Source organism: Cinclus cinclus, chromosome 3 (genome assembly GCF_963662255.1).
Source record: "Cinclus cinclus chromosome 3, bCinCin1.1, whole genome shotgun sequence".
Lineage (NCBI taxonomy): Eukaryota > Metazoa > Chordata > Aves > Passeriformes > Cinclidae > Cinclus > Cinclus cinclus.
Window position 1 is genome coordinate 114,311,885 of NC_085048.1, and position 144,179 is coordinate 114,456,063.

The 144,179-nt window shown below is 43.7% G+C and overlaps 3 protein-coding genes across 8 annotated transcripts; 1 reads left to right on the top strand and 2 right to left on the bottom strand.

The window, feature by feature from the left end:
• The first annotated feature begins 12,960 nt into the window (after window positions 1-12,960).
• SERTAD2 (SERTA domain containing 2) lies at window positions 12,961-32,499 on the top strand. Its single transcript, XM_062489465.1, has 2 exons — window positions 12,961-12,978; window positions 29,772-32,499. The coding sequence occupies exon 2, from the start codon at window positions 29,776-29,778 to the stop codon at window positions 30,718-30,720; it is 945 nt and encodes a 314-aa protein (XP_062345449.1). The 5' UTR covers window positions 12,961-12,978; window positions 29,772-29,775; the 3' UTR covers window positions 30,721-32,499.
• Window positions 32,500-53,243: 20,744 nt separating this feature from the next.
• On the bottom strand, window positions 53,244-95,632 carry AFTPH (aftiphilin). 6 transcript variants are annotated; one of them, XM_062490650.1, is made up of 11 exons: window positions 95,602-95,632; window positions 84,850-86,632; window positions 75,029-75,180; window positions 74,399-74,525; window positions 74,016-74,072; window positions 72,321-72,443; window positions 65,826-65,886; window positions 64,088-64,171; window positions 60,052-60,175; window positions 55,376-55,378; window positions 53,244-54,457 (listed from the first exon to the last, which is right to left on the bottom strand). In XM_062490650.1, the coding sequence occupies exons 2-11, from the start codon at window positions 86,620-86,622 to the stop codon at window positions 54,313-54,315; spliced, it is 2,649 nt and encodes an 882-aa protein (XP_062346634.1). In that variant the 5' UTR covers window positions 86,623-86,632; window positions 95,602-95,632; the 3' UTR covers window positions 53,244-54,312. The 6 variants fall into 6 exon arrangements, 4 of the variants coding, with proteins under 4 accessions (XP_062346634.1, XP_062346633.1, XP_062346636.1 ...); XM_062490649.1 differs by lacking the exon at window positions 55,376-55,378; XM_062490652.1 differs by lacking the exons at window positions 55,376-55,378; window positions 64,088-64,171.
• A 25,041-nt stretch (window positions 95,633-120,673) lies between these two features.
• Window positions 120,674-124,633, bottom strand: LGALSL (galectin like). The gene is made up of 5 exons (XM_062489467.1): window positions 124,589-124,633; window positions 124,410-124,472; window positions 124,151-124,239; window positions 123,504-123,681; window positions 120,674-120,817 (listed from the first exon to the last, which is right to left on the bottom strand). The coding sequence occupies exons 1-5, from the start codon at window positions 124,631-124,633 to the stop codon at window positions 120,674-120,676; spliced, it is 519 nt and encodes a 172-aa protein (XP_062345451.1).
• Window positions 124,634-144,179: the final 19,546 nt, after the last annotated feature.

Here is a 144,179-nt window from a genome sequence, read left to right on the forward strand (position 1 = left end):
AAGATATCTCTGTTACATCAATTTGTTCACAGTGTGCTGTGACCTAATCAACTAGGGATGTAAGCCATTTCATGAGGAGTAATTACTCAACAACAAAAAATGTCTCTCTTTCCTAATAGCTGTGAGTGAGTTGGCTAATTGGAATCCATTTTGGTAGTGGCAGGTCAGCAATCAGGAGGTGGCTTTCCTGGCTGGCTTCTAGGTGGGAGGGAGAAAGCAGCAGCAGCAGAAACACAGAGCTGTGGTTTCCTGAGGTCACTGGGGGAGCTTCTATCCATCAGATCAGTGTCACATGTGCTGCTGTTGGGGTGTCCTTGCGATCTGCTTTACCACCAATGCTGTAGCAGTTTGGTCAGAACACTTTCCTGGATATTTTTGAGGGAAAGAATTGATGAGTGGGTTGGAAATGCCAGATCTTCTTTCAAGACTTGCAAAAGAATTCTGGTGTTTTTATTGTTAGTGGGGGCAGGGGGCTGCAGTGATGTTCCCATGTGACAAATCTCCATGGCCTGGCTAGGCCTTGGGCAGGAGATGCTGTGAAGTTTAGGGGTGATGGCTCGTTATGTCTTTACTCAGATTAATTTAAATGTGAGAGAGATTAACTGTGAGCGAGCAATTTTTGCTTTCCGTGCTACATCCCTTAGGAGCATGAGCTGCTAGTCCTGCTAGTGGTGTTGTGCAGAGGCATCTTCTACATGACCCCACTGGTTGCTGTCCTGTTTTTCTACTTGATAGATCATTGAGGTGCATTCTGGTTTTTTCTTTTAATTTTTTTCCCTCCCCTCCTTGGCTTTAAACCTGACTGAGAGGGAGGTGGAGAGGAAAATCCTCATGAATTAACATTATTTCCCTGGTGGGCTTTGCTGCCATTTTATCTAATTACGCCTGCTGTTTTCCAGATCACATTGTAAGCATTTGCATGAAGGGGCTTTCACTTACCTCCTCAAGTAAATTAAATAACAGCCCTTAGGCTGGGCTGACAGCATAATGCATTTTCATGTGGGAGATCAACAGCTCCCATACCTTGAGATGGGAAATGCTGAAATGACAGGGAAGCTCTGTGCTTTTGTCTTGAATTAGGGCAGCTAGATGGAGTTAGGGCCACTTTGAAAATGCCTGCTGCTGGCTCTTGTGGTGTGTAGGGATTGGTAGGAAGTGAGGGGCACATAGGAATCTGCAGAGGGTCACAGAGAACAGACTCATGAGGATCCACGAGCTACGTGCAAGATGTGCAGGAAAGCCAGGGAAAGCAAGCCTGTTGTCAGCAGGTTTAAATGCACAGCCCTATTGGAAAGCGTGAAGGGATCTGCAAACTGGGGAAGATTGGAAGCCGCAGACATAAAAGCAAATGAGAGGTGTAGGCCCTGCCCTGAGGATGTTTACAGCATGACTTCGTGGATGAGGAAGGCTGGACTTGTGTGGAGAACTCAGGAAATCAAAACACACGGCCTTGACTTTCATTTCCACAATAAGCCAGCCCGTAGTTTCCCTGTGCTTTATTTCTTCAATTTGCAAAATGAGGCAGTAGCCTGTCTGCTGAAATGACAGTCCACTGCTTTCCTTGCCTGACCCGTTACTCCCAACAAGTATCCAGCCCCAGGAATTACCCTCCTCCAAATGTTTCAGAGCTCCCAGAGCCCTTTATGATATCAGCCTCGTGGGATGATCTGGTCCCTACACAGTCATGCATGTTACACATCAGAAATGTAGATCAGCCCTTCCCTGGCTATGGTCACTCCTTTATTCCTTTGATATAGTTGGGAGCTTCTGAGGAGGAGAATGGATCAGGAACAAATGACCATGAGGAACTGTATTTCTTCAGCTCGTGATCAGCCCAGGTTTGTTCTGCCAGAAAAGAGGATGTTAATGGGAAGGGAGAGAGAGGAACTCCACCTCCCCCAACCATTAGGCTTGGACAAGCCATGCGTAGCCCAAAATTCTGGTGTCCCCTTGGAGTCTTTCTTTACAGACCTGAAGTGGGAGGATGTGCCAGCAAGTGGGCTGGTGAGCTGCATGGTCAAACTGAGTCAGCACTTGGGGAGTGAGGAAGAGAAGGAGATGGACCTCTACAGCAAGTAGGGGATTTAATCCCTACTCTGGTATGCTCATGTTGGTCGTGAATGGGGGTCAGCAACAGGAGAAGCTGCTTAGTTTGGGAGGCTGTGCCTGACTTACACGAAGCTCCCACCACATGTAAAGGAGGAAAGGTGGTATGTGTTGATTTAGTTCACTGTAACTCTGTGGTGACAGTGACCCTGTCAGTATTACACCTGTAATGTTGAAGTACCTTCTAGCTTTTGGTGCTACTTCCTTTTATCCTGTGTCATTGGTTAGGGATTAAGGAAATCATGCAGATCACTTATGATCTGCTTGAAGGAGTCTTCAGCAACTTGCTTTTGTCTAGGGATCTTTGCTGGAGAAACATGACTTGTTTTTCGTTAGAAAACCAAGTTTTCCATCAAAACATAGTTCCGGGTTAAAGGTGAAGGAGAGCTAGAAATGTTAGTGTGATGGGTGTGTAAACACCTTTTAACTTACATGTTAAAGCATCTTGGCCCTTCCAAGTAACTACAGAACTACTTTGTGATGCATTTCTGTGTCTGAGATGAATTTTGAATGCCAGCAAGATAATGAGATTTATCAAATAAAAAGCCTGTCTTTCACTTTTTTCCAAGCTTGGCCTGATGCCTCAAATACATGGAGTTTAGCTCAGAAGCAGCTTGTAATTTGTATCACAAAACCACCGTGTGTAATTCGTGATGGATGGTGGTCACTGAGTGTGGCTCCCGCTGACATTTGTGTCTGCTCCAAGTGACTGCAAGGGGCAGGGGACTAGGGAATGGTCACCAGGAGGCTACGTGGGAGAGGCTGAGGAGGTGTTGGCCTTTATAAATCAAGGATTCAGGTTTAATGTCAATCACTTTTTACCATGAACTGGCAGGATATTCACGATGCAAGACGCAGTGCTGCTTTTAACATGTATGGGGAGATGATTCAGGACTGATACAGCTGCTTCAGTGATCTGGTAGTATACATCCCATTATCATTATTCACTCACATTATTCAGTGTTAGAAAGCTTTCTAACAATTCATGATATTTCTCAAGCTCTCATCCCCTCCTCCCTCTTTCTAAAAAAAATGATTTAATTTTATTGTTATTATTATTCAGATTCCTGCTGTACACATCCCCCAAGCAGGTGGGAGGGGGAGTTGGTGGGTGATGACTTGGCTTTGTTGGAACTTCACTTAATGCAGGGTGGGGGCAGAGAAAATGAAGCTAAATTACGCAGATCCTGAAGGCACAGCTAGTGCACTGCATCACTTGTGAGCATGACTAGAACTGAAAATGAATCACAGCCTTGTTAGACACAGTATGTGTCAGTGCATGTGGGCAGAAATATCATTCAGCGAGAGGGAGAAAAAGACAGAGAGACTACATCTTTTAAAGTGTGCTGGTCCCACTGAAATCACTGTAGTATTTAACCTAATGCGTGAGAGCTGGGAAACAGTGGGACAGCTGCTCTTGGATACTTTACCTTGTTGATTTTTATTCCTTTCTGAAGGTTCAGAAGGAGTCTGGATTTGTCAGCAGTAACATCTATTTTCTAAACAAGAAAAAGCTATAATTGCAAGCTCATGTTTGAACCCACTGTTGAGGACTTTAAAATACAACCATCCATTTGGGGCTAGATTTGAATGTGGAGTTGCTTCAGCCTGTGTGTTCATTGTGCATTAGGAAGCAAATGTGATTTGTCTTTGTGTGAACTTTTGATGGCTGCACGTCCACACGAACACACAGTGCACACACATGCACACTGAGCCAGTGCACATATTCCAGACACAAAAATCCAGCCTGGAACTGTAACCCTGGTTCTTGCGGCTGTATAATTCAAACGTTCTATTTCTGGAATGGAAATTGGTTTTGCAGTTCAGTTGCAGTGTGACAGGGCCATGTCAGGTGATTTGATGGAGAGATGCTGGAATCAGCTGGCCACTAAAATCTGCTATATCTGTTTGTGTTCCAGAAGATACTTGCCACAAGTGATAGCAATGTTCCTAAAGAAGCCCATCCACTTATTGCAGAGACCTATCCATAGTAGCCAACAAGCAGCAGCCATCTTAACATTTCACCCTTGGCACACTAAAACCACACTTTTTCAAAGCCAGATGGAATCAACCAGTGTATTCTTTAAGGGATTTTGGTTGTGCATTTTTGAATGTGTTGCTTGGTGCCTGTGCTCAGTCACTGGCCTATTATGTGTGGTGTGTTGTATAATTTAAAAGCTGATGATTCTAGACACTAGCCTGAGTTTTTAATAAGTGGCTAGAGATGTGTGGTTTCTCCTCTATCCCCTTCCCACAGACCCATGGACTAGGTACTTTTTTACTTTTTGAACAGGCAGTGAATTTTTGAATGTTGTGAAGGATGTAAACTGCAGCTGAAAACACAGCAGTGCACCTTCCCCTGCCAAAAAAAAAAAAAAGAAGAAAAAGATAAAAACCCCACCATCAGTAGTTTTGTGGCATTCCTAGAATGTCTGTACATATTAAATGAAAGAGGGAAGATGGGAATAGCTTGTGATTTTCTGACTCTTAATATGACTTCTTTGAGAGGAAGGCGAGGAAAGGCTCGACAAGTTAAAAATAAGTTTTAATGACTTAGAGTAAGAACATGTTCTGAAAAGTAAAGATTTTGGACTTAATGTGCATGGAACAAAAGGCCGTTGTGAGCTATGTACGAGAGTTGCTGCAAGTTTGTATTCTGCCCTTTTTTTCTGTGGGAGTTATTTCCTGTTGTTGACTAGAGTTCTTTATTTAGAACCACCTAGCTACTGAATGACGGCTCGCTTGCAAGAAGAAGAAGTGCGATTAAAACTTGCTAAGGCTTATTCCAAGATCTCCCCACTTCCATTTATTTAAGGGGAATCTTGGCTAAATGAAAGAAAGTGAAGTTCAAAACAAAAATGCAGTTCCTTCTCATTATTGTGCCCACATCAGCTGTGGCAGCTAGCATGAAGATCTTGGGAGGCTGTGGTCTTTCATCTGAACATCTCATGGAAGACAGCGTTTCTCTAACAGAGGTGGTTTGTTTTAGGTCGTTCTGGTTTTAAAACAAACAAACCCATCAAATGCCAGGTCTCCCTTTTTGCTGGCAGGAGTAATGCACTGATGCTCTTGGGGGCAGCTCTTTATGTGAACCCCACAACTCAAGTAAGGAGCAGGCACTTGCACTTAGCCAGCTGTTCAGAGAAGGAACAGTTTCCTTTGAAGAGCACTGCCACCAAAAAAGAAGTTTCTGTATGCTGACCTGCTTGGCAGTGGTATTTGGGTATGTGTGTGGAGTCAAATTATCAGCACTTTGACAGCTGCCTAACTTCTTTTGCTCTTGTGGCAGGGGCTGAACATCCAGCAAGAGTACAGTGAAGTTAGCAGAAGAGCAGATTCAGCAAGAAAAAAAGAAAAAAGAAAAAGATTTAATACGAAGGTTAACTCCTGTAGGTAGTAGGTAAGCAAGCAAAGTAACTGGGGTTTATTACGACTTTTTTTGCTTAGCAGGAAACACACTAGGAATGTCCCCTGGGTGCAGATGATTAGAAAATGCACTGGGGCATGAGTGATAGCAGATGGAAAATCATCCCTCCTTGGCTTGTCTGGCCTCTTGCTGTGAGTCTCTGGCAGAGGGTGCCTCTTTCTGCCCAGCTCTTGCAAAAGGGCTGCTGCCTCTCTCTGCAGTACCCGGGGCTGGCTGCTCTGGGTGGGCAGGTACTTCACTCTGCAGACAGGAGTTACGGCTCAGTCGTTGGAACCTTCCCTTGTACAAATGAATCCAATAGAAACTGGTTTGCAAAGTTGAACCTCTGTAGGAAAGTGGATCTCTGTGAGAGAGGGGTTTGGGAGCCTTCTGCCCATTCCACGTGTGCTGGGAAAGTTTGTGGCTAGGAGAAGAAGCAGGGGAAGCCTTAGTGATACACCTCATGTTATTTTTCTTCTCCTGCTTCTGTCCAGTAGTCAAACAAGGGAAGACCCTCGACTCAGTAGCAGCACCATCAGTGGGAAGGCAGCATTTCCTCCTTGTTTCTTTGGATCCGCTCCTTTCCCTTTACTTGTTCTCCTCTGTACTCCAATTATGTCTCTGTTTTGCCCCCTCACCAAGGCTAAAATAAAAATAAAAGGGGACAACTATTACTGTTTGAACAACCTGCTTATGGCTGTCACAGAAAACCACCATAGGCTTTAGGGAGCCACATGCAGCACCTTCTTCCCTACCTCCATGCCATCCTTGCTCACGACATCTCTTTTCACTTTCTTTTTTGTTTTTTTCCTACTATTTTCTTTTTGCACCTCTGCACATGATATGGGTGTGACCAGACGGGAGAGATGCCCCTCCCCGGTTCCAGACCCTTGCTGCATTTCAAGGACATTAGCACCCCTGAGCCACTGTGGGAGGAAGAAAGAGACCATTAAGAGGTGTGAAAGGAACTCTGATGATAAATGGTGGATTTTCAGCTTTTTATTTTTTTTCTTTGTCCTGTTGGTAGGATCTAAATGCTGGGTGGGTTTGCAGTGATTTAGTGTTTCGTCTTTGCTTGAGAATACTAATTAGGTGTAAACCTTTTTTAGCCTTTGCCTAATGGTCACCATAAGTGAACAGCTTCCTTTAAAGTGAAAGAACATTAAAAAAGGTTAGAGGAGATCCTAAATTAATTTGTGCAGTTCCCTTTTTCTTCAGAAAGATAAAATGCATTTCTGACAGTTACGGGGTGGTTTTTGGTAGAGTTAAGAAATGCAGACACCCACAGTCTGTTTACCTGCATATACAGTATGAGCTTCTGCTGACTCTTAGCCGTGCTAGCACTAGGGAATGTAGAAAGACAAAATGAATCATTACCACAGGCATAGTCACTAAAAGCATCTGATGTACTCATTCAGTCTTTTTTTCTTTTTTATTCTCCTCTTTGCACATAGTCTAAGGAGTTACGCATTTTGTGAAGGGTTAAAACAGAAAGATTTGTGAATTCACTGCATTGACTGAATGAGTTCAGTTCTAGATGATTTTCAATTATTTGTAGAGGAACAGAATGGCAGTGGGAGTTAATACTGCTACATTTGATGTTCTTGTGCTAGGTTTTCTGCCAGTTTCTGGGGGTTTTTTTCCCTCTTCTGAATTAGCCCTATAGATCCAACTTCTGTTTTATTGGGGTTTGTTGGTTTTTGCTGGTTTTTTTTTTTTTTTAAGAAGCAGTGTCAGTCACTCACTGTTTACTTAAAATTAGACCTTCAGAAACCTTGCTGTGAAAGGAGTACAGATAAACATCATCTGTAAAGAATTTTGCACCTGGGACAGTCAGAGAAAGGATTTATCATTGGAAATTTGAATTACTTTGAAAATGCCTCTATCTTGGTAAGCATTCTTTCAATCTAGAGGCTCTAAGAAGCTGCAGAACCTATTTTAAACAATAGTCCCAAGCCCCCAAATCTGCACAGGGGCATTAATGTGCTTTACAGGTGGTATTCCAGCCAGCAGAAGCAGCTGTAGGTGAGTCCATTCACTTGAATGTCCACGTATTAACTCGTGTTTTCATATAAATAAGGATTGAAATAGCTTGTTGTTGGTTTGGTTTTTGGTTTGGGTTTTTTGTTCTGGTTTTTTTGTTTGTTTTTTTTTTTTTTGGTAATGCATCTGAGCACAAACATGTTTAACTCCAGTGACATGGTTTAAGTCCTGCATAATGTATTGAAATGCTGTGTAGCATCCTACATCAGCAGTGTAACCACAACACCATTTTGATTGTGCCCTCCCAGCCCCAAACTCGTTGTAACTGTTGTACAGTGCTTTAATGCAACAAATCTGAGCAGGAACATCCACTTCTAGAAGCTTCTGGTCACCCCACGGGTGGCTCCATTTGGTCTGTCAAGCCTTTGGCATCTGAGCAGGGTTGAGCAGTGCTAAACATTTTCCAACCTGCCTATGCACCCAGGCCTCTTTCAGGTTTCAAGAGTGCTTAGGGAAAGTGTGGGGTGCATCTGTGCTCCAGAAATGTGTGGCTCCACGGAGAGCTTTGTAGGAGTAGCTTTGCTTCAGGAAAGGGCTGTAATCTCTGCAGCGCTCAGGGTAAGCCAGAGCAGTGGAGCTGCTCTCCCCTGCTGAACAAGGAGCAGGTGGTCCCTCAGCATTGGGGACGTGGTGGTGACCTTTGTGCTGAAGTGTGTGTGGCTTGCATGTTTGACAGCCCCGTGTTGTTAAGATTTTCAGGCTCGTGTTGGGTTTGTGCTCGAGACTGGTGGGTGGCCCAAAGTCTTCTGGCTTGATTGCAGCAGCATCTGTTTACACCAGTGGTTAATTAGGCCTGAAGACTGGCCATCTCTCTATTTTCCCCAACCATTTCTGTGTTTTTTCTTGATCAGAAGTATTCCCTCCTCAGCTCTAAAACAGACTCTTAGGTTTTATCTGCAGAATTTTTTCCCTTTTGATCCACTGGCCCTGGTATGAGATGAATATCAGGACATCAGCATAGCCTCTTCAAAAAAGTAACCAAGTGTTCCAGAAAAAAATGGCTTGTGCTTTTGATAGAGACTGCAGAGTGAGCATTGAAAGGGGAAAGAAAAGCAGCCTGAAATTGTTTAAAACTCATCTCAGTGCAGAGTACAATTCACTGTGTCACAAGAAGCAGGATTGGAAAGGGGAGACTGTTTTAGGAGCCTGTGTGCCGTACAGGCAGGGCCAGTGTGAACAGTCTGCCCTGGGCCAGGAATGAAGCACATCTTGCAGGGGATGCATCCTGAACGGGATTTGGAAAGGAACACAGATTTTTACAAGAAGGCAGAAAGATAGGAGGAAATACACAGCAATGGTAGGCAGCCCAAACCTCTGTCAGAGGACAGTCTTTCAGCTGGAGCAAAGATGATGCACACCAACAGTCTCCAGAGGACTGGGAGTGCACAGGGAATTACAGAGGGAGCGAGTCATCTCCATGCATGAGGAATGCAGCAAAACCTCCTCTGACTAAGCCAGCTAATGCACACTGTTTTGGTTTTTTTTTCCTGATAATCCTGTTCCATAATATTTCCTTAATAATTTAGTATGTGAAGAGTGGCCCTTCTGAAAAGCATCTAAATCACCAAATCTTGCTTTCAGATGAAACCTTGCTACCCTTGTTGTTTGCACACACTGGGGATTTTTATTTGGTGTGGCTATTTGAGAGCTATCCTGGAGTAAGGGTTGGGTTTTTTTTCCCTTAATTACTTAATGAATTTACCATGTGGTACAACCCTTGGTACTGCCAAGCAATAGCTTCCTATTACTAGACTGTACAGGCCTGATCCTGTGTTACCAAAGCCAAAAGCAGTATTTGGGAACCAACGTTGTCATCAAAATCTGTAGGAAGCTTAGAATAACTATACAAAAGGGGTTAGCTGCACTCAGAATATTGATTCATGAGCTCCCTCATTTTTTGCATTGCTGTTCATTTTACCCAAAGAAGATCAACTGCCCAAATGGACATATAATATATGATACTGCATTACAACTAAGGCTGCATGTGGTCATACTCATTAATTACACTGATTTCTCCTGTAGGGTTTTTTTTTTTTTCCTAGAGAACTAACCAGGAATGATAATTAAGCATATTATGCATTCTAGGGAACGGTCTTTCTCCTACTGCCACAAAAACATTAAAGGACAAAAATATGAACTGAAGCAGAGAATGGAGGAAAAAAAAGCTAAAGCTGGAGTGAGAAGGGGTGAAGCATGCCTTCCTTTGGTTTTAACTGACTCCTGTGCTTTGGGACACATGGGACAGCCTCGGCAGAGTGGAAGAGTAGCACCAGCAAAAAAAGAAGAAAAAGCCATTGAAATCCCAAGAAAAGCAGCCCAGCTCCCAGGTGCAGCTTCCTCCCTGCTCATGTACAGGTGCAGATTGCAGTAACGCAGCGCCCCAATTTTTTACTGAGGAACTTGTTTTTATTTATGGCTGAGCCCGAACGGAGACGGTGCGAGGTGTGAGCAGTGTTTAATTGTGCCTTTGCTTGCTGCATGCTTTCTCCTTACCCAGGAGAATCTCGCTGCTCGAGTGGAACGAGCAGCTCTGGCTGTAGGCAGGCCCTTTGTTCAGCTTTTCCCAAGTTACCAGTGCTGAGGGGGGGATCTTTATTTGCAAAAAGTTGTCTGCTCTGGGGGGCAGTATTAGGTGTTTGTCTGCCAGCTCCTGCATGCACCAAAGCAAAGACGTCCAGGGAGAAAATGAAGTTATGTTGAACAATTACCTGATGAAATCTGATAGTATTCATATGTACTGCAATCAGAAAGGAAAAGGCCAAGGATGCAATTAGAAGCATAGGAAGCAGTTCACTCGCTCTATTTTTGAAAAATGCAAGTGATGCCAACATTCCAGCACACCAAACTTTGCCACTCTTTCCTAATTAGCACCTGTGTTGACGGGCAGATTACCTAGCAGTCTGTAGTGTTTCTAATGAATTGATTTATGAAGTCCAGTGTCTGTTTCCCCCTTCCCAATCTTTGATTTCTGTTTGTTCATCTATTATTGCCCTGTTCATTTATTTATCTTCAATGCAGGGGTGGTTTTTGAATGATCTTCATGATGCCTGGCCTCAATCAGACAGGCTTTGACCATCCTTGCTCAAAGACAGGGCTGCACTCAGGCTATGCCTGTAGCCCACGTCAGGTCGGTACTGCTGCAGAAAGACACAGCTCAGCTCCTTCTGTTTTACTGTGTCATCTTCGCATGTGAGCAGCTCAAGGGCCTGTGTCAAGGCTATGACTGCACAACTAAACCTGTGCTACTGCTCCCTGGGAAGCCCATGCATGCATGGCTCTGAAATGGGATGCATTTTGGGTGGCTCCTCCTTGCAGATGCTCAGACTTTTCTCCCCTCCTGCTCCCGCAGGCTCTAGAAACCTCTGCCAACAGACACACTTCCTAGCACAGCATTTTGTGGCTCTGGTGCAGGCTGCTTCTCTGTGCTTACTGACGTGTTTGGGTAAACTGCATTCGGGTCTTGCAGACACCTTCTGGTCAGGCTGCTCCAGAGCTGCAGAACGAAATTTCTTGGCCAGAAAGGTCTCACTCAATCAGGTGCGAGGCCATGTGAGGAGCAGCCGGCAGCAGGATTATTCTCCGTGTGCAGCCCAACCTCGTCCCGCCGTGCCGGAGCCTGTGCTGTGCATGAAGCACAGGAAGGAGCTCTATTCGTATCGATTCGTATCGTGACCTATGCTCAGCTGGGAGTGCTTCTGAGTGTGGATGCAGGTTGTACTAGTTGTGTTCAGAGGCACAATCTGAGTTACAGCGTGACTATAAACTCCTGCCAAGAAAGACTCGGGAGAGTTACAGTAGGAAACAGAAGGGGCGGTGAGCTTTTTCTTAATGCTGGTGTGAAATTGGAGCAACTGAGTGAAGTCAGAAGCATTTAAAACTCGAATGACACAGGCTCAGGCTTTTCACTGCCGAGTGCAACATGGCAAGATCAGGGCTGTGCATATCGGGCTGGAGCCCAGCTGCTTATTTAGCAAATGTTTGTGGTTCTGCCTCTGGTGTCGGTGATAGCGTGCACACACCCAGGCACGGGGACTGTAAACCTGCTGCGGACTTTGAGCTCCGGAAGGCAGGCGCTGCTCGGCTGGGCGCATCCACGGCGCAATTGCGCAAGGCTAGATCCCGCTGTGTTACAAATCTGGTGTAAAGGAGGGTGGAATGGGGCCCTGAAATTCAGTGAATCTGGCGTGCAAAACAAAACAAAACAAACAAACAAACAAAAAAAACCACCCGAACAACCCAGCCAACAGTGTGCAAGTGTTACAAATAGTCTGTGTGACTTTTGAGTAGGCAGAAGCCCACTGTACAGGTATCACTCAGTCTCTAAAGTAAATGAACCTTTTTCCTTTTATTTAGTGATTTTATTGTGACGCTGGTAATTTCAGGGAGACACTTGTTTCCCCAGGCAGAAAGACCAAATTTCAGTGCCTTGCTCCTGGAAAGTATCCAGCCAGGGAGATTCTGGTTTTAACGTTTGCCAGCTCCTGGGCAATTCGCAAATCACTCGTCAAAATCTAGTAAATGGTTCGTGAATTGCTTTGCAGATTGGTTGAGGGCTAACTGTGCCACAGATACGGGATGAGAGAGCTTGGATCTCCTCAAAGGAATGGCTGATAGCACGGATGGAAGGGGAAAGGTGTGCTGAGGCCTCCAAACTGGCAAAATAAAACGTCAGTTTTTAGATCTGATGCCCTTTCCTTCCTTTTTAGTGAGTTCAGCAGAGTGCTCAAGCGCCAGTCCTGGTGTTTAAACATCAATTAGATGGGGCCTTTTAAATTCTAATTTTAAGAATACCTAAAATCAGCACTTAGTCTCCTTTTATTTTGGCAGATTTGCTATTTTAATTGTTTGGTGTTGTTTTTCCTTTGTGGATTTTTGTCAGATACCGTTTCCAGGATAAGGAAACCTTCCTTCTAAAAATACCCTTCTTTTCCTTTAGGGTTTTCTAACTGAAAATGGAACTTAGTTTCTAGCAAGACCATCATCTTGATTGATCACAAATCATTACAGACCGTTTTGAGCATATACCTGGGCGAGTCGTGGTATTAATGACTAATAATCGCCTTTATATTAGGTCTTAAAGCTTTATTGTCCCGAAGTACAACCGGTTTAGTGGAACATGAAAGGCCGGAACGATCCGAGTTGCCTGCTGGGGCTACAGCCAAAACTGTAAGGTGTTTGAATCGCCTTTAACAGCGCCGGCTGGGATTACGGCCCCTTTCGAAACTCAATCATTGAGGTGACTTAAAATAATCATCTTCTTTCCAGATAGCGCCTGGTGCCGAGAGCTTCCCTCCTTCCCCCAAGTCTTCGCTCGCTCGAACATCTCCGTTTGGCCTCATTTTTGTGCTTCGGTGGTATCTGCACAGCCCAAATTAGCAGCGAGGATTCCACGGACGGGGGCCGCCGCCTCCCTCGGCTCCCAGGTGAGGTCCCGGGGCGGGGGGCGACCGGCAGCGCTCCGAGTTTTCTCCACATTCCCTCCCCCCTCGCCCCCGCTCTGCTTGGCCGGGGCCTGACCGGAGGTGCGGGGGTAGAATTTTGGGTTGTACTGGGACAATCCGGGGCCAGCCTCGCGCCCCGGCCGGGTCCCCGCCACCGGATAGCAGGGATACTTGTCATATTTGCGGTCGGAGCGCGCCGGCCCCGGCCTTTGTGCCGGCCCGGCGCTCCCCGGGGAAGCCGCGGTGGCTGCGGGGGCCGCTCTGCCCGGCCGGGGCACGCGTGGGCAGCGCGGGGAGCCGGAGCGGGGGAGGAGGAGGAGGAGCAGGAGCAGCCGCGGGGGTTGGGGGGGAGGCGGGGGAGGAAGGCCGGGGCCGAGGCGGAGCTTTGACGCGGGTCGAAGGGTGAGGAGCTCGCCGGAGCCGCCCCTGTCGTCAGTGCTGGCGGCAAGTGCGGGGAGGGGGGCTGGTGGTGCCTCCTCCTTCTCCTCCTTCCTCTCCTCCTCCTCCATTGTATAATGCTGCGTGATCGCAGCCGCCGGGGCAGAGCGGAGGCTTAAATCCTCACGCCGCCCGCTCCTGCCTCCACCTCCTCCTTCTCCTCCTCCTTTCCTCCTCCTCCGCATCCCACCCGGCCCCTCCCCGGAGCGGCGCGGCGAGGAGCGACATATGGAGCTGCTCTAGGGCGAGAGTTTCCGACCTCCCCCTCTCCATGCTTTAGTTCTCAGGTGGAGCTGCATGTGGTGAGTGGGGCTGGGGGGCTGCGGGGCATCGGGGGGGTGGGGGGGGGACGGGGACGGGGACAGGGTCGGCGACACTCCCCCACCCCCTCTGGCTTTGCGAGTCATCGGGGCTTGTTTTATCTCTACCTTTAAATTGGTTCCCGGGCAGAGAAGCCCGGGGCGGGGATCCTCCCCCTCTCCTCTGGAGGAGGGAGGGGGATTCGTGCTGAGATGAGCAGAGAAGGCAGAGCGGCGGAGTTGACCTTAAAATACGCCCCCTCCCCCGCCGCTGCGGGGGGATCCCGAGCCGAAGCAGGTGCGGGGAGCTGGAATATACTTTTTTATCGAGGTGGCTGTGCCGGCCCCGGTAGTGCGGCCGGCTGTGCTCTCCGGAGCCGGGCTCCCTCCGACGCCAGGAAAGCCACGCCACCCCGGTAAGTTCGCGTGTGCACCGGGGAGCCCCTGGAGCCGGGGGCTGCAGCCTGGCTCCGTTCTCCCAGCGACAGCGGGGGCTTTAGGGAACCCCGAAAAGTGCGTGCCGTAGTGCCGGGAGAGCCTAAAGGGACTGGGGGAGACTTTCACTCCGCTGTAGCAAAGCTGACATATGGCTGGGCAGCACCCGGCTGGCCCCGCTGCCTGGCCCTTTTCAGGGGTTGGTGTTAGGGCAGGGGATTAGCCTGTCTTTTCCCGGAGCAATAGCGCGCATGGGTCTTCCTTGGGAGCACCGCTAGCACGGAGAGAGAGGCGTCGGGGGGGGGGGGGGGCGGGATTTTGTGAGTAAGGTGGTTCATCTTTTGGAAGCGACGGCAAAAATGTATATTTATTAGGATTTTCTTGGGGGTGGATGAACGCTTGGAAAAAAATCCTTTCGTAGGGCCACCTTGATTTGGAGCGTCGGTTGCTTTACTCACATCAGGATCTGGAAAAATAAGTTCTTCCTAAGCATGGAAACAGGAGTACAGTTACCTGCTGTCACTGCTTGCATTTTGTGAAACACAGCTGGAAAGCCTAGGGCTACTTTAGTTAGAAATCGTTGGAGGGGCTTGTGTGCTGTCCAGTGGGCCCCTTGGTGGCTGATTTACAGCTGTGGGTCAGCTGCTGGTGTAAAATAAAGCGAATCTGCCTATTTTATCTCCATCGGGGGGGAGGGGGGTGGGGGGGCTGTCCTCTTTACCCGAACTTCAGTGCTGCACGCCAGAGCTGTTGCGTGTGGCGGAGTGTGCTCAGATAGATCCAAGGCTCTCGGGAGCAGGGAAATCCAGGCTTTTTCATCTGGTGCCTGGTGCAGTCATCAGGGTGACTCGCTGCTGTCAGTGGGTGCTGGATTTTGGCCACTCTAGAATATGCTATTGCTCAAACAACGGTGGGAGAGGGCTTGGCTGCCCTGAACACCAGTTTTATGCTTGTGTGTCTCAAATGAGTGAACACTTGCTATGTGTGTCAGTTCAAGCAATGCCTTCTACCTTTTTAAATTCTGATAATTTTAGGCATGGATCTGCACAAGTGAGGGTTCCTGTGGCTTATGGATTTCTCACAGGGTACAAAATTGACAGAGGCACTTTGATTTGCATCTAAGGGCACAGGAAGCTTTCACATGGTAAAACTAACTATAAAAATGAATTGTGTTTTCTTTCAAATGACTGCTGTAGAAATTAGCCAACTGATCTAGTGGGGTAAATTGAAAGTAGCCCTTTCTGGCTGAAGGTAAAATGCATGCATTTTTACATAATAGGATGGTGTCTTTGGGCTCTGATTTAACATAATGAAACAGTGGTGATGGTAGAACTAGGAGGAGGATTAGGAGTTTGTGCTGCTGGACAGGTATCCAAGAGCATGTCCTTCGGAATACTTCTATTGTTCAGGCAAGTATTGCAGCATCCAGTGTAGCAGCTCTAGATAATTCCTTCTCTCGTGACTGATCCTGCTTCCATTTAAGTTGGTAGCAGCAACCACCCACTCTTTTTCTGCAGGAACTGGATTGGACTGCTAAACGAACGAAGCTAGACTTCGTGCATATTAAAACACTGCTTTGATTTTTGTGTCAAACTGATTTCTTTTTCTCTGAAGCTGATTGAAAACAAACAAAAAGGAACTTGATAGCCATAGGTCCTCCAGGTTTTGTCTGTAGATGAAACAGTCTTAAAGAGCATTAAATACATCTGTAGGTGCTGATTTATTAAGACTTGTAATTGTGTTCCTTTATACACCTGCTCTTTTTAATGGGAAAGATGAAATAAAGAGTTTCACAGGGGAAATAATAACATAAATATACAAAGTGCTCAAATTGTCTGCCTGAGAGGCATCAAGGACTTTGAGAAAATGTCCTAATAGCAAGGAAACACTCAAACTTCGTATTAAAAAAAAATTTTTTTTTTTTTTTTGCTTCCATGAAGTACTGCAGATTTAATCAGCATCTGGTTTGAAGGATTTTGCTGTCATTCACACAAACTGCTTTTCTTTTTCAATAAATATTTCATTGGGAAAACATTTTTTTTTTTTTAGGAGCTCTGACTTTTTTCATACTGATATAAAGCACTGCTGGCACAGTTGATCACTGGCAGTGCTAACACTAGACAGGTGATCCAAAGTATTTGTGACTATTTTTGCTTTTATGTAACATCTTAAAGCGTAATCTGTCAAACAAAGAGAGTGCAGTACTTTGAAAGTGTGCATAGTCTTCTGGTGATCTACTTCTTACAAGGGCCAGGTAGTGAGAGAGACACCTTCTTTTAAATCAGCTCTGTAGTGTAAGTGGCTCATACAGAGACAGCTCCAGTGGTTCCTTAACATGCACACGAATCAGTGCCAGAAATAGCAGCTTTCAGTCACCAAGTCCAAAGATCAGGAGTGTTTCAAAGGAGAGAGCAAGGTCCAGCTTCAATGTAAGCAGGTTGGCACTAAGCACAGATCTTTAGTCTTGATGAATCTTTTGCTAATTAATGGTTTATGGAAGATGAAATTTGCCAATCTGAGCTCAGCACTCATTTTCTTCAGGGGTATATATAATTGCATGTTTTCTGCCACTTCTTTTGATTTCTAAACTTTCATCAGTCAGAAAAACTGCTGTCATGAAGAGGTGCCTGTTTTCTGAAAATGGAGAGAGACTCTCAACATGTGTTAGTTCTTTAATTCTTTTATAAACAGAGTCAATTTTTGTGTTTGCTGTAGTGGAGGCTTCAGGTTTGTTCAGCATTACCAATGCAAACACTATAACAAAAATAAGATAACAATGCTTGGCTGTTCAACAGGAGTAGGGAAGGCAAGGCCCATAAATGCTGTGTGAATGCTCCTCTTGGGTGTGCTGAAGTGAAGCCCAAACTGAGGTCCAACACAAATCTGGCTGGGAGACAGCAGAGGTTTAGTGGGAGAAGCAGGCATGTGTGTGTCACAGCAGGGTCCCTGCCCCGTCTCTTGGCTGTGTATTAAACTGTGTGTCATTGTGCAGAGTAGAAATTGCAGTGCCACCACATTTGTGTCATCCATGGCTCCTGGTGAATATGTCAGATGCTGGGTGTCATTGCCAAGTGGCAAGGAGGAGCTGTGAAGATGTGCTGGCTGGGACATTCCTCCAGCTCAAAGGGGATTTTTTGGGGTGGGGAAGACCTGATTTGAGGGGCATTTCCAAGGGAGAGTTGGGGCGATCTCCAAGGGTGTTGGATGCAGCCTCATCAGCCTTCAGAAAGGGCTTTAAACTGTGACTGGGAGTGGGAAGGCTTGAATGGGCCAAAGACTGTTGAGTCACCAGAGAGCCAATTTTTGGTTTTCATGTGTCCCTTCTTTGAGGGTGGAGGCACACTGGCTCAGGTGAGACAGCAGCCACCACCATATCTGAGTGACAGTCGATGCAGGCTGCTGCACTAAAATTAAAACCCTGCTCAGAGCCTTGCGTTAGGCAAGGTCAGACCACTTTCCTTTAGATCAGAGACCAGGTTTAGTAGCCTCCTCAGCTTGGTACATAAAATCAGAGGTGTTACTGTAGAACATCTGAGGTTCCCAACATGTATAATATGAGCAGTGTTTTGAGTACCAGTGGTTTAAGGGCAAATTTCTCTTTAATATCACTCTGGAATTGAGTTTTAAGTGGCATTGAATGACACGAATTTCAGTCTGTGTAATTATTAGGAGCCAAGCCTGTTTACGTTGCTTTCACACCAGTAAGGTGTGTTGAATTTCATCTGACAGTTTGTTTCCAGTGAAATTAGAATAAAAATTGAATTCTTTAGTAGAGTACAGAGAGAAGAGTTCAAACGTGAGTTGTTTGCTTTTCATGTTATTTTGAAAACTGAGCAGTATATGGAAGTAGCAGAAAAAACAAGTTCCCTTTTTCAAGGAGCCCTGAATTGGTGGAAAGATCTAAACTTGCCCTAACACTTCCTCAGATGTAACAATTAAAACTGTTTTCTTGATCCCAGATTTTCCACTTCACCCCCGAAACCCTTGTACTGTTTTTGAACCACACTCTCCTTTCATGGAAATGTGACAATTGTTGGCTGTTTTCATACAGTTTCTTATAGTAGCTTGTAACATTAGTCTTAAAAAACCCTCCCATCGTGCCAGGAAGGCAATAAGGTTTGAGTGAACTGCACTATAGCGAGAATCACCCATGATTGGAGGTAAACTATGCGGATGTATGTTGGGGTGGAGGTTGAAAGGAGCATGGAGGGCATATTTGAAGCAGACTGTGCAACTGCTATAGCAGGTCTGACTAGTTTGAGATGCCTGAAGGCAGCTTTGTCTCAACTTCAGGTAGCTGCAAAATGAAGTTTTAAGTCCTAATTCAGAAATACATCATCATCATCTTCCGGTGCCTCCACAAACTTTACTTTTCATGTGTTTTTACAGGTGTTCTTTCTCCCTTGGAAAAAAGCCTTTAGTAGGTACACATCCACGTGCATGCATATCATTTGCATATTTTTCAAATATACATTTCATCAAGATAGGAGACTAGCATTTGTGTGCAAACCACAGTGTTTTGGTTTTTTTGAACAGTGGTGGTTACATTTTGCTTTCTCACTGCTCTGTGGGCCTTGTGTGAGACAAGCCACTCTATTTCAGCACTTTTGGCACGGCCTGATTTGCTGCGGGTGGGGTCTCATGCCTGATTCTGGCATTCTGTGGGGGGGGGGGGGGGGGCTGTGCCTTAGGCTTTAGGAGCCTACACTAGGTCACAGGGGTTTTGACTGTGGTACTTCCATGCTGGCTGTCCCAGGGGTCCAATAACCTGCTTGGGTTACCCTGCTGGGACCTGGCTCCTCCTTACCCCTTCCTGTTCCATCTGCTTGGCAAAATTGGCTCTTCTAAACAACCCTTCCACTTTCCTTCCCTAACTAAAGTGTTCCACAAATAGCTCGTGAATGAATACAAGAGAGAGAATATTTTCTGTGTGTGTGACACACAGTGTCAAGCTTCCTGTCTCTGCCCTGCTTCCCCTTGCTGGCAAGGGGACACACGTGATACATGTATGCTTGGCTGAGGACTTTAATTGTGGGGAAAATCACTATAATACTATCATGGGTGAGGTGAACGGGTTGTGTCTGACTGAACATGAAATAAAGTTTTGGACATTCTGTTTCCTGAGCTGTTCTCCTTCTCTATTTTCTGCTCCCAGTTTCCAAAATCTTAGTTTGTGGTTAAGTTTCTTTGTTCCGTGCTAATTAACCTGTCCTAAACATGCTTCAGAATACAAACTTAATATACACGTTGTCAAAACACGCTGTTAAAAGGGTGTCTCCATCTAAGTTTAAATTATTTACTTGAAAATGTTTAAATTACTCCACATAGAAGAGACGTGGGTCCCATGGTGGCTGTTTTAAAGAACATCGCTTTGGTGTAGTACTTTTTATTGTGAAATCAAGCAGGTGCCACGAAAAATGGAATCTCCATTGTTTCTAACTCACAGCTATTATAGGTTGAGAATAGTTCAAGGCTGTCCAAAGTTCCCTTTAATCAGTTTTCAGAAGGCTCCTTTGTAGGACATGGAAACATATGCTGTATTTCAACAAATGCAAGAGCATTAGTGCACTGGACTGAAAGGCCAGTAGTTATCATCTTGCCCAATATCATTTCACATCATCTGAGCAAACTTTTGTGTCAAATTTTAACTACATTTTTCTTATTTGTTTTGTTTTCACTGGTGGGGGAGAAATGTCCAACAACTTTTTCACCTCTTTAAGAGAGACTTGCAGGGTGAGTAGGTTCTTCTTCATAGAATGCATTTGTTTGCAGGGTTGTGTTCATTTCATTTAAGCGAAAATGTTGAAAGCAACTTGTGCTGTTTAAGCTACTTTAAAAAAATGCCAGGGAAACACCTTTCTTTTCTCCTAACTAACTCTCAGTAGTGCGAAACTGGTTAGCAAGTAAAATCTGCAAGTCAGAAACTAAAATGACTTGTCATTGCTGGGATTTGTATGGTGCATTTGCAGTATATATTTCTTCAAAGGGTTTTTTTTTCCTTCCTTCTCTTCTTCCCTCCTGCCATTTGCTGCTTTTCAGTTTGACTGTGATAATTTATTCAACACCATTTTCAGAGCAATAACCTACTTTTTGGCAAACCATTCAGTTCCTTCAGCAGTGTGGGAGTTTCCCTCCCCCCCCCCCCCCCCCAATGTGTTTATTCAGGGTCTATGACAAGGGGGAAAAACAAGGTATCTTTGGGGAAAAGATGCTATGATAGGATTCAAACAAAGTAATTATACATAGGTGAGAAAAACTCTCTCCCTTATTATAAACAGAGGGGTCTGGTCTCTTGTGGGTGCACGCACAATTCTCATTAACCTTTGCAGGAATTGCACAGGTCCAGTGGAGATGTGTCTGCAGTGCTCAGTCCCTATGTACACTAAAAATACCAGGCAGCCCATGACACGTGTGTGCCAGTAGAGATGTCTTGTACAATACAACACAACGTTGCCGTAATCCATTGTTCTGTGCGCCAGTGCAGGGGAGGAGGGATGCACAGCCAGCCTGGCTATTTCATCATTCTCCCTTAGAGCCTGACCAGTAGCATCTTTTCATTACAGGCGTGTAATTTTAGCAGTGAAAAGGGAATGTGTGTGTTTCCCAGCCTGTGTCACTTTCTGGTAGCTGTTCTAGGTCTTTCAGATTGTTTTGAATTTCATTTACAAGCGAGGTGTCTCTTTTTAGACAGCACTTGCACTGTGCTGGTGCCTGCTGGCTCTGCAGTGGGAAGGAATGGAAGGCAGTCTTGGCTGAATTGGGCCCTGGAGCAGTACACAGCCATCTTAATTGCTGCTGCTCCACCTCTTGAGGAGATGGCTCTGGTTCTCCCAGAATGGAGCTGTGCGCAGCTCCAGTGTGGCTCCTTGCCCACTGACACAGGAATTCATGGTGTCGTGGTCCTGCCTGTGGGACCAGCACCTCCTGCTTCTGTGCAAGGAGGCCTGGAGTGCTGCACTTGTGGGAAGAAACAGTGCTGTGGAACAGGAAGAGCTTCGTGGCTGATCCCAGGGAGGCTTGTGTGTAGAAGCCCTTGCATATTTTTTGGGTGACAACAAGCAGATTCTGCTGAATAATCAGCTGATCACATAGTAAAGTCAGAGGATCGGGCCCGGTGCCGTGCCTGGTTTGCTTTTCTGCAGCTCTGATTTCCTGCTGTTCATGCCCAGGTGTGTAAAGCAGCTCCTGATCCTTCAGCAGAGTGCTGAGCCCTGTGTTCACAGCACGATAGAACTCAATTCACACTTGGCAGACCTGGCCGCTTCCTTAACACTGCTGCATGGATACCTACATTTCAAAATAGTCTCAGCCCAGCTCTTTTTGGTGGCTCTTTGAAGCACAGAGCCCAGCTAAGCTGAACCCCTGGGAGGAAGCTCCTAGTGGTGGCTCAAGCACTGTTGTGAGTAGACAGTGTGTGCAGCCATCCTGGGAAAGGATGTAAAGGAGATTTGCCACAAAGGTGACCTTTGATGAGGGCAGTTTGGCCATCTTCTGGACAATCTCTCTCCCTTCAGTAAGTAACCCTACCAAACATTTCCTGGTAGTGGGAAGAGAGAACTCCTCCACCATGATCTGGCTCAAAGCAGGTGGTGATTAGCAGGGTCATGTCTCTGCACCAGGTCTGTGAAGAGCTGTGGCAGGGCTGGCAGTCCTAGGCTGGCTGATTCCTAAAGCTTCCAGTTAAGGATGAGACCAAAAAAGGGCAGGTTGGGGGCTTGTTTGCATCTTCTGGGCACTGTTTTATAAGGAAGCACATGGGAAGTCCTGTCTGAAGCAGAACATGGGAAGACTGACATTTTGGCTTTGAGATATTTGAGACAGAAATCAGTTCTGCTGGGCAATCCAAACCTGTTCTGGTTTTTTGGGGTTTTTTTTGGGTTTTTTTTTTTTTTTTTTCTTTCTCGTAAAGACAACTGCCTTCCTCTGTGTGAATATTAAATAAATGTTTTTCAACCCTGGTGTGTTACCCAGGTATATCCTCCCTCTTGCTTTGCACCAAAAAGGAGTTGTTGGAGTTGCTCAGGGCTTTTGCTGTTGCCTTCAGCATCACAGTGGTTTGCAGTGTGCCTTGCTGACTTTCCATACTCGGAGCTTGTGCGGTCTTGTCCACCTTCTGCCAGGTTCTGCCAGGGCAGTCTTTAATGCTTTAACAAGCTAACAAATGCTCCTCTGATTTAAACTTGAATTAACTTCTGGTACCCTGATAGAATTCCTAATATTATAAATACCCTTAATAACATGGCTATAATCTAGAAAACCTGCTGTCCTTACTCCAAACAATTACTTAATGAGGCAGTAATTTATTCTAAGCTATATTTATTGGAGGCCATTCTAGCTTTATCAGACGTACTCTGTTTGGATATGTGCAGTTAGTCAAAAAACATTAAAACTGCTCCACTTCTTCCAGGGGAACATGTTACATTTAGCAAACTGACAGTATTAGAAACTGTTTCCAATTTAATAGAAGCATATGTTTCCTGCAAGGCTTAACACACTGCAGAGTCAGAGAGATTGCCTTAGACTTCGGCTTTGCCTTTTTTTTAGCGTGGTGAAAAGGAGCTGCAAACTGAAGGCAGAAGTGGAGTTTGTGTTTTGGGTTATTTTGCAGAGATCCTTCTAGCAGGTCTTAGGGCGGGCTGCAAGTTAAAGAAACTCTCAAGAAAGTGGTGTGGGCGGTGCACGTAGAGCTCTCGCTCCAAATGCAGTTTCTGATCATGAACAAACATCAAGAGCTCGCTTTGCCCTCTGGGCCTCAAATAGTACAGTATGCAACAAGGGAGAGCAGGCAAGGCACGAGGATGGAAACAGTAGGATCAGATTACAGTTTCAAAATATCGCTGGAACACGTTGGCTGGCGTTTCACTATTGACTGGCTTTATAATTGCATTGCTTATTTGCTAGGGAAGGCTTCACCTTACTTTCTGATTAACATGGACACTCCTTCAGGGACCTGGGGACTCCAGGCTCTGGGTATCAAAGGCAAACCCCGTGAGACCTGCACGACTTCAGATGCTTCTCAAATGAGAGTCTGAGCTTCCACTGTTGTCTCCCGTTTGCCAGAGATTTCCTTGCACAGTTGTAAACTAAGTTCTACTTAGATTAGCCTCTAACAGTCACCCACTGTGGTTTTCCTTTTTATTTTGATTTTTAACTGGAGAGGAGAAAAGACCCCTGTAACTCGGCTTGCTAGCTGCTCTTCACTCAGTCTTCACTCTGTGTGACATGCTTAAAGCAGGGAGCTAAGGGTGTGTTTCTGTAGGGAGAGAGAAACTGCCTTTCTTGCTGAATACAGGAGTGGGATGCTGAGGAGCTTTTCTTACTTCTCTGTTTCTTCTGGAAGAGCTGAGGTTTACCCATCCGCCACAGGAGATAGGAAGAGTTAGGTCCCTGTAAAATATGTGTGAGAAATACATTACTGCTGGCACTGACAGCCTTGCAGTGAAGACTTGCAAACATAAAAACAATCCCCTGTACTCTCTGGAAGCAGAGAGCTGCCCAGGAGGCCAATTTTTTTATATACTCTAAAGGAGAGTTTTGTAAGTGCTTATTAAGCCTCAGTCAGTTAAAAAAAAAAATAAAAAAGGGTAGCCAGAATTAATGTAAAATGTGTCAGGGAAAACAAACCTTGTAAATACAGAATATCTGAGCACTGGCTGTGGAGAGGACAGAAACCCCTGCACAGCTCCATTCCCTCTCTACATCTCTTCGGGAGGTTGTGGGATTTGTCTCCTAGCTCACAATTCTTACCAGGCAGTGTTGCCAGGAGTCCTCTTTAGCCAGGCAACATGTATGCAGTACACTCCAACATGTATGCAGTGCATCAGATCCCGAGAAAGCAGCCTTGTGGAATAAAACAAAAAAATGACACTCTCCCCGACTCTGCACCCCCCCACTCCTGTCCTGACTGGTCGGTTCACACCCTGCAGGCCAGCTGCAGCACAGGGAGCGTGGCCGTGCAGCTCTGCATGGAACAGGCTGTCCCAGCTCCCGGGGATGCTGCTGTGCCAGGCTTTAAACACTCCCGTGTCAGCAGATGAAATCCCCAAGGAGGGGCCATCGAGCTCTGGCTGTTGCCTCTGAAAGTCCATGTTGCTTATTCACTCCAGCCCTGGAGTTAAACCTCGGCACCTGGGCTGTTAAACTTGCCCCCTTGTTTTGAGTGAGGCTGGGAGAAGCTGCCAGGTTTATACTGGCCCGCCCCTCTGCTTTTCCTTTGTAACTTTGAATGGGAGGAGGGTGCCAGTGCTCTCAGATGTCTGCACTTCCACCTGCTGGGGCAGGTTTGCTGTTCTTTGCTGGGATCCTGCAGGCCAAGGAGCATCGTTCTGTAGTGGGTGATCCCATGGTCCTGGCCCAAGGGGTCTTCTACAGATGTATCCACTTTCTCTCTGCTGTTGCCTTGGGGATGTGGAAACAGGGACGGGGAGAGAGAGGTTTACTGTTTTGCCTCCCTTGCTCTAGGGAACAGATATTTCGAAGTTGTGGAGACCGGTTACAAGTTTAGGTGGTCCCTCAGGCTGCGTCCAGTAGCACTGAAATACCTCACAGCAGCTCAACCTGCTTCTGATAGCTCAGAGGATCTGGCCCTTGTCTTACCAGTTGAACCCAGTTGGCATAAAAGGCCTTTTTATTTTGGTCCTGCAGCTATCTGTGCCAAATCCTGATTTTGCTGAAGTCAGTAACAAAACACCCATTGACTACCGTTGGGCCAGGATATAACCAGCAGAACCCTCAAAGATGAGGAGGGAAGGATGGAAGAGAGGAAAATTGTATTTCGTGTGCCAGAAGTGACACAGAAAGCACTTGTGTAATTCACTAGATAGGTTCTCCAAGAAAACCTGGTGAGGGTCACTTACATCTGAGTAAGTTTCACAAACTTAGGTGAATGAAGTGTACAAATTCAGTGCTCTCTCTCATTCCACTAAGCTCTCTTATGGGGAGCTTTTGTGTTGTGGGTTTGTGTTGTTTTCTTTTTCATGCACACGTGTGAAGCAGAATTTTATGTTAACTCCCCCAAGTTGCCTTTTTCTTTCTCTCTCCTTTTCTACCCCCCTGTGGTTTTAATTACCTAAGATTTCAGAAAGTAACTGGTCCTGCTTTAAACTCCTCCCACAAGCCCCTGTGGTTCCCACTTGTGTTTAGGTGTTCGGCTGCCTGGAGAGGAATGGTTGCCTGTGGACTCTGGGTTTGATGCTTTTACCTTTTTGAGCAACGTGGTGTTTGTTCTAAAAGTAACCTCAACTCTAATAAGCTGTTCATCCTCATGTCTGACTGTGAGGGGGTGGCATAAATCTGTGAGTAGCAATGTGACTTCTTAAAAACATTCCATTTCCGCTGTTCCTCTTGGGGTTCAGTTCCTCCTTTTTTTCCCTTCCTGTGTCGATGAGCAGGGAGAGCCTAGTGGATTGTAGAATTGAGGAGTCCTCAGTCTTGAGAGGTGTTTTAAGCTTAATTGTTAGAAGTCTTTGGGAATTAAAACTAAAGGTTATTTTTATTATTGGGTGAGCAAAATCACTTTTCCTCTCAGTTTTTAAATATCTGGTGCTTTTCTGTGCCAAAGTGCTGATTATTAAAGACTTCAGAAATAGTCCAGTGGTGTCGAAGTGTCCGAAGCACAGTCAATAAACACAGTGCTCCTCTCACAATCTACACGTACCTCAGTCCTCCGGAGAGCAAAGGATTCATCACTAAGTGGGCTCAGAGACACAGGCATTGCACAAGCTCTTCTGTGTTTAATCGATGAGGGTTGACTCCAGAGAACCATCCACTCCAGGCTGATTATCTCTTCTACTGAGCCCCAACTGCATTTTGTCTGAAGAGCTTGCAGAGCCAATAAAAGGAAGCTAAATGACACGCGAATGAGAAAAAAAAATATACTGCTTTTGTTTTTCAATTAAGAAAAGACAACTCCCAAACAATGCTAGGGTTTCTCTGGCACTTGAGGCGCGTGCAATCACCCTAAATGGGCAAAAAAGCAAGTAGAATCTTTCTCAGCAACAATGGTTTAGTTTTTGGTTCAGGGTCTTCCAGAGATGAAGTCCAACTGGTAGATAATATTGGAGAAGATCTCCACGTAACTCCCCCTGCCCCAATCCCCAGAAAGATGCAGCTTTTCCATTGTCTTTCTTCATCTTTCCATGTACCTAAGAAACATTGAAACCCCGCTTGCAAACCAAAACCCTGCAAAATCCTTTATTACAACAACAGCAAAAAATGATGTCCAGGCTCAAGACTTTTAACAGCTGGCCTCAAAATTATATTTAGGAAATGGGTGAAAATGCAGGAGAAATACATCTGGCTGAGGTTGCTGCTCAGCCAAAATAGATGCATGAAAGATGTTCCATGAATGTTACTCTTTGTCTCTGCCTGTGCAGTTCTACATTTGGGTGGGTTGGTGTTACCTGGCTGCCTCTGTCACAGCTGTATGACTTGGTTGGACACCTTTCTTTTGACACCTGGGATGGTACAGATTTGTCTCATTTTGTACTGATCTTTGGTCAAGCTGATCTTTTAAGTTTGGCATTTTTGTTTTCCCAGCAGGAGGTTTGGCTGAGAAGGTTGGAAGCAAAGTTTTTGAGATGAACAGAACTGATTCAGGTCAAACGCTGGTATTGTACAGCGTCTTTTTTTTTTTTAATGTTAGTCAGTATCTTAAGATATACAACATTGATCCCTTTAATGCAAGTGTGAAATGGGTTGGTTGAAGGAGGAGAGAGATGGCTTCAACTGTAGAGAACAAGCAGGCAACATTGTCTCAAGTTTTGGAGGTCAGAAACTGTGAAGTTCCTTTATGAAGAGCCAGAGAAAGACTTACAAGAACCCAAGCATGCCTGGTTTTACCAACTCTATCAGTTGGTCTAAAAAGATATCACCTCCTTGCTTTGCTTGGCATGAATTAAGTAACTTATGGAAACTGGAGGAAAACATACTTTACAATTCCCATTGGCATGCCAGAGGAAAAGGGGATAAAATACAACTTTAGAAAGCCGAGAATCTAGCAGTGCTAATTTGAGCCCTCAGTAGAATAAAACCCCCATGCTTAGGCTGACATCCTGCTTTGGTGCTTTATGGGTTAAGCTCTCTTCAGAGAGTATTAGTGGGGAGAAAGGAAACTGAAAGTTGTGCTGAAAAGCTAGTAGGTGAGACTGGGAGTTGCCTGATCTATTTTATCTTTTAAAAGGGCAGGCTCTGAATCAAGCTTCACGAAGATCGAGTGAGATGCGAAAGCTTGACAGTCACCCATACAGGAAATGTTGAATAATCTCTGAGCTTCCTGGAAAATGACGTAGTGAGGTTATCGTAGTATTTACTTAGTGATGATCCCATAGTTCTTACTGATCAGCTTTAAAAATGTGTTCACTACCAGCACCTCAGTCTTGGGTGGAAATGGGCTCAGCTGGGTTTGTTGGAAATGCTTGGCAGCGTCACCTGGCAGTGATGAATAACTGAGCACAGGGAACGGAGCCTGGGCTGTTTTCTTTATCATGGGGGAAAAGGTTTGCTTTGTGCAGTGAATGTTTTTATACATTCCTGGCAGAGGCTGACAAACTTCAAACTCTTCTAGTCCCCAAGCCATTTAAAAATGTCTTCTTTAAATATACCAGTGCTCCTTCCACAATGCTCTGTCTTTAGAGTCTGTTTTTTTTCAGGGGGAGGAGATAGCAGGAAGGGATGGAAAGCTGCTGACTCTCCTCCTAACCCCTTGCTGCTTTAAAAACGTGCTGGAATTGGGCAGGGTTTTTAATTCTTGGTAGCCTGATCCTCCCTTTCTTGCTTTTATCTGTTTGAAGGGAAAGGAAATGTGCCTGCTGTGAACACTGGAATAGCAAAGCTGCCTGCTTGCACCCCAAACCCATGTGCACAGCTCTGGAGTAGTCCATGGAAGTGACACTAGGGAGCAGAGAAAAACCAGACTTCGGCAGTAGTGCTAAATTTCAGAGGTTTTGTTCAACCAAGATTCCAGGCGCAGGAATTGCTGGTGGCTGGCCAAGGAGCTTGGATGGCAGCCTACCTGTTCCTCAGCTCTGCTCAGCCTGCTCCCTCCCCCCGCCTTTCTTTTTTTTTTTAATTGCATAATATGCTAGGAAATTATCTGGATTTGGAACTTCTTTTTAACCAGAAAAGGCTCACTTCACCCAGTCTAGTTTTTGATTTACCACCCAGCAAATGCTTTCTGAAGCTCTTGTAGCACTGAAACCCTGACTTCTTTTGCCCCCTCTTCTGCTTCCCAAGGGTCTCTCTGCTCTTAAATATTTGTCAGTCATTTTTGGTGATGTTTAACTGCATTGTTTGCCTACTGAACTGGTGTGCGACCATCAAACTGTGTTAGACCTGCCTAATACAGTTCTTTGTCAGGCACTAATCACACTGGGAGGACTGGGAGTTGTACTCAAATAAGGAAGGCAGATTTTGTCTCCCAGATGATAGCTGCATTTTGTGAGAAGGGTCAGGTCTGGGTTAAAAATCTCTATGGCTGTTGCAACTTCTTTCTGGATACCTGTGGCTAGAAAGCCTCTTCCACCTTCGTTTTTCTTCTCTCTCTCTTTAAACAAGGCAGAGTTCTTCATGCCGGAAGAATTTGTTCAGCAGAGGGAGGGATACAGGAATGAACAGGGAGCTGCTTGTGATCATATTAAGAGAGTGAGTGGTTTAGAGCTCCAGCACCGTAACATCTACCTGGGAAAATGAGAGGGCATAACATTAGGTCATGCTACTGTCACAGCACAGCAACTCCTTCATTCCTCTGCGTCTGGGGGGAACTTTGTGTCACAAAACTAATGGTGACAAAATGAGGTTGGGACTGTGCTGTGTAGAAGAGCATTTCCAGGTGCTCTGAAACATCCTGGAAGAGATGGCACTGGGATCTGAACTGCCCTATTTAATCTCAGCTCAGAAATTATTTATGATTTGGGGCAAGTTTGGTGAAGTCCCCTTTGTTTCCTTCAAAATCTGCCATCTGACCAGCAGTAGAGAGTGGTCTTGGGGATTAAACTAAAAGACTTGACAAATCTTCATCTGTAATTTTATTTTGAGTATAATTTTGAGTATAATAACTACATTTCCTGCTCTGGTAATTTAGTCCTTAGGTGATCAGCTAAATAAACCCATATGTGTGTATCCTGTTGTACCAAAGGGCTGGATCTTCCAAACTCAACTGGGGAAGTCTCTCTCAACACACAATTGCTTGAGCCTCGCTTCCCTTCCCCCATGAACACACTTTTGAATAGAAAGAGGAAATTCATTGTGAGAACCTCGGTGCTTTACATTTGTATTCCCAGGTATAGCACTGCCTCAGTCAGGGAATGTGAGGAAACGTTCATTACAGTGCCTGTGGCTTGTGCTCCTATGAGCAGGTATTTGCTTAGTGTAAGGAAGAGGAAATTAGCTGCCAAGCATGCCAGATCTTGAGTATCATAGATGCTGTCTGAATTCCTGCTTGGAATTTACCAGCACAGCCATGCCTAAGCATGGATGGGCCAGAGCCCTGCATTAGGGTTGCTGCTGCTTGCTCATCATGCTGCTGTGGGCCAAGGCCAAGTTATTGATGGGGACAGATGTGCACCTGCTTTGCTGCCTTCATCAGTCTCCTCTCTTCCCTTGCAGATATATGTTGGGGAAAGGAGGAAAGCGGAAGTTTGACGAGCATGAAGATGGGCTGGAAGACAAAGTGGTGTCTCCCACTGACGGTCCCTCTAAGGTGTCTTACACCTTACAGCGTCAGACTATCTTCAACATTTCCCTTATGAAACTTTATAACCACAGGCCATTAACCGAGCCAAGCTTGCAAAAGACAGTTTTAATTAACAACATGTTGAGGCGAATCCAGGAAGAACTCAAACAAGAAGGCAGCTTGAGGCCCATGTTTGTGGCCTCTTCGCAGCCTGCCGACCCTCTCAGCGACAACTTCCGCGAGGCGCAGCCGGCGTTCAGCCACCTGGCCTCGCCGCCCCTGCTCCCCGCCGACTTGGTAAGTACTATGCCCCTGGAGTCCTGCCTCACCCCGGCCTCTTTGCTCGAGGACGACACTTTTTGCACTTCCCCGGCTGTCCAGCACGATGGTCCGACGAAGCCGCCACCTCCTGCTCTCCAACCAGTAAAGGACAGCTTCTCCTCAGCCTTGGACGAAATCGAGGAGCTTTGTCCAGCACCTACCTCCGCAGAGGCAGTAGCAGCTGAATCAGCAGCCGACGACTCTAAAGCCCAGCCCAGCGAGTCCAACATTCATAAGCCCGAGGGCCTCCCGGAGAGCAGAACGGCCGAATCCAAACTCGTGGACCCCCTGCCTGGCAACTTTGAGATCACAGCTTCCACAGGTTTCCTCACAGACTTGACCCTGGATGACATTCTGTTCGCTGACATTGATACGTCCATGTATGATTTTGACCCCTGCACATCTGCCACAGGGGCTGCCTCAAAAATGGCTCCTGTCTCAGCAGATGAGCTCCTAAAAACTCTCGCTCCGTACAGCAGTCAACCAGTAACTCCAAATCAGCCTTTCAAAATGGATCTCACAGAACTGGATCACATCATGGAGGTGCTTGTTGGGTCTTAAAAATATTAGAAATATAGCAACTTTTTTTTTGTTGTTGGGTTTGGTTGGTTGGTTGTTTGTTTTGGTTTTTTTTTTGGTTTTTTTTGTTTATTTTTTTTTTTTTTAATTTTCAGTACCAGTATATACTCTTGGTAGTATTTCCATAGTCCCTTCCAGCCCCGATTCACAGCACTGTGCATGCATCCTTGCTTGCCTTTTTTGAAAAGAAAAGGATCACACTAGTTTTTGCTTCGAGCAGAGTTGGAGTGCCTTCATCCATGTATGACCACTTCTAATGTATTTTTTTTTAAAGTGGTTCCTCAAGGAAGACTGAATATCCTGGTATAGGAAAGAATATGTATTGTAGACAATGTTATGTTATTACAAAAAAAAAAAAGTTTTAAAAAAAGGTAAAAGCTAAGCACAAGGATTATGTTGGGGAAAGCTGTAAATTGCATGTGCATACTTGTCTATTTTTTCTATAAGTTTTATTGCAAGAGGTAAAAAATTTTATTATTTAGATAATCTCAATACCATTTTAGCCCTGTATAGGTTGACTTTAGCAATTCAGCCTTTTGGAGGCATTAACCTGCTCCTCTTTAAGTGTTGCATTTACATGGCTGTTTAGAAACTGCTGCCCAAATTTATTTTATATTTTTGTACAGATTCTGCAGTTTATGGTATTGTTTTTTCTAAAAACAAATGCTGTTTATACACACAAAAAATAGCTATTTTGATAGGATTTGCTCACATAGTTCCTGCATAATTCAGATGTACAAGAACCACTTGTACTTTTATACAGAGTTGTAATGTTTTATATGTGTATGGTGCAAAGAGAAAATTGGATCAAATAAGCCTGCAGTCGGTTTCCCTGAATGCAAACAAACAAACAAACAAAAAAAAGTGCTTTAAGAAAGGGCTGGGAGCTGCTTCTGTCGGAGTTTCACAAGTGTTTGCTCCCTGCTGTACCCACTGCGCACTACTGTGATTCCTGAAACTTAGAGCCATGTCCTTTTCCAACACGTACGTGAAGCAGTTGGCAGGAAACAGTTGTGGAACTTCACCCCCGGCGGTCCTGAGCGCTGCCCCGGCCTCGGCTCCCGCCCCGGGGCCGGGCGCTGTCCCCAAGCCCCCGTCCCGCCCGACGCGGAGCCTTAACCCGGCGGAGATTGGCACCTCCTCACCCGGAGCTCCTGGGAACGGTGTGAGTGGGAGCGACGTGCCCAGAGCCCACCGGGAGCCAGCCTCCTGCGGCTTCTCCCTGACTGACGGGCAGAGAGCGGGGCTGGGAGCATCCGCTCGCCCTTTCTTGGAGCATTTCTCCTCCCCTCTCCCACCTCACTGTGCTAAGTGCTGAAAAAGGCAGCTTCAGTATTACTGCAGTGAAGCTCATCTCGTACCTGCACTGGATGGACTTGCTTTAATATCCATTGCTGTTGAAACTGGAGCCAGTCTCGTGACATCACTTGGCATCTCGTATAGAGTCGGGTTCTTGTATCAACTGTGTTACCTGCTTTACACTTTATAGACCCGTTTTACAAGGAGTATACAGACACAGCTTTCTATGCATGGTCCCCTCCCCGTTACACCTGAGAAGTCTTCTTACTGCACCAATAGCTTTTTTTTAATTTTTTTTTTCCTAAGTTCGTTGTGGTGTACATTTAATTTAAAAAAAGAAAAAAAAGTTTGCAATGTATCATGCCTATTGCTGAAGTTGCTGTGGCATTTTAGTTCTCCAATGGTACTTTAGTTGTCGAGTGCCGGTTACAACCTGTATTGTTGACATGCCTATGGCTTCTTTAGGAATAACTTTTATATTTATTTAAGAAGTTTTAAATTATGTTTTACGTTATTTGGCAATATTCAGTCAGTTCTGCTCCCTTCTTGTCATGGATGAAATTGGGTCTTGCCTGCCTTTTAAGGAGGTGGCTTTTTTATAAATTGGCACTTTAAAACAGGCCATACATATTTATTAGTATATAGATAGATGTAATGTAGATGTGCACACAGACACGGGATGAGAGCAGATACATTTTTGCAATGAAGGAACTCCTAATTGAAATGAAATGCATCATGTACAGCTGCAAAAGGCACTTCTGGCTCCCAGTTCATCTGCCAGGGAGGGACAGGGCTGGGGGAGGGGGGTGGGGGACACTGGCCCAGGGGAGTGGGTTTGCTTTCCGCTTTTTCCCAAGCTGAACTCCACGAAATACTGCGGTGCTGATGGAGGTGCAGTCATTACGCAGGCTAAAGAACTAAAGAGAAAGGAAGTCACTGCTTCAAATGGAGAGCCATTGACCAAGTGTAGCTTTAGGGACCAGGGGAAGGGAGGGTGGGGAGGAGGGGGACAGCTCCAGCTCCCACCCAGCCCTTGTTCCACAGCAGTCCTGGGTCTTTGCAGGAGAACCCACAGCCTTTCTGTCCCTGCACCTCGAGTACCTGGGAACACAATCCTGCACAAACCTGGAACAGCACCAGGCTCACAGGACAACTTGGTAGGCACTTGCCTTACCATGGTTAAAAACTAATTTGCAGGATGCTGGAGCCACCTGTTTTTTGGGATTACTTAAGTGCTTACACCTGCACAAATACCACCTGCTAGGCTAAAGCTCCCATCAGTGCCCTTTTCAGAGACCTGTGCTGTAAAAGGGAGTCAGTTAAAGTTTTTGTACTCAGAGAGCAGGAGCCGAGCTCTAAATCCACTTTGCCATTTGGGCAGTGTCTGTGGCTCCTTGGTGCTGAAGTGCATGTTCTGTGACAGAATCCCTACGGGAAACCCCTGGGATGAAAACCAACTTGATCTGTGGGACTCAGCAGAAGGCTGGGAAGGCTGGTGCAGGCTTGGGTTGGAAGGGCTGAGCTGTGGCTTTCCCCCTGCACCATCACTGACTGTCTCTAGCTGGGCCTGTGCTGTGGTCCCAACAGCAGCCATGCATGGAATTTCTCCGAGACCTACACCAGGGATGGAGATTGACATTAACGTGCAATGAAGTGACAAGATGGGAGCAGAATAAGAGAGCTTTGGATTTGAAGTGATTTTTTTTTTCTTAAATTATTTATTCTTTTTTTTTCTTCTGTAAATATATTTATTTTATTGTGAAGCTAACAACATCTGGATTGTAACATGTACAGAATGTATGGTAGGAATGTATCCTCTTGTAGGAATGTAAATCTGTATGAAAAAGGGTATGGGAGCCAGATTCAGAAAGAATTAATTGAGTTCCAGTCAGGATCTGTATTGATCGCAGGATTATTTTTTCCCTACGCTCTTTTTCTAATATGGGTCTGGTTGTTTGAAATATGCAAAAAAAGGTATGGAGGGGGGACAGGTTTATGTTCAAAATTAGTCCTAATCAGGCTCCTATCCCCCACTGGTGTCTTGAGAGGGGCCTCCCTTGGCACGATACTGGAATCTGCCACCGAAGGCAGGAGCAAATGCAATCATCTCCATCATGCTGGCCTGGGAAAGGTTTAGAAAAGATGAGATTTTTTTTTTTTTTCCTAATTTTTTAAACACGCATGGAAGACCCAGCAGAAGTCCAAGGGGCTGGACACCCATAGAAAGGGGGGCAGGATGTTCCCTGCGGCCCCAGGAGCCGTACCAGAGCCACGTCCTTGCCCGGAGGTAGAGCCAGGCAGGATATCCCAAACTCCCGGCTCTGTGTCCGACGCTGGACCCCACTGCCCTGGGAGCAAAGGGAGGGGAACTTCCCTCTTGGAGAGAGCAGCCCGTGCTGGCATCCATCCCTCGGGCATCCATCCCTGCGGCACCGGCCGGAGAGCAACGCCGCGAAAACAGCGCCTGAAGCAATCAATGGCAGGAGAAATCCGGACCTTGTGCGAGGGAATTCGGTTTCTCTTCCTTCCGTGTGGTAAGAGCCTGGGTTATTTAAAACTGATCATTCTGAACCCAAAGTTTACACTTTATTACCGTTAAATTGAGTAAATCGCAACGGGTCCTATCTGACAAATGTTTTAATTAATTCTGGCGTGTTTTGAACTTTTTGTTCTCGTTACAGGGTTTCTTTTGGTTTGGTTTTTTGTTCCTTTTTTTCACCACCCGCCCCCCCACAACCCCCCTATCAGGCTTCAGTATCCTGCTTCTGTGCAAGTTGCTTTCAATATTCTATTAATTAATGAGACTGAACATTTTAAAATAAATTAGTTCTTTTTTAAGCACTTTTTTCTTTTTCTGAAAATAAGCCTAATGCAAGTTCTGGAACCTCTTTAAAAACACAAATTGCAGATAAAATCCCAGCCTCAACTGCTATCTAGTTCTGAGTGTATTCCATACTAATGCCTGCAAAGGCCAAGATTCTGGAAAAGGTGTAAATAGTGTGACATGTTCAGTGCATGGTTGTTTGAACAGGGCTTGTTATTGTCAAAAAAAAAAAAAAAGAAAAAAGAAAAAAAAATGAAAAAAAAAAGAAAAAAGGCTGTATTTCCCCTTCCCCTCCCACAGACCTTAGAGCTGTGCCTTTTCTATGCAATATTACAGACATCTGAAACCAGATTACTGTATTCACATGTAGGTATGGGCTGTAATAAAAAAAAAAAAACAAAAAACAATTGGACAAATGTACATGGAAATGAGCAGTCTTACTTTTGTAGTTTTATATTATACAATAAACAATTAAAATAAATTCTGGCTTTGTTCTTTCCCTCCACGAAAGAGGGGAGTCAGGGAAGAAGACAAGGAGACAGGACCCCGTGAAAGGCTGGAGGAGGAGGAGTGGGAGGTGGTGGCAAGGGGCAGGGGAGGGACAGCGCGCTCTGACCCCGCTCCGCCTGACGGAACAAGAGAAACATCGCCCTGTGCCAGGCCTGTTCCTGCAGCTCTGGGCTGGCCCCGGCGCCGGGAGCGGCTTCCCCGGGAGCGGGACCTGCCCGCTTCTAATGCGCGGAATGCACCGTCCTTCAGGCCATTAAATCCCAGCAGGAAACATCTGATACCTTAGTCCACCGCTTCATCTATCACTGCCCTCCTGCCCTCCCCGCTCCTCCTGTGCCTGGTGTTCGCTTTCAGGGCCAGCCAGGAGGGAGATCTCGCCCCTGCCTTTGGCTCCATCCTTTTGTGGCCGTGCCTGCGCAGCCCCGGAGCGCCCTGGGCCGGCCCCGGCTGCGGTGCTCAGTTCATGAGTCACCCCCTGCGCACGCTTCGCCCGGCCTCCCACACCCACGGGAGCGCCACTGCTCCATTTTGGATTTCCAGAAAGCCGAGAAAAGCGGGAAAAGCAGCAGTTCGTCCCGGTCCCGACGTGCCGCACGCAGCATCCCGGCCGCGGGAGCTGCCTCGTGTACGCAGCGCAGCGCCCGCGGGCTCGGGGACAAATGGCTGCGGGGACACGAGAAACGCAAAGAAAGGAGAAGTGGCAGAATTGAGCCGGCCCCGGGATTGGATTTCTGTCTGCTCAGCAAGCGCTGCACTCTCAGGGGTGGAAGCGAAGCCTTCCCCGGGGGCTCGGCTCCCAGCGCGGCTCCGCGACCCCGACGGGATCAGCTCCCGTGCACTGATCGAGGCACGGCCGGCGGAGATGCCGCTGATGCGCTCCCGGAGCTGCCCCGGTTTTGTTGCCACCTACCTTTTAAGAGTTTATTTCCTCACTTGTGACTTGTCAGTGAGAGCTCCCTCCAGCGCAGAGCATCCAGGCTCTGCACAGAGCCCTTCTTCCCCCTCCTGGGGCGTGCGACTTCCCACCCACTCCAACCATCCAACTTTCCACCTCGGCGAGGGCAAACCATTGCTCTGGGCTTTTAAGATGGGGTAACCCTGAGGGGAGCTGCATCTCCCCGCAGCGTCTGCCCCGACCAGAGGGCAGCTCCAGGCAATTGTCCACAGGCAGCCCTTGCTCTGAGCCCGCTGTGTAGGGAGCAGGAGGGAGGGGGAAGCAGGCTGGAGCTCGGCACAGGCTGGATGAGGTTCAGGTCCGAGGTATCTCACACCAACACCGCGTGAGGCACTAACCTTGTTTCTGGAGGTGACAGGGCTCTGGGGTACCCTGGGGACCGAAGAAGAGTCCCTCCCCTCTCGGGTGGTGCCACTGTGCCCCAGGAGTGGCGTTTCGGGGCAGAGGAGGCACAGCAGCACTGGGCAGTGGCTCGTTTCCAGCAGCACTGACCCAGGTCTGCATTCAGCTCTGCAGATGCTCGGCATCATGAGCCAAGGCAGCGAGTCCACGGCTATGGAGAGCCACACCAAGCTCCTGTCTGGGCCCGAGTAACTGGAAGATCAGGGAGCTGAGGCCAGGCAGCCGCCAGCTTTCATGAACCTTGCTCGAGTATATGCTGTGTGGGCAGAAAGACCCAAACACGGCACTGAGGCAAGGAGGGCGCACCGCTGGTGGCCTCACTCACGAGGGGTAGCACTCCCTGATTCCAAGCTGCACATCCATGTGGGACATGTGTTCCTCCAGCACTGGCATTAAGGAGCAAGCCCCTGCTCACACAGCACAGCCAGCTTCTCTGGACCACGCGCATCTCGTACTCACCAGAGGAAACACAGCAGGGAAAAAAAATCATTGGATAATTAAATCCCCTCTTGCCACAGGCAGTGCTTCGTAGAGCTGCTGAGAGCCACAGCAAACCCATCAGCTGAGACAGATCTGTTGAATGTTGGCTCCACGGCTGAGCTGTGCAAGGAGCTGCTTCTCCTGGCTCCCCCTGCCCCTTTCCACCTCACCCCTCTCCTCTGGGCTCCTTGCCCCCCGCTCCCACTCAGCCCCGGGTCCCATCTGCCTCCATCACTGATGGCTGCAGGCTCCTCTCTCTGCCCGGTCCCTGCGTACATCATCTGCCTCCTCTCCAGGCAGATCCCTCCTTCCACAGCTCCCCTCCCTTTTGAAGAAACTGCCTTAGCAACTGGCAGCAGGCCAGCAAGATCATGGGTTTTCCCTCCCACCCTTCCTTCTCTTCCAAAGAACAAGGTGGCCAGGGAGGGGGAAGGAGCCATAAGGCCTCATGTGCAGCAGCCACAGGGGTTCTGCGTGTGGCACTGGGCTGGGCACACCTCCTGACTTCCACATCTCATCCTCCAGCACTCCAGGTGTGCCAGGTGCTCTGGGGTCAGGAGGAGGGAGGGTTCCTTCTAGTCTTCTGTCCCTCTCCCTTTTTCAACCAACACATCCCCAAAAACCAGCCGATTCCTCCCCAAACATCTCCAAACCTAGAGCATCTGCCAGGGGAAGGTACAGAAGGAACAGCTTCCAAATAGCCCATTTCTGCAAGGGTTTCCTTCCATTCTTTTGGCCCTGCCTTCCCCACCTCATACTGCTCTCCCTGGACTATTTCCTCTCCTGTTTCCTCTCCTTTTCCCCCTGTTCACTGGGCTTCCTCCCCCACACCCTCTTCCTCCCCTTGCTTTCTCTCCTTCACATAGTTTGGCCTACAGCATTCAGTACTTGATCCTTTCCTGGTGTGAGCAGGGATGACATGGATTGTGTGCTTGTGCCAAGCTCTGCATTTATTAGAGAGGGGGAGGCAAAAGAGGAAAAAAAAAGCCTCAAACCCCTGGAACCTTATTAAAAAACAATGCTCAGGTAGGGTAACATCACTCTTGTTTTCCTTGAACACTGCCTTACTGTTTGCATCGAGAAGGGGTTATTTGGGCTGCTCCAAAGGGACTTTACTGCCTGGCTTGCAACCCTTTGGCAGAGCTAGTTTGGCCAGACTGCTCCTTCTTGGGGGGGGCAGGGAGGGGGTCTGCTGGGGTGGGAGGCACAGAGGGATAAATTCTCCTTCCCCCTGCCCTGATGGCAGAAAAAGGCAGCTACCACCACCCTTTTCCTGCCTGCCAGAAGTTAAAATTAAGTGGCACCTTACTTCTACCAAAGGTTTCCACTAAAATCCTCCAAAACTGTCGCATGAAGTAGTCTGCGTTTCTTGCCCTGCTTGCTGTTTGGTGGGAAAACTTAGTGAACCAGATCTGCCTAGTATAACCTTAATTAAGGCATGTGAGGGGGAAAGTAGGACACCCCACTTGGAAAATCCAGAGGGGCCAAAAACCAAGGGGCTGTGGTCGAGGGGGGCTTTGAGTCCTGACTGGTTTAGTAGCAGCATTTTCATGTGAGGCCTGGGACACAGATGGAAGGGGGGCTCCATTTCCAGCCAGTTTAAAGCCCAGCCCTCTGCTCCTGCACCTCTTTCTCCAGCCAGAAGTGCAAAGAGGCTGCTTCTGCCACCCTGAATGGGACTGAGGGTCACCTCAGCCACTGTCTTCTCTAGCCTCAAGTTAATGGTCCAGTTCCAGGGATGAGGAATACCTATTCTCAACTTGGAGAACATCTGCCCTGAATGTAACTCCCTTTTTAAAGCACTGGAGCATCCTACCTCCCTTCAGCAGCTGTGGGGACACAGCTGTAGGCTACACCAGCGTTTGAAGAGGGTCTGGTGAGCTGAGCTGCCAGACTTTGGCTTTCATTGGATGAAAGCAAGAGCAGGGTCTGGACCCATATCGTATTCCCCAGAAAGAAATAGGTACAATTAGAAGCAGCAGTGATGCTCAAAAACCACACAGGGGCTGGCCAGTGCACCTCAGAGGCAATCCAGCTCCAGCAGCAAGACTTGGTCCCAGCCGTGGAGCTTTCATCCAAGGAAAGGCTTGGGGGTCAGGAGAGAAGCAGCTCAGCTTCAGGATGGGAAAAGCCTTTCGGGGTTACCTGTGGATCCACGTGGTCTCTGCAGCTGCTCTGCCCCCAACCCTTGGACGCTGTGACACAGGGACACCACGGGCACAGCCCCGAGCTGGCTGTGCTGTCACTGTCACATTCCTCGGAGCAGCCCCTCCCGCTGAGGAACCTCGGGGCACTCAGACTGGAAGCCGGGGAGGGAGAACTGGACTGTGCTGCTCTGGGAGCCAGGCTGCTCCCATCTTGGAAAGGAAAGGGATTCAGGGAAACAGTAGGACAGGGCAGCCAGGGAAGAGCTGAGCTTGCAGATTGCTGCTTTTTGCCCTCTCAGATGCAGCTCTGGCAGGCGTGATGATGGTAGCAAGACCACCCCTGTTTGGACGACACCCCAAAGACACACAGCAACAAACAGAGCAGAATTTTTAAGCAGAAATCCCTCCATCCCTCTTGTGCTACAGATGACTCCCCAAACACGGTGTGGTGCTACCGTTCCCATGGCTTATTACTTACTACAAACTGAATTCTGGATGGTTTCCTTTGTCCAGCCCAAGAGAAGAACTCTGATGCAACAAAAAAAAAACAAACCAAAAAAAACCACAAACAAAAAAAAAAAACTCATCACCTCTGCCACTTAATTTGAGTTATAAAAAAGGTCTCGACTTAGTGGGTTAGAGATCATCAGCACACCCAGTATTGCTTGCAGAGAGGAGCACAACAATGATTTGTAGACTCCTAGTGTGTCACAGGGGCTCTGGGGACAGCAGCGATGCAGAACAGCAGCCACAGCACAGCCCCAAAACCAGACAGTGCAGGAGCAAAGCAAGAGCCAAAATGTGCCCAAATGAATCATCCACCAAGAATTGGTTTTACCAGTCTGGAGTCCCACACACAAAAGCAAGGACAACCCAGGACTGTGTCATCCCAGGCAAAAGAGTGGGGGAAAGAGGGAGAGAAACGTGCTGGGCAGGAGGGACGACTCTTCTATGTGGCCCTGGGGATGAGTGGAAAGGTGGCAAGTCCCAGCTTGCTCCCTCCTGCCAGAAACTCCTGTTCCTGCCTCCCCTCCCATGCCCTGTGCTCCTGATGTGACCTTCCTCCCAGCTCAGCCACCACGCAGCCGCTCCCAGGCAGGTCCCCGAGGGGAGCAGAGGGGCAGGGGATGAGGTGAACGAGACTGGGGAAGGAGAAGGGCTCCAAGGGCTCAGGACTTGCCAAACAGAAGCACCCCTTAGAAGGAATAGGAGGAAAACCAACCTTCCCACAGTCCATGGGCTGTTCCCAGGGGATAGCAAATCCATGTGGCTCCAACTAACTTCATTTCACGCCTGGACCTGGGGCAGGGTAAGCACCCTCCAAAGTTGAGGATGAAAAAAATGTAATTTAAAAATAAAGAGTAGTCCTCTCCAGGACATCCTAGCCTGGCTGGTGTTTGCCAGGCTCAGAGCAGACACGGTGGTTCCAGCCTGCCCAGCACCCCTGCCCAGGCCAAACTTTGGCTGGCTTTGGCACCAGCTCTGGGTGCCAGAATGTGCCCAGCTGGCTGGGAAGGGCTCCCTGGGACAGTGGCACCAAGGGAAAACTGCAGCCTCAGGAACACACACACTGAGCCTGTTTCCTTATGCTGCTCTAAATGCTTCAATACTTCAAGGGAGAGGCATCAAGATTTAAGCCTAAATTAAGATTTTAAGACAAACATCAGGAACCAATCCATTTGGCCTGGCTCCTTCCTCTCCAGCAGACTTGCAATCCATACCAGGCAAGTAGAGCCCAACCATTTCTGGTTATGGTGTCTGCTCTAAGTTTTTCTCCACCAGCTTCAGTGAAACAGGCAAATCTGGCTCTGTTGTTCCAGAACATCCTGTGCCATCTGCAGATAATTCTCTACTCAGAGAAAATGTGCCCTGACAAAAAAAGTTAAACAGCCCAATAGCTTCGTGTAATATATAATTTGTCACCCAGAGTAACCATAAGAAAAGCACATTTTAAATGTGGGGTTTGACTGTGGTTAACCCTGAAATTAGGGACCTTCTTTTCTTGATTACTGCACTCCTCTTTTTGAAGCACAGCTCCCCCCAAAACCGAGCTCAACTCTGCTGCTTTAAACCCAGCTCCTAACGCCTGCTTCTCACACAGCCTTAAGCATGAAACAGGTCCTGCAACTGTACCTGGGCCAGTGAAGGCAACACCTGCCATGGAGAAGAAGAGATAAAAACACTGTGTAAAATGCTGCCTCCTTGTTAACCCAAAGGAGAAATCCCAGGCTCACTGCTGGTTTAGTATCTCACACCACCCTGAGCAGCAGAATAATTTACCAACATATAAATGGAGGGCTTAGGGGCAGCTGCACCACATAAACAGTCACAGTGGGGCTCTGAAGTTTCTGTCAGGATATGGGATATAAAGCTGGGTGAATAACTGATTTTTCGGTTCATTGGCAACCCTGAAAAAAGTTTCAAAAGAAAAAAAAAATCATTTGGGGTTGACCGAAACAAATATTTCGCTTTGACTTTTCAGACCCTTTAACAAAAGTCAGCTCCAAAGATCACTCCAATGAAAAGTTGCTTCAAAGAAGAAAATCTCAAAGCCTTTTATTCAAAAGAGGTCGAAACAAAATAGGTTTGTTTCTTTCCTAGCTGGAAAAAAAAAAAAAAGTGTGGCAAATCAAAACAACTTCTTTTTATTTTGCCAAAATTTGCCTTTTTTTGCTCATTAGTTTTTGCTCCAGCACAACCAATTTACACATACAATAATTTAAAGGGAGACACTAGTAATCCCGATGGAATACAAGTTTGTTTTGTTTTGTTTTTTTAAAAAACAAAACAAACAACAACACTGCACAAATGTCCTGAAACTGAAACCCAACAGAAAGTAAGCTCAAAACCACTAAGCTTTTCTTGGCTCGGCTAGAGAATCTTATTAAGTCTCTGAATCATAGAGCCACAGATTTGGGATGTTGTGAAAATTAAATTAGTCTTACTTATTATTAGCAAGGCAAGAAAGGAACCAGGAGATTAGCATGCAGCAAGTGGCATTGTGAGCCAACTTTTCAGCGTGTTTCTGCCTTTCTCCTGCAAACCCACAATTAGCGGCGCCCGCGCTGCTCCGTGGTGTTTTTAATCTCTGGATGCAGGTTCCTGACTCTCCACTCAGCCGAATGCAAATCCAGGATTTAATGCCACGCCACAGTGAGATTCTCATTTCAATTCCTGCCTTGTTTCATTTGAAGTCTCTGCTTGCCTGTGCTCTGTAGGTGCATCTTACCCTATGGCTGCAAATGTTTAAGATCCAGGGAAACCAGGAGTTAAACCCTTGGGATCGAGGAGAAGAGGCACCCATCCATATCGACTTCCAGAGAGTACAAGTGGGACAGCCTCACCCCTCTCCTGTTTTGCCTTTTCTGTTGGGAGTTTAATATTGGAGTTTTCTGGCTGCTGGATGGCTCTGATGCCTTGGGGGACAGAGGCTGAACAGCTGGGACAGGAACACTGCTCTACACTATGGGACCAAAGAAAGAGATGGGATATATCCAGATTTATTCACGCTTTCATTCAGAATTCAATTGCTTTGCATGCCAGGGAAGAAGTGGCAGCGAGGCACCTCGATTTTCTAACTGCTGTACTTTTAAATTAAGCTGGCTCACCTTCGTAATTCACAGACATCCCACCACACTCCTCAGTGGAAAGAAAGAAAAGAGCAGATATTCCAAATGTCTCACACAAGCCTGGGTTTAAAACAGTAGAAAAAAAAAAAAACAACTGTTTTTCATATGTCATAAAGAGACAAACACAGGCAGTGACAGTTTGCTGGAAACCGTTTTAACAGATCACAACTGAAAGTGGCTTTAAACCCACAGAAATCCTTGGAAGGTAAAAAAAAAAAAAAAATCCAAAGAAGAATTTGGACCATCTCAAATCACCTCTACACTATGAAACCATAGCCTTCCCAAGGGCAAACTCCAAAGCAATATTTAATGAGCCAATACTTCCATTTATCATGAACTCATTTGAATACCAGAGTCCCTACATAATAAATCAAACTTGCCTGCAATGTTATTATTATTGTTGTTTTGTTTAAACAGCTCCTTTATTCCCCAAACAGCACAGCAGGGCTAGAGGTGAGCAGCTGGCAGCACAGCACCTCAGGTCCCTCAGGCCACGGGGCTTCAGGCAGGTGAGGTGTGAAGGGTTGTCCTGCTTTTCCAGCCTCAGCTCTCCCAGAAAACAGCACTCGCACCAGGGAGGAACCAGACATCTCCAACCCTGCTCAGAGCAAAAAGGAGCTGAAAACCCTCCCAGGCAGATGTGGCTTTTAGCCCTGCACACTTAGAGTGGGAGCCCAGGGGGCTCCAGCACCGACTACACAGTTCCAGTCACGACTTCTGTCCTTCAGCCAAAGACAGCAGCATCTCATCCCTTCCCTCTCCACGTTGGCAAGGTTGGCTCTGTGCAGAAGAAGAGCATGGAGAGCTGGAGTTCCTGCAACCAGGACCTCAGCAGTCCTTGGCCGCACCTCTGGAAGAGAAAAGCTGCAGGGAGCTCCCCGGCACACACATTGCTGTCCCTTGCACTTACTCCTGGTTCCACATCTCCTGTGGTGCACCAGAAGAACAGAGGGATGAACCAGATTTGCTCCAAATCTCCCCTCACAGCCTTTTGGGTGCAGAGCTTTTCCCTTGTCAGAGATCTCTAGCCCAAGGTGAGCACAGGCAGCCTGCCAGGAGGATCAGAACCCAGAGAATCACTTATTCCTTGGAAAACTGCAGGTCGTTAGAGTACCAGGGATGCAATACCACCAGGTGAAACCTACGGGAGATGGGATGTGGTGCCACTGGTTCTCCTTCCAGCAGAGAACAAGGAGCTGGGGTTCTGTAAGCACCCTGATCACAGCTGCAGCACTTCAGATGAGCAGCTCCCATGTGCACTATGCTCACAAGAAACATCTGTACCAGGCCAAACAGCATCCAATACCTCTCAGGATAATTCCAGCTGCAGGAAAGGTCTCCCTGTATCAATTCTGTGTGTGGGTGGGTATAACCATATATAACTGCGTATGAGAATTACTTCAGAATCAGCTCCTCACAGCAAACTCTAGACAGGGATAGTGGTCTGGGCAGCATAAATTACACAAAAAAGCAAATGCAAGTCCCTATTATTTGATGCTTCAGTTGAAGTGTTTGGCTGGAGAGTGCAGTCTTGAGTTCATCAGCCCCTTCTGTGGCCAGCTCCAAACAGGCAGCAAAGAGTATCACTGCAACTGCAGCATCTGTCCTGACCCTGGCATCTCCCTCTGCAGGGGAAAGACACCTGCAACTCTGGGACTGCACTTCTGCAGCTACAACAGCAACTGCAGGAGAGCCTTAAAATGAATTTTGGTGAGTTACTTACTTTCCCACATGTGAGTTTGTTTTGCAGGAGAGGAGCAAGGCCTACCTCTGTCTTGCTTTTCTCTTTTCCAGGGGCAGCTCTGTTTTTGGGGAGCTTACAGCAGCAGTGGGGTCTGCAGTGCTCTGTCAGGCAGGAGGGAAAAGCAAGCTCTGTTGAAAGTGGAGCATCATCTCCCTTGTGGTCCTGCCAGCGTTCCCTCGCCCGCCTCCACCTGTTTAGGCTGCTGAGAAGAAACCAGAGCCTATTATCGGGCCGGCTGCTTTGTCAGGTGCTCCTTTGATGTAAATTCAGCCACGATGAGATGTGCTGATGGCAGCAAACAGCCAAAGAGAACCCAGCGTGCCCTGCACGGTGACCTGCAGAGATTAGAGTGAGCGGGGCTGTAGACAAATCACGGAGGTTAAACGTGAGCGAGCTGAGAAGTCTTGGGAGAAGCACCCAGGGAGGAAAAACAAGCAATGCAGACAGAAAATAGGAAAACAAGGCAGACCAAGGATTGACTAGACCCTACTAATGCATAAATCAAAGCCTTTCCCCACCTATTGATACTTCAGCTCTGCCCAAACGTTCCTGCTGCAGGGCAGCCAGCGGAGAGAAGCCCTTGGTGCACCATTGCAGGATTCTGTCACAGTCATCACTGCAGAACCAACTCAGCCCTTACAGGGGGAAAAAAAAAAAATCAGGCTTCCCCACCCACCTCTTTTACCCTTTTTTCTTTTTAAAAAATTTGTGGAGAGCTGGTGACCTATTGCAAGGGTAGAGGACCAGGAGGCGTGCAAGGCCAGAAAATGCCATGCCCACATCTAAGTTGAAGCAATGCCATATCTGTGCAGCTTCCCTGCCTAAAAATCTGTCCCTGCTCACAGCTCAGCTGCATTTTGCAACGTTTCTTTAAAATTTGGAGAGTGAGGCTCTGCTTTTGAAGGTGGAAACATTTCACCTGGGGCAGTATAGCACACACCATTGCATTATTTTTTTCATTAGTGGTGATGTTCTGCCCCTGCAAGGTCTCAGATTAGAGGACCATTTCTGATTTAGGGACCACTCAGCAGGTGACAGATGGTATTCAGACACCCAAATTCATGGGGAAAACCAGAGAGCACCAGAGAAAAGTACTTTTTTCACTGATCAACTTTTCTGCAGCTAAATGAGGCCTAATGCCTTATTACAGGCACATCTACATCCCAGTGGCTGACAGCATTTTCTGTATCCATCAAAGAGGGAATTTCTCTAGCAACAGCACCAGAACTGTAAAATTCCTCCTGCAAACACACAAAAATCCCTCTTGCCACCACACACCATGCCTCTTCTCACCACCACTTGCCAACCAAAGCAGCCACGTTGTGTTCATGCCTGCAAACACAAGGGTGAATTTTCATCCCTGCTGACCAGAAGTGGCAGAGTAAGACCAAGATATCAGCGAGGCAGATTTCTGCACACCAGGCCTATTATTTGCTAATGAGATATCAGCTGTGATCCTCCCGACTCAAAACACACTCCAGGGATCAGTACACTCAGGAATTTGTTGACAGCAAGTCCTGGACTCTCTCCCCTCATACTGTGGTGCCAGGCTGGCCTGAGCACTGCTGCACCTCACTGGATATTTCCCAACACCCACTCCCAGTCTCAGGGGAAATTGGCTTTCACAAAGAGATGAAAATTTAAATACATGCACTGCAACATTTCATTCAGCAGTGTCCTGACACAGGTTCACCTCCACAGTGCCAGCATGGTCCTCCAGTGCACTGCACAAACCAAACACAGGGAATAAATAGGAGCCTGTGCCAGGCTGCAATGGTCCTATAAGCCTGAAAAGACCAAACTCCCTGCCTCTTCAGCCCTGGACTGGGGAGAATTGGCTCAGGCCACCTCCTGAATGAAAGAACAGCTTTCCTAAGGACTGAGCTCACACTGCCAGCCTGCTAAGGAGCTGCACCGATTGGAAACCTAAAGGACAGCTGTTTGTTCCTCCCTTTCCACCCTGCTTCCTCCTCCCCAGTCAAAGGAAGGGGAAAGCTGCCAGAAGAGACTTCATCTAGGTGGCCAAGGACAGAGGGAAAGGGAGAGGACACCCCTTCCAAATGGAAAAGGAGAGAAAATGTTCCCATAGGAGCACAAAGCAGCCACACGAACTGCTCCTTTTGCCATTGTCAGAGGGAGGCAGCTCAGTCCAAGGGAGAGTGGAGTAACCTGCAAGAGCCTCAACAGCTGCAAAACACCCGTTGCCAGCTGCTCATTGATTCTTAACTGGCTTCAGCATTAACTAAGTGACAAAAGGCTTTAGTGCTCCTAATGGAAACACAGTCTCTGCACTAGTAAAATAACACAGCCTTGGAAAAAAAAACCCTTTTTGGTGGTAGAATTCATGTGCAAGCAGGTTTCAGGTCCAAATTGCTGAGATTGGGACAAAATGTTTGATTATATTTGGGGCTGGAGACAGAGAGGAAAGGGAGGATTTGAAAGTGTTAGGGGGACACTTCATAACTGCTTTTGAGTTGTTTCCAAAACATCCATGTTTTCTATTTGTGCTAAGGCTCCCTGTAGTTTAAAAGCCAAGATGTGATCCAAAAAGGCCTTATGGATCCTGAGCCAGCCTCTGCATTTCTGAAAGTGCTTGTTAGGTACTTTCCTCTCTGCTCTGAATTCCTGTGGAAGGTGCTCCCACTATCCATCCACATCCATCTCCAAACTGTTGTGAGCAACTGAAGTGCCTCAGGGAGAGATTCAGCAAATCTTGCTGCCTCATCTTCTGTGAACTGCTTGGACTGGTGAGCATAAAGGAGTAAAAAAAAAAAAAAACAGCAGTCCAGCTACTCATGGAGTGTCTGCACACAGCTGCCAGCGTTCATTGCTCTTTCCAGGCAGTCTCCTCACACACTTCTTTTCCTCAGCCAAAGAAGACCTGGAAAACCAGCTCCAACCACAGCAGAAATTACAATTCAGACAATATCACAGCTCTGCAGACATGAGTGACAGCCCAAGAGGACACTAGAAAAAAAGACATTAGACAGAGACAGTTCTGCCATGACCACACACGTGTCTTCTGCACGTCCCCCTGTACCTTGATCTGCTCCTCTGATCATAGAGCTGTCCACTGGCTTTGGAAAGATTTGCTGGGATAAAGCTGTGTGTCCTTTCCCCTGTGTTGCTGTGGCCAAGACTAGCTGCTTCCTCAAGCAATAGGGGAGACCCTTACTCTAGGGGTTCTTTGGGTCACTTATACCAGTAAGCTGCAGCTGACAATTAGCAGTGTGGAACTAGCATGGGAGAGGCCAATTTGTCTGCTCCTTTTACTACTCGAGTTGGAGTCTGTAACAGACAAACTCCCCAGTGTGGCACAAGGTACTGCATCCACCCCACCGAAGGTGCTTGGGGTGGGATGGGCTTTTGCCCCCAAGGTACAAATCCAAAAGGTTCTCCCCTGTGCACAGCCAGGCCAGCTGTGGCAGCATGGCTCACGGGGATGGAGCTGAACACCACAAAGCTCTCTGGGGTTTGTACTGCAGCAAGGTATGTACAGCATCATGGCATGAGACCACAGCTCCCTGAAGTACCCCAGAGAACTCCTTTTCCTACAAGGTCTTCTGCTGGAGGTCAGGCAACACTGTAAGGTCTGATCCAAAGAACTTGCTTTTCTCTCCTTGTGCAATGCCTCCTGAAGACCAGCTCAGGCAAGGCAACACTTTCTGCTGTTTACAAGATGAAGACAGTCATGGAAACTACACCTGGTCTCAGTAAACTGCTCTCACTGCAATTCTGTGCTGAGGGAAATGAACACTGAGTGTTTAGCTACTTAGAGTCCTGCCCTTCAGACTCCCCTCCCCCTCCACATAACTTCATTGCTTTAAATATGGAAGGTGAGGCTCACACCATGACAGCAATCCCAGCAGGAAACCTCCTCGTATCCTGAGCGGGTTTGCTTGCTGGGCCAGGGGTGAAACATGCACACACGAGGATCTGCCCATGCATGAGCACTAACAAACCTTGATGAGCCAGGATCACTCACAACAGCTCCACTGACAGTAGGTGCAGCAAATGCCACCTGGGCACACAACCAGTCAGGGCACAGGTGACAGCCTAGCAGAATCCCTCAGGGAATACAGCCCAATCTGATGCCTCAGATCAGTATTTTGCACACGTAGGGTACATATTCTAAACATACAAAACTATGCCAAAAGGATCATTAGGCATGTGGAAAACCATGCTAGAAGAATCATTAAGGATGTTCAGGCAAACATTAAAAAATATGTACAATACCTTCATTTGACTGTCCTTTGATTTATTTTGTCTTCCATAGGACCCCAGTGTCTTTTAGTTCAAGGAGAAATATTTTTTTGCCCCTTCATATTCTAGAAGTAGTCCCAAGCCTTACTTGAGACACACAATTCAATTATTGTAGGGTGTACCAAACCAGGAACCTCTGCAGATATGTGCCAGGTCAGCAGGGTCGTGACAGAACCAGGGGGCCTGCAGAGGAAGACTCAGAGACCCTAAATTAGGAAAAATACTTTACTTTGATGACCATATAGTGAATCCAGACATGAGAAAGTCAGATTTCCCCCTCTGCCTTTGAGATGTTGTGAGACCTGTGCCAGCCGAGTCCTTCTCAGATATTGCTGACAAAGGGCTGATCTTTGCAACCCATCCGTAACACAGGGTTAACAACATATATTACATTTTTAAGTACAAGTTGACAAGGTGAAATCAAGAGCTCCATCGGTTTTGGATGCATCACACGTGCACCTGACCCCCAGTGCCACAGAGCCACGACTGAGTATCAAACAAGCAAAGCTCCTAACTGCTTAAGCTACATCCCAGAGAAATTAGCATTTCTGCACATCCCAATCAGGCAACTCATGCTGGGTACCAAATTACAGAAGTGCACAAGAGACCTCCTGCAAAAAAGCTGGCATGGCCAGCTGCTACCAGCCAGGAGAGCATCACACTGCACTGTGCCTTCTCTGCAATTTCCACAGAGGGCCACCCATTCCGTTCAGCTGCAGGAAGCAGGGGCCCTTCAGAGAAGAGTTTCACTGCACTACACTGATTCAGAGAATAAATCTGCACAGGTCACGAGGCAAGGATCAGGTGAAGACAGGAGGATATGTAAGCAACAATTGTCACATTGCAGACACATGACAGGACTGAAGCTGCAGTTCCAAATCCATGGGAGAGCCTTGCCTTGGAGGATTTGATTTTATACCCAGTCAGGAACTATAACGTACCTCCTTATCTAAAAATAATTATTGAAAAAGGTCTTCTAACATCTGGACTTGTATCAGTGCTACAACAGGCACCAATGGCTGCATTAAAACCCCTTAATCTGCAGCCCAGCTCTCTACCAACAATAATTGACAGCAATAGCAGGGCTGTGGTGATGCAGCTCCCACTCACCCCATGGCTGTTACACATTTCCTCTGCAGAACAGGAACTCAAGACCCTTGCATCTTCAAGGCTCAGTTCCAGATTTGGGAGGAAAGCAGCTAGTGGGCACAGTGTGTGCACCTGTAATCTAGCCCAGGCTTTCCCTTCTCTCCAAATGCTCCTGCTCCTTATGGTTGTATCCCACTTTCTCCACCATCTGCTCTTCCTACAGCTATCCCAGCTGCCTAGACTCTGAGTACTGCTTCACCTTCCTATTTCCTCTACTCAGAGCTTCTGCTGAGCTCTTGCTTTGTGTCGTCTTCCAGCTCTTCCTCTCCTTGTTTTTAGCCCTCTGAACTTAAATGTGTTTCTTCCCATCTCCTTTCATGTTCCAGGCTCTCTGGAAGGAGCAGACCAGGCAGCTTGCTACCTTTAGTAGCTGTGCTCTTTGGCAGAGGCCAAAGACAGAAAACTCTTTATTTTGTAGCAGACACTCCTAACAGGTACTACACAACTATTAGATGACATATGCTTTCATAAATTGTATTCAAGTGTATTTTGCAACTATCCCGTATTTTCTAAATGCTCTGAAATTCAGAAGATAAATATGCAGAGTTGCAGAACTGGCACAAAATGTAAATGGTTGGACCAAGGGTGATTCATCTTACTTGCACTGAGCTACACCTTTCTCACATCCTATAAAGCCCACCAGATATTCAGCTCAAGTGCTGCAGTTCAACTTCCCAGCAATAAAACTTCCCACGTGATGATTTCATTACCCAGCATAATTCAGTAAAACAACTCTGTGTGATGAAGAGTTAACTTCAGTACACCCTCACTGCATTTCAGGACATGGGAATGCATTATTTGTAAGCTCTACTTTTGGCATCTCAACATGAAGTTGCTAATGATATTCTGAGGTGGTGTCAATGTTCCAGGTGCTGTGGGCAGGCCAGCACTGCCAGCACCTGCAGCAGGTGGTGGTGGTGCTCTGGCTAAGGCAGATCTGAACCCCCAAGTCTCACAGCACAGTCTTTCAGACAATACAAGCAGAGCCCAGCCCTTCTTAGTAGTCGTTCAGGAGCCTGCAGCTCACTTCACAGTGGGATCTTTGGACTTTGCTTCATGGCCACGTGCCAGCTCAGGGAATTGCATCTGAACCAGGTGTCCTCCGCTGTTTGTGCTGGACAGGCACATCAACACTCGCTCCTCAGTGACACCAGTCCTGGGGTGAACCTGATGCACCCTGACATGTCTGGTGACAATGCACAGCAACGCAAATGTGCACAAAGTATCAGTTGCCATCCTGCCCGTGAGGCTACTGGCAAGATTAAACTAGACATGGCATGTTGTCTCAATGGGAACAGCATGGAAGGACAACCCCGATGCAGCTGAATCTGTTAGGCAAAACTTTCTGCATATGAACAAAGCTGCCTGTACAAGACAGAGGAGAGAGGCAAGAGGATCCTGTCTGTCCATCCCACCATCAACAACAAAAAAGGAGGCTTGAGCTAGGAGACAAAAAGCAGTCCTACATTTTAAGGCAGGCAGCATCTACCCCAAAAGGCTGAATTTGGAAGTAAGCTTTACATCTTCCAGCAGCGTGAAGGTCTGCGGGACGCAGAAAGAACATAAAAATCCCATAAACACATCCTGGCTAGTACCAGGTTTCACAAAGTCTCAGATTAGTACATCAGTCACAATAGAAATCTCTTCTCTTCCCCTCCCCCATCCACGGCAGGCCACCAGAACTGCACTCGGAGACTGGAAGACAAATGGGCAGCTGCCTCTGGAGGCAATTGTGAGGAGACTAAAGATCAACTTGCAGCTGGCACTTCCACCCCCACCTCTCCTTAATACTTCAGTCCACTCGCTGCCAGACAAGGATCATGAGTCAGCTCCTAAACATATTCTCCCTGAAACAATAGCTATAGCTCCGTGCTGCAGCTATCCCACTGCTCCAGCTCCAAGGGACACGCCACAGGCACAGAAACAAAGGCACCAATTTTAACCTACAGCAGCCCAACACCAGAACTGAATGATATAATAAGCATGCACTAAAGAATACTGTGCTAAACCTGGGAGATTAGCAAAGCTAATTTTGACATGTAACAGGCATGAAGTGCTGTAATGACAATCTGCAGAAACACCAAACAGAAGTGGGTTTGGGGCTACATGGTAAAGCAGATGTCTTTTGCTTAAACCTTTTCTGCTACAAGGTACAGTTTGATACCACATCGTTGTGCGCTGCAGTACTAATCAGAAGGCAAAGGAGACAACTTAGCCTTTACAAATTAATTTTATCATGGCCATAGGAACTGCTCTCTCAATTCTGAGCAGCCACCACTCACTGAAATTCCTGCATTTACAAAGATGGAACCCCAAAGATAGTCCCTCAAGGACATTTCAAGAAGTAAAAAGCTTCCTTTGGCAAGGACAACCTTTCAGCTTACCCAGCTGATGACATCAAACTCGGGCTTTTGTGACCCAAGCGCTGTCAGACAATAAAGAATTCAAATAACAGATAAAAAAAAACCACACTAGAGATTTCTCACAACTAGATGTTAAGTGATGAACTGGAGGTGACTACTGACCACTTAAAAGAACTGTGCACATAGTAAAGACATGGAAGAGTCTATGTCCATGCACCATCAAGAAACAGCAGCACCCAGAACATGCCTTACCTGCAGCCAGTTCACTGAGACCCTCTGATGAGATGTTGCTCACAGAGCTACAGTGCCAGGTAACATGAGAGGAGACTTCAGTAACTGCTGCATTTCTGCCTTTTTTTTGTAGCTAAGAAATCAGCAAATCCCGTTGTCCTTCCCCTACCTCACCTCACCATAGCTGGTGTTTCTTACAGCTGGGTATTGCCAATCACTTTGAAGAAGTCTCTAACCCCAAATATCATGATGATATCAAATATCATCAAATATCACATTGCCCTACAAGCCAGAAGGGAAATTGGAGACAGAAGTAAAAGACTGACTCCCAACACAACAAAGAGATGGGAGACTTGAAGGAAAACCCCTGCCAGGTGTGGTTTGTGAGACTGAGCAACACAAATCAGAAGGTCCTACAGCGCATCCATTTTACCACTAACAGAGAAGTGAGTAATGCACACATTTTTTAAAAAAAAGATAGCAGGCTGTAAACACATGTATCTTTTTAAATTATTTTATTTTGTGTAAGCTAAAAGGAAATTTACACACTTAAATCTCAAAAGACCTTGGGCATGCATATTGACCTTTTTAGAGGTTCTTCGACATAGCTCTCTTTTTTCCATAGGAATTTCCCCAGACATTTACAACCCATAGTTTTTTACTGTATATACAGCCTAAAACCATAGCAATCTATGATTATGTCATTTTACACTGTGCAAAATCAAACAGGAATAGTGGTACAACAGAACATAAAAATTTCTAACAGATAAATTTCATTGTAAGACATTCATATTGTTTTGGTCCTTCTTTTCCAAATCAAACTGATTAAAAGCAGACAACCTTCTAATGACCAAAAAAAAAAAAAAAAAAGAATCAAGTGTTTAGACAGTAATCCATAACTGGAATAAGAAGTTACTGACAGCATACCTTTCAAAAGGCTATATAATGACAGAGCCATACTATTGAAGTTCAAGAACATAAAAACTGATTAGCCAATCAAACAGGGAGAGAGGATGGAGGAAAAGAAAAGGAAAAACACATCTTAAACTTGTTAAAGCACAAAAGAAATTACTGGGTTTTAAAGAAACAGTAACTGAAAAACCCACAAAAGGGACAACATAACCTTTCGATTTTTTTTCCAGCAAGAAGTATTTCAATATATGCAGGAAAGAAAAAAGTTGCTCAATGCAATCTGAAAGTCTTAAGGGGGAACTTCACAGATTGTGAAGATTGAAGTTTCCATTATGTGTTATAGGATTTTTTTTTTTAACTTTAAAAAGTTTTTTTAAGAAGGACACCACCAGTGTATTTCACAAAGACATAAATGTATACAGCCCAGCACAACAAAAAGAATAGATCTTCAAAAAGATTTACCCCCAATTATTTACATTTTTCTCTAATATAAATTTAGGACTCCAGTATGTAAATAAATATACATTACTATGTATACCTTTCTAGTGCTGCTTACCAACAAATCATCTGAACTTGATATTTTTTTTAATTAAAGCAAGATTGCTTTTTACGACCCGCAGAGGGAAGAAAAAAAAAATCAATAGAAAATGTCCAATTCACATCACTTTAGTCTACCTTTTCTTGGCAGCTTGTTGAAGGTGTTAATGTGGCTGGGAACATCAACACCTTGGCATGCATGAAAGTTAAGTCAGGAAGGCTAGAAATCACCTTGGCAGCCTCTTCACTAAGATGTTCTTCCTTTTTAGGCTTCCTGTTGGGAAGAAAAGAACAAAGTGCATTAATCTAGTACCTGATATCCCTGGGATCACTGAAACAATCACTGATTGAAGCAATGTTCTGTCAGCTTGTCTCCCACTGACAGGCACTTCAGTAAGCTACTTGAAGGTAGTCTAATGTTTTAATACCTACCTGCCTACCAATAATGTGTTAACAGAGAGAGTCAGCAAAACGTTCCTGTGTATATTGCTGCAATAAGGAAAAAGCATCCTATTCAAAATGATAGCTTTTACAGATTTTTTTCCTTTTTTTTAAGCAGCTTCAGGAGTCAGAAGACTCACTTGAAGAGTCAACCATGTGCATATTCTAGAGATAAAACAGTTGGAGCATTTGTTCTAAACTACCTAAATCTGGTACAATTCTACAAAAATAAAACGAAAAAGATCTTAAAAGGACATTAAGAAACTCCTAAGTTACTTCTCAGTAATTATAAATTAAAAAGCACTTATGCTGTGTTTTCAACATGACTGTTCTCAGACTGTACATCATGCCACATTGTGATCCCAAAACCTTTTCTCCTTTCAAGATTCAGCAGCAGCAGAAGGTGCCTCACAAATAAGTGGTTCTACTTGCTTTGAAGTGCAGGAGTATGAGTAGCCATAATACATACAGCAGTTTGGGAATCACTCGGGTTTACTTTGCCTTTTGCATTACTCACAAGAATTACTGTGCACAAATGAATAAAGAAGTCTGAATCCCATCTCCTTTGGTTCTCACTATTATGCAAAAAACTCACACTTCCCAAGTAAAATGAAGCCTGGCTCAGACTGCTATGGACGTCCTTCCTTTGCCCAAACATCCATACTTTACACACATCTTGTTTATCTTTGAAGAACACTGCCTACTATTAGGCAGTTTTCCATCAAACATTATTCCAGCTTCAAAAAGGCACCTGCTAAGTCCTGTAATGATATAAGAAATTCCAACTGAATAAGCTCCCTTACCTTTGGGGGTGTGGGGGGGAAGCTGAGACAAAATGCTTGAACCGAAGAAACTGCTTTCCCTAGAACACTTTAGAAATTTCTTTTCTGTATCTGCTCTTATTTATAAACTTTAAACCAAGCCCATGAGAGGACAGTGTCCACTCCATCATGAAGCAGCATGTACTTTTTGTCAGGCCCCATGAGGATTGTTTCCTCAGCTAAGCAGAGACCAGTGGTAAGCAAGGGGCCACATGTTTGCTTGCACAGCAGCCCCAGAATTCCTTAGCTAGAAGAAAAAAAAAAGAGCTGGAGTCAAATGCATCCTTGACATCTGATGATGGTGTTGACCATCGTCACTGATCACTGTGCAGACCCTGAAATATCACTTTTGTTTGCTACTTGAAATCCCCACTTGATGAAAGTTCCCTAGATGAGGCAGTCTAAATACTGACTTACCTTCACAGAACAGCAAGTAGTTTTTGGTTTTTTTTCTCTGCTGCAATGGAATTTCATGAGCTACTGACTAGGCAGATTACCAAATTCTGGAGGATAAACAAAGCTGTGTACTGCATTTACTGAAGGAAGAAGCAGAGAGTCACTATGTGCCTCCTCTAACAACTTCACAGTCAGCTCTGTTTGTACTCAAAGGACTATCTCTGAGCTGTTGAAATGTGGTTCTCACCCACCACTGTGTTATCAGTATCTGGTGCCACCATTAATAATCACTTACCACAAGCCTCTTAAAGGTACAAACTCCTGATGATCAAGGACTTGGAGCTAACAAAGGAGTGTTTGACAGAGGAAGCCAAGGGAAGAGGGCTGCCTTGGAGATGTTCCTGCAATTGTTCATCAGGCAAGATGGAGCTCACACACTCCTTGCTATTTATATTCCTCTTCCTCCTCTGCTCAACTACAGCATGCTAAGAAATGGTACTGCTGAGTCCCAGAGGCAGCACTGTGTTTCATTCCGTGGTCACATGCAGCACCTTTATCACAGGACAATGCCATCACTCCTGCTGTACCAGCTGCTCTCTCTGCACAACAGGCACACCAGTGAGCCCAGTCGTCAGGTGTCAGTCTCACCCAGTTACTGACTGCTCCCTTTCTGGCTGGAATATTCCCCTTTGCAATAATTTATCTATTCCAGTGCAGTGTAAAAAGTATCAAGACAGAACTACAGATACAATCACTTGGCAATGAGATTCAAAACCTTTTTCTGAAATCATCTCAGTGCAGAAAGGGGTGAAATGGCCAAATTTCTACATTCCTCAACGGAGAGAGGCAGATTCCTCTGCAATTCAATAGAACTGGACACTGCAAGTACCCTTTCTGGGTAACAGTCAACACTTTTGGTAGCAAATATCACCAGGGTAACCCTAACGAGTTGCACATTAACTAATTTTAAAAGACAAAGTAGCATCATCATAGCAGACAGGTTTTGCCCTTAAAACTTAGCAAAGTCACTACTAGCTGTGATGTCCTTTAACAGAGGCAAGAGAAAGAACTGTGCTTTAACTTCAGGCACCACTTTTGCTGAAGATGCTCCTGTTACCCAAGAGCTTCCTTTGCTGAGCCCTGATAAGTGGACGGGAGTCTTGCAGAGCTTCTCCTGCTCATGCACTCCTCATTTCTAAGTGCCATGGCCTAAAGAACAGACACCTAAGTGAGTGTACAGTCAGTGGCAACTGTACCACTTCTGTCTGCTTTGGAATCAGAACTTTCGATTACAAAACCATGAAAGGACCCATCCCTGGATCAAAACAAGGTCTCTGCCTCATTCAGGTTTCAAAGTAATCCTCTGCAGCACACTTTGTGCCCATCCATCTCTTCTTTTACACTAGGTTACATTCCCTCCCAAGAAGGACAGGAAGGATACCCCTAACCAAGCATTTATACCAGCCTCTCTACCTGTAGGCATTAAATTTCCTTTTCAAAGGCATGTTAATATTAAGCCACAAGAAGTTAACCAGACAGACAGGCAGGAAAGTTGTTGGAAGAAAATCTGGCAAGAAAGAGGGAATACTTTGTCCATCCGTCACTTGCATGTCACTGTACTGTTTTGCATTCCAACCCCTTCCTGCAGCATTCAAGTCTTTCAGGGCTTCAGTCACCTCTCATGTTTTCAAACAGTTTTCAGGATAGCACCAGCAAGGCCAGGCTTTATCAGCAACGAGCTGATTAGAAAAATGCACTTTAAAAACACTCTGTAATGAAGAGTTAGCCTGCTCCATCCAACATCATCCCCAAGGAGTATTTCCAGTTTAAATTAAGAGTTTTGGCCATTTCTTGGAAAGGTATCAGTGCTCTGCTTTCCTTTAAAAAGACAGCAGATAAACTTTTGATCTCTGCCAATTCTATGGAACTAGGCAAAGCTGGAGATTCTCTGTGGAATGCTGCACTGGATCCCTGACCTTCAACACTTACTGTTGCTGTCAAGGTTTCAGGCTCAAGCTGAAGGGGAAGTTTCCCTCCTTTCCCAAAACTTTCCTGCTGAGAAACTGACTTTCTGGTTCAAGAGATGGCTCTGCAACTAAAGACAGGGCTTTTTTTGACAAAGATGACTCTTCACACGGCATCCCACAGCTGAACAATGGTATTTTCACCCTAAACTTTACCCTAAAGATCCTGAATTCAACCAAGTTACAGACATGAGATAGCCCCAGTGCAACTGCAGTTGCCATCAAAGTGATCCTAATCCACTGGTTTTGTGCTCCTCAGTCAGTTATCATGGGTGTCTAATAATTAACATTTCCAGGCTGGTGCATGAACCTCCTTCTCCATTGACCTGGCTGGAGCCAGCCACTCCTATTTTAAAGTCTCCAGTTCATTAAAAAAAGAATTTTAGAAATTGAGAAGAAAAACAAATTTATTACAAAAAGCTAACATTGTGCCACACTATTTGGCATACTGCTGAGGCTACACCTTCTTACTTCTCAGAAGGTTTCTAGCTTGAAAAAACAGACTGCTTTTCTTTTGGGGAGCATGAAATCAAGAAGAAAAAGCACTTGATATTTTTTTATTTTTAAATTCAGAGTTGATCAGAACATACAAAATGTATTAAATCGTGCAAACAGCTAATCCTTGTGTGTGTCTAAACTTAGCCTCCAAGTATGAGGTCCCCAGCCTGATCTACTACTATATCACAGATCTAGAACCAATTCCTGTTGGTAAGCAATGCTCTCCAGAACAGGGGAAGAGCTCTGATACCTGGATAAAGAGCTTTCATGTGCATTGTGGAAGCACTGGGAAAAAAACAAACTCCTCATATCAAAAAAACCCATACAGATAAATGAGGGCAAACATTCATTTAAGCAAAGTTCCTTCGTAAACAAAAAGCTAAGACATCTTAAAGCAAGGGACAAATCTAAGAGTGCAGATACAACAAAGATATATTTGGAGTTTGCATGTCCTCCTGTAGTTACTTTAAAATTAGGTTTAGAATGTAACACAAAAGTATTTCAACCGCAACTATGTTTTCTAATTCCTGAAAGCCAAACTTTCACTACAGGATCTGTAGTGTAGACTATATACTCCATGGATAGAAAAAGAGGCAATCCAAAAAACCCAAAATCAGCATGGAAGTGGGGAGTTCCCTCTACTGGTTCTCTCTTGAAATTTCATGTTTATGGCAGGAAAACTACAGAGATAGCTTTCTCAGTAAAAGAGCAGGTTTTAAAAGAACTCTTGAAAATTACAGATTAACCATTTTAAGCAAGCCAGCTCCATCCCACCATTACCATTTCTCTTCCTAAGGGCTGTTGCATGAAAACACACCTAGGTTAAGAGTGTTGAATAAACCCTAAAGCTCACTTGGGAGTGAAGATATGTTACCATGTATTTGCATGTTGAGGCACACGTGCACACACTTCAAAAAAACCCAGTATTTTACTTGGTAAAGATTCCTCAACATTTATTTTAACAGGCACAGACATTAATTCTATGTTAAAACAGTCTAGGATCCTACTGCTAAGATATACATAAAAATGAACCCAAAGAATACAAGCTTATAAATGGAGAGACTATTCTGTACCCCCAACAAAAAGGGCAGACTTCAAGAAAGCCACTACCTATAAAAAAAGCACTACTTCACATGTGCTCCACTGAGGCAGAAATGACATCCTAAACCAACTACCCATTCACTCCTTAACGTGCAACAGCAAAATTAAACTGATCTTTGGTCACTCAAGTTTTGACAGGTGTTAGAAATACCTGTGAAGGGACAAATACAGTCATAATTATTAGTCTGTTATCATTCTACTTGTGGAACATTCTGTATTTACAAATTGCAGAGTCCAAGGAGAGTCTTCTGTCTTGGTCCTAGGTCACTGAACTTAGTTCAGGTTACCCTGCCACTCTCAGGAACCAGCTCTGGTGTTCAGAAAGTTGCTTCCTCCAGTTCAGCCTTTACCTTCTAAACACAGATCCTGATGACCTTTCTCCTTCAGCTCATAAACTCTTACCCACCTCATTAGAGAGTTCTGAGACAATTTGAAGTAAGAACTACAGTACAGTGAGCTTCAGATTTAAAATTCAAAGCCTTTTGATCATTCAGGAACTTCCACCCTAAAACTGTGCACACATTCACGCCTCACATTTTTTGCCACCCTTAGAAACAGAAGAAAAATGTGCAATGAAGGGCATTTACCTTGTGGACGTGCTTGCCTTCTCCACTGTGGACATGAGCCTTGCAAATGCATCAGTCACTCTGCTGCTTGCATTGGAAGTTTCCAGTTTTGAGGTTGTCAATTCATACAACTCGGGATCCACACCTTATAGTATAAAATAATAATCAGTGATGGTTGGAGGGAAGTAGAGTCATAATTAGTCACAGACCAACTTGCTAGAGACTGTTTTCTGTAAACATCTGAATAATTTATAATTTCAAGATACACGAAAAGAACATGACAGAACATGTTTGCGTTTCTGAAGCATCATCCTCTCTCCCCATCCCTTTTCAGCAGCTTTTTTTAGTTGTATGACAAAACACACACCTTGGATCAAGTCTGGCATACAAGGTCTCAGTCTGTGAGTAAACAAAACCAATCTGATTGACTTTTCAGAGTGAAACCTCTATAAAAATGTCAGCTGTGACAAAACAGATTGTTTCAATTACTTCAACTCAACTGCCTAGATTAAAAGAACACTGCATGTTAACAGGGACCAACTCTTCACCGGGAGATTACAAACAACACTGGCATGCAATAGAGTGCATTTAGCATTTGGCTTTTCACTAAGGGTTGTGTTGAAATTTTAAGTGAGGAAAAGCAGTTTTTATGATACATAGAAGTGGAATGGCATTAAAAAGATATGCACAGGACAACTGAAACTTTTAGTCTGTGCTCCCTTTTCACCTTTCATGTATTTCTAATGCATTAAGAATCTGAATGTTTCAGCCTTTAATACCTAGCTTCAGGTACGTGAGGACAGATGCCAAATTTTGACATCACATTTGTTGAAAATGGATTTCAAATTTTAGCAGCAGAGAACATTCTGAAAACACTGCAAACAGTGGAAAACTGTATGCAAAAATATATAGTTATGAGTGAAAGTATATCTGTTCAGTATCAAGCATCACATCGCAGTAGGAAGTAGCTCTAGGATTTTTAAGTGTTACATACTGTTTCTTAAATAGGAATTAGAAGACGAATAGGTAATTCTAGGAATTGCAATTAACAAAATAAATCAAGAGGAAAGACTGTTACAACAAATTTTGTTGCATTTTAAACTGCTGATAATTCCCTAGTTACAGTTTCAGATATGTTATGCTTCATGGGTTTCACGAAGTGTGCGTATGTGTCATGCACAAGGTGTTTTTCAAAAACAGCACAGAATTTTTGTTCAGAAGCACTGTGTTTATTTACAGACACCTCTGTGCTAAACAGGTGTCACACCTGTGCCTGTTGGGGTGGACAACACAAAAGCATTTCGTCCTACTGCAGAACAAACACTGCAAATACTGGGACCTGATGGTCCCATGCAGCTCCCTGATACAAAAACCAGCTTTTATTAATGTTTGCTGATGATTGCATCCATCTTACTTCCCAGGATCAAGATGCTTTTAGAAGTGTTCCCGAAACACCAAAAGATTATTTTAAAAAAAGCCAGTGCCTACTGTCCTGCCTTTACCACCAGTAACTGCAGCACTTTGTGTGCTAATAGATGATGTTAATCATCCTCAAACCTGCTTTGCATGAGCTCTCCACAAGCAGTGTCTTAACCATTTATCCTTTTGGCACAAGTTAATTCTTCTTTTATTGTGAGGAAACTAAGCTGACCAAAATGTAAAATAATCATCTGGTTAAGTTGCAGGAAGTGGAAGATTTGTTCCATATAATACAAGTTGATTAGAAATTAATCAGCTGTTATTTTAACATATTTTTTTTTTAGTCTGGATTTTCACAGTTTATTTGATCCAGTACCATGGAAAATAACAAAATATGTACTGTCCTGAGACCGGTATACCAAGACTTCTAGTAATGTCAGATGTTTACAGAACTTAGAAATAGGAAAAAGCCCAAATATTCCATAAAATATCCACTTTTAATCAGGGAGAGGAAGCCTTGAAGAAATACACTTTGACTTGCAGAAGCCTGTGAAATCCCATTAAGGTACAAATTGGAAAGCTAACTGAAGGAAGGAGCCCTTTGCCATGCAACTCTGCAACAAACATTAAATGCAACCTTTTAAGTTACATCATTTAGATATTCCCATTTAGAATCCTGTATTGGGATGTCACTGCTCAATTTACTGTTCTTTAGGCACTTCTTACTCAGCTGCATTTATGTTAAAGTATTAACATGAAAAATAAAGCAACACACTAAATCTGTGGGAAAATACTAGAAATCAGTAACTCCCTGTTCATAATGTGGAATGAAAATTTTTATTAAAAAGTTATTTTGAGTACTGATGAAATCAGACTGGGAAGAATCCAATGTCAATCTATAGCAAGTAAAACTAAGTCTCTAAAGAAAGAATAAACTTCTACTGATAAAAGTATCTTCTTTAAGCAAAAAAAATAAAAAATCTCACAATTTGTCTTTCAATTTTGTATTTTTTTAAGAGTTGCATATTCTCCATTTTATTCAGATGATGAGAGAATATTTAAAGAAACCACTGCAAAACCTTAATGAGATATTGAAGGAAAGTTAGCCAACCAAACCCCACACAAAGCTCCTAAACACACACACAAACACACGAGCTGCAAGCCATGAAACAAATGACTTTCCCAGAAACAAGTCAGTAAGAAAAAAAACAAACCCAAAGCCAAACAAAAAGAAAGAAAGAAAAAAAAAAAAAAAAAGAAGGGGGTGGGGGGGAGAGAAAAGCGCACTATAGGGAATACCATAGAGGGTGATACCTGTAACTTGATGAAACAAGAACATAAAAAATAAAATGCAGACTAACAGAGTTTTCCCCCTCCAGTAACCCCTTCCAGTGTGCACACCTTCTGCACAAGCAATGATCCATGTACCCAACTACACAAACAATAGTACATGTAGTGGGCACTGGTGACTTGTGTCAGTGGACTTGCACACACTACAAAAGAATCTGCACCTTGACTTTGCTAGTTGTCACTTCCATGACAAATCTGCCCTCTTTCACGTGATAATGGTATTTCTCAAGGGTGGAATAAAAAATCATTTAGATTGCCATGCCATAAAACTGCTTTCAGTGATTAGATTTTAAAACTAAAAAAGGGTGCTTCTATAAACAAAAAATACCATAATTATAATCACTTCTTTGAAACGTGGGAGGACCCCAAAAATCTTATGAACAGATTTTAAAAATTAAAATCACTAAGAGGAAAACTATCTTTCCTATGAAGAAACTGATTATCATGGCTTCAGGCACTGTATTGAAGGAGTACTTGCCTTATCAACTTAACCTATGCACTGGAACAAATCCCCAAAGTGTTCCCTGAATAAATTTCTGCAGGAATTTATTCAAAGTGTAGGTTTTCACAAGCTCATGCAAAATACTCAGAGCAGGTAAAAACCATGGGATAAACGAATTCAATTACTTCCATACATTATTCAATGACAGAGTGGTGTTTTTATCTCCTTTTTAAGGGAGTAAATTGCAGATAAAGTGTTTCGGCTTCAAAATTAACATTGATGAACTTCTAACATCCCACAAACATGCAACTATCCTTCTTTTCTATTATAAAGGCTGTTAAAACACCTTTTTCACTGTATTATTAGTAGTAGTCCATGAGCTCCTGGGCTGTGATGTATCAAGGTTGATAAATTTATATTCACGCATGGCTTCCAAACATCATCATAATCCTGTAATTTGGAGGCACTCAGAGAAGACACCAAGCCTCTTGTTTTAGGAATTGCCACATCTACACCATTTTCCAAATTTCCTTAAGTGCTTAGAAGAGTTAACTACTGGAATTTCTCATTTGAAACAAGTGTTTTAACATCTTATTCGCAAGAGCATAAAAGCCATTCATTCCTTCAGCAGGTGACAAATACAGAGCTGACAGTACCTTTTAAATACTTCGTACTCGATACAAAACATCAGAAAACAGAACACAGATTAAAGGAAAAACGCAACAGAGAGACATTTTAGAGAAAGGGCAATGTAAAACTTCTTGTTTGTAGGAAAGTCAAGTGATGTGCTCATGCTTTTAGTAAGTCGTTATATTCTTACAGTTGTGGTTTTAACACTCTGCTGACCTGGGATTGTGGTGGTGCTGCTAGAGCTACTGTCATCCACGGGCCCAAAGAAATCAAGGTTCAGAAGAGTGGAACCTCCACTAGCTTGAAATTCAGTGACCGTGTTGGTAGGCAGCCATATAGAAGGTAAGCCAAGGGAGGGGTTTATGTGTAAAAAGGGGTAAGACACACACTTGAACATGCAAGTTATAATTAGTACTCAGTACGCAATTTAAAAATCGACATGAAAACAATGCTTACAGTATTAGTTTTGTACCTTCTAAAATGTTAACAACTTAATTCAGTGCACATTTCCTCATGTACAATGCAGCAAGGAAATCAACACTAGTAACTTTAAAATAGAAATATTTATTTCAATCTAAAAATGAAAGAGAACCAGCACAACCCAGAGAGAGAGATGTGACCAGTTAAAGGGAAACAATATATAGGTCAACTGATAAGTTAAAATATAATGGGCTTTTTCTCCCCTCACTGAAATTGAAAGCCATTCTTTCATCAGGAAAACTCAGCAGATCCTCAAGTAGCAAAGAACAAAAAGAAAAAAAAATTGAAAATTTCATTTAGCAGCTTTAGGCTATTAATTCTTATTATCTTAAAGCAGTGTGACCACTGGATAACAAATGCCACTCTTATGTCCAGTTCCTCACTGGCAAATTATACTGTTCCCCTTTAGTACTAAAACAGAAATCAAACCAAGATACATTTTAAAATTGCTTGTTAAAAAGAAAGCATGATAATTGACTGAAGTAGTAAGACACCAGACAACAGCAAAAGGGTCCATCCAGGCTTTCCTTCAGCACCATGATATTGCTATCCAAACTCCTACACCCCACATGTTCTGCATCAACACAGTGTGGCAACACCAGTGCAGCAGGAGATGCACTCTATCCCAGCCTAACTTTGAATTTGTGTGTCATCAATCAGTTGCTGTCAGCAGGTTCCTTGTAAAGGAGTTTCTTGGTAGGTTTCTAGTCTGTCAATCAAACAAGTTTCCAGAACTTGTTTTATTTCCTTTGCATGCACTTACATTTCTGACACTGGAGGCAGTGGCACAACTCGCTTTGCTATTAAAATGGACACAGGTGAAGGGTCTTTTAGGTGATAACTATATACATTTACAAATACAAATAAGTTTGTAGCTACCTCTTTAATATATTAGCTATAATTAGCTCTTTAGTGTAAGCAAGAGTGATAATGAATGAAGTCACATTTTTGAAATATAAAATTATCTTTAAATCTGAAAACTTTCAGCTCAGGAAGCGTATATTTTGCAAACAGTTTGTGGTTAAAATATTGTGCTTTGAAGTAGCCACTATACAGAAGTTTGCCATTCAGAGGATGTCTAAAGAGATAGCTGACTGGTGAAAAATCCTTTTAAGAAGTAAAACTCATCAACCTAAAATGCTCATTTGTTCATTATAATCTGCAGTTATACATAATGAAATGTTAATATTGCCACTGTGTCACTAACATATGACAGGAATCTAAAATAACACTTAACTTCATATTTTTCAAACTATGTAATACTTCACATAGGGGCACTGCTAATCAGAAAGAAAGCCTGAATTTCCAAAGTTAGGAGTAAGAAATAAGTATTATATATATTTATATATATATATATATGTGTGTGTGTGTGTATATATATTTTAAAAAAATAATCAGCAGATAGATGTTTGTCTGAACTTTGTAGCTTTCTTATCTCTAGCTCTGGTGCTAGAGGCTCTACGGAGAGACGTACCATCTAAAGGGTTAGTAAGGCCACTGCTACTCCAGTCAAACTGGACAGGTGGTAGAGATTCCTAGAGTTGAAAAGTCAGAAATCAGATTTTATAGTCAGTTCAGGTTACAACAATGCAAAGCAGTTCAAACAACAGATTCTCTAGTGTCTAAACACTAAAAAAGACAACTAAATGACCAAGCCCCAACTTTTGGAAAGTGTGTATTTTCATCATATGCACTAGAGATTCAAAGAAAATTTGTTCTAGCACAGGAAGTCCATTAAATTCTGTTATAGATTAGGTAACTTCTAACTCAAATAGGATTTGCAAATTAACAAAAACATACGAATTGAATAACAAACCTTAAGGCATCATTGAAAATAAAATTATTACACACGGAAGATGAGGCACTTAGCATAAAAAGTTATGTATACACAATTACAGGGCAAATTCAGAACAGTGAAAGCCATCTGTGCATCCATGCTTTGTCTTGATTATATATATTACTTATTATCAAACAACCCATCATTCTCTTTAAGAAACATAATCCCCATGCATGAGGGACAAACTATCAACACCCTCTCCACTCCACCTTCTTTAAAAATAAAAGTCCTGTGACTTATTATCCCTTCACAGTTAACTCATCTTGATCTATACACAAACCATTGGCAGCAATGCTTGAACAAGAGGAGTATGGAAACACTGACTCCTTCTGGGAGCCCATCCTTGCCTTTTGATTTCCTCTTGCTAAGCATTTTGGACACAAGCAAGCAGCAGGGACCATGCTCTGCAGGGGAGGTGTGTTCAGGTGCAGTGTGACTTGCAAGCACTGTCCTCCTGCACTCTCAGGACACAAACTGATGGAACAGTAGCAGAAATGTCTGAAAGAAGCTGAAGCTTTCTACTTCTGTGAATTACACTCTGCTCTCTCCTCAGTGAGGTCAACTGTCATGAAGTACTGGGAAAGGATGTGGCCTCAACTTCTAATGAAACAATCACAGTGTGGAAGAAACGCAATGGATATTCTCAGCAATATTTTTAAAAATGCATCAGTACTTGTTAAGCTTCCAGTGGCTGAGCCATACCTTCTCTTCACTTTTGTAGAAAATCAGCCTTCAATTTTAAAATTAAAACTTCCAACCATCTGACACTGAATAAAAATGCAGATTCACGAATTGAGACTGCAGCAACCTGAGGTAGCTTTGTAGCACAATTAAGCTCACTGTAAAAGGCATTTCCTCAGTGCTAGATGTTTACAGGAAGCAAAACAAAGGGAGCTGGAAATTTCTGTATTTACTTATAGAAAAGATTTTTCTAAGCAAGACATTTACTATCTAATGTCTTAAAAATACTTTCAGTACTGAGCACAGCCTGAACAGTATTCCCGCCATGGAGGTTAAGAAAGTGATTCTTCACTTTCTACTTTGTTTTGGGGAATGATATTACTGGCATTTAAATTATTCACATGCAGATATAATGTCAGAAGTGTGGAAGCTCCACCTGATGAAGTAATGACCACTATCATCAGTAGCTTGTTTAAATTTTGTCACATGTAAAATATATTAACATTAAAAGGAGTTTGGAGAAAAAGAGAAGGGTAGTGAGCATGACAATTTAGTAGCTTTCTGCCCTGAGCAAAATGAACTCAAATCGAAACAAAGTGGCTTCCTACCAACTCTTACTGAGGAAAACACCCAGTAGATTTTGTGTCAAAAACCTGAGTCAGGCCTGAGAAGTGTGGAAGAGCTGCATGGAAGAAGTGGCACCAATGGCTTGCTAAGCATTTGCCTTTAAGGATGGCTTGACTCTCTGATTTGACAAGGAAAGGACAAAGGATGTGATGAATTTTTCCTAAAATGGGAAAAAATTAGTCTGACTCCAAATCAGTAAGAATACACCAAGTATATTAGTCTGGTCTGTGGGATGAGGCCATTTTGCTGACTTTTGCTACTTTCTAAAAGAGAGGGTAAGTAAAGCAGCCCTCACCTACAGAGGATGCTGGCAAGCCCCAGTCTACACAGTAGCAAACAAAGTTAAAGGAGAAGGCAGAGGAAAAGGCAAAATTAAACAGAAAATTTTCTGTTTCTAATTACCTCAGCCCTAAGAAAACTACATTGGGACACCTGAACACAGCCAATGGGAACATACCCTGCAAAGGGGAACATAATGTTCAGTTTAACCTTTCTGAAACTGTGAGGTTGTTAGGCTACTGCAATTATTATTTTAGTAAAATGCTTCAAGGAAAAGTGCCCAGTCTAGGAGAATACTGAGAAATGGAGCACACTGCTTTCACTACTCGAGGCCTCCATCTTAGAATACAGGACACAGTACAGAAACTGAAAAGCATACTCAGCTGTCAGAGTACTACTCTGAATGTTAAGGAAGTAAGAAAGAGGAAATTAAAATGCCTGCTGGTTTTACTGCATCATATTTCACTTTGATACAAGCTAGAGATGTTTTCACACAGTAATTTTAGAATGCATTATGTAAGAGCTCTTATAATCCGAAAGAGCAAAACGTAAATGTTTGTGTCTGTGCCAATAATTACCCAAGGAAAATGAAACAAAATTTAAAAAAGGGAAGCATTTTGCTGTCTTAAGGCTGGGTGAAAAGAACAAAACGACTTGCAATACAAATACAACATAAATATTTAGATGGATCCCACAAATGAGCGTCATACGCATTCCAGAAAAAGCTTTACATACAAGTGATTCATACATTTCATTGTGTCTATTCATTGGCAAAACTATATCAGTTCTGAAAACTGCTCTTTTCAGACAACCCCTTGACACACCTGTCACATCTGACAGAACAGCAAGTTCTGTACTATCTCTTACCTGCAAATCTTTCTTTCTCTGTCAACAAAGCTGCACACACACACTCACACTCTTGGATCTTTCTCACACATATAACTGGAGAGCAGTTCCTGATGGAGCATTTGGCTGGTGGCCAATAATATGGTAGTTTGCATCTGTCATTGTTAGAAGTCCTGATGGTCTCTTATGTAATTAAAAGTGTTTTTAGAGACTGTCACCCCACAGGGTTTAATTAAGGTTCAGTCCCTAATAGCCAGCAAGTGCAAGATGCATATTTCTATTATAACCTGATCCCTAATTCAGTGGCTTACATGCAAGCAGATGTGCTGTAATGGGCACCTGCAGAAAAGAATCACTGGTAATTTTCTTCTGGAAAGGTCTGGGTCACTGCAGAGTTTTATTCCAACATAAAACTAAGTAAAACTTGGCAGGTAACCTTACCAAAGAAACATAGTCCCAAACGGAGAGAAGAGAATGCTTTGAAGCAATATCAGAAGAGCAGAAATATCTGGACAACTTCTTTCAAAAAAATCCAAAGAGAAGCATATAAATTAAGTTTAACCAGAAAACAGTATCAAACCAAGAGAAAGCTTGGAGAAAGTCATCAAAGAGAAAGCCCTGACAGTAACCCTTTAGACACACACTGGAATGTATTTTGCATATACTGCCTGAAGACTTGGCTGTGATGTAGAAGCCCACTAGAGCTGTACCAAAAATAAGAGAAAATCACCTGTCTTGATTGTCTCACAATCAAAGGGTGCCTATTTCACCAGTCACTCCTTACACCTCGTGTGCCTTGACAGAGCCTTTTACTTCAGCCCTGTGAAGTCTTTGAGAAACCACGCTTAGATCAAGGCAACTGTAATCAGGGGATTATTTCATATTCTATTTACTGCCTTACATTTATGAGCATAGAGGAACAGAGAAATAAACCCCTCAACTGTCAAGATAAACAACAGATCAAAGAAGAATTTAGATGCTACCCTCAAATATAAAAGAGAATGACTCTACAAAAATCCTCTTTATACAATAAACTAATGCGACAAACCAGTCAGTAACTTGCTTGAGAACTCAGTTTCAAAGCCCTTGTCCTTATAGCATAAATGGCTCAGATGGAAATTTGCCCACTGTATTACCACAGCACAACTCAGTGAGACCCACTGCTGGGAATGAAGGTAAAACATTTAGAGTTTATATCATAACTAGGAAGAAAAATTGCAGCTCATTTGCTGCTTTTCACTTTATTCTCTTAGTTCTAGAGTTCTCAATTTGAAATCTCTGCATGCTTTTGTCTGTTTGCCTACAACAAAAACATTTTGGATGCATTTCTGTGTTCCTCCAAATGTTCTTTCCACTATTACTTTTGCCTCATCAGTCTTCCAAAGTCTTATTTCCTTAGCAGGAAGTCATACACATACATGCACAGACACTGATCTGTATACAAGTGCCATAAATGCCAGCCCTCGAACATAGGAGAACTTTTCCTTGAGCAAAGAACATTAATCTATCAACCAGAGCCTCTCCTTCCAAAGAGAATGTCAATATTCTGAAGTTTCTGAAAATAGGGATAAATCATCATTCTGAAAATGGAGGACATTAGAAGTTTAACTAAATAATTACATACTAACCAGGTACACTTGAGATACTTGAATTGTTGCACCTAAATCACCTGCATTTAGAAAAAGAAGTTTCAGAATAATTTTAGAATAAGAAGTTTCAGAGTCCACTAAAACTCCCTGTATTTCCACTGAATACTTTAAGAACGTTTGTAGCATAGTTCCTAACAAAATGCTCAGGCACATCATCTTATTACCACAACAGTCTGGCATACTCTGAAAGAGCCATTTACACAATGTGACATGAAACTGGATTTACCTCAAAGCAGACAGAAGCCACCAATCACTGATAGAAGATGAGACCAAAAAAGAAAGGAGGTCTCTGAGGTAGAGAATGGACAGTTCACGCCCTGAAAGTTTCAGGGCATCATCTAACTGTAGCCTCCTAGAGTTCTGAATGGTTACAACCTCTAATACATCTCTTCCCTAAAAGCTTATTTTTTGTCTTTTTGGAAAAGCTAATCTAATGCTAACAGTGCAGACAGACAGCACAGAAGCTTCTCAGATGTATTCATGGACCACAACTACTGAACAGAGATGGCCTTGTCAGAACAAGCTATGGGACAAGATTATCAAACTGTGACAAGTGATGAGGAATTCTGTAGCAGGAATTCATAATTACAGAAAAAGAGAGACTTTGGTAAGTAGAGGTTTTTATTTTCACCACTATGACTGTCAAGCAATTGAGTAAATGGCACCTGTCAGAGATGTTGCTACTGCAGACTCTCGCAGCTCTCTACACAGTTTTAGCATATGGCTTAATTTGTGTTTTCTCTTTTGTAAAAAAGGGTACTTTGAATTCTGCAAAGAGACCATGAAATTTTCCTACTCTCTTACCACACAGTACGTTTCTTCAGGTCAGATTGTTTGCAGTAATCACTACTGTAACCTTCTCTTATATCCTGTTCGTCTGCTCAGTTCCATTATAGATGAGGAGCAGCACAGGAAGCACCAACTGTGTACTGCTGTATAAAACAACATCAGCTCCGAGCCCACTGACAAACTGCTACCCAACAATGAAAAAAAATTCTCCTCTGCTACAAGCGTGTCATACTCTGCAGTGTGGCAGAGCAAGGACTGCAAGAACATCACTACAGTCACAAGTATCTACTGTTACAGTTAGGTGCAGCCTAAGAATACTTTCTGGAATGCCTTCCATCAGAATTCACAAGCATAGCAGGTAACTGAAGATACTGGGTGGATTAAACAAGACCTGCACTAAGGAGGGACACAGCCAAATCTCTGAATATGTACAGAGCATCACTGTAATGACACCGAAGATGAAATATTTCTGCATATCCCATTAGCTTGTTGACAACCACACACATTGCACATGCATGGCATTCAAGTGCTCCTCTAATACCCTTACACCAAAGCAACAACAAAGAATTAGTGAAATATAAAAGCTCACTCCTAAACTCCTCTGAATTAATTTAGTATCAGACTCGAAAGACAGAGAAGCCAGCAAAGCAACTGTGTGTAACAGATATTCAACAAAATCTGGCACGAAGTGCCAAGAGAATTCATATAATCAAAAAGTCAGACACATATGCTTGTAACAACCACACCCAAAATCTCTCTCCAGGCAGCTGGGCTGCCTTTCATGACACTCTGAAGAAGTAAGAAAGGGCCAAAGGAAAGGAACATGAACAGTATAAACATAAATAGGATAATTCAGAAAATTGAGTGCTAATCAACACGTAGAACAACCTCCAACAATAAGTTCCAGAATAAGAAAAGATGAAGAACCTTAGCCAGAGGTCAGATGAGTTCTAACATTACATATAAAACCTGTCTAACTGCCCACTGCCTTTGAGAGCAAACTGCTGTGTAACAGTAAGGATCATCAGGACTCTGAAATGGTGGCCACCAACTGCTACAGCCTCATCAACAGGGACTCCCAGTCACACATGAAAAGCAGATCCAAGAGCAGGACTTCAACCTGACACAATCAACACTTGCCTTTTACATACAGGTGTCTTTGAATACACCATCCAGATATTTTAAACAAAGAGACAAGGCATCCCATCATTTCCCTCATTCTTTCTTTTCCTCTCCTCACCCTTCTCTCTCCATTTTTTACCTGGAACTGATCGGATGCACATGTGTTCATCTCTGGTGATACAGGAGGTGTCTGTCCTATTGAAGCTATTTTTTCTGCTGCAGATATTGGTTTCAAAGGTTCCTTGGTAGGTTCTAACATACCCTGAATAAACAAACAAACAAACAAGCAAACAAATTATCTAATTTAAAAAAATTACTTGCACATGCAGACACATGCATTTACAGACCTTTAAAGAACTGCAGATGCCAAAAAACTAGAACACACTATTAGGTAGTACTACCCTCAACTAAGGGCTTGGGGGTAACCATGTATCTCTGGGACACTTTCACTGTGTCCAGAGGGGCAGGAGTAGATGGAACAGGGGAAAATCATCCTGGGTCCTTAAGCCTAAGGAACATTTTAGAACCAGTAACAAAAACCCAAGTGTTGAGCTGGAGCTTGCTTTCAACTTTCAGTAATGTAATTCAAGCTGGAGAAAACAGTTACTTGATAAGGTGATGTCTTCCCCTCCCAATTGTGGGTTGACTATTCCAGAAATATCAAATGACCCATCACAAAAGTACAAGTGCATTCATTCCATTTCAACAATTAAGTAATCCACAAGAAACAAATGAAATTATCAGTTTTCAGAATGACACCAAGAATGATAGTTACTGAGATAGAAATAAATGCATTAAGAAAATACACTCGCATTTTTCATTTTAAGAAAGCATTTCAAATACAGATAAAGAAAAATATCTGAAATCTGATCTTGAAATAAAGAGGGCAAGAAGATCTATAGAAAGCCCAAAGTTTGCACTGGGACATGCCAACCACCCAAGAACAATGAGAAACTCCCCCAAACAAAAGCATGGGATTTGCAACTACAGCATTTTAAACAATTTTCAGGAACTCACTTCTCAAGGTTGCCTGTCCCACAAATGTCTCTATACCATATTAGGGGAGCTTTGAATTAACACACCAATTAAATAATTTCTTCTGGACAGCAGAGAAACACAGAGGGCAATGTGGCAACAGAAAGCAACAAACCACTTTACTCCTACTACCACTGCTATCCAGCTTATTCTGTGCAGAAGTACATAAAAAATTTAGGAGGTAATTAATCAGCAACAACAATCTGTTGCAAAAAATAACTGTATGTGTTGCAAACATAGTCCTGCTCATAAACGGGAAGAAAACAGCAATATCTCTGAGTTGTTTCAATTATTTGTATCAGAATACCATGCTTACATCCAAAGAAGTACATGAGCTGACTGACCTTGATGCACCTGAAAACTGCAGAAGTCATTCTATAAAATTAACCTACATAATTAAATCAGCCTAATATAAACCAAAGAAAACAATTTTTTTTACTGTTCCATTTGTGGATGATCATATAAAAACATAGGTGTGTTTGTATGTGTGTACACATATACATGCACTGTTTCTTGAGAAAAAAAAAAGAACATTTATTCTACTCAGAGCAGTGAAAATCACAAACCTCATCTTCTCCTTGTTTTTCCTGAATACTTTTCACTTCATGTATCTGCTCGCACACATAATGAAAATTATTTATTTGGTAATTCTAGCAATTCTACTGATGTCTAAGCCATAACTGTACTTACAAAAATATCTTTCAGCACACTTGCTGTTTAATGTCGTTTAATATACTTCATTATATGATGTTATTGGAACTATAACAAAAAAATGATACTAAAAAAAAAACAAACTTACCAGTCCTGCTGCATACATGGGTACTATAACAGGCTGCTTCTTGTTGCCTGTAAAGAGCTGATAAAACAACAACAACAACAAAGAATTTACTGAGGAGTCTCTGTGTCAGTGATGGAAATGTTTTTCAATGCTACATAACTTGCGTAAGGTTAGTATCACAGAATAAATACTATGTTAATTATAACACAATGGTTAAAAGCTAATGCAACTTTTTCTATTAGCAGGGTTTATAAAAGGTTGCCAGGTGGTCTGTCATGAACAACAATGTTCTGTGCAACTATGCAATTAGGAGAAGGCATTCACACAAAACACTTCCACCTGATTCTACGTATAAAGCAGACTTTCTTCGTTATTTAGAAAGGCAGTTTTACTGGCAGACTCACAATATTTCTTGTGTCGATTCCCAGGGAGCACAAAAGCTTTTTGTTGCTGTGGGAGCCACCCCACTGGTATCTCAGTCCATATGCATCATGGATGTCCTGCAGCTCTGTCCACACATCCATCAGTTCCCTGCACAACCCATCATAAATCAAGTTATCATTCCGAAAAACAGCTTAGCAGCTTTGAATATTTATTCTGTTTTTTAATGCAAGTGACTTATTATGCATTCTAATTAAACTTATGCCCAAGCACAATACCCAGGGGAACTAAAACTGCACAGTGTTCGCAGAACAATTATAACTCAGACTTCTTACTGGAAAATGATGTCCACAGCAGACAGGACAAAGCCTGCTTAGATTTCATCATCACATGAATAAATATAGTAATTTATAGCAAGTGTAACTAATAAGACATATTTGTTTAATTCAGAGCTATCACTGAAAAGAAGATGATAGGCTGCTGAGTTGCTAAGTGAAGTACTTCTGCTGTATGTAGTTGCTGAAAACAAGCATTCTGATAGCTAATTTTCACTCAATGGCTTCTCAAAATGCTTGAAAGCAAACACCTCATTTTAAATTACTGCTGTATGTGGTTCAAACTAATTTTATATTTGTTGCATTGTGGTTTCTTACCCAGTACTTCCTAAGGACTCCTCAGTTGTTATCTGCTTTTCACCTGCTTCCAACAAATGACTCAAGGAACTAATTTCTTCTTCAATTTCAGCAACAGGCATGGAAGGAAAACAGACTTCAAATATTCGTTCCAGACGACTTAGCAACGTTGTCTGTATCAAAGAGAAAATACTTACATCAAGTTTTGCTAACTGCCATAAAGGTAAATCTGATATAGCAAGATGGAAAACAACTTACAGTTAACACAAGATTTCACTTACCACAAAGTATTAACTGTCATCACAAGACACCAAGAGGACAAGACTCTCTAAACACCAAATAATACAGGCTTCTAGCTACTAAGAAACAATAAGGATTTTGCCCTCTGTAAAATGAGTTCTTGCAGAGGAGTCCAAAGTTACTCTGTTGGAAATTAGCAGACAACATAATCAACAAGACTGATGCTATATAGAGGTAATGTCTCAGCAATATGAACAGCATACATTGGAACTAATGTTTCCCAGACATTTTAATTCCAAAGCATGCACTGGGCCTTGGCAGATGGATCTAGCACGAAAAAGGAAACAAAACAAAAGTCAAACAACCTCCTGTTCTCGTAAAAACAAGAAATTCCCCCCTCCCCCTTTTTTTTTTTTAATAAGCATAGTATGCTTTCTTCTTTTCAAGTTTTCCCTTACATTTGTCTTTTCTCTTTTGTATTTCCAAATAGATAGGATTTCAACTTCTCGTACCTCTGTTAACTGGTCTAGGACACCAGATGCACTAATGATATGGAATTTTTTTTCCCAGTTTAACCCATTAAAAACAGGTAAGCATCAAGCTTTTATTAATAATTAAAATACCAATTGCAATGTATGCTTGTAAAAACTAAATTAAAGCCTTTTTTAATGTAGTAATTTTTTTGCCAGAAACACCTAAATCCCTTTTCTTGCTAAGAAAAGGAGGCACAAGCCTGGTATTCAGCACAGCATTTCCATCTTTCTAGTTTAGTGTTCCTCAACAACAACTTTCCCAGTGCTCTTCTGCACCACAAACAGGGCAGCACCCAGCAGCTCCAGCACCTGCTTTCCTACTGGGGAAACAGAAAAGAAACAGAGTAGGCAGAAATCCCAGGAGCATCCCACTGCCTGTGCTGTTTTAGCTGAGCCAGCAGAGCCCTCCTGTGGAGATGCAGTATATATCAGCAACGATGTTGAACTTGCCACACAGGCTTCAAAACAGAGGGTTTTTTTGTTACAACTGAGATGATTTCAAGTTCAGAAAAGCAAGGCTGTAGGAGGAAGTTACCTATTTTAGTTAAAGGTCAATCAATACAACTGGGACAAACCTTCATGCACCAAAATATCTGCTTCACAATTCCAAGAGTTATCTACAACATTTCTCACTTGAATTTCGAGATGAAAATTTCCCTTGTCTCTCCTCTCAACTGAGCAACTCATTGTCCATGTACATCAGCAAGCATAACAGAGGTAAACATGTTATCAGAATATCTGGATTCTGTACTTGGGTTGTGATGATGAGTGAGGAACTGGGATCGAGACTGCCCAGACTATTTTTTCTATTCAGCCACTAACTGCAAAACACAGGAAAAGGAATTGGCTTTTAGAGCATCAGCTCTTCAGTTTTACTACCTGTGAAAGAAATGCCTGACAGGGAACGGCCATCAGGTACAGTCACTTGCAAACAATAATGTAAAAATGTGCAAAGATCTGATTTCGGAGCATACCTGACTCACCCCTTTTTTATTTTTTATTTTTTTTTTTACTTCATTACTTCTCTGGTAAATTCTGACCATAACAAGCCATGTTCATACATTACATTATGTAATTTTCTTTTTAGTCATCTCTCAATGCTCAGTCATTCTGGCCATACACTAAGTTGCCATACTTGCAGGCTGTTTCCTGTTTGTTGACCAGAACTAAGACACTAAATTACATTTTTAGGAAGTAAAACTAAACAGTATTCCAGATTCCAGCTTAATGCTTCAGCACACAAAAGCATACTCTGCTTCTGTTTTAAATCTTAACTTTGCCTACAGCATATTACTTCCTTTTATCTTACATCAACAGGTGATGCTTACTTCATTTCTGTAATACAGAAAGAGTACATATCCCCAGGGAAAAGCAAGAAGCAGATGAATGGCATTGGATCATGGAAACAGCAAGGCATCACGTTTCTTGAAAAGTATCAACATTTGAGAATATGCTAGTGTCTAAAAATATGCTTGCTTAGATAATGAAAGAATTAACAGAACATGTCTAAGAACCAAGCATCATCTCAGTCAGTGTCACATTTCAAATCTGAGTTTAAGAATTGTGCCAAAATTTCAGGAACAGTTTAACTATAGCATTCTTCACACTTCCTGTCATCTTTTCTAAATCTCCAGTGCTGCTTAGCCCTTACTTCTATATGACAACTGTTTCCATAGCAAACCAGAGTAATTAATTCTGTATGTGCAAATGGACAAAGGGATGAGGGCACAAACACACATCTCCAGGCAGTGGCAATGGAAGCAGCTGAACTTGTTCTTCTAACTGGTGATGAAATGTGGGCACAGCTTCCAGATATAAAGGACATCACCAAGATTGTAAAGCTGGTGTAAATGTCCACCTCCTACAAGTTTGAATCTATTGTTGCATAAATCAGACTACAAGAAAATACTGTGTGTGATCACAAGTAATGTCATGTCTGTCTTTCTGAGAAAGAAGGAAAAAAAAAGGCAGAAAACAAGAATTTTTATCTACTTTTCATGTCACCAAAAGTATTTGATACCTGATTGTTCTCCACAGCCATTGGAGAACAATAATTCTTGAAGGCAAGAATTATTATTACTTACAGAAGATGTGAAAAGGCTACAGCTGCCATTAAACATTAACTGTGATTCTCCAAACAGTGGATAGATAAATAAATAAATTTATTGATAAATTTAAAGCTCCACAGTTTTTATAAATACACAGAAGATTTTGGTAGACACTTAAGATATGTGGTAATCACCACCAGAACCAAAATATCAGAGATACTTTTCTGAAATAAGCATAACCACAAGATTAGAATTTATCTCTGTGGTAAATAAGCAGAGGGCAAAATCCATTCCTCAGAGCTGAAAGCCCAAAGTACTTGGTTTACATAATTTTTTTTCTGCTCTACTACTAGGTCACAGAATCCACCAACTCCTTCAGTACAGCAATCCTTCACTGATCCCAGCTGCCCCCACGTGAACCCAACAGTGACAGGTCACTGCCTTTCCTCATAGTTATGAAAAGATGAGATAATAAAATTTGCCATAAAAAGAACACTCTTGAGCCTCACTGCAGAAACAGTGGACACAAATGGCAGTTTTTACCATATGACTGCAGTAATGCTTCCACAGGTAAAGTTTTGGGGAACTCTGTGTGCAAGAGTGGAAAAAACCAGTCCTGCTTCTCTCCACAGTTCTGATCACATATGAGCCATGGAGCAGACAGAACTCATCCAGCTGAACTCCCCTTCAAAAGTGGAATAGCACGTGGTCCTCCCACCCTCTCCCCTTTCCACTGGAGGGCACAACTCCATTTTTTAACACAAGCCCCTATTCTCCTTTAGGAAGTCTCTTGCATCCCACAGCATCTCTGCTCTGACAGCCTCCAGAGGTGTTTTAAGGGGAGAGTCAAAAACAGAGCATGCCTTCAGCCCTCCTCATACTGCTGCCAAGAAAAGAGGCCACAGAGGAAGCAACACAAACTCTGGGCTGTTTGCATCTACCAAAGACAAAACTGGAAGACCTAAGAACAAATAAAACCAGTGCAATAGTTAAATTGTTGAGCATGTTTAGATATTCAAGCTTATGTGAAATGCAATAAAAGAAAAAACATATTAAAGGAGATTGGAAATGAGCCTATGAAAGATCAAAGATGCTAAACATATAAAGTAGGTAAGGAATAAAGTCCATATGGACATGATTGGCTTCTATTGGAACTCAGAAGCTGAATGAAAGCTCTCAAAAATGACAGAAAGCTCAGGGGCCAAAGAAAATGATGAACCACTGAGATTTTATTTAACTTAAATGATGAACTCACTGTTCTGCAGTGCCTAACACAGCTTTTTATGACTATTTTAATAAAATAAAGTAGAGGTTAAATGAGGAACTCCCTTTGCTGGGTTTTTTAACAACCAAACCACATTTTTCAGCAACACGTTGCTGTGTTTGCCTGTGTGGTTGCCTGTGAAGAGCTAAGTTGCCATTTACTCTTCTATCTTCACCATGTGTGTGCATGGGATGGGTGTATTTAGGGTTTTCATTTGGTCAGTTTTATTAGTGTTCTTGGAGTATTTTTGGGGAATTTTTAAGAGCTAAACTTCATGACCACATAGCTAACACAAGGGAGCTGAAGAACCAGTTTCAATGGATGCAACTCACCATGAGGAACAATCAACTTCCGTGAGTCTCAGAATTTTCTGGACTCAAGCATTATACAAAGCTAAACAGTTATCTAAAAGCACACAAGCAAACAAACAAATCCCTAAATTCTCAGTTAAATGGTGACAGCTTTTACTCTGAAACCCTTCATGGACTGTTTAAACTACGAATCCCTTTCCTTTTCACATAGCAACAATTTGTTTCTTTATCTGAAGCACAGGCAACAGCTCCTCAGAAGGAATGGGAGAACAGCTGCAGGCAGAAAAACTCCTGAGTAAAGACAAGTAAAGCTTACAAAGAACATTCGTTTCAACTTTGTGTTTTGAATGTGATGGCTTATCTCCAACCCAAATTTAAAAAGCAAGTAAATACAAAGGTAGTGCCATATATTTCTTGGAAACTGAATTGAAATATGCATTTTTACTTACACAGGAAATTTATAATGAAAACACTTGTCCTAAACTGTGATTTGCAAGCCAGGAAGAGGATGCCACAAAACCAAAAAAATAAAAACCTTCATCAACAGAAAATGAGGAATCAGATATTTTTTTTTTACAATAATTTAAAGAATTAGTGAAGGCAATGTTCGTCCTAAATATTCCATGCCCATTTTTAAAGAGTAACTATAAAAGTTTTGAGCTCAGCTGCAAAGCAGATCTGAAAATGTAGTGGCTTAAGGAAAAAAAAAAAAAGGTTAAGACTTCTCTTTTTACTGCTTGATTGGAGAGAGTTAGAAACTGCAGGGAAGTTCAGGCTAGAAATGTAAAGCTATCTCTCTACTTCCTGCTAGAAGCTTCACCATTTATTCTCCTTCAGCTGAAGAATGCAACTTCCATGCAGGCAAAGTAGAATTTAACAGTTATTTATTGTGACTACATAAAACTCACTGACCATTTCAGCTTCTCACATTGTTATTATCTACTGGTGCTGTACTAACTTTTCAGTCAGACTCTGAGAGGAAGTACAGCAGGTGACACATATACAAAATGGCAAATAATTTTGTCTGGGGATATACAAATAATAATGCTAAAACAGATGCCAAAATCCCTCTCAATCTATTTTCTTTTGTAAGATTCCCCTCAGCCAGTCTGTTCTGAAAAAAACAGCAATTATGGGCTACTTTTAATAGTCTGATTTTTACTGTTATTCAGCTGCAAATACTTCAGAACTGTGCTATGGACTTCAAACCCCCAAACCCTGCCAGAAAGGTATATTTACATAAGCAGCCAACACTATTTTCATTTACCTTACTGAAACGAGGGGCTGAAGTCTTACAGCCATAATTACTTTTTTTCCAAAAGGATGATCATTGCCCAAGACAGACTACACTCCAAATAACAGTGATCCAGGGTTTTCTTTGTCTTGGTGCCTATTCATGGCTTAGTAACTGTGCCTCGCCCACACTGATTAATCTGAAGAGGCAGAGTCTTCGAGCACAGGCTCTCTAATAAGGGGAGAGCCTTAAAATCCACTTGGAGGACTGTTCACCTTTTCCTTCATCCCTTTCCAGGATTTGTTAACTCTCAGCTAAATCAGGGAAGATTTGTTCCTCCAACCAAGCCCTTCTTTAGCTCCTGTTCCTCTGGAGATGCCCATGCTCCTTGCACTGAGGCAGGCACAGCCATATTCCCCACCCACGATTACCACGGATTATTACTGCTCTTGTGCCTCACTGCTGAATCCTATATATATATATATATATATTCCTAATGCAGCAGAATAACCCCCTCAGCTGACTAATGTTCAGCACTATCTCATGGAAAAAGCTGCACCACAAGCCCTATATACACCATAAATGTAACTTGGCAGCGTGCAATGCGATCGCATAAAAGGGACTAATGCACAGGCAGGTTTGCTCAAGACTTGTTGGATCAACCACTTCACCCACAACTACATCCTAAATCAGTTAATGAACATAAAGGCACATCTCAAATGCAAACTGCAGCCATACTGAAAAGAAGCATTATATCTTTTCAGCTGAAGACAGAAATTAAACAGATTAAGGCATGTGCAGTATTAATATGGGTTCAGATGGTAGTCTGTCCATACACCATGCCCTTTCTCCTCTGCACACAACTACTGAATAGAAGAGATCAGCATGTTACAAATCCTGCACTGCAAATTGTGTGCAGAATTCAGAGAGCCAGAGACCAAAGGCAAGGAAGAAAAGACCATGATCCTTTTGCCACTACATGTCACTATATATGATCACTTTTGTGAATGCCACGCCCCTTAGTTTCATGCTTTACACTGTGTATTTGCTAATAAAAACTGGATTAAATAGTTGAATTGAAGCAAAGCCTAATTTTTAATTAAAGATTATACCAAATCCACAGTCTTAAAACGGTTTGCCCATCATACACACATCATACAATCAAGATTGCATTCAGAGAGCACAATATTTTACTGCCATCTCTACATTCAGAATATACAAACTAAAAAACTGGAAGGAAAATACACAGAGACTTTTTCAATGGAAACTTGAGCTACTGATAAATAACTTTGCTTTCATGCTGCATTCTGATGGATGAAAATTGCTGTAAACATTATTTCCACATTTAAACAGCAGCGCTGCTGGCTAAGTATTCTTTTCAATTTTCTGCTTTTGCAAAGAATTCCATTAGGATCATTCTGTTTATAAAACCTTTCAGGATTCTTTCACTACCACATTACAGTGACTCTCCCAGCCTCACCACCACTGATCAAGTGTGTGCAGTATCTCATAAACTATCCCAGCTCACCTTTAGCCTAAGCTGAGATCTCAATTTTCCCATCTATCTCAAATGTCTAACACATGCAGTACTTGTCCCTTGTACACAGCCTGCTTGCTCCCTTTGGGTTGCTACAGCAAGTGCTTTTTAGATCTGCCAGAAATACATTGATGCAAGTGATCCCCTCCTCCCTATCCTTCTTTAGGCTAGGTAATAAAAAACTTTGTTCTCTTCCCTCTCACCAGATTTATCTTGCCTGCCAGTATTTCTGCTTTTGCATCAAAAAGCTGCAAACTATTTTTATTAGCTAACTTTAATACATGGCAAACAGAAGGTTGGCAACTACATTAAAATGCTGTATTTTGTGTTTTGACCTCAGTAACACCCTCTTAAATGGCAGCAAGGAAGCTGATCAAAATATGAGTTTAATTTTACTAAGATTCTGCACTTAAGAGTACCAGGACTGTCTGCTGGCTCACATTGACTCACTAGTTAACCTCTGCTTCTAACAGCAATTTAGCAAACTATGGTTCAATGGATTACAAACAGAAGCACTATTTAATCTCAAAACAAGCATTTTCTTAATACAAATAAGTTTTAATAGATCCTTCCAAAACTTAAAGCACTTACAAAATAACTACTGTTTTTAAGAGTTAACTGGAAAAAAAAAAGTAGCAATTGACATTGCAAGGCTAAGGAAACTATTGCAACAGAGAAAACATGCCCAGCTCAACTTCCTCTCCAGTTTATTTGTGTAAAACATTCTCTCATCTGTACTTCCTCACTGGCAGAGGAGGGAGAATATCACTTTAGATCCAAACAGTCACAACTGACTGTAGCATAAAGACGAGGAATGAAAAAACTTGAAGTCTTAAGATTTGCTTTACAATCTAATCAAACTACCATATAACTTCATGGCAGACTTTAAGGAACTTCCAATTTAGCCTGACTTCTATCTTATGTTAAGGAAGACTTGGGGAGAGAAAACTTAATTACAGAATCTCTGAGGGTTCTGTTTTTATAAACATCTGCATACAGAAGTGTTTTCTATTTAAAATCTATCACAAAATAAGTATTTTAAACCTTTGGACTATCCCTTAATATGAATTAATTACTAGAAAAAAGGGATGATTTACTAGAATAATCTTCTCACTCCATTTCTTTCTCAGATTTTAGACAGTCTTTCAGGTGGCAAGAGAAACAATTGAGATTAATTGCACTGAAGACCTTAGTACTCTCCAGTTTTATGGGTGAACAGGTAACAATAGATTTGTGCTTTCAACTTAAGAAATGGACCAACACATTCAAGTGATAAGCAAGGTCTTGCACAGAACAAAAATCTGCCTGCAGGTTCACTTGGGAGCTTTTTTTTTTTTTTGCTTGTGAAATCTCTTTGAGGTTTGGAGTGTTAGACACTGCACAGAACAGCAAGCAGGAAGAGTAAGGACCTGAGGCTCACAGCTTTTAACGTGACAAGAAATCAGTGTTAAGTCCCAAAAGCTCCATTCCATTTGCTGATGCTGGCAGAGCTCCAGCTGGCACAACCTTCTGAAAAGCCATTTCACCTGTCACCGGTAGGAAATGGGAAGAGGCAGGGCTGTCACCAAGCAAGGTCCTGAAAGAAAGGACTTACCTCATTTCCTTTTATTGCCAGAAAAGACCCAAACCTTTCAGACACTTATTACCACTAACATCCTTTGCTGCTGGTGCTGCTGCACACTTCAAAAAGACAGAACATACTCTGAACTACTCATATGGAATGACATGAATAAAAAGAAATTTTGAAGAAAATTCTAAACTGAAATTGTTGTTCTGAATTTTGTAAAAGTATTATTAAATGCTGAATAAAAAAAAAAGCCTTTGTAAGAATAGCCACAGATCTCAAAATGACTGTTTAAAAGGTTTAGGAAGTAACTAATTAGGAATTAATGAACACTTAGCAACGAAAACAGAAAACATAGGAGAGGTGGTAAGAAATAAACCTATTTAAACTTCCCCCTCCTGGAAACTTCTAATTAGAAATAGCAGCAGCTTTAACAAATCACCAGTCCTCTGTTTGTGATGTTGCTATAGTGTGCAGCGTCCCTCAATTAATATCTAACAGAGACTTATTTTTAAAGAACTCTTAAACAGTTAACTTCCCAGGACTTTGAATGCCCAAGACAGAATTCCACAGCTTGTGTTTTATCATGCTGTCTGCCCTAAGTGAATTACTGCATCTATTTACAAATCAAATCAGAATTTTTAATCAGATTTTGAAAACACTGATAGAGAATGGTGATGGAAGATTTTGGGAACCAGTAATCCCAGGTTCTGGTCACACAACTATTTTACAAAAAGGTAAAAGAGTGTCCCCCAAAAGGCAGTAAATAATGAAGCAAAACCAAAAACTATCACAGGCTCTGAAATGTTAATGCTGGCTTACTCCTTTGATCAATTTATGTAAAGGATTACATGTAATCATCAAAACAAATTCCTACAAGTTCCAGCACACCCTGCTCGTTTGTCTGTGGGAAGTAACAGTGCTGCAAAGATGTGCGAGATGCAAACACAGCATAATGTTTTATATCAGCCCCTCTCACACAGCACATTAAATCTCACCTAAAAGGCAAACAAGGACCATTCAAACATTTGTTTCACGCAGAAGCAGGAACCAGGAAGGACTGTATGCATAAGAGCAGAACAAGACTGAGAAAAACCAAGCAAACCCTTACCTGAACTGAAGGTGATAGTTCTTGGGATTGTTTACTGACAGTCCCTCGGAAGGACGCTAAAGCAGCACTGTCACTCTTGTGTAACACCAGGCCATCGCTCCTGGCAGACGCATCTGTCCTATGTGACTGCCACGTCTCTTTTCTGTGATGAGATTCACCAGCCTGCTCATCTCCGAAGGCAGCCCAAGAACAGCTGTCCTTTTGTTCATCTTCAAAAGCATTCCAGTCTGTAGCCTGGTTACAGCCTGCTGAACTGAAGTCCGCAAAGTCATCCGAGTCCTGGAAAGCAACGCTCTCATCTTGAGGTTTTGGCACAGAATCGAAGTCTCCAAATTCAGTATCATCACTGTTTTCTACCTCAGTAGTATGCTGGAAGTCCAGTTCAGAAGTTTTACTGGTAGTATCACATTCTAAAGTGTCAGCAGCCTGACTTAGCTCAGCTTGGTCCAAACTTGCTGGCTGTTGACAAACAGTACTCATGTCCCTGAATTCACCAAATTCCTCATTAGGTTCACTAATATGTGCGGGGTGTTCAGAAGTTCTTTCTGAATCTAGAGCTTTTAAGTCTTGAGCATTTCTGAAGGTGGGAGACACACTGCTGACTGAACCGAAGTCACCAAATGTATCATCATGTTTGTCACTGCAAGCTAAAATTTCAGTGCTACTTCCACCGTTCTTGAGATCTTCAGAGTCACTCAGTTTTTCTCCAGCAGGATCACAGCTTAGGCTTTGGATCCTATCAACCTTGATATCTGCTGCTTTTGAAGAATCCTCAGACCTACTAAAATCTTTGCCATTCTTTATGTGATGTTGTCTTCTCCTCCCACTGTGCTCTCCACTCTCTGTAGTGCATATTGAACTTCCAGTTGTTTGAGATGTACTAGAAACTGCAAATTCCAGTGCTGGGGGACCCTGCTCACTACTAATTTCTGAAATGCAAACATCTTCTTCACTATGAGAAACTCTGTTTATTCTGTTGTTCTCCTGAATGCTCAGTGAGTCTCTTTCATTAAGAACACTGCATATTGTAGGCTCTGTTCCCTCTAAATGGATTGGGGTTTTGTTTGAGAAGGTAGCAAAACCTGCAACATCTTCACCTGAGCTAGGCATTGAGTTCAAATTTTGCTCAGTACTATGGGTGCTAACAGTTTTCAGTCCCTTTGAGTCACCAATACTGTCTAGATCTTCTGTTCCCTGAGGATTTACAGGGTCTGATGCTGCAAATCCATTTGTTAGAATCTCTAGACATGGAAGTTTCTCACCATTACAAGCATCTATTTGCTCATCTTGGCTCTCAACTGTTACACCAGTTCTAACCACACAAGAGGAAAAACCCTCTGATTTTCCAGTGTTGTCTCTTTGTTCCCCCCTTCTGTTTACATCTTCTAAAGCAGTACCTGAAGTTCTAAACTTAGATTTTTCTTTGATAGTACTAGTAGTTGACATATCAGAAAGCTCCTTAGTATGAGTAGGAAGCTCTGCAATGCAGTCTTTATCTTTACCATTTTTAACAGATGTGAAAGTTGCAATGCTAGCTACATTGTCAGAATAATCATGGAGTGGGATGAAATGATTTGTGGGTATAAACTCTTCCTTTGGATGACTGTAGTCCGGTGTATCAAAATCAGCAAAAGCTACGCCAGCAGTGGTCACACCAGAAAATCCTCCAAACTCATCTTCATCATCATCATCAGCTCCATTGTCAAGTGGTGGAGGGGATGAGGAGTACATTCGAATAATGTCTGGTTCCATTGTTTGGTTCTGCTTCAACATTAATGTATTTCTGTATGAGGGAAAAACAGAGCTAATATTACTACTTGGTTAGCTTTTGTGTTCTTATATATTTAATTTTTATCTTTTCATGCCTAATTTTTAAAGTGTGTATATAGGTCAATATCTGTACTAGATATCAGAAGGAAACATTCCCCAAGTCCATTTGTTTTACAAGTCACAATGATTTCTACTGGGACAGTTCAAGCCTCTTCTAAACTACTACATGATCAAATTGTCAGCAGACAGTGCTGAAATGATCCTCTTGAGCTACTGGTGCAACACTGGCACAACTAAATTCAGTTCTAACTCATCAGTACTCCATCTCCCATCACAAGCAGTTCACAAAACTGCCTGTGACCCTGGTCCATATTTTGCCATCCTCCTTTGTGTTGTGTGCTCAGGTGTGTGACAAGAATTAAGCCACACCATGGGCTATGCCACAACAGCCACACACATAAGCAATCTTCACCAGCATCAAAAACTTCAAAAAGTGTTTCCATAAGCTCTGACACTGAAGGAGTGGAGGAAGGAACTGCTGTTAGAACCACTAGCTATGATCTGCTGCCCAACTGTTTAAGTCTCTTTCTACCAGTCCATGGGTTTCTGTTTGGTTGCCCTGTTCTCTGGATTTCCTGCCCACAAGCCAACACCCTGCCTTCACAGCTGCTGCAACCAGCCTGCTTCTGTCTTAGGAACCAGCTGAGAAATGCCATCATGATGCCACCAGTAAAGTCTAGAGCCAAACACGCCTGATCAAAACTTCTTCTCAAAAGGAGAACTGAGCACAATGATTCATAAAATATTTAAACACAAATCACTAAACAACAGGGGAAAAAGAAAAAATAAGAAAGTATACCCATGGCCTAGATAGAAACAGATTAAGGACTCCCTCTGTTTTAACTCTACGAACCATTACAGGAACAAGGCAGGCATAGATGGAAAATTTTCTTTCCTAAAGAAGAATCTTGACTTTTTCAACACTGTGTGCAATTAATGAAACAATAACTACTAGTATGTATAGATTGACAGTTGTACACATCACTGAACTAGTTCATACCTTAAAACCCTTCAAAGAAAAGCTCACACCAAGCTCTCTCAATTTCAAATGACACTTGACATGAATGAAATGTAACAACACTAAGCCTTACCTACAGAAAAAGAGTGGAAACAACCTATACATATTAGCAAATATTTGAACCTCTAACCACCAGAATAAGTGCAGAAGTTACAATACTAGTCATGCAACACGGATAAAATATGATCCTTAAGTCCAGTGCCTTTAGCAAACAAGTTTGTAGAAACACCTTAAGAGAAGCACACAAAGGGTAAAACAAAACAAATGAAGCTCTGCAGTTCTTCTCAAGCACAACATACCAAGCACTTCAGCCAAACAGCTCTGGATACTTGCCAGGAAACTCTGGCATCCTTGAGGTGACTAACATACCTACAATTTCTTTTTAAAAGGGTGGTTTTCAATTACAAAAGTACATCGTGCTTATCAGATGAAACCTTGAAGTAATTTCCAACATAACATGCAAACTGAAGAGAACTGCAAAGGAATTTTGTTTAGAATAAAGCCTAAGTTGTCAACAAGCTCCCACGTAGGCTGACTCAGCACCAGCTGCTTAAACAAGGTATTTGAAAGAAGAGCTTCACTTGCTCTAAACTTCTGAATTTTCCCATTGAAAGAAAAATTTGTCTATATGGTTCACCAAAAACCATGCATTTAAAATATTTTTCAGATTTATAGGCTTACAAATACAAGGTTTAGGTATAGGCTGTTTTTCACCCAAGTGATTTGAAATACCACATTCAGGTCTGTATTAGTAACTACACCACCTTACATTAGTGGATGCCTTTTTGGCAAGACATGCCAAGAAAAATTACTTCTTAACGTACACTAGCCATAGATCCATATACTATCCACCATAACTTTACCTTTTTTTTTTTAATACCATTTACTGCATGAGTATTTTAACCTCAGCCAAAAATAAAACACAATAGAGTTGAGAACATCCTTGGAGGCAAGGATGATCTAAAATAACCCAAATATGCAGTTTCAGAAAACAAACTGAATAATGTGAGAGGAGCAAGCATTGCAATCCTAGGGAATTTACCCACAATACTCCTTTTCTTTCCAGTTTATCATAAAAAAAACGGGGAGACAAGGAACAACAAGGGTAAGCATAGGACAAAGATAACTGCATGGGAGCTGAAGCAAACTGCCAAAGCCCAATTGAATATGTAGAAAGTTGTCTGACCATTGAAAAATTTTCTCTCCTGCAACTTCTGACATAGAGCAGAAGAAACTTCCTTCAATTTTTCATTTCAAAGCACTTTTAAAACATCACAGGGATCATTTACAAAGCAGCAGTCCAGCAGCACAATGCTCCAGCTACATTTCAATAACAGTTGCCAAAACAGGATCTGCAAGGAACATTAACTGTACATTTAAAAATTTGATGATAGGTTTGATAGTCTACTATGTGTTTAATCAGATTTAACCCACAAGAACCCACTGCATAACCAATTGTAGGGACTTCTATATAATTATTTTTTAAATGTCAGGTATTTCCAGTTATATTACTGCTGACTTTAAAAGTCAAACATGAAGAGCTCCAGAATGTACGAATCTGCATTGTAAATGAGTGTAAGGTTACGCTGACACAATTTAATTGTTTAGAGAACTCAAATGTACTCAAAGTGTAGGAAAAGGAAAAAAGTCATACTAGTATTCCCTCTCCTCTTGACTAATTAGTGATAAATTTTTAAAATGGGCATAATCCCACTTCTCCTCACAATGCAAAACTGCATGGGAATAGTCTTAATGTTGTTTTCTTCAGAAAGAATTTCATTATGGTCCCCTTTCACGACTTCCAAAAGTGTTCTATCTGCCAACTAGAAGCAAAATTAGTTATTGTTCATTGAAACCTGTGGTGAAAACCGACTGGTCTGACAGAACAACTTTTTTGTTTCTTATCTCATTTAGTTAATCCCTGGCATCTCATATAGAGCTGGAAACGTGGCTTCATCTTTTGTAGTCCTTTCACCCAACTCAGACGTATTCTTGGTCAAAACACTCAGCTACATAATTTTGTAAACCTGATATTTCAAGGGATTTTTACAATGTGATTTAACCCAAAGTAGAATTTGAACAAGTTGTATCACCAATAATACGGATTATTTATCACCTTGCTTTTGAGGGAATTGGTTACCAAATTAAAAGTCAAGTATAAAGCTAACATGCTCTGCTCACTTACAGATTCGTTAAACATGTATTTCTTAAAAGAAACCACCAATTTTTCAGTACATTATATGATAAGGACTGTGATTTGAAAGAAATTACGTCTTTCCCTGTGTAACAGAGCATAACATGCCTAACTTCTGTGATTTGTACTAAGCAACAACCCAGGTTTCTGGCATCAGACCTTACACGTCGAGGTGAGGAATCTGACACAGTGAAAGCATTCATGTTTAGTGGATTGCTTTATTCACAAACAACAGAATTATGCCAGTAACTTCTGCAGATCTCAACAGTTTAAGATTAGACTGAAGACAGATTTCCATCAATTGCTCATGGCATGCAGTCGTACCAACATTTTCTAGGGAAGAAAACCCCAAAACCTAACTGCGTTCTCTCTCAGATGCCATTTTCTGCATTTCTGCCCTTTACCTACTTGCCTGCTGGGTTTTTATTAACTGGAAATGCTAGTTCTCACATACACTTGTTTCTTTATACTCACATTCTAATGTTCACCATCAAAGAATTTCTCCAAAAGTTTCAGTACCACAAACAGGAAACCACTGTTTAAGTCATACTATAAATGCAATTCACCAATACACTCACAAGAAGATATTGACATTGTTCTCTAAAGAAGACAAATGCTGATTAATTAAGATTCAAGGTTCAAAGCTTTTTTTTCCCTCAAGTCACACGCATTTAAGAATGCAATTCAAGTTAATTTGAAACATTAAAAGGAGAGAAAACAGAAATCAGTAATGCTAGAAAAATTTTGATAGGCAAGGAACTGGAAAGAAAAAAATGAATATCCTTCTTTTATGATCACTAACTAGGTTTTCAAAACATTTACAACAAAACCAGGCTATCTTATTATTTGTTTGAAGTAAATAGGGAACAGTATGTGCTTTTCTCACATGCATCACATCCTTGTTCACTACCTTTTTGTAGAGTAATAGCAAAAGCCTAACAAAGACTAGGCAGCAAAGAGAACAATGCAATTACACTACACAAAAGCAGGTATAAATAGTTCCTTCTCTATGCATCTTCTAAGGCAAAACTTGCAACAGCATGTTTGGCTCTTACATAAGACCTAAAAAATCAAGAGGTTGCAAAGAGGATCTCTCAAGTAATACTTGAGGCATGTAAATTCAAAAGAAACCCCTTGTAGAGCAAAATGTTTCCTTTAACTTGAGAGGAAGCAAAGCAATGAATAACCTCTCAGTAGCGGATTATTCTGAAGAAAAGCTGAGTTAAGCAAACCATCTCCTTAAAGCATACAGGAAACACAATAATCAGAAATGGCACAATCAAGATGTCCATGACAAAAATTACAACCTTACCGAAATACTTTACAGTAAAAGCCTTGCAATAGCAAGGAGATGAATACAAGTCATTAGCATCTGATCTTTCCAAGAACATTTAACTCTTACTGCAAAGGAATTCCTCTAGTAAATGCCAAAAATACCACAGTAAGGAGCAGACTTAGACTTACTACAGCCCAGTGTTGGCTTCCAGCAGGGAAAGCTGTAATGGAAGCTCCTCTTCCATTATTCCTTTGCCTTTTCTTTGGCTTAGGAACTATGGAAACCATATTCCCAGTCTTTCTGCACCTGAGAACCTATTTCTAGAATGGTGGTGGTAGATGAGAAGAGTCCGTCTGTTAGAACACCATTTCTACAACCCAAATCCACTCTAGAGAGCGAGCCTCTGTCCAAGCTGAAGTCAATATGTTCTTAAATTGGTTTAATAAGCTTACTTTTATTTTTGGAAATAGTTACCAGCAAACAAAATACAGCAAGAAAATATTTACTTCATAAAGCCTCCAAGAAATCAATGTTTTCGATTTTGAACTTAATGCTGTTACAGCCAGAAGGTCCATTACCCAAAGCAGGAGTTTCAGAGCACTTCTTCTTGGACATGTGTGAGTTGAGGAAAACAATGTTCTCCAGTTCCAGTAAGGGAAGCATATCTAAGCCTTATTTCTCACTACCCAACATTTGGAATCAGTCAATACATTACTGTGGTTTCAAACACTGAATTTGCTGGACACCTTCTATTACAAAGTGTTGTATGTATAATGAACATTAAAGTAACAGAACTCAGGAAGAGTTTCACCAAGAATCTGGCACTAATCTCAGTCAGCTCATTCTTCCTCTTCTGTGTTCCTCAGGCTGGCATTAAACACCAGGCACCCCAGACAACCCAGCCCATGCAATATTCAAACTTCTTTGACAGTGCTGCTCTTCCTCTCATCACTGATAATGCGGGAAGTTAACCAAGTTAGGTGGCACAAATGTGAAATTCAACAGATCTTGGATATAAGCATTTTCATTTTAAATGTTGTTCAACCATATAAAGAAGCAAATATTTTCAGTAGTTGTGCTGCTTCACTTCTCCCTGTTTCATTTCGGCTTAGCTGTGGAATCAGAGGCGTTGCTAGGAAATACGAATCTAAACGTTCTGTTGGTTCATAAAACTATTTTTTTAAACAAGAACATCATTACTTCCCTAAAAGACCAGGTTATCCTCAAACTTACTATAAGGAAAAAAAAATGTTTCAACTCAAAATCCACTGGTGTGCTTTAAAAGCTGCAGATGAAGATGCTGCCTGTACCTAAATCTGAAAACAGATAGTGGGTAAAATGCTGTAAGAACAAGCATATCTTAAATTCATATGGGCAAACACAACTGGCTGGAATCAGGTTACAGTCAGACTCTGTGGAATGCAGTATTTGTGTCCAACATACAGCACACAGACACAAAATGTGTCAAGACAGATGTCATAAGTAACAATAACTGAGATGTTTTCATTCTTATGATTTCCTAAATTCCTTTAGAAACAGGGTTTGACTCAGCTAGAAATCTATTTCTAAATATTACCCTTAAACATGGTACCTGGGAATGTGTTCTAAATTAGGATAAAAAGATGCTAGATTAGAAAGTATTAGAACTAGATTACCTAGGGTCAACTCTTCTCAGAGACTTCCTCACAGAGCAGTATGATCTCATTCACACAGAAACCCTTCAAGCTTCACACAGACCACAGCAGAGTAGATATTAGAACTAATCTACAGGACTGCACTCTTATGTGACAGGTTCTCTTACAGCCTGGCAGAGGAAATACAGCTGCACAAGGAAAACAACCATGGGTCTTCTTTCCATTATTGCAAACATACTTACTGCTTGTTTTTCAGTGAGCAGGCTTACATTATTCATCATTTATCCCACCTACAGACATTACCTCATATTAAAAACACAATACAGGAGGGACACCTGATACTCCAAAGAATAAAATCTATTTTCCATCACCTTTCAGCAGACATATGAACTCGAGGTTTCACATTTCCTTCACCCTACTTTCAGACATAGTGAAGAGAGGATTCGCCCTTCCCTGTGGTTCTCCCAAGACAGGGAGAATAATCAAAATTATTTGCTTTACGGAAGCAGATTTCTTAGATCACTTCACAAATGACACCAATACAGAAATATTCCTGGCAATTGAAAATTTTAATTCCTAAAGACATTAGCAGGAAAGAAAGTCTACTGAAAATGAGACTGACAGTTTTCAAAGAAGGCATATCTCACGGCTTTTTTTCTGTGTGTGTTTGCAATAGCAGCAGCTTACTCAGTGTGTGTGTGTTGTTTTTTTGGGGGGGTTTTTTTGCACAATGGAGAAAATCTAACAGACAAAATTTCTAACACCTTGTAATGAGTAGGATCTAAGACACTTCTCTGACTATCCAGAAAAATTTTAAGTATTTTGAATCCCCGTGATAGGGTTAGCACATCATTGTGCTGAAACGTTCACAAAGAAGCAGTTTAAGTTGTCAAACAGCACAATGGCACAGAAAGGAATGAATATTCAGTCCAGATAGATAAAGGTATGTGCAAGAAGATCATGCTGCTGAGTGCAGTGAAAACAACTCGATCGAGCATCAGTTTCTTTACCACTGGATTTCCAACTGATACCACATAGATCTGCAAGGACAGCTCAATGAATATTTCAACAGGAAAAGGCAGAGTTGACTGAGGTCCATCCAAGCTGCTCTATTATTTCCACTGTGAAAGACAAGTCTATTCAAAGTACTGAAAGTTTCAGAATATTATTTTGGGTAATCAAGGTGTTAAAAGGCTTGTGTTAGCTTAGTAAGCTACTGGGGGAATATTCAAGTAGAAATGTAGAGATCACACAGAGCATTCATCACCAGCAACATGTAACACAAATATGATTCACTGTGTGAACTCCAAATTTTATAGTCTATTAAATCCCTTACTAAACAAAACCATGATCTGAGCAAAAAAAACATACATAAAAAAAAACCAAAAAAACTGAGGCTGAGATCCTTCAACTGCTTACTTATAAACAAATTAAGGAAGTAAAAACAAGAGGTCAGGCTTTCACATGACCTTAAAGGGTCATACAATGTGTATTTTATGCAACTATCATGCAGAATGAAAACACCAGAGCTACATAAGCTTTTCAACGTATTTTTAAGTCCCATTCTCACATTCATGCTATTCTCAATGACACGACTGTTTAAAAAGAACAAAACAAGCCCTCAGTACTCACAGGCACTACAACTCTTCCCCAGGCTCTCACAATTAATGTTACATTCCTCCAGGTATAGCTCCAACTTCAGGAGGAGAAACAGCTACCTGTGCATTGCATGAGCAAACCTCTGCCTGTGCTGACAATACAACAGAACATTTTTATTTTTAAAGTAGGCTAATTGCCTTTCCAAGTCTAGTTCATATGTCCAGAGAATAAAACAAGGAGGAAATACTTTTAATTTTGTTCAATCTCCAAGGACCAATTAAGCTAAAAAGCAGCATCCATCAAACTCACTTTACCATGGACTCAACAGCTAAAATGTGAGTTCTAATGAAGCATGTTGGGCTCTAAACCACGCATGGAAACTAAACTTATAAAAGCAACCCAGCACAGCTCCTGCAAACAACGCTTCTCTACTCGCTCCAGTTGTTTATGAACAGATGTTTGCTTAAGGAGCATTAAGCTGCTGAAGGCTTCCATTTCTGTGCTGAAGCTGGAAGGAAGGGGCTGTCACCATTAAGAGGCCAATTTACTGACACTTTGAAGGAATCCCAAGGTCTAATCGTTGTTTTTAAGGCACCGTCTTCTCTAAAGAAAAAAAAATCATATTTTGGTTCATTAAGTAGACACTTTCCATAGTAAACTAAAGTGGCAACACCTAATAAAGCATCTGAGCAATTTCGCCCCATTTTAGAATGACATTACCTCCTGGACAAAAAGAAAAATATCATACTTCAATTATCATAACTCCTTTCAGCCTGTCACGTCCAGACGCATTTAGCAATAGACACTCTTTGCGCCCCTCGGAACAGAAAGCTCGTCAGGAAAAGCCAAACACACACGACAGCTGAACTTCTTGCACCACATCCTTGAGCCTTCTCCCAGATGAACACCAGGAAAAAGCGGGCCCCGCCGGCGGACGAAGCCGAACCCTCCGCTCCGGCCGCGGCGGGACGAGCCCGGGGAGCCGCGGGGCTTCACCCCTGCCCTGCCCTGCCCTGCCCCGCCCGGCCGAGCCCGGCCCGGCCCCGCCGCCCTCCCCCCTGGGCCAACGGGAAGGACGGCGCTACCCCGACAGGCCCCGGCCGCCGCCGCCACCTCCCCCCGCGGGCAGCACCGAAGGGTCCCCGGCGCCTTTCCGCGGCCGGGCCCGGCTGGGAACGAGCCGCCCCCCGCCGTCTCTTACCTGTGGGCTGCGCGGGGGGCGGCGGGGCCCGGGCGGGCATGGCGGCGGGTGGGGAGGGAAGGAGGAAGGAAAGAAGGGGAGAGGGGCCGCGGCCGGTTATCTGCGGCCTCCCGCGGCAACCGCCATGGAGGGGAGCCCCTGTGGGCGACAGGAACCGCGTCGCTGCGGCCCGGCCCCCTCCGGCCGCCGCCTCCCGCCCGCCGCCACCGCCCACCGCGCTCCCGGCACGCACCGCGCCGCCGCCCCCGCCTGCGTCACATCCGGCGGCGAACAGCGCTGCGGGCAAATGGCGGCGGGCGGGCCACGCTGTGTGGGTGTGGATGTGTGTCTGTGTGTGGGAGTGCTCCGCCGTGCCGTGGTACCGGCGGGACGCCGAGTCCTACGTTGGCTTGGGCTCGGAAGGGACCCCAAGCGAGCGCGTGTATAAAATTGTAAAGGATAATTTTTATTTGTTTTTTAAGCGTGTAAAGCCTGCCGTTCGTCCTGCGGCCGTGGTTAAGCAGAGGTCCGTACAGCGGCCACAACGCGGTGGCAAGAAGTTGCGTTAAATAAAAAATAGCGAGCAAAGTGTGGCGTTCGAGCTTTATTGCGGAATCGCGGGATGAATTAGGTTGGGCAAGACCTCCGGGATCACTGATGGCCGAGTGCCACCTCCAGTCATCCCTTAAACACCTCCAGGGACGGTGACTCCATCACCTCCCTGGGCAGCCCATTCCAGTGCTTAATCACCTTTTCTGCGAAGAAACTCCTCCCAATGTCCAGCCTAAACCTTCTCTTGCTTACGACTGTGGCCTCTTGTCCTGTCACTGGTTGCCTGGGAGAAGAGTCCGACCCCACCTAGCTGCGGTCTCCTGCCAGGTAGCTTGGTGAGAGCAATAGGGATGCATTTAAGGGTAATTATAATCCATCTGCTAACGTAATCAGCAGTAGAAGGCTCTTGTGAAGCGGGAGGGGGGGAATTATATTGCTAACACAATGTTTCTGTGACGTTCTGAATCCTGTTACAGTAGCTGAAGATAATCAGTGGATGACTATTAATGAGTTTGGCTATTAATGATGCTCTATTACTTCGCCTCCTGGTGGCTGTTCTCTTTTTTCCAGCTTAGCGTCAGAAAAGCAGAGTGAAGCTTCTGCTGACCCGGCAGGACAGAAGGAGAAGCCTGAGGGAACAGGAAATAGGTTAATTTAGCGCTCAGTGCTCTTTGACCTTCACCCAGTGTGCAACAATGTGATTTACCAATCGTAAGAGTATAGAGAAGATCCTGTAAAAGCAGTGAAATACTTTACTGTAAAGCAACAGAGAGACGAGATCTTCGCAGCCCCGCCCCACCTCGTGTCTGGCTGTATCCATTAACTTCCAGTGACCCGAAGTATCCCTTACTGTGTGGTGCTACTTCGTGAAGAATCGTCTTCCATTCCGGCTGTGCATAATTGGTGGTCATTGGCAATGACTGTTAATCATCCTGTTGCAAATAATACAACTGGAGGAGGTAAAATAATACCTTCCCTTTTTCATCTGCCTTATCAATCATTTGAATGATACATGAAATAATCGTGCTGCCTTGTAAACTCCCAAGACAGCAACAGAAGCCCCAGTGTTGTCCAAAAAAGTCAGACTTTTTTCCCTGCTGCAACAATCAAGAGAGACATTGGTTACTTACTTCGGAGTTGCACAAGCGTGGGTCCTCTGTGGTATTCTATAAATCAAGCACCTAACTATAAAAACTTTTTTACTATTTATACATTTTAGCAAACAAAGGAATTAGTGCTCAGTGGCTACAAGTTACACACTTTTCCTGCTAATTAGTATTCTCTCATCTATTGTTTAATGGCTCTCTCCCTTCTCGTGCTGGTTCGTCTGCATGCTCAGGCTTTCTCTTGGTCTGAGGTGGGTTCTCAGCTGGTGGCCGGGACCTTTCCCTGCTGGAATTACCTTTTACCCAGACAGAGCTGATTCAGCACAGTCGCTGAGTTGTCTTTATTACTTTCTTCCTTATCTTGGGACTTCTGCTCAATGTTCTTGGGGCCCATAAATTCTGCCTTCGTTGTGTCCACTTCCCAAGCTGAGTTAAGCTCTCCGTGGGTCTGACATCATTGAAGCATGTCCAGTTCTAAACTTTAAGAAGGCAATTCTACCCACGAGTAATTTGTTTTTCTAACGCCTGTGTGTCACTTAGAGCTTGTTAGCTGCTCTCTGTTTAATGGATTAAATCTCCCTTGTTGATTTGGCTTGAAAGTGTAGGAGGACCAAACATTAAATAACATCCTTTCTTAAGAAAATATTGTTACATGTTACACATTTTGCAACACTGGCACCCTATAGAAAAACAAAGCAGCAAGAAAAAAAGTAGTAAGTAGTGCAAAAGCCCGAAGTCCCAGCAGAACCATGCACCTCAGAAAAAGATCCAGAAAGATTAACGGTGTCAGTAATCAGGTTCTAGATTAGAAGGAAATTTGTTAAGTAAAGTTTCCAGATGATTTGAAGAAGTTCATATCCTAAGCTAGAAAGAAAGGCCGAAAATTCCTCCAAATAATCCCTGCCAGTCTATTGATGTGGTTAAAATTTCCTTCTCTTTCTTGGTGGCATTCAGAAGTTTCCAGGACCAGAAGTGTTAATCGGTGTGCAGTTGTGAGTCCATAAAATTCACTTAACTTGAATGCAAGATCAGATGAGAGGTAAGCATGTCACATTAAAAAAAAAATAAATTATTCACTTAGGTCTAGTGTGAATGATTGATGTCTTGGATTTCTTCAGTCACTCCTGCATAAGCTTTGCTGGTTGAAGGAGATTACATTTGCTTGTGAAGGCAGACTGACTCTTTATAATAGCATTAGCCATATCACATATTAGCTCTGTGAAATGGAATTTATGGGTTACAACAGTAATTTCAGTGTTATGTTTTTATATGAAAGTTTCCTTTACAGAATTGTAAACGCTGTATTTTATTTGGAGATTATTCTAGCATGGTGTTCTATCCATTTTCAAATAAATGTGGCATTTTTAAAGCATATACTTTCAAGACATTTGTTTTCTTAAAGCATGGTGAAAAAAATATAATTTTGATTTTTATATATATATATATCAACGTGAAGCCCTTCTGCACCACGAAACAGAGGTTTAAAGTCGAGCTGGTCCGGTCTTGGTTGCTCCGAGGCTGAGCCTTGTCTTGTTGACTACAGCAAAGTGACTTTATCAGTCACTGCTACCGAGTCCTGAATGGTCAGGAGAGGGCGCCGGCCTCCCAGAAGTCTCAGATGGAAAAAGGTACTGCGGTGGGTCAGGATGAATCAGAAAGGTTCTCCCAAAACCCTTCGTGGTCGGGAGGCTCAGGCTCTCCTCCTGGTTTGGGAATTGAGGGCGAGGGAAAGAACCTCCAGTGGTCTACATCCATGTCCTTCAGAAAACTTAGTCATTCGTAATTTTCTCTACAAAATATTGAGTATGTAGTATTTATAGGGAAGAAAGTTAGGTTTTAGTTCTCATTTTGAAGACTACAAGTCATGGATCCTGAATGTAATTTTTTGTGTTGTATAAGCTGTACCATATATTGTGTAGTGTGATGCAGAAAATCGGAAAGGTTTTCTGCTGCTAGTGGATAGTGCAGTTCTTTTTCCTTCTTTCTTTTTAATTTCAAAAATACATACAGTGCAACATGGCTCCTGGCAGTGCAAGCTTTTTTGGTTCCCACAGAGTGAGGAAGAAACTTGCTATAATCAAAGGCTAGATGAGTCTTCAAAATTCAGGCAGTGTGCTTCCCTCTCTGCTGTGTCTGGCAATGCTGCTGATAGATAGTCCGTGTCCTGAGAAATATCATCCTTGGTTTTCCATTTTTTTTTTCTTCGCAATCAAATTAGACATTTAGAGGTTTTATATTACCCATAGAATTAATTTTAAATAGTCTTTTAACCTACCAAATAGTTTAATTTCATTAATGCCAGATGTTTTCATTTATGCTATTGGCTCCATCTTTGGCCAAGTGGTCTTCAACATCTTTTTCATCTTGGGTGCAGAAGTCAAAGGAATACCAAGTAAGTTTGCTGATGTCACTAAATTGGGATGAGCTGTTGACTCTGTCAAGGCCAGAGAGGTCCTGCAGAAAGACCTTGATGAATTGGAGAGCCAGGCAATCACCAACCATATGAAGTTTAACAAGGTCAGATGCCACATTCTGCACCTGGGCCCTGGATGTACAGACTGGGGAATGTGAGGCTGGAGAGCAGTGCCAGGGAAAGGGACTTGGGGATCCTGGTCAGTGGCAAGTTGAACATGAGCCAGCAGTGCCCTGGCAGCCAGGAGGGGCACCTGTGTCCTGGGGGTCATCAGGTACAGCATTGCCAGCCAGGCAAGGGAGGGGATTGTCCTGCTCTGCTCTGCACTTGGTCTGCTCATCCTGGAGAAGAGGAGACTGAGGGGAAACCTCAGTGGGATCTTCAGCATCCTCACTGGGGACAGCAGAGGGGTAACATGAACCTCTGCTGGTGACCAGTGATAGGAGATGAGGAGATGGCCTGAAGCTGGACTGGGGGAGGTTTAGTTGGATATTAGGAAAAGGTTCTTCATCCAGAGGATGGGTAGGCACTGGTACAGGCTCCCCAGGAAAGCAGTCACAACACTAAGCCTGACAGAGTTCAAGAAAGAACAAGGCTCTCAGGCACGTGGTGTGATTGCTGGGATGTCATGTTCCAGGAGCTGGAACTCAATGATCCTGATGTGTCCCTTCCAAATCAGCATATCCTATGATTCTAATATGCTGTGAAATCATTATAATTCATCTTCACATAGTGTTTTGACTTTTTCTCATTCTGACATGAAACTGAATTGGCACATTTCTCTGAAATGTTTTAAATTCAGTAAAACTGCACTTATCCTAGACCCTTATAGCTGAAACTACCTCTACAGCTGCATTATCAACAGAAAGGTATTTTTGACTGAATTCACCAATCAACCTCAAAAGCTTTATAGGAAGTTTTTTTGTGGCTGTGATTTCATAAGGTGGGCATTATGGAAGCTAGCTGAATGAATAATATGTGCTTTGTGCTGGCTTCCAAATGGGCATCAGTCAATAAAAGAAAAGTTCTGCGGTTACTGTTAGCTGAGTTAAACAAAGCTGTTGCTAAAGCAGCCTGCTGCTAAACCCCACTGTCCTTCGGCAAGGAAAGGTGGTAAAACAGATCCGGGCAGTGGTTGGTGCGTGGAGCTCCATCCCAAACCAGTGCACACTGCTTGGCTCCTCCCCAGGGCAGTGCAAAGCTCTCACCTGTGTTAGAGCTGAGAGAGCCAAGAGTGCCTGTCCTGGCCCCAGGGCATCACCCTGCCACATCAGAGATCCCTTGTGAAGAGCCCATCCCGGGTCTGCAAACTGCCCACACCTTCTGCATCACTGCTGCCCCCTTTAGCACTGACCTCTGGGCATGCAGAATGACCAGGCACTGGTTTCTCTGGTTTTGAGGATTCTCAAAAGTGGTTCCGCTTTTCCCGGCTCCCCAACGAAGGGACCGTCTCCATTCACTTCTAGTTGCGAGGGCATAAAATATAAAACATTGTAACACGTCTCGGATGCGACATGTAAGTGTTCTGTTTGGTGGAGTGCAAGTTTGTAATAACTTTTCACATGTCTCCCTGGATATTTTTACTGGAGTCCTAGTACAAAAGTGAGAAGGCCTTGCTGAATAAGCAGCTCGTTGTCTTGTGATTGCCAAGCCATTAAAAAATTCAGAATTGTCCTTAAACAGGAGTGAATACATTAGCTACAAAGAACCCTGTGCAGTTACAGAAAACAGATGAAATGGGAGTTATTTTAGAACTCCCCTACATCTGAATGTTGGTCCTTTGGGTCTTGGCTCAGGCTTCTTTGGGCAAGAATACAGTTATTGACACTGAACAGTGCTTGTTGGGAGAGTTGGGTTTTTTTTCAGGGGGGTTGTGGTGTGGCTTTGTGTGTGTGTGTGTGTGTGTGTTTTGTTTTAGATTGGATTTGGTTTGGTTTGGATGTTTCTTTTAAAGAAGTCCTTTCTGAGTCTTGACCGTGTTTGCAGCTGATTTGGAGCATCCAGTGGAGATGAAGACTCACATTCTTGCCCTGTGACGGCTACCCAGTGGATTAACCAGATCAGGAATTTCTAAAGAGCCCCATTTTACCTGCTGTGGCCTAGACCACATCCTCCAAGCTGCACAAGTTAATGACTTCAGTGTGGCAATGCTGTGTGTGCACCTGGCTTCAACATACTTGCATACATAACTCATCAGCAAGGTGTGCAAAGTGTATTTTAGTGTATTCACTTATTAATGGTGATGAGGCTTGTCAGCAGAGTCCATAACCAAACCAAGGTGTGACAATATTTCCTTCTCCTAGAAGATGGTATTGAGTACCTCAGCTGTCAGCAGAAAAGCAAGATTTCTTGCACCCGCAGCAGCAAAGCTTTCTGGTGTAACTTTTTCTTGTTGTTGTTGTTGTTGGTTTTTTTTAGTACAAGCTATAAATGCAGAAAGCCTATAAGAAAAGAAATCAAAATTATTCATTTCAAAACAGTCCCTTGCCTTTAAGAGGCATGGCTTGCAAGCTTTTTACATTTAAGATGAAAAGTTGCTTAAAAGTGGTTAAGACCATTATTCTGTTTTAATGGTCTAATTTATTTATTGGGCAAAGGTGAGCTGATTTCCAAAGTCATCCTCCTCCCTGGTGTGTCAGTTCCTTTCTGTGAGGCAGGAGCCAAGAACCTCCAACACCCTTGAAGATCAGCTGATAGGAAATTCCAAGGTATGAACTAGTCACTCCATGTGTGTAATAGGCACTATGACAGCAGTCTTGCATACCAACCTGTGCAGGATAGTAGTATGCATTCCTGTATTCTCCATTAACATCTATGTGAAGACATTTTCATTTCTAAGGCATTTTAGAGTCTGGGGATATTCTGTTTGGTTGTGATTTTTTGAGGTTTAGGAACACTGAAATTTACTTCTACAGCTGTTTGGGATTTTTATTTTAACATATATTTAAGAAGGACTGCAATATCCTGTTTTAATCACACAAGTTCATTTCACGTCTGTATGTCAACCGAATCACTAAAATTCAGGTGTCGGTTTCAGATATTTTGATTAAGTTTTCCTAACAAACCAATGTTGCGTGACCAGCAGTGATTATTATCAATAAAAAAACACTTGAGAATTTTTTTGCCAAGGTCATATCCTTTCATTTCTACAGTGAATGACAAAATGTCCATTAAACACAAGTAATAGTAGCATCCAGTTCCAGGTTTTAAAACGGAAATGGCAGAGGTTTTTCTGGGTTAATGACAACTTTATGTCTCAAATACAAATGCTGTGCAAGGAAGGTGCTTTCTTTAGTAGGTTTTTGTCAAAATCCTTCTCATTTCTTTTCAGACTCATATCTGTTGCCTTGTTTATTTGTCAAAAACCTTCTCATTGTCTCTCAGACTCACATCTGATGCCTTGTTTCAAAGCCATACATTCCGATTTTATCCTCTGTCATATTTTTCTGTAATAGGTTTACTTTCTCAATCTACATTCATTGAAATGCAAAGCATCTGGGATGTAAGCACATAAGAAGGCTAGATCTCAGGAAAAAAAAAACCAACAAAAACATTGTTTCCTTGACAGCTCTTTCTCAAGAAATGTGGGAGATTGGCATACTTAACCCTAAACTACCTGATGAAGTTGTTGTCACAAACAACAAGACAGAATCAGGAGAGGAAATACCATGCTCCTAGTAGGTAAAATGTGTTTCAATGCTAACAGAATGTCAGCCCCAGCTGCTGGAGTCCTGCATGCAACAACCTTTGGCAGCATCAGCAGTCAAGATGAGACCTTTGGATGGAGGAACCTGTTGGTTTCTGTGTCATCTCATTGTTGTCCTGTAAACAGAGAGAAGAGAGAATGAATGCCTGACATTTGTACCAAGAACAGGCTCAGTGGGAGAAGGAGCAGTCAGAGAGGAGTGTGAAGAACTGGGAGGGAAACAGCAGGATGGCAAAGACAAGCACAGACAGTGGGGCAGATGAGGAGATGAAAAGTCCAGCTTCCACCCCTTCTATATCCAGGACCAGTCAGAGATCTCTGGAGAGCAGCTGGACCGGCTCTGTTTCCTTAAAGAGAGCTAGGAAAGATGAGATTAGGTAAATCCAAGTACCTGAACAATCTGTTTAAGTTCATTAGGCCCCTCTTTCTAAATCAGTGCTAACTGGGTTTCAGCAGTGGGAAAAGGATGCCATCTCTGAGTCAGCTTCATGGTTCTGGGAAGCAAATATGATCCCATCACACTTACATGGAGTCACTGATGTGGTCTGCAGGAGCCCTTGCCAGGATGTGTCTCCTCACCATTCTCTTCATCTCTGCACCAAACATGCAGTCTAAGGGCAGCCTGTGGCATTTCAAGGGAGCAGTGAGCAGCAGTCACCCCATCTCTAAAGTTACTGAACTCAATGGATGTGCATTAGCAGTGAATGTGGATCAGTTTTTAACTACTGAGCTGAAAAAAGTGTAATGCACATAACAAATCTTTCAATTTATAGGGTCTGGTGCTTCTTGCCAGGAGCCTCGATTCCCAGCACAAGCTGATGTTCTGAAGGAGAATCTTTTTCTTGATTTCCCTGCACTTACTGAATTGTTTATAATGTGGGCCAACATGGTCTTTTCTGTCTATTTGATCAGATGTAGGTCAGCAGTTCAGTGGATTTAAATGAATGACTGATGGCAGCCTCCAGTTGGTTTGCATGGAAATGGCATTGGGCCAATTGTCCAGTTGTGGAATGTTATAGGAGCAGAGGACACATAATTATTTCCAGATTTGGCCACAATCCATACTATATCCATATTTATCCATATTTTGCTGCAAATGGCCTTGTCTTCTTTGGCAAGACATCCCATGGGCAGAGAACATGTCCTTAGTAACTCACTGTTCTTATACTGGGTATACATCACTGTTTCATACTGGGTGGAGTTTCCAACAAGCTCTCCACTGTGGAGAGGCCAAGACTCATGACCCTTGCTAGGCATGAAGCTATCTCCAAGAATCAGGCCTCTGGCTCCTTGGCAGCCTGTCTCAAATGCTGCTTTTGTACCAATTAATTATTGGTACTAAAAACTGTTGGCAGTAGCCTGGGTTATTCAAGGAGTAAAGACTCCCGTTCATTCCCTCATGAGGAGCAGGAAGGAGTTTCAGGGGCACTGCAGAGATCTCCCACCAGTCAAATGCTTGTTTCTCTTATTCAAAGAGGTGGTGGTATGTGAACCAGATTTAATTCAAAAATAATGCCAGCATTTCAGCACAGGACTGGCCCTCACAATTATGTCATTTTGTACCTTCTGGGATAATTTTGTCTGAATTGTGCTGATGGAACCCAGTTGCTATCAGATGGCTCCTTGCAGAGTCACCTCAGGAGTGAAGAAGATGTGGACTGAACATGCTGGGGTAGGGGGTAGCTGTCACAAACTGCTCTAGTCTTCTCTTGTTTGTGACCAGCCAGTCAGGGATGGTTGGTGTATCCACTTCATGGCTGCTGACCCATGAGTCTTTGATCTTTTTTCTGTATAAATGTCTTCAGAGGCAATTTGACAGCAGGTTACACTCAGAAAATTTTTCCACTCAGTAGTTCTACACTATCAAGACATGCTTAAATTATCCTACAGTCTATACCTTCAGAGAAGCCCGGGTTAGTTACACATCTCTGGTTTTGACTGACAATTTATACACCCTCACTAGCTGGGCCACTTCTCTGGAGAGTTCCCCTTTCTTGATCTGACAGAGATGCAAGCAGACAGAACTACAACCCTGGGCTATATAGAAAAAAAGCAGAGTGATAACCCCTACAAAACATGGCAGAGTCACTGCATGCTCAGATTTGCCTTGGAGCTGGTTTGCTTTTACAGAGCCAGACCAGTTTCTTCTGAGTCAGATCCTGTTATATGCACACTATTGTGGTGCCTTTAATTCATTTTAAGAGTGGAACAGATAGGTTTCTTCCCCTTTCACAATTATTACCTTTTTATTGCTCTGCTTTCTAAAGTGTTCTGGTTGCATTACAGAGCTGCAAGAGTGCCCCAGGCCCTGGTGCAGTTAAGTGTCTGTGGTGTGTTTTGCTCTCTGGATTGTATAGAAGGAGTCATCTCTGCATTATAAACTCATCTCTATAGCTTTTCAAAGCTCATTCTTGCCTATGGGAAAGTTTCATTTGTGAAAATGTCAGGTTCCTTGTGGGATAGGGTGAACTGTTACACCCTGAGCTGAATCTTGCCATTTCTTTTTCTGCACTAGAACTGGGAAGAGGGAGCAGATGGGAGTAGGTCAGAGCTGTACTAGACCTCAGCCTAATGTTGGGTCTGGCTGAGGGTCTCCAAATTTCTCTCGGAAGTAAAAAATTATGATATTAAATGGGTGAGTTTCATGAAGAGCAGGAAATAATCTTTGCAACTGTGGTAACTAGCATGTGGGAAAGATGCAGTGTGAGCATACCAGTTGTATTTCTGTGAATTTTTTTAGACTGATCTAACTCCTTGATGTTGAATTTTGAATTCAACCATCTCACCTTCCAGGAAGCAAGCATGACCACCACAGGTGCACAAAATACTCATTGTGCTTTCCATTGCACTGGTATTGTGCAGCTATGAAAAACCAGAATCACTATTTATAACAAGAAAATGGATGCTAAAAGAGAGGGGTCTCCCAAGGTATTGTAGGTGGTAAATTGCTCTGTTGCTAGAAAGCAACAAGCTGTGTTGATATCTACCCAACACATGTATAGGCTTTGGACTCGTTGGTGTTAAAATAATTTTGAAGATCAGGAATAAATCTGTGTGTGACAGCCTGTATGTATTTACTCTTTTCTTGCAAAGGACAAAAAGAAAAGTGATTCCTGGTTTTTTTTTTTTTGATGATTAATATTGTTTATCTGCATGAAGATTGTTTCCTCTGAGGTTTGGGTGCATGGTCCTTTACAGCTGCTGGGCTGCTCCCTTGTAAGATTCTTCCAGAGGATACTGTGGAACAGCCAGCTGCTATTAAAACAGAGAAGACTGTCCTTTGACTTCTAATTCTTTGACTTCCATTATCTTTAAAGTTACATCTTTAGTGCTGTCACTCTCTCAGAGTAGGATCACCCTTGCCTAGATCTTTGCCCATGGTTTAGTATAGCCCTAACCTGATTAGGAATCTGAGGGTTTTCTCCTCATTTCACTGGGGAGTATTAAAATGAATTATCCTGATATGGAGACTATAAAATAGGTAAAAAAAAAAATTTCAAGCACTGATTCTCTATATGCCAAAGACCTTATCATCCTGAACCTCACTAGCAATAAAAAAATGTTTGAAAATGTGAAATGTTGTATGTCTGAAGTCTTCAGGTTTAACAAAATGCCATTGTCCCTCTGTTGAGAGTCCATAGTCTCAAATCTTTGCTCAGTCTTTAGCTGGACGAACTGGACAAGGAACTTGAAGTGGGTTACAACACATCAGGACTCCTGAGTCTAGCCAAGACCACATATAAAAATAATATTGTCTTAGAAAGTAAAAAGGCTCTGTCCTGCATCTGCTGAGCAAGGGAATTCAATCCCATGGCTTTTCCCTGTGTTCTGGCAGGTTCACAAAATAGGATGCATTCTGGCTACAGCTAAACCAACAGCTGGAGGGGTGTTGTCTCTGTGCAGAGCCACAGGCCTGTCCCTTTCTGTTTGCAGGCACTCTGCCCATTCCCCATCCTTTCTGTAGAAGCTCCAGCCTTACAGGAGGATGAGCACACTCACACACAACATTAGTGTGACCTGAGACTGAGCCCAAGTACCTTCTATCCCACTCCCCCAGAGCTTGTCATTTAATCTCTGATGTATGTATATTTTGGGAAAGCACTCTGAAACATCTGTCAAGTTGAAGAAAACTTTGTGTCAGTAGTGATCATTCACCCATCCCTGGCATTCAGCCCTTTTGGAATCAAGGGAGGGGATTGTCCAGCTCTGCCCTGCAGTGGTGTGGCCTCACCTTGAGCCCTGTGTTCAATTTGGGGCCCCACAATATAAAAAAGACATTAATCTATTACAGTGTGTCCAAAGGAGGGCTATGAAGGTGATGAAGGGCCTAGAGGGGAAGCCATATGAGGAATGGCTGAGGTCATTTGGTCTGTTCAGCCTGGAGGAGACTGAGGGGAAACCCCACTGGGGTCTTCAACATCCTCACAGGGGAAGCAGAGGGGCAAGCACTGATCTCTTCACTCTTGTAACCAGGGACAGGACTTGAGAAAATGCCACAGAGTTGGGTTGGTAGAGGCTTAGGCTGGATATCAGGAAAAAGTTCTTCATCCAGAGGATGGTTGGGCACTGGAACAAGCTCCTCAGGGCAGTGGTCATAGCACCAAGCCTGACAGAGTTCAAGAAGTATTTGTACAATGCTCTCAAGCACAGGATGTGACTCTTGGGGTGACCTGTCTAGGGCCAGGAGTTGGACTCGATGATCCTGATGTGTCCCTTCCAACTCAGCATATTCTATGGTTCTATGAAAAAATGGTAAGCTACACACAAAACTGGGAACCCAAAGCAGCTCAGGTCAGATTTGTTTGCTGCTGTAAGCCCCTCAATATCTGTGGAGTGCCAGTATTGTTTCCTCTACATTTGAGTGTAAGAGCCCATCAATGAATGAAGGTTCAATACTGAGACATTTGTCATTTCTGGTGCTGTTTGTAAATAAACTCCCCAGCCAAGAGCTATTGCATATTTTGAATTCCAAGAAGGTGATGGTCTATGTCTTCCTACATGTGTCAGTGCTGAGCAGTTCAAAAAGGACAGTGAAAATAAAAAATTACCCTGTTCAGTGTAAGAAAAGTGATACATCTATTCTCTTGAAACATAGTTCTGCCTTATCTGGCTTCACTTTTAGAGGAAGGGGAGACACACAGTGCTTTGCTATTGCCACCTGTTTCTGGCAATGCAGGATCTGCTTGTGAGCCACTTGAAGTTCCCATAACCAATAATTTGGATCTCACTAATAAGAAACCCTGCTCTCAGCAATATGGAAAAGAATCAAAAGTAAATAAAGGCCACATATTTACAGAGCCCTTCCCACATCATTAGCATTTCTAGTTGATAGAGTGTATTGTTTCTTACTCCTGTATGTAGAAGATGCTTGGCCTGCCTGTGGAATGCCAGCAAGGGATGTTGTGCAGGCTCTCCCTAAGTGCCTTGGCTTCTTCAAGGACCTTTTATTCAGATCTTTTTCCAAGCCTGGCAGGACAGGTGAACCTCTGTGGAAGTAAACTTGCAAGTGCCTTCTTTATTTTCTTAGTTATACATAACTCCTCCCTCTGCCTTCAGAACTGAAAGCTTTTGCTGGTTTTCGCTTTCTTAGGGTGGCTGTTTCTTTCCTAATAGATACTTAGGGAAAAACACCTGGAGTCATCTATCTCTGGTCTACTGTTTCCATATCTGGTTTATTTATTTTTTTAACTTCAAACACGGGATGTGTATGTGTGTGAAAAGGAGATCAGGCATCTATATTTAGGTGTTTGGTAGGAAATTAGGGCCTTCAAGGTTCCTTTATAACCACTGGAGCTAAGGTCTCTGGAAAACCATTCAGGATCGAAGTCATCCCTGCTAAATCATCCTCTGGAGAAGCATGTCTCTTTCCACTGCCTGTATAGGAAACCCACAGAGACCAGACTGAACTACCACGGCTGAAATAAGATGCTGCAGAGGGTGGCATAAATACCCCTGCAGTTTGAACTACTACTTACCTACTGAAAGGCTTGAAAGCTTCCAGTTTTCCCATTAATGAAATCACTCTGCTCACCTAAGCAAAAAACTAAAAAAACCCCAAACAAGCGTCTTTGCAAAAAATTGTGTATTAAGCACCAGTGTTTATTGCACCAAACAGCACTTTTAAATCCTCTCCCCAGGAAGCTGTTGACACATGTTGGAGTCACTCTACCACCTTCTCCCAGTAAATGTGTCTGTAATTGTATTTGTGTCTATGGTTACACGTTGCTGTGGAGGTGTTGGCATGCTGATCTAGGCCTGCAAGCCAACCAGCACAGCCTATGGCTTCATGGCCCTATATGGCAGTTCACCTGTGAAGGTAACCAGGATCTCCCTCTGAATCTCTTTGAAGTCTAAACTAAGCAGCTTAGAAGATGGTAAATGGAGCTGCTACGTGCCCGAGATGGGTGGCAACCTCTGGCAGTGAAAGCTGTGACGTCCTGTTTGAAATCTGGCTCACATCAGCCCAGATGTTATGAAGAATGTTCCTCCTTGCCATAGTCTCTCCAGAACAAGATGTTCTCTGTGGAGCAGCATGCTCTGAAAGGCCAGGTCTGGCTACTCCCTTCTATCTCTGCAGGTAGAAGAAGATGGCTTTAACATAAAGGAAGACACAAAAATTATCTGGAGGCTGGCCAGAGGCAGGTGGGATTGGTCTGAGAAGGTGGAGGTCTGTTTGGTCTGGTGACGTGGATGTGTAGATCCACTGTCTAAAATCCCTTGTGAGGAGAGAAAGACATGGAAGGAGCCATTGGCTGCAGTCGGTTTGGGGTGGAGGGAGTTTTCTGAAGGCCAGGTGCAGGAAAGCTTGAAAGCACATATTTCAGCATAATTAGAGGCTTTTCTGACATGAAATATAAAACTTGATATGCAAAGTCTGTACATTTGAATTTCATGTTGTGCTACACCCCCAGATTTGGCCTTTATCTTACCTTTACATCAGGATGTTAAGCAATTTGCCACCACCTGAAATTTACTTTGACTCTAGTGATTGTTAATTCTTACAGCATGGATTGAAGACATCTTTTAGAAAAGTTTCCAGTTTGTTATTTAGTTATTAAGTTGAAAAGATCTGTGTACCTTGAAAAAGGTGATAATAAACATGATGAAAGTGTAAAGAAAGCTAAGTGATACTAAGAAGTTAGGTTATGGTCTTCTCTTTATTCATCCACCCATTAGAGGATGAAAGGGCATATAATGAGACAGAAGAGTGGCACATTGAAGACAGACAAGGATTTTCTTTGCATGTAGTATGTTGCCATTCCTGAACAGCACCCACATGCATAAACGTAACAGGATCCTGCAAAAGGTCAGGCATTAAATAGCTTCCAACACCAACTGGAATAGCAGTGATAAAAATACAAATTTCAAGATTATTGAATGGGCTTCTGAGGTCAGCTATGCTATAGCTGTCTGTCACAGCTTTCCTTGTGCTGTCCTCTGAAACACATTCCAGTTAACACAACCAAAGCCTAGGAGCTATTTGCTCTTCCAGTTTTATCAAGTGTAATAGTCACCATGTTCCTATGGTGGTCTGTGACCATCACTTTACTTCTATTGGATACAGTGACAGTCTGCTGTGACATTCCAGCATTCTGACACGACCTGAGTGACTGCTGAATGATGTAAGTGTACTTTAGTTATTTCTTCCACAAGTGGACTCAAATTCTGCTCTACTTACAGATGCTTGTGTTGGCTCCTAGTGGAAAGTTTCAGACCTCTTCTGGTCCTGTACAAATCTTGTCTAAACCAGCACAATGGCAGGACTGCTAACCTGGCTGATATAATTCCCAGAGAACCTGGAACAGCTTCTCTGACATGAGACATATAAATGTTATATGAGACCTGTAAGTTCCTGACAAATGCTGCTGCACTTTGGCCCTGCACAACCAGATCCTGGTTGCCTCACAACCAAATTTGCTGACAGTCAGCTTGGCCCTCCCAGCTTTCTGCCCACATCTGTACAGTTTTGTTCCAAGGAATAAGCCATGAACTTTGGCAGTCCTGGTGAGGTTTAGTGAGCCAGGGACCTCTGCACCAAACACTGCCCACTGACAGCTGAGACCCAGGACTGAGCCCCTGAAGGATGCCTAAGGATGACCTGATACTGATATAACTTCATGTGTAATAAGTTTAGGTAAGTGAGGAGACATAAGGGTCTTCTGACCTCAAATCTTTTCATCCTAGAAAGTAAAATGAAAAGATTCAGCCTTTAACCAACTTCCCTTAGAGGATGCTCTCAGAGGTAAAACTGCTATGCTTGCAGTTGTTGAATTTCTGAGCTGTGCATTCCTGCCCTTTCCTTCTACACCAAAGAGTGAAATGTTTGCTGCTACTGTCCAGGAATTCATCTGTTGGCATTTTAATATGCATGTGTATGATCACCCGGTTGCTACAATTACACAGTGGGAATCTTGTTTCTAAAAATACACCAATCTCTGCTGCTCTCCAGCACCAGCATGGGGTAATGGGTCATATTCCCTAGTTGCCAGTCACACATAGGAAGAAGATAATCAATACAGCTGGCAATACATAAAGACTACAACAATTATATTTACAACTAATTTCCCTTTTGCTTAAAAACATAATCTTCTAGCCTGCATTATCACAACTTAAGCTTTACAACGCATTAAAACAATTATGGGCTTCCCTTTGCTGGAGTAGCTCAGAGTGGTAAGGTTTATTATGGAAACCTTACCAGCAGGTTTAAGGAACTCCAGCAGGTGCTCTGGTACTATGAGACCCAAAAGAAATATATTAGACCCACAAAAACGGAGAGAGATTTTGCATCCCTCAAGTTGTGATTGCTGTATTCTGTCTAGGGAAATGTGTGCACACCATCCTTTACATTTAAGGTGCAGCAAACTCCCTGATCTTGTTCTATCTCCTCTTCTGCATTATTTAAATCACAGTTGAAAGCACTGTGAGTCAGTGGAGGCTGTGAAAAAAACTGATGGAATACCATTCATTTTTACTATTATAAAAAGCCATATTTTGGAAGGATTTTGCATTACCAATAGTGCCTCTGATTCCAGAGGAGCTACTCAGTGTATAGCCTTACTCAATCTTACCATTGCATATTTTGTCCAAATAATGTCTGCCTGGTGAGCAAAGGAGGGGGCTTGGGAGGCTGAACTTCAGTGTTGTAGCCAAAAGTCACAGTGATGAGACATGGTGTGGAAATCAGTGTATTCCAATGCACACACAGCACTGACTGCTGAGTAATGGCTGTTGCATCTCTGTTCTTCCCTCTCCCTGCCCGTAGAATTAGAGCAATAATGTTAGAAATGGCAAGGGGCATTCATGAATGAATGCTGATTTTAGATTTTGTCTGTGCTTTGGAGCTGTTCACTGAGCAGTGCTACATAAAGTACACCTTGGTCAATGTCTGTCAGAAGACACATAAAGGTCTGAAGCCACAGAAGAGTTCTTCTGGCAGTGGGGATTCCAGCCATGGTTCTCTCACAGGGAAAGGATTGGCCACCCCTGAGAAAAGGCAATGGAAATAGAGGGGAATGCACATGGAATTGATGTTCTGCACTCATACAATAATCCAAAGCTGCTTCCAGTTTGACCCCTCAGAGCCTGTTTAATAGCTACTGTAGCTCATTGTATCTTTCTTCTGAAAGTGGGGTGTAAAAGGAAGCCCTCTATCCCTGCTGCAGGCTTTTTGCTTTTAAATTAAAATATTATGTTTTCCCCTAGAGGTTGTAGTCAATCTGTTACTTTCCCAAGAGTGTTTTTTTCTACCTAGAGCTGTAATCTGTCCCTTGTTGTGGTCTGGATCTCTCTTAGAGACAGCCATTATCTTTCCCACTGAACAGAAAATTTCTTAGAGAGCAGCCAGGAAAGAATCCTCTCTGCCTCTTGGAGCATGCAGTGCTGGAGCTGCTACTGGAGCTTGTCATACATTACAATACTGTCAGCACTGGCCTTTTGCCCATCAAAGGCGTTTTTGGAGCCAGGCAAAGGCAGAGCCACTGAGCACTGTCAGAAATCTCCAGCATTCCCATCCACGCTTGGCAAGAGGCTGCTCCATGAGAATGGAGCTTTACTTCTCTGCTCCAGCAAAGCAGCTCCAGCCCGTGGTTCTGCAGTTAGTATCAGATTGCTTAGTACTGAAATCCTGCTTTTCTCTGCTGCTTAGACCTAGTGTTCATCCTCATTGGAGTTTTTCTGATTAACCAGGCTTTTGTTCCTGCCTTTCAGAGTTGCAAGGAAGCCCTGCTCTGCCAACCATAGCTCTGGTTTGCTGCTGCTCCTTACTCCTGAGAGAGGGCAGCAGGTCTCCTGCTTGCTGGGAAGAGAACTGCTGAAAGACACCTCTTTCTCAGGGTCTTTGACAGAATGACCCCTCCTGGCATCACAGTCCTGGTCTAGCAAGACACCAGTGAGGAAACTAAAGCCTCAAGACTTCAACAGGATAAGAAATGTGTAACTTCTGAAGAATGCTGGAGCCGATGTGACGTTTCAAAGCCAGCCTCTATCCTTAGAAAAGTTGTGGAAGTTGTAATTTAAAAATAAAACCAAGTGCTAGCAAAGAGTCATATTGGTGGTATTCCTGTGAGTAATTCCCTCAAAATTAATTGGCTTCACCTGAAGCTCAGAAACACTCCACCAAAATAAGGCCCAGGTTTCAAGTGTCTTTAAGTACTGACCTGAACTGGAGAGAAGCACACATGGCTCTTGCCACATCAGGCGTCCTCCTCGTCCCTTCTCTTCCCCCCAAAAACATGCCTGTAGATTACTTTAGTATTACAGGTCAAACGAGAGCCTTCCAAGGGACTCTGTAGGGGACTAAATGATGCTTTTATACCATTCACAGCCATTTCTGGTTTGCATTGAGGTTACCAAATGCCGTGTTATATCTCAGAATCTCCAGATGTCAACATACTCCTTCTTAGGGTTGTGTGCAGTAAGCAAAGGGCCAATCTCTCTCTGGCTTTGAGCAGGGATGGCCACAGATTAATACTTATGTCTTAGAGCTAGGATGAACTTCCTGTAGCAGCTCAGTCAATCATTTTATTGGAAGAAAAAGCACAGAACTAGCTGTATTCAAATCCTTCTCATCTGCTGCTTTAGTACTGTATGAATTTTGAGGTTTCCCTCAGAAAACCTCCCCTGTGTTTTACAGCCACGAGAGGATGTAGGGTATAACCCTTTACCCACTTAGGTCACACAGAATTTTTCCAATAACTTTAACTGACGGAAGCTGAGACCTAGAAGTTTTCCTCTTGCACTCAGGGCAATGTGAACTTTACTTAAGATGACACCAAAAACTGAAACACTGATTCTCATTAATGATGTGCCTCTGGAGCTGATCTGGTGCAACATTTGCCTATGAATGCAGCCCCACCAGAGAGAGATGAAACCTGTGTTAGTTACACTGTGCAGAAGTGAGCAGTGACCTCTGCCTCATAGCCTGGCTCAGAGGTCTGAGTCGTGCCTGTTAACTCCTGAGGCTTACACTGCCCAGTGATGTCACCAGGAGTCTTGCAAGAGTCAGCAAGCTGTTCTTTCCTCTAATGAAGTTATTTGATTGTTCTGCATTTAAACTGTAAAGCAATTATACACAAACTGCTACCAAAGCTGCACATCTCATTCTAAAGTTTCATACTACAGTATAGTGAGGGAAAGAGTCTGAAAAGCAATCAGGAGATAAAAAACCAGAAGTTAAAGAAGTCAAGAGGGTATGTAATGAGCACTGATAGGTCAGATAAAAGACAGAACAACCTAGTGAAGTTTTCATGTTTTATTGTTATTAAAAATTCATTATGAAATCAGCACAACACATAAAAATAGATCCGTGGTGAATGATACGTATTACTGTTATTGCCCGGTTGTTTTGTGCACACTCCAACTTTTTAAAATCAGAAGGTAATGAATACAAGATGTTTCACCAGTGAACTGTGAAACCAGTGCTCCCGCAGCAGAGAGAGGCTGTGCTTCCTGTTGACTCTGTCCAATGTATAATGCAGTCAGAAATAGTCCTCTATTCACACTTAAAAATAAACTCAGTTTTAGAGTATGCCCCAGCTGAAAATAACTGGAGAGTGAGAGCTAGAAATAACTCCTTTCTTAGGGGCCTATTTCCATGAAAGTCAAAGGGATTTTTGACATGGATTTTAAAAGCAGAGAACATAGTTATTTGTTGACAGATGGAGAGGCCTAGCAACAGGAGCTAGGGAAGACCTGTGGCAGAGTAGGAGTTTATTATTTTGATCTTGCACATGCTGCTGAATCTCGTTGTTGTAGTAATTGTCTATGTTCATTACAGCAGTGATTGCTGGGAGGAGCCGAGAGGGTGTATAAAAGCCAGATAGGGCGTCTACAGCTCTTTTTTTTTTTCCTCCCTGTTTGTGTTGGCCCTGGTTCTAACCCTGCACACCATCATTGCAAAGTGACTTTCACCTGTGTGCTTTCTGATCCACGTGAGAAAATCAGAACAATACCACGATTGCAAAACCCCTCACCAGGTCACTTAGTGTTCCTACAGTGCTGTAAGCTTTTCTTCCTTACTTCTGTGCTTATCTTAAGCAGGTATTTAGGGCTGCCTTCAGCTCCTGACTCTTGCTCCTTACATTGTCATGTCAACTCCAGGGCTGCTGGGAGGTTGCTAACTGGCTCAGCAGAATTGTTGTTTTGCTGTTTTCTGCATGCAAAGGTCTCTCTCTGTGCAGCCTCAATGCAGAAAACAGTCCTGGAGTTCTCTGGGGGGAGCATTTCCTGTGGATAGGAAGCCAAATGAATCCCACATCAAATATACTGCTTGAATGTCTGTGGGGAAAGTATACCTCAGCGGAGTGGCTACTCCTGTATTCTCCTGTTATTTATTTGGGAGCTTCTTTTACAAATAAGGCAAGTAGGAACATGAACCAATCCATGCTGTCCAAGCTTGTAAGCAATGCTGTTTTGTTTTTTTTTTTTGCCACAAGTCCTGGTAAGGGGCTACACCAGGTGGCAGCTAAAAATGTGGGAAAAGCCCATCCCTGGGAAGCTGCCCTGCATCTCCATAGCCTGTGTCCTTCTCTGGCTCTGAAATGCCCAGTAACACCCTGTGAACTCCTGCTCTGTTAGGACTACAGCACATCATGCTACCCCAGCCTCACTACCAAGCTGCTGACCGCTGTAGCTACTCTGGTCTTGTTTCCTCCACAGTGATAGTTTCAAAGCCGAAGACAAAAATCTCAGTGCTGTTCCCTGCATGAAAATCTCTGGGCTTCAGACTCAGCCTCACAGCAGGAGAGTGACAAGGGTGGAAAGCTGGGACAGCAGAACAGTGATTCAGGCTCTCCCTTTGGTTTTCAGGTTGTTTACTCAAAACAGCCCTTGAGAAAGATGCTGGGCCTCAAGCACATGTCACATTCAACCAGTTTAGCAATATTACACCTATTTTTGCTCAAACTAGCCAGGGAGGGGAGGGAGAATGTAATATGTTAGTGCAAGTTCTCATAGACAACATATTCATATTTAGTACAAAATGTTCTTTCAAGGTGGGGCAAACATTTCTAATTGTGACACAAAAAGAAAGTATTTTGTAACAGTTTTAACAAGCTGCATGTGAAAAAGCGTTTGTGCGAAATATGTTTAGACAGACTACCTCACATGACACTGAAATATTTCAAGGGTCTTTCTGAGCAAGCAATGGCCTAGTTTTGATTTTTTTTTAAATCAAATCAGCTTTATCACAGCCAATCCCAAACATAACTAAATAATTTGGTTGTGATTTTTTTTTTTGGTTAGTGGTATTTTTTTTCTTTTTCCTCTTTGGAAAAATAAAGCTATGCTGAGTGTTTCCACTCTACATGGGTTTTACCCATTCAAGACCTCTTTCATTGCAGAATCAACTTTTTCATTCAGAGGAAACCATAGAAATATTCAGCTAATAAATTTCAGCATAAGATTTCAAAGGCTGGTTCATTCACTCCTGAAGTCCTGAATAACTGCAGCTTCCAAGAGGCTCACAGACTACTTGTCCCTACTGAAAAGCATTTTATAAACCTGGCCTAATTTAGAAACAGTCTTTATTTCATTTCTATTAGGGCTTACATCCAAAATGAAGATATGTATAATCCCTAAAGTGTGGAGACTGAAAAATTCAGGTATAAATTTTGCAGCACAGTCTCCCATTTGAAACATTTGGATTTCACCCAAAGTCCAACTGAGCAGAAACAATTAAGGCCTCAGTTTTCTCTGACTTGCACTGCATGTGCAAGTGTTCTGCAGCTGCTTCTTAACATGATCAGCCAGTGTAAGTCAAGCACGAATGGAACTGTCCTTGGTTACACAGACATCATCCTTTTTTTGCCTAAAATTGCCCAGTAGTGCCAAAAGCAAAAGCAAAATAAAAAGGCTTCCAAACAGGTGATAGACAGATGTGGAAGTTTCCCTTAACCGTGACTTTCTGCCCTTTCTTGAGCTTTCAGCCAAGCTATAACCCATCAGAAGAGGATTCACAGCCATTCTTGCCTTGAAGCCTGGCTCAGAAACCACAACAGGGCAGGATCAGGTGGTGGAGTTATGCAAAGGCAAAACCAGAATCAGGGTCAAAAGATCATTTTCCTCAGAGAACAAACTCCTGGAGCAGGAACAAATGGGAGTGCCCAGCACAGCGGGTGAGAACAGGAGCCAGGCAGGATCACCAGGCCCTGGCTCCCACCAGAGATGCCCCTGACACTGCACTGAGTTCACCTTGGCATCCCTGGTTTAGGCACTGTGCTGTGCCAGGCCCCCATGGGACAGGTGAACATCTAGGGGCTGTGAAAATCCAAGGCAGCCAAAATGCTTTTTCCAGGATACAGTAAAGGCATGGAGGGGGAATCTCTACTGGGGGGTGGGCTGTCAGGGAGATTCCCTTTAGGTTTGTGCTACTGTAGGGTCATGGTGCTACTTATATTTCCCACTGGCCCTGCATCAGCAAACCTGGCTTTGGATGTCCAACTGGAGAAAGCACTAGGCACAGAGGGTGCTGAATTTCTCTCCAAACAGAATTCATCTTCTGCCTGCATCAGCTTTGGAACCATAGGGAATTTCCAAGCTGGAGAAAAATCCAAAATACCTCATGTAGAAGCACCTTTCCCTTGGATTTTTATTATCATACTTTTTAAGAATATATTTTGTACCGAAACACCGTCAGCATTCTTTATACAATGGAAAATGACACAGTCATTATGTATCATGTAAAAGAGTAAAAACAGAGCAAGACAGGAACATTTCAGTTCAATCTGGAGTACAAATAGAATCTGACGTACAGCTTAAAAGCCACACACCAGATAAAAAGTTCATCTGGAAAACAACAAGTTGTCTTTTATTTTGGAAGTAGGAAGAAAAGTCAGGGAACATCAAATGTTAAGGCTTAAAATTTAAGTTTTGACTTGTATTTTACAGGTGGCAGCCTGATTCTTAAGTCATCTGCTATAGCAGCAACAACCCCCCCCCTCCCCCCGCTTTACAAAGAGATTTGCACTTGCAAGAAATAAGAATCAGGCTTCTATGCTTGGAGGACTCTGACTGACCTCAACAGGCTTTGGACTAGAGCCACAGTTGGAATTTCAGCTTGCAAGTCTAAGGCTTCTTAACTGCAGGCCAAATTAGCACAAAATGAAGCTTTACATTGGCATTCTACCCTTAACTTTGGATATTCCAGTTCTGGTTGCTTTAAAACACACTTTTATTGCAGGTTTAACGTAATTCTGTGTGTGAGATACTTTTTTTGTTTTTTTCTTAAATACTGTGCTATAAAGGATGTTTTTATAGTCTGTGTTTTAGTCCCTATATTATGTTGTTTTCAAAATTACCTAAATGTATGTTTATATCATCATTACAACTACTCAGAAAGACCCACTAAAGTCCACTGTGAGCAGCCAAGGAAAAAAGTGTATTTAGTCCTAAAGAAGTCAAGAAAAGTGGCTGTGTTCATTTATAGTGTAGCACAATGACTGTGTTTATACAGCTATACCTACTATTTAAAAAGCTACTTGAAAAGTTATTATTCATGTGCAGTAGCTGATTTTCAAGCATTAATAACTTGACTGTCTAGACAAGTTTTAATTGTCATATCAAAGGCCAAATATGTTCTCAAACAAGTGTAAAGAATTTCCCATCTCCCTTGGAAAGAAGCTGGTTCTCTTTTTGAACTAAGAGATTGCCAAATTTAACTTTTTCTCAGGTTACGAAAGCACAGAAAACCTACAAATTTGCTGTTAAAGTTTTTAAAATGGGTCAACTTCAACTCAAACCTATCCTGTGCAGCTAAGTCAGTAAGCCCTGAAAAACAGATTCTAGTGAATATGCAGAGTTCTCCCCCACCAACTACCATGCCCATGTTTTCCCAGGGCCTAGAGGGCTCCATTAAAATGTAACTAAATGTGCAATAGGAAACATGGTTTTTCAAGAAGGATATGTAAAGTTTGCCCGAAGAACCCAAGACATTTTGTACATTCAAAATGTTTACACTTTGCTGTTCTTAATTGTCAGTAAGATTGTTCACTTTTACTAATAATACATACAATGAGTATAAATAAATAAACTACAGATAAGTTTTAAAAATTGTATTAACAATACATTGTGCAAAAACTCGTAACGATCTACATTCTATGCAAATACCCTGACTAAAATACACAGGCTGTGTTGATACACCCTCAGTCAGTTTTTGCACAGTCCTTGGGCCAAACCAGCAGCTGAGGGAAATCAGCAAAATTCCATTACAAGCTACGGAGGTAATGCTGATTTACACCAGCAGAAGGGCAGGCTCCAAGGTGTGTGCAAAAATGCCATAGAAATCAGTGGGAATTGTGCTTGACTAAGGACTAGACAGTTTGATTGTACCCCATTAAAGTGAGTGGGAGTTTTGCCATTGATTTCCATGGAACCAGGCTCAGGCCCTGGGTAGGGACATCAGCACGTGGCCCTATGTTGTGCTACACTACTCCACTTCAGTGCAGAAACAATATTTGCAAAAAAAAAAACTTGTTTTTGTCCTCACTACTGTTCGGTAACCGGTTTTAGCGCTGCATTTCAGAGATTGCCTTTTCTGCGAGACTTGAAACGAGACCGCAAGTTTTTCTGAATCCATTCCAATTTGATTATCCAGCACAGGTGGGCTACTTTGATCCAAGAAAAACGGCTTAATGTCTATAAACCAACAGTGCTCTTCGTTAGGATAAAAAACAGCCCGGTTCATTGGCACAGGAGTGAAGAACTGCATGCAGAAAAGGAACAGGGCAGCCTTCCTACCATAGCTGTGTCCAGAGCCGGCTGTCACTGCTTCCAACGGACGATGGCACCTGAGCTGGTTTGGAATCTGCAGTCCTAACAAGCTCAGCCCAGTTTTGTAAGCTGAAGATCTCCGTTTATCTTTATTGTGTCAATTGCTGACAGCGTTTCAATACGGTGGTAAAAATCAAACAGCTGATGTCCATCCACAAATATTCTAAAACGGGGATGCTCGCAAAGTATCTCAACCTGTAAAAGACAAAATGGTGAAGCGTGTTGTTCACAGTGTAACTGGGAAGTTGTTTCACAGCACACAAAGAGCACTTTAAATAGCGCTGTGCTGCTTATGTGCCACGCAGGAGATGAAGGTGAGACCAGTTTGCCCTGCTGACACCAGTTACACTATGATGGATCTGCTCTTACTGCACAGGGACATTAATCCAATCTCACATTGTAGCAGTAAGCACACTACAACCCAGTCCACTGGCTACTGGAAGGTTTTGTGTCTTGGAATAATGCCAGAAACAGACTCAAACTGCTAATCACAACAGGAGGAAATTTTACTTCCAACCCAAACCTTGCATTCCTTGATACAAAGTTGTTTTGTATGGTTTTTTTTGGTTTTTGGTGGTTTTGGTGGTTTTTTGCTTTTTTTTTTTTTTCTCCTTCTGCATAAGGAGGCAGTTCCCTCTCCAATGCTTTCCACACTACTTTCAATTCACTGGAAGGGAGTAAACATGGAAAGGGGATATAAGTTTGTCCTCCCCTCCCACACACATACACAGCTGCTGCAGAACTAAAAACCCTTCACTCCTGTGGCTACAGACAGTCCCTGTCAGACTAGACTCCATCCTGGGGCTGCAGTGAAGGAAATGCAGTGCAGGATTGCGGGGAATTCAGCTATGCAGTTCTCAGGAGGCACAAACAGGATCAGGGAGGGACACAGCTCATCCCTCCTCCTGAGACCTGCAGAAATGCTCTGGAAAAGCAACAAAGCCTGGAGCTGAACAAGTTTGGACATGTTAGGAGATTCTTGAAGTTTGGGGTGGCTTGAGAGGGTGCCCTGTTGTAAAGCTCTGCTGGAACTGCCATGGCAGGAAGGTGGGACATGAGGGCACAGAACGTGCACTTTTACAGGCCCTTGCAGACCTCCAGGTCTAGACACACTAAGGAGAAAATCTTCAGGGAAGCCACATGTAAATCCTGGGTCATTTCCAGAGCTGGAAGTCCAGAGTGAAGTGCTGCTACCAGACACTTGACTCTGCTGCTATTACAGTGCATAAAAATGGGAACAGGGCCCATGACAAACTGACTGAACCAACACCCAAGTGACTTAGAGCACGTTGCACTGGGAGAAGTGGCAGCAGACAGTCCAGGAGAGCTGGAACTCTCTGGTGCACCAGGTATCAGGGAAGCAGCCGTGCTGCCATGGAGCTCCTGTGTCACTGCAGCAGTGTCTGCCTGAGGCCTTGTTATGTAAAAGATATGGTTAACACTGCTCACGGTCCGCTTTTCACATCACCCACGGCCACGCCACAGTGCTAATTGGACTGGATCACAAGTAATTGGCAAGAACACTTAATAGTCTAATTTATTCACTGAGAGGGAGACCATCAAAGGTACAAAGTCAATTGGGAGCCCCAGTTCTGTTTGGGCATTTGGGAAAAAAGGAGGAAAAAAAGGCAAAATAACAACTCCCTTTCTACAGTCTCCCATGCTAGATGTGCAATACTACTGTCCTGTAACATCATCTGTCATTAGTGGGACACGCACAAAACTTGCTCTGGGTAATTTGTCTGGCTCGTCTGAGGGCCCAGTCACCACCCAGTGCAGAAGGCAGTGGAACCCTCTCAGATGGAGCAGGACCCAGCCTCCAAGCCTTTTCAAGTTCTCACACCACCAAAGGGTGTTGCCAGTTCTGATGGGAGGGTAAGTTTGTAGAAGCAAGTAGAGCGCAACCAATTTGCAGGGAAACTAGTCATAAACACCCTCTTAACACCAAGCATCTGGGGAGATGGGGAGCTTCTGGGGTTGGGGAAGATTATCTTGGGGGCAAGAAGGATTAAGAGAGTTTGGCAGCTGGTCATAGCACTGGCATGTAGCAGAGGGGCCAGTGAGGTTTTGTAAGAGGGACAGGGAGGAGGAGGGGTTTTTCTGGGTCAGCTGCATGGAAAAGGCATGCAGCCTTTTCTCCTCAATGTAGTGAGAGAGAAGCAGCCCTCTGGAGCTGCACAGTTTGTTAGTCCTAATTTGCAAAGACATCTTCACATAACCATAAACACTACAGATGGGAATCTGCTTCTAGGTCAACCCAGTCCACCCACAGCACCACAGCACTTCCATGTACACCATTGTTAAGTGACTACAGATTTAAATTTGAGGAAAGGTTTAATCCCAGAGTTCAGAAAAGAATACCACTATTGCTTAGCTGTTTAATCTGCTAACATGAAGAGCTATGGTCAACCTTAATGTAATATCCCTGGAGACAAAGGATGAAGATGATCCTTATTAGCTGCACTAAACTGCAAACAGCATGTCCATTAAAAAAACCATCAATATATACAGCAGTCCCACTGAATATTAACATTCTCCAGTAATAACTTGTAATGCACTAATAACATAGAGGTACTTCTTAATTTATGGTTATAAAACTAAGCTCAGGAAGTTGCGCTTCATCACACAGTATTACAACCTCCGACTTGTCATAGCGCCCAGGTGAGGCGTTCACAGCCTCATCTGAACTGCCTGCAGCTGCACGTAGCAGTGGGATCTCCATGCAACTTGATGGATACAAACAAACCGGCAACTGGTGTCTCAACCAGAGCAGCGCGGGCTACACTGTGACTTCATGAAAGGCACGTCAGGTTCTGCTGCAACTCGTATCAAATGACACTTTATCACACATGGTGCAAGCCACTGCCATACTGGTACTTACCCTAAAAGGCTGATCCGGTATAAATGGAAAGTAAGGAATAGATGACTGCTCTTCTCCCCATTCTCCAGCTACACAAGAGTTTCTGACAAACTGTCTCTCTGTAAACACAGCTTTCAGTTCTATGGCTACATCCGCAGGAGGATCTTCTGACTCTCCACAAGTCAGACTGATGCCAAAGCTTCAATACAAACAGAACAGCTCTCATTAAGCCAGAAAAAAGCAAATAAACCCCAAATGCCATCAGTCTTATTTCTCGGCTTATTAAAGCCATATAGCAGCACAGGCTGGAAGACAGCTCAGCTTGTTCAGAGCTCTCTGAAAGCTCAGCAGGGACAAGACCATGGTTATGGAATATACACGTCTGTGTGCACATGGCGTTGTGCATGTATCTCTACATATTTGCAGACATGTACGTTTGATATGCTTCTTCATACCCAAGTGAAAACGGAATCCCTTGAAGAAATGCCCCCTCTATGGGTCAAGGGAGAAATCAGCATGCTATATTTAAAATGATAAAAATAATCCTTTCCAGAAAGGAGGGATCCGTGCGGATTTGTGTGTGTGTGTGTACGTGTGGGTGGCCGCCCCTCTTCGCCCCCTCCCCGGGCCCGGTGCCCCCGGCACGGGCAGCCCTGCCCAGGTGTTACCTCTCGGGGTTGAGGTCCACTATGCCCATAACTAAGATCTTCTTTCCCGGCCTCATTCCTCCTTTGATGTGCCCACAGAAGGGGACAATCTGGAAAGGACAGGGGGAAGGTGGCGAGGGTCAGCTCGGCATCAGCAGCGGCCGCCCTTATGCAGCCGGAGCTGAGCGGGGGCGGGGGAGAGTAAAGGGGCTGACAAAATAAAATACACCACCACCTCCACCAAAAAAGAAACAAAAAACCAAATACAAAGGTGGTTTACCAGGCGAGGGAAGTACACATCAGCTTGCACCGGAGATCCCAGGGAGTTGTTTAAATGCCCGTCCTCTATTTTCTGCAGGTAGAAAGGAGAGCGCTGAGGCAGGGCCAGGCGGAGCCCCCCAGCTCGCCCCGCTCCGCAGGTGCCCTGCCCGGCCCCCCCAGCCCCTTCCCGGAGCCCACAGCCGCACTCACCAGCGCGTCCCGCTCGGCCACGGTCCCCGCCATCTTGTGGAAGCGGTGGTGGCGGCGCTGGGGACAGGGCGGAGGGTGGGGGAGAGGGAGGGAGGGAGGGATGGAGGGAGGGGGTCTGTGGCAGCCCTGGCGGCGAAGGGGTAGCGGCGTTGCCGGAGCGGAGCCGGTGCAGAAGTAGGAAGGCGAGGAGGAGTAGGAGGAGGAGGAAGAAGAGGAGGAGGGGAGGTGGCCGGCTGGCACTGCCTCGCCCGGCGGGGAGCCCAGCCCTTGGCCCGAGGGGGAGCCGGGCAGGGCAGGGCAGGGCAGGGCAGGGCGGGGCGGGGGCTGCTGCCGCTTCCTCCGGTCCGCAGCCCCGCGGCGGGGCCGTCCCTCGGCGAGCGGCCAGAGCGCGGCTCCGGGGGGACCGCGGTGGGCCCGGGCCCCTCAGCCGGCGACCGCAGGTGATGGGTGTCTGGGGAGGGGCCACAGCAGCCCCGCGCCCATCCTGTCAGGGATCACCTTTATGTCCGAGCTTGGACACCTCGGCGAAGAGTGATTCCCTTCCTTCTGAGGTGGGGACACTGCTTGGCCTCTCCGAAATGAACCTCCACCCCTCTACCCTCCGTCGTGCCCCGTTGGCGAGGACCCTCACAGGGCTGAGACCCCGAGCGGGGTCTGTGGGCAGAGCTCAGGCCCGAAGGTGAGGGAGGGGAGTCTCCCGGCCGAGTGCGGCCGCAGCTCCCCCGGGCCCGCTGTGCCTGCAGCCTCCGGCGGGGTTTGGGGATTGCATAATCCGGCCCGTGCCGGTGAGCTGCCATGGACATGCAGTGGCCGTAGTTACACAACGCGGCGCTGTCTGCGGCCGTGCCGCTCTGCTCTGCGGGAGCACGGCGACCTCCGGCCGAGGCCACCGGCCCTGCTGGTGCCGCGCCGGGAATCGCTCGCCTGTAGCGCAGCAGGAGTGACTCGACCCGCCTAACGTGCTTGTCCCGGCCCTTTGGATGAGTTCAGGGTCTTGGGTGGTGGGAATTGAGGAAGGCTTTCCTGTCGCTTCTTCGCCACTGGGATTTGATGACATGAGCATCCCTTTAGGAACGTGATGCAGCAACTGGATTTGGCCTGTGCTCTGCAGGACCTCACACGAGTGCCTTGGCTCTTTGTGCTTCTTGCTTACACACTGGGCTGGGTTGGTGAATGTCCCTGTCCTTCCTCCTGTGAGGATTAATTACATTAAGTGGAGTGGGAGAAGCAAAGTCACTGCAATATTTAGGGTTTCAATATGATGGTGTCCATTGGGAAACACTAGCAATCAGTAGGTGATGCCATGAGAAATCAAGAGGTACTGAGTGTAAAAACAGATTGTGCAATTGTTTAGACGCTTGGCTATTTTTTTCAGTAGTCCCCACTAATTTGGGCATGTTTTCCTCTCTGGATGCCCAGCTGGAAATCGCTCATAGAAACTCGTGTTTGGAAGTCACGTACTGAAGTCAAGGTGTCATGAAGTCACGAAGTCAGGGTGTACCAGCACAGCTGGGCACAGAGGCAGTGAGCATCCCTGTGGCCCAGGTCTTGGCATGGGAAAACCACTGTTTTCTTCTTGCCAAAACACTGAATGTCTCATCACCGCACAGAAAAGTGTCATCCTGGAGACTGAATTTGTAAATAGTGCAGTAACATGAACCCATCACACATCAGAAACAGCTGGCTTTACAGTGGTCAGGTGAGTGCATTCACAAGTTTACCACAAAGTGAAACTGGAATTAGCTTGATGTGTTTCAGCTCCTGTATGCTGCTTACTTCACTGTGATGATGATGATGATACGAGCTGCATTATGTTTTCTTTTTATGTTGGTCTAAGAGAGAACAGAAATCATCCTAAGCTTTTAAATTTTTTTTTTTAATTTAGTTGTATGGTGTTACACATTGTTCAAAGAGCTCTTTTCAGAACCCGTTGTCTTCTCTGCTGTACAGAGGGCCACTTTGTTGGATAAAATTTAAATTCATTGGACAGAAAATCAGGCTAGCCAGCTGTTTGTGCCAAAGCATGATGTTTTATGAAGGAAGAAGCCATCATTATGTATTTGTTTTGTAGCTGGTTTTAAATGAACTTTTTCATTTCAGAATAATTTAATAGCAAGACTTGTCCATTTGGCTAGCTGCTTTGCCTTGTGCTTGTCTTTTTGGCACATTTACCCAAAACTAGCACAAATGCAGCATTTGTTTTGTTGGCTGTGAATTGACTGGAACAACCCGCATTGTGAAATTTTGATGGAAAAGGACATTCATGAGTTTTTAAAGCTCTGGTGGCCTGTCTGTTCGTGCGTCATGTTATCCTCTTAGCCTGTAACAGTCCAGGAGGACGCTGAAATCCTCTGCATACCATGAACAGTGTGAGGCAGTCAGAGAGGAGTTCTGCCTCTGTGTGCTGCTGTCCTGCCTGCATGATGGTCACTCCTGTAGTTTCTCTGAGGGAAGTGTTCTCCAGCAAAAGATTACCTGCATTGCCCAGCAGTCCATGGAGCAGGATTCCATGCCTGGGCAGCACCATGACTCTCACCTATGGAGGGGCTTCCTTGGGACACAGCTTCCCAGAAGGTTCCCCTCTGCAAAGAGCTGCAGGGTGAGTGCTGCTCATAAGCTCCTCTACTTGTTCTTCTGAAAAAGGAGAGGTCTGAGCCAAATCTGTTCCCTCAGCCATGTAGTCCTTGTTAAATCATCTGTACAAAATAGCCACCATTCAGTATTTTTAACAGCTTTCTTGGCAGGGAGGCTCTTGAGTTATCATACTTGAGGGCTTGAGCTTGCAGACCTTGTGGTATTAGCTAAAGCAACATGATAAATATTTGTGCACCACTGAAATGGTGCTGAGGTACAAGCTATCAAACTTGTCTGGTTGACCAAGCGCAAAAAACCTTGTGGATAGGTATTGTTTTCCATTTCTGGGTTTGTACAGCCTTTTGCTCAGTGGGAGCCTGGGACTCTTGAAATGCAGAGAATCATATAAAGATTAAAAAGAAGTGGCATGGCGTGAACACCATTTGGGAGCAGTTAATGACATGCCCAGCCCAGCCACCAAAGCCATTGCTGAGAACTGGCAAACCCAGAACTTCATCGTAATCCCAGCACCTTGTATCTTGCAGCCACTCCCTTTGATGATTTGAAAAGGTGTATCTAATTCTTAGCTGGCCTTCACTGGCAAGGAATGCAGCATGATTGCAAATTTGGTGTGGTATAATTATCCTGCCTTTCTTGCCCCATTACCACTGACATTACTCTCCTCATGCCTGGGTTTATAGGCTGACTTGTAGAACCTCTCTGGTTTGTTTTGCTTTTTTAATGACAATGTTGAGAGGATGGGAGGTGTTTGCTGGTTTCATGGAAGCTTCCTTTGGTTTCTGGGTGGCAAGGCACCCCACTCCTGGTTTTTGTAAGACTCGGAAAAAGCTGAGTAATACAACAAAGGAGAATGTCTGGGAATAAATGTGATTCAGTGATTGGAGCCAAGTGTTTAATAGTTCGGAGGAAATGCTCCTTTTCAGAATTACACCTAAACGGCAGTGCTGATAAACAATTACTAGGGTTGTGCGGTAGGGCTTTTTTACCTTGTAGCTTTGCCACTGCAAATCCTCAGTTACAAGGGGTTTTTTCAGGCATAAATTTACCCTGGGCAGGGTGTCCAATGCAGGACTTGGGAGAGGATGGTACTGACGGTTACAGGGGTTTGGTAGGGGCAGGGGGCTGGAAAGGAGAGCAGGAGATGTACATGCCCTCTTGCTGCATGGCTTCAAAGTGTTCCAAGGACAGGTTCCTCTGGCACTGTGCACCGAGGCGAAACCATGGGGTGCTGTGTTCTGGTGGAGATGTCCCTGAGCCTGTCCTCCCACGCTCACCCGTGGGAAAGGCAAGTGACAGTTATCAGTACGGACAGCGTGGAGGGAGTGTTCAGCAGCCTGTGTGCTTTCACAGGCTCGTCTGTCACATCCTCGTGCTGGAGGAGGAGGAAACCTGGTACCAGGAGCAGCACCCCTCTCTTGACATTTATTTCACGTGGCTTCACTGCTTCTTGTTGCCCCCTGAATTATTGCGGTCAAGGATTTTGCCCTTAGGGTTCAAGCTCTGTGTGTGAACACCCTGGAGAAGTTGGTTTTCTGGGGCTCCCAGTAACAGATGTTTAAACTGGTGTTTAGGGAGATGGTCCTGGTGGCTGAGTTGCTTGGTCACACACAGAACTGCTGCACATCTGGTGCAGAACATATGTGTATCAGAAATATCTGTCTTGAAGACTGTTTACTGAAGTTTGCCCCAGGATCTAAGAGCATGTACATAAACGCATGTCAGATGCAGTGAAGGCCACCTCCAACTCACTGCTTGCCTCTCCTTATAGCAAACAGAGCACCAAACTGCACCCACAGCTCCCTCTGTCCCCTGGACCAGCTCTGGGTGTCATGTGGGAGGAAGGAGATGGCTGGTCACCATGAAGATACAATATTTGTTACCTGCCTCTTTCCCACTGGCTCCTGCATTGCTGATTTTGGGTGAGTCATGGTTCCCACATCCAAGAGGCAGGCATGAGAGGTTCCCAGCTGTGCCCATGCCACACAGAGGGCAGAGGGATCTCAAGCTTGGGCAGCAACTCTATTCTGCCACCATGCCCTTCCCCATGAGTGCAAAGACCCCTCTCTGCTCTCCTTCAAGGGGGCAGCAGGGCCCAAGGCTGTTTCTGCTCTCTTTCTGAAACAGAAAGAGTGGTGGGTGGACACATTGTTGGGGTAAGCTGGGGGATGGTCCAGGCATAGCTGGGTAGGGGAACACAGCTCCCCAGCTGGGGAGAGGTGTCCCGTGGCTGTAGCAAGCCTTGCTCAGAGCTGCCTGACAAGAGAGAAGAGATGGCTTGGAGCTCAGCTCACTCCATGTTCATTCCTGCTGCACAGGACTCCACAAAGAGCCAAGAGGGCCTGGGCAACCCACCTGGAGTTGAGCTGCCTCCATGTCATTGAGAGTCTCTCTGCTCTGTGCTCAGTCACTGGTACTGGTGCTCCAGCTGAGCACTAGAAACATCACTGCACACCTTCTCCTACTCCTCTCTTTCCCAGTGGAGTCCAGCCAGTGCTGGGAGCCTGGATAAACTGGTGGAGGCCAGCAGAGATGACAGTGGGAGACTTACAGCTGCCCCTGGCTGTGCTGTGGTGCAGGGATGTACAGCCACTGGAATGAGCTTGTGTGGGAGGGAGGGAAGGGGGGTCCCATGGTGCCAGTCAGGGAGATGGAGAGGTCTGGGGAGCCACCAGCAGCACTGGTACGTGCTTGCTGGCAGTACTGGGAGAAAATCTGTCACGGAGGACAGGGAGCCTGGGAGCACAGAGAGTTCAGGCTCTGATGTTCTCAGTCTGCTGGTGCCAGGTGACAATTCACCAGTGGCCCTTTCTACTGAGGGGCTGCTCTCCCAAAGGGAATAAAATCCTGCCTCCTTCTGCCTTTTTGGTTTTCTCAGAGTTCTGTTTGCTGCAGGTGCTGATTCGTGTTCATCAGCTGAAGTGCTGTGACTCCTGGGCCCCCCTCCAATTGATGTCCATGATAAAAGGGTCTTACCTCTCTTCTGAGTGTTGCCAAAATTTTCTGGAGTGGGGAGCTGTTTGGGGATGAATCCTGAGGGAGGATTGACTTTGGGGCCATTCCTTGTCCCAGCATCCTTCCTAACAGGCATCTGGTTTGAGTTGAGGTTCTTTAGGAGACAAACCAAAGCAGAATATCCCACCCAAGTGTGCAGGGTAAGGGTCCTGTGGAGGTCTTCTGATATAACGTCTGCCCCAACGGGATTCCCTAGATCAGGCTGGCCAGGTACCATGTCCTGGTGAGTTTTGGAGATCTCCTTAGAGCAGGGCCACATGATCAGAGTGAGGGTGGGACATAGGCAGGGCATGGTGCCATGAAGGGCTGTTATGGATTAGAGAACCCGGGTGTTCAAAACCTAATGAATTAAGTGGTGAATGAGTGAAATGACATGTTAGATTCCTATGTACAAAGGGGATTGAGCCTTTATTTGCCAGGGTTTTCTGTTTGCTCTCCTAATGAGCTCATAAAATTTCATTGAATTTGCGAAGTACCTTGTATTGAAAATAGCAGGTATCCAAACATACCATGACACTACTCAGTCCAGAAGAGGCTTCCTGTAGCTTTTCACTGTCTGCAGGACAGGGTGGGGGCTATCCACTATTTTGAAAAGCTCTACAGGGAGTATTCTTCACCTGTAATTAAAAAAACCTGCCTTAATATTCTTGCTTTTAAACTACTTTCTGTAAATGAAATGTGGAACATGGGAATCTCATCTTTATGTTTTAATTGGTGGCCCCAGCAGTTCAAGTAATGTGCAGAGCAAATTCTGCACTTAGTCATATGTGGGAGTGCAGTCCCTTCTGGATTTCCTGGACACCACTGGTTTGTCCAAAGTGATGTGCTGGTTTTGGTGCATTGGGAGCAGAGCCAGCATCTGACTGAGTCCTGAACATCTGCAGGTACAGTGTGAGACTCACAACTTCTCTTTCTTCTTTTTATTGTCCAACAGTGCCTTTGGAAGATCCCATTCAGTCAGCACATCTGCCCAGGCTGTGAACAAGGCCATTCCTGTGAGGAAAAGGAGAGATGGGAATGGTGCTGAGTAGCTGATCCAGCCATGTTTCCTACCCTGTGCACCTGGGCTTCAGGTGCTGCATTCTCACCCACCACTTGTTGCAGTCTGAACTCTCCTTCTTGTCTGGGTCATGTGAGGTACCCTCTGTGAGCAGCACTTTGCTCTTACCAGGCATCCTGCTGTGCAATGCAGCAGTTCAGAGCTAAATAATGTATCTAGGAAGAATGTTTTCTACATGACTTAGAAAATGGAAGAGAAGAGGAATATTGCAACAACAAACTGTGGGGTGGACAAACACATTCTGCCTCTCAGTTTCTGAGCATTGCACTTTGCCACTTTTGTTTCAAAATTGCTTTCTCTCCCATAATTATCTTCAAAAGAGAAAGCTGATCCAAAATGTTCCCTTTTTTTTCTTTTATAGATACATTTTAGGGTGGTTCATTGATTTTCATTTTTAATAATAAAAGCGAATAAAAGAGAAAAGCCCCACAGCGATATATTACCTAGTATTTAAAAAACAGAGAATGCTCATTTGTGCCGCAGCACACTTCATCTGTGGACATCAAAGCGTCTCACAGAGGTCGTAATCCTCATTTCCAAGATGAGGAAACAGAGGTGCTGAGAGAGAGAAAGTGGCTTAGCAGGTCAGTGACAAAGCAGAGCAAGAGTCCCCTGAGCCTATACTGCAGGCAGAGGTGAGGGAGCAGAGGAAAACAAACGTGTCCTCACCTAATCAGGACATCTGAGTCCCAAGTGCAGTGAAGGCACAGTGGCACTGCAGGGAGAGCACCAAATCATGCCACAAGCCATAGAGCCAGCAAAGCCTGGTTTCTTCCAGTTTTATGTCTAGTCCAGTAGTCCAGGGTTGTCTGCTGTTGGCCTTTGATGTCACAATAATGGGGTTCCACTTGTCTTTCTCTCACCAAGGGCACTGGGGGAGTCTGGCTTCTCAGCTTTGTTGTCTGTTTTCTTAGAACTTTGGGGTACTTGAGAATTTTTGAGCCTTCCTCTTGTCTGTGATCACTGAGGCAGTGGAATCACAAAGAACACACCCTTGCATGTACACATAGGCATGTTGGTCTTGGCACTGCAGTTGAGGGTTGCCGTATCCTATGGAACTATTCAATCAGTCAGCATTTTAATGCTGCAGATCTGTGACTTTGAACATTTTCTATTCTGTAACAGAGTTCTGGAAGTAGATAAAGGGTGGCACAGTAAGGATGTTCACGATGTTGGTTCAGTAACCACTTATGGGAAAATGTTTTGCAAGGGAAGAGACAAAATTGGACTTTCAGCTCTGTAGCTTCAACTTCTTTGAGCCCTGAGAGGCTTACAACACAGTGAGACTCATTCATGTTATTAATTTGATTAATAACTTGAGTGAGAAGGCTTCTTCATTCGTACAGCCATGCCCCCTTGGGTCATGGTCCTCTCAGATCTTGTTACCCAGAGAAGGAGAGGTTCAATGGGAATTTTGATGGGAAGACCTAACGTAGCAGGCTGTAAACTGTCTTGATTTGTAAACTCTGTAAATACTCTGGTTGGGCTGTTCAGCTTCCTTGGTGATAAATTGAAACCTGCTGATAAGAGGCTGGTTTTCTTAACTTTAACAGACCTGTTAAAGGTAGGCCATGGGCGCCACAGGTCTGCTGTCCAAAAACTGAAGACATTTGCTCTGAAGAACCCCCCTGGTGTTTTAGGAGTGCTTCTAATAGCTAAGAAGAAAGCATCGTGCTCTCTGAGGTCTAGATGACAGCTGCTGGATGATTGGCATGAATTTCATGGTGTTATATGGCCATAAGTTAATTAAAGGTCTTGAAGTGTTCTCCATAAAAAGATTTGTCTGAAACGTAGACACAACTTGGGAGATTGTCCCACTCTACTCATATTGTAGGAAGCAGCAAAATCAATGGGAGTTTATAAGTGAAAGTAAGTTTGCTAAACAGAATTTTTTTCTCTCTCCAGGTGCTGAGTGACACTTCCAATGGATGCTGCAGTAGGTGGGATCCCTATGTGTCTGGTTACTCCTGGCAAGACGGTTTATCTGGAGGGAAAGGCCCTCACCCATTAGCTTCTAGTCCACTGGTTGTCTACTGAATGTTTTACATCCCCAGATGCTTTAGTAATCTGTTAACACCAAAACTTTTTGCTGATTATCAATATGTTCCTTGGATTGGTAAGGCTTTACTGGCTGTTGTTCAAAAACAGTTCTTTGGACAACGTAGACAAATCCCTCTCTTTCTAACCTTACCAGAAGAATATTCTTTTTATTGGGCTAGGTGGTCTTGGTCCTCCATCTCTTTTGTGTCTTGAACCTAACATTCTTCATTGGCTGCCCAGTGGTCTGATGTGGGGATGAGCCAAGACATCTTTCCTTTGCTCCAGCCAGTGTGGGTGCTTTGACAGGATGTGCTGGATTGATCTCAGACTAAAGGTGACATTTCCATGTCTGCCTTGCCTTTGGTGAGCATCACAGTGCTCTTGGTTGATGCACTGCATTTGGGCATGACAACATGAGAGATAAAGCAAGGAGCAATCCTCCTTTGTTGCCATGTACCAGTGGGATTCAAAATCCAGCTGGAGGAGGCAGGAGATGCATTTTCTTAGTGTTTCATGTTGGCCATTTTAGGTGTTAATTGCAATTACCCAGCAATTATGGTACCTCATATTGGAGGTGTAGGTTAATAGCTGGGGATTGGGTATTTCCCTGCTGGATCCAGACACACAGAAGGCAGGTGTAGGAGTTTCTGTCACCACACCTAAACCCTTTGTCAGTCTTGGGTCAGAGCGCCCAGGGTGATTAATTGTTAATGATGGAGGAGCTGCATTGTTTGTCCACTGAATAAATAAAGCATATTTTCCAGCTGTTTCCTCCTCCAAGTCTCTCTCAGCTTCTTCCAACTTCCCCACATCACTCCCTTTTCTTAATCTCCCCATCTTTTCTGACTTTCTTCTGCTGTTTCAGCTCTGGTGGGCAATTCCCAGGGTGACAGAGGGCTTTCCAAGGGCAACCTGAATGTCCCCAGTGCCCAATACAACCCCCTTCCCAAAATCATCTGTGTCAAAAAGTGATGGTTTTGCCTTTTTGCAATGGTCACATTTAATTATTAGTTAAATATCAAGGTCAGCAGCCACTCCTATCCCTAAAGAAGCACTATGCCTTTTAAACAAGCAGAGCTGGAGGGCAAGAGCATTTAATGATCAAACCATTTGCAGAAGAATTGACCTTTCCATTTGTCCTTCAAAGTCAAGGTTGCTGTATTTTCCTAGAACCCGTGACCTATATAAAAAGTTGGTGTCCTATTAGAGTGGCTGGTCCTAAGGTGCCCATGTCTCCTGCCACCTGTTTTAGAAACTGCCATGGTTTCAGCATCCTTATGGAAAACAATTCAGTCATTCCATCAGGTCTTTCCAAAACCAGGAATGCAGCATGATGGGACACGCCAAAACCCATTCTGAAACCAGTGTGCCAGTTAAATGGACAGACCCTGAGGACACTCTGAATCAATATGTAATAACAGTGGTGCTGGATGAAGCTTCCATTCCATCAGAGCAGCTCTGTGACATTGATTTGTGCCAGAGAATAACTAGGAAGCTTTTCTCTCTGTAAATCCACTTCCTAACCAGGCAGACTTTTACAGCATGGAAGTGCTTGTGTGATATTAGTTCTAGTTTCTCCCATGTGTTGTGACAAGGATATGTATCTAGTTCTCTTTGCTGAGAGTCCATCTCCTTTAGAAATGTGGGGGGTTTGGGGGGTTTTGTTTGCTTGTTTGTTTTGTTTTTCTGGAAGAGCTTTACTTGGAATAAAGTTAGTTTTAATGACAGTTTTATGATGTTCAAATATTAGAGTATTTTCTCAGCAAAGGTACACGTGTTTTTTCTAGCATAAAAATGCATGTGCGTGCAGGGTTCTGGGAATCAGTAGAAATTATGTTAGCAAGAACATGGGTTTTGTTCATATATTGGGAAAGAAAGCCAGTCCTGCCATTGAATGTAACTCTGAACAAAAGTAAGCTGGGTGATATTTTTCACTCACGGGCCACCCAGTTGAGAAATGTTCTCACCATCACCATATCAACAAGGACAACTGTGAGAAGTCAGGTGCATTGCAGTCAGACTCATCTCACCATCTTCAGCTGTCCAACTTCAGCACTATCAACTTGACACTGAGACTCTCTGTATAAAGGAATTTCAGATGGAACGAACCATCATGGTTTCTGCAGAAATATGAGGTCTACAGTTATCTATTTCTATCCACAGGGTTTTAAGGGAGCCCAGAACTGCCACTTACAGTGTAAATACCCAACATCAGCCTAGATAAATCCTGTGTTTGACCCCTGATATACTCAGTAGGTCTTCAAACTCCCAGTCTTACCTCCCACTCACCTGGGTGTAGTGCACACTGTATATATATCGTACCAGGCCCTGCTCAGCCTGTCTTAATTAATAACAGCTTTATTATCTGATAGGGACCAACAGAATATAACCTGTGACACAGAAGGCTCCTGCCCTGAGGGTGTTTCCCTGTAGACAGATGGCAAGCAGAAAATATGCCAGAAATGCTCTTCCTCAGAAGGTTCCCTTTCAGGCATTGGTGGCTGGTGTGGGCACCAGTTACAGAAGAGGTCTTCAAGGCCAAGGCAGCATGGAAAACCCACAAGGGAAAAACATGAAACCAAACACGAGAAAAAGACCTGAGCAATTAGTATTCTCCAGTGAGGGTTTTATTTCATCCCGTCGCTCTCCCTCTTTGCTTAGCACCATGTGGGAGATCAGCTCTACCCAAGGAGATGTAGCATCCACACAGGCAGGAGAAGGGGTGGGAGACAGCATCCAGCTTAATTTTACAGATTCAAAACAGATTGCAGCAGCTGACATCATGACTGGTATGAGGTTGGTGGGGACGTTGGCAGCAGAGGCAGTAATTAAACCCCTGGCATTCTGGCTGGAGGCACAGTCATGTCCTGCTTCATCTGAAGCAGAGTTGGTCTGCCACAGCAGAAGTCTTTACATAACCTGGCCAGATTTTCACTTTTGGAGCAATAGTTTCAGAAGAACTACAGAAACCACAGATAGGATTTGCCGTTACTTACGTGCAGGCATGTGAATGCACTTCTGTCGCCTCCTGTCTCGCACCTCGCTGGGTGACAAGTATGTCAGGGAGTGAGAGCTGGTCTTGCAGCTGACTGTCAGGCTTCCGTTTGCATTCCCATTTCCTCTGTGTTTTCTGTTGGGATAGCAGAGGTTTGCACTGGCATGTGAGACATTTTCTTGCTGCTCTCTACAACCGCAGTCGCATTTCAGAAGCGTTTTGGCACACTGCCCTGCTGGCAGCTCACAATCGCAGTACCAGCCTCTCAGGCTGAAATGTTTTTGTTGCAGTGCATTAGCCCATCTCTATTATTGCACAAGCTTTTCCTTTCCCCCTCACTTGCCCTGGCCATATCGGGAGAAATGAACTTTTTTCAGGGAATCTTGAATATTTTTCAGCATTTGGAGTGGAACCTGAATAACTTGTTAGGTAAAAAAGCTTAATTTGAAAGACTTTGTGTGTTTCTTGGCTTGTTCTGGCTGACACCATCTCTTGCAGACAGAGTATTACAACAGCAGTAGTGCAGCAATACACTTACAATGGCTTGGTGCATGTAAACATGATTGTTTGAAGGGGGAGGAATCGTACTGACATGCCTTCAGACTCCTGATGTGGTCATGGCCTATCCCATGAGCGTGCTTTCCTTGTAGACACACTCATCCAGTTGTTTCCTGGAAAACAGAGGCTTAAAACTGATAGGCATTTTCTAACAATGCTTAAAACTGTGGGATAATTAAAGTCAAATGCTTTAATTCATCGCTTCCCATTTCAAGTAAAACCATTCAGCCAGAGGAAGAATAGGTGACTCCCTGTGAGTTCATCGGCTATAAATCCAGGGTGTAAAGTAAAACAAACATCATAAAACTGCAGCCCTGTTTTTTTCCCACCTGTTCTTTAGACGATTCATCTCTTTTGGAAAGCTCATTAGTTCAAGACTTTAAAATCAAGAGCTATATGCTAGAAGCAAGTGTGATATGCAGGCAGAGGACACTGAGGTCTTAATTTGAAGCGGGGTGGGAAATGTTGGCATCCTTGGTGACGAATGAAGTGAGCCAGAGAGTGGTAGGCTGGGGGGGACATGCGTGGTTTTGGGATCTCTGCCCAAGTTCAAAGCACTTATGCAGTCACTTGCCTGTAATTTTGTATTTAAACACAGACACAAAGATCTTAAATACATACACAAACCTAAAACTCTAAATCTGTCACCTCAGCGTGTGCCTGTATGCTTTTCTGAGTCAAAGACTGAACAGTGAGGTGGGTTTGGTGAGAACATTGCTGGGATACAGGCTCACAATAATTGGGACCAGCAGGGCAGAGCTGGAGTCTTTGTAGGAACTCGGCTACCACTGTCAGAGTCTGTAGAAGCCACAGTCTCCAATTAACATCTTTAATCTTATTATCTCAAGCCTTTTATCTTCACATTTTCTTGTCTGTTTGTTTGTTTTCTTTAAATTTGTTTACATATACCGAACTGAAAGTTTTTCTGGAAATGCTGGTATGGCTTTTAACTGCAAGAGTGATTCACAGAGAATAATTATTTCAAAGACCTTGGCATCTATTTTCCTTGTAAAAAAAAAAAGGTGGTGGATATTCTGTGATTTTCTTGAAAGATTTTCCCCCCTGAATGTGCATGTTTACACTCACACCCACACAGACTCACACACATTTGCAAATGCAGACACTTCCCTCTTCTTTTGGAACTTTTAAGTTCTGGAGCAGCACATCTGACCTGTACAATTAACCCTTTCTGCTATGTATCTCCTTTATTTATTTCTAAAAGCAAGATGGCTTTTGAGGTTGTTGGGGTCCTATAGGCTTTTGTCCACACCTTAAATTTTCTGGGCTTCTTGCACTGAGCAGGCACATGCAAACAGCAAGGAAGATCTGTGCCCCATGCTAACTCCTGCAGGAGTGGTGATTTCAGGCTCCATCTGGGACACTGCTGCTTGGCCTGGGTCAAACTGGGCATTTTTCTAAGGAATTGAACATCATTGATTGTATCCCAGTGCCCAGGATTGTTCCTCAGTGTTGTTCAATTTATTAAATATTGCTGTTGATATAAAGGTTGTAGCTTACTCTCATTTTCCTATCTGTTAGCAGCAAAAGTAGTGAGTTCTGCCTCAGACTTTGTAAGCCCTTGGGAGTATTCTTAGGCAATAAATTAAGCCTGGACCTTGCAAGTCTGGAAAACAAGCTCATACAGAGCATAAGGGGTAGGATTTCCCCATTGGCACCATAAATGAAGTCCCTCATGAAACCTGGAGTGGCTCCTCACTGTAAACACCAGCAATACTTGAACTATTTGCTTATTAGAGCTCATAGTTTCATTTGAAATTTAGGTACCTAAAGAAAAAACAAGGTGCTAAACACCTTTGAAGAGCAAGATCTTATTTTTTTATCTTGTTCTGAAAAAAGGTCACTTATGCAATGCCAGAATTCCTGTAGCTTAGTACTTTTCAATATTATTTCAGAAGTTAAAAGCTATGATGCTACTTTTTAATCACCACTGCAGCATATCAAAAATCCTTACTTACTTTGCAGTGATGGTCATATCATTGCAGTACTGACAGCTCCCTTGGGATCTGTGAAAGGTAACAAGAAGGCTGGAGGTGAGGTGGGTTCAGCCAAATAAAACCAAGGAGCCCACAGCAGAATATGGAGTTACTCTGTAATTATACTCCATTTTTTTCTGCCTTGTCTATGAAGCAGAGTCACTGGAATAAGAGAGCTTTTAAAAATGCAGGGAGGACCAAGATTATTATAACTAACTATAACAACTCTTGGCTCTTTGAGGGCATTTATTAAAATGTCTCCAAGCCCTTGCTCTTCACAAAGAGAGATAAATGTAATTATCACAGTCCTAAAGTGGGGAAAGATGAAACTTAATTAACTACTCGTGGATATATAGCAAATGAGTAGCAGAGATGGGAACAGAAACCAGTTCTCCTGACTTCCTCTGGCACCTGAATCCCAGTACCACCTCTATCAGGTACACATCACAGTGGGATAGGTAAGACAAAAGTACCACTGGGTCAAAGCTGAGACCACAGGCAGTCCCAAGTCCAGCTGAAGTGTCTCTGGGATACACCTATTGCTTATGGTCTGGCATTTAGTGAACAGCCTGGCATGAGGAGCCTTCATGTTCTATATGTGAGAGACTAGTTTGATTGTCATAGTGTTGTCCTCCCAGCAATCCTAAAGTTTACATGTGGGAAAGAGTTACCTGCTGAGACATCACCCACCTGGCTGCTCTCTGCTGCTCCACCACTCCAGCTGTGCCAGCCAGGGACTCCTGGCTTTATCCAAGTCACTGGTTTAGGATGCAGCCACAGTGATACAGACCCTACACCATCCACTGAGGGTTCTTGGTTTCCAACCTCTGTCACTTTTATTCCAATGGCAAGAATGTTCATGCAGGCTCAGACAGGACCTGTGGCCAATAAGCCATGCACTGGGAGACTCCTTGTTCCAGAAAACTGAGCCACACACCCTGGAAGAAGAGGCTGTACTAGGAGGTGCAGAGATGAGATAAGCCAGGCACTGATTCCTCAAAGGCAGAATTTAGCCATTGTTTTCCCGAAAGGCTGATGACGGAGAAGGATAACTTTAAAGTGTTTTGTTCTGAATAAGCAGTGCCAAAGCAGAGGAAGAGATATCTCTTTCACCCTCTTCCTGACTTTGGGGTAGGAATATTCAAACTCTCTTTTTCCTCAATGCCTACACAACCCCTGTGCCGTGTCTTCCTTAGGCACTGCCAGCTGTCATAACAGCTCTGGAAGTCAAGGTGCTCACGGCATCTCCACAGGCTCTCTGCAGCTTTATCCACCTGTTTGTCTTAGGGTTTTCTTTTCCTATGGCTGTGGTAGCAGTTGTCTCAGCAAATGAGGATAATTCATTTCTACACAGCTGAGATCACTTTCCTGTTTGGGTCAGAATGTAACCTAGAGCTTTCATACTCCACTTGCTGTGGCTTCCTGAGCACACTGGTGTGTGTATGCAGCCATTTATCCAACTCCAGGAGGCAAATCAAGTTAAAATGCTCAGAACAAGTTTTTGCCTGCCTTTTACTCATTACTTATTACATTGCAGCAGTGAGGCTCTCAAGACAAGAAGGTATTTCTACTCCAGGCTGAAATAACAGGCTTTAGCACAGCCAGCAGGTGTCTTGCTGTTCACAGCTTGGGCTATAACTGCTTTTGCTGAGAGTGGAAGTAGGTACAGCTGTGGCAAGGGGTGACTTCTATAGTAGAGGGAAACCTGTAAATGGGAATCATAGCTTTTAATTCCTGTTTAGAAGACCTATTTAACATTTGCTCAGGTTCCTACAGGACAGTGTTATTTTCATCCCACTAAAGCTTAAGGGCGAGCAAAGAAACATTTGAAAACTTGCTGCCTTAACTAGGTTGAGTCGAAGGGGTCGCTGACCACTGGATGTTACATGCAAATGTATGCATGTATATGTAGGCATCTTCTATTGAAGGTTCTCCAGTGTGACTTTATATTCAGGGCTTTTAGGTCAGATGGCACTTAAAGATACTCAAGTGCTTGAAGAGAGAAGTGAGGACTCTGACCCAGTGTTTGGGTGGCAGCCTGACCCATCACCCAGATACTTTTTTTCCAAGGAGAAATTTCAAAACAGAAGTCATGAAAGTGCTTATTTGTGAGAAACAACCTGAAGACTGGAGGGAGGGAAGGGAGTGAGCTAGGGAGAGAGGAGCAGCAGCAGCCATCACCTAAAGGTGCTGTGGATGGACATGCTGCTGCAGCTCTCCTGCATCCCCTTCCACTGTGCAGATGTCAACAGCTGTAAGAGGAGCCCTGGGTGTAGCTCAGGTTTTGCTGTCATCACTGATTCCAGAAGCTATTCTGGAATGCCACCTGCTGGCATTTTTCCTATTAACTACCCTAGAGATGAACTGTTGTGTGGTCTCAACCCAAGCCTGGAAGCAAAGACACAAAGCTGACCTTTTGTGTCCTTTTCAGTGAATGTCCTTCTTGTTTTTTTGGAGAGAGGTTGCCCTGAGGCCCTGTGAAAAATCCAGTTATGTAAGGGGGAGACTTGTTATGTGGGACCGGGAAAAGGGATGCCGATGCCAAGAGAAGTGATGAAAATGGATGTGGGTGAAAGAAACAAGGAAAAAAGTAAAACGAGAGAAAAATGTCTGCAGGCACTAGTGAGGGACAAATGAGGTCTTGCATCAAGCACCAGTTTAGATGGCCCTTAAAAAGGAGCACTGAAGTCCATGATTTTGCTTTTTCCATCAAAGTTTATATGGCAGTGATTAAAGAAAACCCAACATCTTTTTAGTTTTTAGTTGAAACACTTTAAATTGGAAAGGAAGAGGAGGCACAGCTTCTGACTGCTCTGCTTTTTGGCACCAACACTAAAATCTGCAATGCTGATGTTTATAATCCCTGACAGTCCTGACAGCCAGACCAAAGCAAAGAACAAAGGCCCACAGTGGTCAGTCACCCTCATTCACACAGCAGGCAGAGCTCTGCATGCTGCTGCTGCATGCAATGGGAATAAACCTCCCAGCTGCCATTCTCCTCATGGATACACTGTCCTGCTGCTCCTCCAGCTTCCTGGCTGTGACCTGCTGCAGCTTTGAGGTTCCAGTGAAAAAAACTCCACCAAACTCCCAAAGCACCCAGAGGGTCCCAAGTACTCTGAGCAGCCTCAGTGAACATCTCCACCCAACCCTCTATCCAGCAGCTTTAATTAAGCCCAGCCCTGGGCTGCCTTGCAGGTGGGTTGGTCTCCAATTTTGCTGTCTGGATGGGTCCTTGAGGGGAAGTCTTGTAGCTTGTCTCCAGCCCCCAGTGGCTCAATGATTGCACCCCCAGGTGACCCCTGGACTTGGGCCACCCTTTTGCTGTGTCTGGGGCTGTTGATGGAAGCTGCCACCAGTACCCAGCTCTGCTCAGGGACAGTGCTGTGGGCGAGAGCACAGCCTGTGCTGGGTCTCCTTGTCCCCCTTCATAGGACAATGCTGCTCGCTGATATAGATACATGCTACTGATAATCTTCCATTTCTTGTCACTATCTCCTCCAGGGTTTTTTCAACAGAAGGTCCTCCCATTACATTTTTTACACATATATATATTTTTTTTTCCTATAGTCTTTTTCTGTTCTCAGAATGGTCTCACAAATTTTCTTTTAGTAAGTGCTGTGAATGAAATGGTTTCCCTGAAAATCACTGTGTTGAATGATGGTGAAATCTTGCTGTCTGTGACTGCCACGAATGAGTAGTTTTGAGCAACAACTTCTAGCTTTATCCAAGTCACAAAGATCCCAGTATAGTCTAGTTGGGAGGCCTTGGCTTTGCACTCATCCTTCTGGAATGGTCTGAGCTCTTTTCCAAGCTTTTCTTTTAAGAGGCAGTGAAATTCTGGGAATAAGTCTGATTCTCAGCGATGGTTGGAGATGTAGAAATGTAACTGAACAGGATCTGCTGCTGTGCATCCAGTGGTCTGAGTAAACCATCCATACCTGCAGAGACCCTGCTGTCATCTCTGAAGAGCCTCCTGCTCATGGTCAGGTAGGGAAGGCTACTTGGACTTTGAGGCATTTTGTTTAGTTTTACATATTTATTTCTTTTTATGTTAGATGTAGAAGTTGATGTATAAAAGATTTATCTGGCATGTGGACTTTGGAAGTGGAGCTTCTTCAGTATGGTGTACTTAGGGTGTGAGCACAGCATAATGACTTTTAATATTTGGAGTTTTATGAAGTCATCATGATGCCTCTTCCCCCAGTAAAGCTGAAATTCTCTTCTTTCAGACACTTCCACTTTCTGTTGTATGGCATGTTGCAGAAAAAACATTTCATTTCTCTGCCATATCACCCAGGGCTGTCCTTTCAGGTGAACACTGCCAAGTGACAGATATGTTCCTGCAGAACACCCACATGCCTTGAGAGCACACCTCTGGCTCAGCATCTTTCTCTGATTGGGAAAGTGCTGTATTCATGGGGAAATACTAGGAGATTTATAGCCTCCACTGATATAATGTGATCCAGCCATGACAGTCCTTTCATCATAATGAATGATGGATCTTGTTGTCATTACTCTGTTTTACTACTGTAACAGGTAATAAAATACAGGTAGTGATCTACACTTGCAGTGAAGGATGAACGTGTTAGGAAGGATAACGCTGGAGTTGTTGCAGTTCAAACTCACTTAAGAAAAAAACACCTTCCATGTAAACTGTGGATAGCTTTATGTTGGTGGAAAAAAGCCTAAAGAAAAACCCTGAACCTTTGCTGTTTTAGTTTGCTTTTTTCAGTGTGTATTTCCTAATTTTTGAAAGTGAAATTCCTATGTTCTGCTTCTCACATTATTGCTGAGTTCTCTGTGAAAGTATCTGTTGTTAGAGCAAATTTTTCAGCAATTGGCATGAGCCCTCATTCTCCTTGATTTGCAGCAGGTGAGTTTTTCAAAGTGAGTCTTAAGTTTGCTGGTGTCTTAACACAGGAGCTTTGTAGGGCCATGTGGCAGACAGGCAGATTATGTAGCCTATAAATAACCTCTTTTGCAGTAATAACCAGTGTCTTAAAAAAGAAAATACACTTGGTGAGAATGATCCCATGTTTATCTGTAGGACTTGACTCCATCACTTCTACAAACTTTCGAACAAAATGAGTCATGATACACCTCAACTTGTGTCTGATCTTCTACAGCTGATGAGAGAGGGGTAGGCATTGACTGGCCAATCATCTGGGTCTTTCATGGCCCATTTTACATGTCACTAAGGTGCCTTAGTCTGTGAGACTCCCGAAGTCCTGTGCTGATGGCACTTTCACGCATTTGGAAGCTGCAGTGCAGGAGAAAAGGATGTTGTCCTATTATCTGGAGAGCTGATAGTTCAGCTGGCTT

Bases quoted from the DNA above. Each gene is read 5' to 3' on its own strand.
- SERTAD2 (XM_062489465.1), top strand. From the start codon at position 29,776: ATGTTGGGGAAAGGAGGAAAGCGGAAGTTTGACGAGCATGAAGATGGG.
- AFTPH (XM_062490650.1), bottom strand. From the start codon at position 86,622: ATGTTGAAGCAGAACCAAACAATGGAACCAGACATTATTCGAATGTAC. The intron at 75,181-84,849 runs GTAAGGGTTTGC...TCTTTGATACAG, and splicing joins AACTATCACCTTCAGTTCAG to ACAACGTTGCTAAGTCGTCT. The intron at 74,526-75,028 runs GTAAGAAACCAC...TGGGTTGTGCAG, and splicing joins GAGTCCTTAGGAAGTACTGG to GGAACTGATGGATGTGTGGA.
- LGALSL (XM_062489467.1), bottom strand. From the start codon at position 124,633: ATGGCGGGGACCGTGGCCGAGCGGGACGCGCTGGTGAGTGCGGCT. The intron at 124,473-124,588 runs GTGGGCTCCGGG...CAGAAAATAGAG, and splicing joins ACGCGCTGGTGAGTGCGGCT to GACGGGCATTTAAACAACTC. The intron at 124,240-124,409 runs GTAAACCACCTT...TGTCCTTTCCAG, and splicing joins ATGTGTACTTCCCTCGCCTG to ATTGTCCCCTTCTGTGGGCA.